The sequence below is a fragment of the Peromyscus maniculatus genome, chromosome 10 (genome assembly GCF_049852395.1).
Source record: "Peromyscus maniculatus bairdii isolate BWxNUB_F1_BW_parent chromosome 10, HU_Pman_BW_mat_3.1, whole genome shotgun sequence".
Taxonomy (NCBI): Eukaryota; Metazoa; Chordata; class Mammalia; order Rodentia; family Cricetidae; genus Peromyscus; species Peromyscus maniculatus.
In genome coordinates, this window is record NC_134861.1 from 61,284,237 (window position 1) to 61,405,325 (window position 121,089).

The 121,089-nt window shown below is 43.1% G+C and overlaps 1 protein-coding gene across 19 annotated transcripts; it reads left to right on the forward strand.

The window, feature by feature from the left end:
* Positions 1–4,790: 4,790 nt before the first annotated feature.
* N4bp2 (NEDD4 binding protein 2) lies at positions 4,791–97,434 on the forward strand. 19 transcript variants are annotated; one of them, XM_076546360.1, is made up of 22 exons: positions 21,974–22,237; positions 24,721–24,818; positions 27,738–27,801; positions 32,089–32,166; positions 42,266–42,334; positions 44,109–44,457; positions 48,204–48,460; positions 48,563–49,368; positions 52,101–52,225; positions 53,493–53,581; positions 59,742–59,818; positions 64,507–64,662; positions 66,726–69,079; positions 69,724–69,809; positions 70,124–70,169; positions 72,013–72,200; positions 76,066–76,184; positions 78,572–78,710; positions 81,968–82,156; positions 84,031–84,199; positions 92,677–92,800; positions 94,075–97,434. In XM_076546360.1, exons 6-22 carry the CDS (start codon positions 44,229–44,231, stop codon positions 94,118–94,120), a joined length of 5,199 nt encoding a protein of 1,732 aa, XP_076402475.1. In that variant the 5' UTR covers positions 21,974–22,237; positions 24,721–24,818; positions 27,738–27,801; positions 32,089–32,166; positions 42,266–42,334; positions 44,109–44,228; the 3' UTR covers positions 94,121–97,434. The 19 variants fall into 19 exon arrangements, with proteins under 19 accessions (XP_076402473.1, XP_076402466.1, XP_076402470.1 ...); XM_076546358.1 differs by lacking the exons at positions 21,974–22,237; positions 24,721–24,818 and adding an exon at positions 4,791–5,042; XM_076546357.1 differs by lacking the exons at positions 21,974–22,237; positions 24,721–24,818 and adding an exon at positions 20,384–20,520.
* The last annotated feature ends 23,655 nt before the right edge of the window (positions 97,435–121,089 follow it).

A 121,089-nucleotide genomic window follows, 5' to 3' on the forward strand; every position in this document is an offset into this window, starting at 1 on the left:
AAAATCTTGTATTACTTTTATCTATCTTATTGGTGTGTGAGCATGGAGGCCAGAGCAGGTGGGAGCTGGAGCCTGCAGGAGGAGCCAGTTCTCTGTCTAGCCTCCTAAGCCGGCTGGCCCTCTCTGGTTGGCTGGACTCCTGTGCGGTGCTCATCTCTACCCCACTTCCTGTCCTGGTTTGATAGCTCACCCCTTCCTTTTGCTCTCTTCCTTTACTCAGATGTATCCTTCAGCAGCATCCTGAAAGGGGGGCAAAGAAGTGAAAACTTAGCCTACTGTGCATGTCATACTCTAAGTTCAAATTATTCCCGGTTCTGCAGTTGATGAGCAATGAACCATTGTCTTCTGTCATGGAGAAGTTTAATTTATTCTAACTCCCAAGCAGCCTCATCCTCCTTTTTTCCGCCCCTTTAAAGATTTGCTGCCCCTCTCCTTTTACCCAGTGCTTAGAGAGTTTGAACTGAGTGATTCCAGGAAGGGGAAATCAGGAGGACTGCCAAGAGTTCAAGACCAGCTTGGGCACATAGTGAGTTTTAGGTCAGCCTGGCCTACAGAGTGAGATCCTGATTAAAAAACCAAACCAAACCAAACCAAACCAAACCAAACCAAACCAAAACAAAACAAAACAAAACAAAACAAAAAACAAAAGTAACACCAACCCTTCCCACTCCCCAAATTAAACTTTAAGATAATATCTTTTTTTTCCCCCTAAGACAACTTTGTCCCTGAGATAGGGTTTCATGTAGCCCAGGCTGGCCTCTACTTCTTTGTGTCCCTGAAGGGTTTCATGTAGCCCAGGCTGGCCTCCACTTCTTTGTGTCCCTGAGGATGATTCAAGTACTGCTGATCCTCCTGCCTTCACTTCCTGAGTGCTGACATTGTGTGTGCCTCCACATCCAATATATGTGGTGGGAGGACTCTACTCAGTGCTTAGTGAAGGCTAGACCTGCACACTACCAGTTGAGCTAGGCGCCCAGCCCATTTCCTCCTTTCTCCTTTCTTCATTAGCTCTCTCTCCTCATCCTTCCATCCCCCGTTTCTTTTCCTCCTTACAGGATGTGAGTCCTCTAGTGTAGAACCATATTAATTTACTTTTCAAAAATTTCCTCTGCTCCCTGGATTATCTTCGTGATCCCTAAGATAAGTTTTCCTTCCTCCAGCTTGTTTGTCTTGGTGTCCATCTTTATTTTGGAAGCTTTCCTCGAAGCCTTCCAGGTCTGTTGATCCATGGATGTTTGTTTTGGCTTTCAGTGGACTTGTGGCAGATCTAACTGGAAGCTGGGTGTGAGGAGGCAGGTCTTCTTGTTGCTTGTGAGACTATTTTTAGATCGATGAGACAGCTAGCCAGCGTGGGCGGGGTGTTCCCGCACGTGCCTGTTTATCTAGGTATTTTCTCTGTAGCAATTTAATCAGGCGAGAAAGTCTCTCACCTCCCGCCAGGAAGAATAACCCTGACTTCTGGGGCTGTAGTCCAGGGAGAGGAAGGAAGGGAGGATGTAGGGAATCTGCCCACCTGCCTCAGGGCACACATTTGGTTCTCCTTAGATAATGGATTTGTGGGGAGGGAAGGTTGTGTAACTGATGCAGGGCCCTCCCCGCTTCTCTTCTCTCCCCCTCTTCCCCCACGTTTCCTCTTTCCCTCTCTCCCAGGCTTCTTTTCTTCACTCCCTCCCTTCCTTAGTGGTCAGTGCTCGAACTTACTATGTAGCCCAGGCTATCCTCAAACTCTCAATCCTTGTACCTCGGCCTCCCCAGTGTTGGGTTACAGGTGTACCCACCATTCCCAGCATACCCCTTGCTGTTTGCAGTATCTCATCCCTAACACATCTTCCAGCATTCAGTGGCTGTGTCTTCCTGGGATGTGTGGCTTTCCCTTGCTCTCCTAGTAGTTACCCTTCCTCTGTGTTTGGGTACACATGGCTCCTAGTTTTATGGAAAGGAGGTTTGTTTCCATTTGTTTGGGTTGTGTTTCAGGGAAGTTTTTGAAAGAAAAGGATAGGGCCAATGAGATGGCTCAATGGATAACGGTACTTGCCGCCAAGCTTGTGACTCAAGTTTGACCCTGGGATCTCATGCTTGGAAGAAGAGAGCCACCTCCCTCAAGCTGTCCTGTGACCTCTATGTGTACACCGTCAAAGGTGCAGCACGTGCCGTGACTTTTTAAACAGCCAAAGAATATGCACAGGCATTTCTAAAAGGAGACACGCAAACTGCAAAGAGCTAGATGAAAAATTCTCAGCATCACTAATCATCAGAGAAGCGCAAGCCCAGCCACAATGAGCTGTCTCCTGACTTCTGTCAAAAGATGAAAGATGATGTTGGAGAAGACGAAGAAAACCCTAGCACACTGCTGGATGAACAGCCATTAGAAACAACACTGATAGGCGGTGGTGGTGCACGCCATTAATCCCAGCACTCAGGAGGCAGAGGCAGGTGGATTTCTCTGAGTTCGATGCCAGCCTGGTCTACAAAACAAGTTCCAGAGCAGCCAGGTATACACTGAGAAACCCTGTCTCAAAAAACAAACAAACAAGCCGGGCGTTGGTGGCGCACGCCTTTAATCCCAGCACTCGGGAGGCAGAGCCAGGCGGATCTCTGTGAGTTCAAGGCCAGCCTGGGCTACCAAGTGAGCTCCAGGAAAGGCGCAAAGCTACACAGAGAAACCCTGTCTCGAAAAACCAAAAAAAAAAAAAAAAAAAAAAAAAAAAAAAAAAAAAAAAAACAAACAAACAAACAAAAAAGTAGCCTAAAATGACCATGAACTAGCTCCTGATCTTGCTTCTACATGCCAAGGGCTAGAATTACAGGTATGTAAATGTTGCCCAATGCCTTTTGTTTGTGATTATTTTGTTGACAAATTTTGTGTCTGGTCATCAGTGAAATTTTTACATAGTTTTCCTTTTGTTATTGGTGGTGTCTGGGTAACTGGTTTTAGTGGTGTGATAATACTGGCTTGATGGTCTTATTTCCCTTTCTATTTTGTGGAATAGTTTGAGAAATACTGATGTTCATTCTTTCAAGTCTGGTAGGCTGTCCTGGAACTCACTGTGTAGGCCAAGCTGGCCTTCAGCCTGAGGCAATGTTCTTGTCTCAGCCTACTCAGTGTGAGCCACAATATCCAACATGACTGAAATATAAATGTGAGTATGTGTGTATGTTAACATACATACATGTAATTCACTATTTCTGTTCATTAAGATGGACCAGGAATAGTGAGAACTTATAGCAATGAGCACACCTCATGCCCAGATCTTGGTTCCTCAATACTGCTCTTTAATTAAAAGGACTTGATTTGAGGGACATATTGAACCTGAAACATCTTGAGGCACCAGGAAATAAAGAAGTGCTTGAAAAGAGAAGTGGAAATATCAAAAGGACTCATAAACTAATGAACTTAACAATTGAGCTATCTCTCCAACCCTGTTAATGTAATTCTTGACTGTATATATTGTATATACTTATTGTATTTATTGTATATAGTTTTTCTTTTTTTGGTATTGTTTTTATTTATTTTTTAATTACATTCATGATATTAATTACATTCATGATATTAATTACATTTGTGATATTCATTTATTACATTCGCAGTATTCATTCAATAATTATATTTATGATATTCATTAATTACATTAATTGTATTAATTTATTACATTCATGATATTATGTCCTGATATTACTGTCCATTTGTGGGGCTTTTCCATCACACAAAACAGATTCTGTACTTAGTAAATCATTGCTCTATATTCCTTTCTTCTCCATCTGAGATAACATCTAATCTTTCTATCTCTATGAATTTGTATATTCTTTATATATTTTATGTAATACAATTCTATAGTATTTGTCCTTTTTTTGAATGTAAAAACATTTTATGTACAACTGCAGCAGAAATACACAGATAGCTAGAACATAAAAACAGGTTATAATTTTCCCAATAAGCCCTTTTAAGCCAAATGATAGCTGAATTACACTTATAAATATTGATTAGAGTCTGGGATACAGAAAAAACCTATTTATATTAGTTATAACCTTCTATTATTTTAGACAAAAAAAAGGGGGGGAAATGTGGTGATATATTGTGTATCAAAGCTTGCCTGTGGATCAGAGGACAGAGCCAGCCACTAGAGGCCAGGCAGTGGTGTCATACACCTTTAATCCTAGCTCTTGAGAGGCAGAGATCCGTCTGGATCTCTGTGAATTCAAAGCCACCTTGGACTACATGAGATTCAGTCTAATTGAGAAACAAAACCAGGCAGTGGTGGCACACACCTTTAACCTTAGTTCTTGAGCATCACAGCCTTTAATCCCAGCACTTGAGATCTCATCATGCCTTTGCTATCAGTATTTGGGAAGCACACATGTCATTAATCCCAGCACTAGGAAGGAAGTGAAATGGCTGGGCTGAGAAAGGCTATAAGGCCCGAGGAGACAGGAACTAGGAAGGCCTTTTTGGCTGAGGACTCAGAGGCTTTCAGTCAGAAGATTCATGGAGCTAGGATCTTGCCTTCCATTTGGCCTGAGGATTTGGTAGTGGTGAGAAGTTTCTCTAGTGGCTTGTTCCTTTGTCTCTCTGACCTTTCAGCATTTACCCCAATATCTGGCTCTGAGTTTTTTTTTTTTTTTTTTTTTTTTTTTTTTTTTTTTTAATAAGACCATTAAACATTCAACCAATAGCAGACTGTTCAAGTCCTGATCAAATGTGCCCGGATCATGAGACCAAAGGAACTGCCAACCATGGAGGGGGACTAAGCACATTGATTATGTGCTGTGTGGGATTCTAGACTGGATTCTAGAACAGAAAAAAAGAACACCAGGAGAAAAGGTGGTTCAATATGGGTAAAGTGTAGTTGTTATGCTAAAAATGCAATGTCTCCCTTAAGCGCACGTGTCGAGGATGTGGTCACCAGCTGGTGACACGATTTTGAGAGAGTTTCAGGAGGTAGGCCTACCTGGAGGAAGTAAGTCCCCTGGGACATGTTCTTGGAGGCTGTTTCTCCTCCCAGACCCCTCTCTGTGCCTCTTCTCAGCGTCTTGGCTGCCATGAGGTAAGTAGCTCTTCCACACGCTCCCCATGCCGTGATGTTTTATCTCAGACACTAAGTAAAGGAGCCAACGTACCTGGAACCGAAACCTGTGAATGAAGGCTGGAGAGATGGCTCAGAGGTTAGGACCACCAGCGGCTCCCCCAGGGGACCTCAGCATCCACACAGTGGCTCACAACTGTCCTATAACTCTAGTCTCATGGGAGCGGATCCCCTCTTCTGGAGATGCATGAAGACAAAACATCCATACGCATAAAATAAATAATTAAAAAAAAAGAAACTTGTGAAAGAAAGAGTGAGGTGAAATAAACCTTCAGGTCTTCAGACTTTTCTCTTAGGCTTCTGTCGCGGTGCTGAGAGGTCTAGAGCAGTGGTTTCTTTGGTAGTGTTATTACCCCGTTAACAAGCTGGGTCTGAGGACTGTGCTTATGCAAGTTGAAAATATGGGGAGCCGAGTAGAGAGTGGATGTGAACTCTGACATGTTTTTGTAACTTTTCTATCTCAAAAAGTGAAAGCTGTCGATGTGGCTCAGGCTATGGAGTGCTTGCTTAGCACGAAGAAAACCCTGGGTTTCCCCCCAGTACTGTATACAGTGGGTGTGGTGGTATGTCAGAGCATGGTCCAGGAATGAAGTCCCGTAAGGAGACTTCTGAGCCATTGTGAGGAAACTTCAAGAAACCAAGACAAGAGTCTTGTGACCCTTGTTTCTTCAAAAATGCAGAATCGTTCTTGGATTATGCTTCCATACCCCTCCCAAGTGTATCGGATATGAATGAGTTTACTTCAGATCATTCTCTACAGTTGGCTATTGTTATTTGTTTATATGTCTCTATGGAAACACATGTGTTTGCCATGTGTAGCTTTTAGCCACAAATGGCTTGCCCTTATGACTGTACAGTTTACTCACGTGACCCCTCTTAACTCCGAGTATAAACTGTCCGATGCTCTGAATAAAGTTGGTTATTGCATGAGACTTTAGCCCACCTCCCAGGTCACACTGCCTCTAGAGGGGTAAACAGTGGTACGCACGTGTGATCCCAGCACTCAGGAGAGGGAGGTAGGAGGATCAGAAGTTTAAGGACATCCTCAGTTCTGAACTAAGTTTGAGGTCATCCTGAGCAATATGAGACCATCGCAGAGGAAAAACGGGGCAGGGAGAGAGAAGAGGGGTGATCCAGATGAAGATCTAGATACAAAGGGAAGGAGCTCTTGGAGGAATGATGCCCCTCTCTCAGAAGGGTTTGCATAAGGCATGAGTGTCGTGTGGGGCAGGGCTTACTGACTTAGTGGTAGAAGCTGATGGAGTTCAAGGACAGACTACAGCTGTACCCTCAATGCCAACTCAAAGGGCCTGCCATAGAGTGCAGACTCAAGTGATGTTTATTGACATGCTTGCATGTGAGTCATTACTACGATATGATTCAGTCATTAGTTCTAGCTGTGTGGCCTTGGGGAGATTGCTTACTCTGTCTGAACTTCAATTTACTCTGAAAATGGAGATAATTATCCTAATGGTCGAGGGAGACATTAGTATGTATTTGATAAAATCGGTTTCTATTTCTTATGGTCACATAATCAGATAATGTTTGCCAGCCCCTAAGTGGAGCTGTCACACAAATGTCCAGGCCTCAAGTTGCTGTCCATCTATGCTTGCTGAGTTGGTGAAAGAATAGAACCATTGCTATGCATGCACCTGAAGTGTTGATCTAATTCATCTTATCAATAAAAATTTGGGAGTCCAATTTTGGGGTAAAAACCTGAAAGATCAGAGAAACAGAGGAACAACCACAGTTGCTTCCTACCTCTCTGGTTCCTCCATCCAAAAGGGCCGAGATCCTCTGAGATCCTCTCTCTGTGCCCTGTCTCCTCTCTCTACAGTCCTCCAAACCTCTATGGTTAATTTTAGTCAGCTAGTGGCTGGCCTCACCCTCTGACTCCAAGCAAGCTTTATTTGTCAGAACACAATCAAAATATCACACAACATGCATCCAAACAAATTTTGACTGGTGATTCATCTGTTTTGCACAGATTCTAACACCGTAGCCCCAGGCTGTCCTGGAACACACTATGTAGCCCAGGTTGACCTCAAACCCACCATGGTCTGCCTGTCTTAGTCTTCCAAGGGCTGGGCTGTCCAGGCTGGCTTTGAACTCACTCTGTACCTCAGGCATGCCTGAGCTTGTGTTCCTTCTGTCTCAGCCTCCCATGTAGCTTGGATTACATGCCTTTGCCACTAGGCTTGACTCCTCCCGCGCTCTCTGCATTCCTGACTTCCTGCTCTTTTCCTGGAAAGAATCTCTAAATTAGCCCAGGTTGGCCTTTAAGTTGCAATCCTGCTTCGGCCTCCCAAGCGCTGGCATTGCAAGTGTGTACCAACATCCCCAGCATTAGGTTCTTTCCCTCTCTTTATGAAGCTGAATTCTTATTGAGCCTAACAGATGATTACAACCCAATTAAAAAGTTCCGTCAGTCAGCTTGTCAGGAAGGATGAGGTGAGAAGCTGATCTGTGAGGCTTGCCCTGTTCTTTGGCCAAAAATAAAGGACATGACTTGTTTTATATAGAACTAACTGCTAATGACTAATCCTTTCCCAGTTAGGAGCCATGAGGAAAAAAAATCATGTATTCTTAATTCCCTCTCATTGGATAGAACTGTAGGAAAGTAATAGTTGTGGGGGAAAAATTGCTGGAATATTTCTTTCTCCACCCCTTTGACTGGTCTTAAGATAGGAAACTATGAGAAGCAGTGTAAGGATAGTGAGGTAGGTTGAGCTTAGAAAATGGGAAAATTGAACCTCAGCTAAACAAAAACTTGCTACAAGATTGAGTCTTGTAGGGTTGTAGGAACTTGGATCAAGCCATCGTGGCCAAGATTCTAAACCTGAACTTCTCTGTAGGTGGAAATCTCTCTCTCGCCTACCTGTTTCCAAATACCTGGCAGCCACTTCTTAAATAATTGACTCCGAGGATAAACATTATTTATAAATGCTCAGCCGGTAGCTCAGGCTTATTACTGACTAGCTCTTACACTTAAATTAACCCAAAATTCTTATCTACATTTAGCCCCCTGGCTTGGTACCTTTTCTCAGTGTGACATTCTCATCTTGTTTCCTGTGCATCTGGCTGGTGATTCCTGACTCTGCCCTTCCTCTTCCCAGCATTTTTAGTTTGGTCACCCCATCTACACTTCCTGCCTGGTTACTGTTCAATCAGCATTTTATTAAATCATTTCGAGTGACAAATCTTTACAGTGTACAAGAGAATTATTCCACAGCACTTCTCTGACTCAATAATGTAAAAAAATTCAGTTCAACAAATATGTTGCATGAATCTGTGGGCTTTCATATTGTCTCTTAGAATGACTTGTAAACCAGACTGTTGATTTATTCTAAGACTATAAAGCTTATTTTGTCACCTACTTGAGACACTTTTCTTTTGTAGAAAAATCTTCAAGGGAAATCTAATCATAAACTATTTTCTGATTAATGGGAAGTTGGAGCAAGATGGCAAGTCTAGAGGAGCTAATTATGCCCCTACAACTAGCACACCAAATGTCTTAGTCAAAATGACAGGAAACCATATAGCCAAACTCTCCCAAGATGTCCTCAGTTCTTATTTATTTATTATTTGTTTGTTTGGTTTTTTTTGAGGCAGGGATTCTTTGTGTAGTTTTGGTGCCTGTCCTGGATCTCATATAGGCAAACTCTCCCAAGATGCCCTCAGTTCTTACTTATTCATTCATTCATTCATTTATTTTTCGAGACAGGGTTTCTCTGTGTAGTTTTGTTGCCTGTCCTGGATCTTGCTCTGTAGACCAGGCTGGCCTCGAACTCACAGAGATCTGCCTGGCTCTGCCTCCTGAGTGCTGGGATTAAAGGCGTGCGCCGCCGCCGCCGCCGCCGCCGCCGCCGCCGCCGCCGCCGCCGCCGCCACCGCCGCCGCCGCCACCACCACCACCTGGCGCCCTCAATACTTAAGTATCATTTGGGACCACACAAAACTGAATACAACAGTCTTTGTAATAAGGATAGAATTTCTAAAAAAAATGCTTGGCTTTTCTTTTCTTTCTCTTTCTTTTTTTGAGGCATAGTCTCTTATAGCTGGCTGATCTCAAATTTGATGTGTAACCAAGGTTACAAGGCTAGCCTTGAACTCTTGATCCTCCTGCATCCACTTCTCAAGTGCTGGGATTATACATGGTGAACTGGTACTTCTCTGCTGATATTATCTTTCCTGGGAGTTGAGTTGGAGTGGTGTAAATTCTAGTTTTTTGCTACCTCTTCACTGATTCCAACTGAGGGGAAAGAGGCTCACCAAATTGACAGACTCTGGAAGAACAGCCTAGGCCTGCCGGTCTCAGCTCCTCTTTCTCTTGAGTCAATCTGCTCCCAGAGAGTACACAATTCCTCCAGAGTCCAGGGGTGCCAAGGCCAACTTCTCCATCACCCAAAGAGAGTATAGTATTTAGGGTCTGTGGTACCTACAGAGATCCAGGATAATTTTTATAGTTCCTTTAAAGTCAGAAGAGGAAAACCATTTGTGCCGGCACAACCTTGTAATCCCAATATTTGAAAGCCTGAGGCAGAGGGTTGCTGAGACTCCCCAGGCAGCCTGGGTTGCACATTGAGTATCTCCTGGCCAGGGCAACATAGCAAGACCTTGTCTTGAAAAGACAAAAAGCAAAAAACTAATGGGCTGGGGAAGTGGCTCAGCAGTTAAGAGCATTTATTGCTCTTGCAGAGGATGTGGGTTTGATTACCTGCACTGGTACCTCACCACCATCTGCATGTAACTCCAGTTCCAGGGGATCCAATACCCTTTTCTGACATCCTCAGGTACGAGATACACATGTGATGTACATACATATATTCAAACAAAACACTCATGCATGTAAAAATAAAATAAATAAACGCTTAAAAATTAAAAGAAGCCAGGTGTGGTAGCACATGCCTTTCAACTCAGCACTCAAGAGGTAGAGGCAGGCAAATCTCTTTGTGAGTTCAAGGCCAGTCTGGTCCACATAGAGAATTCCAGATAGCCAGAGCTATGTAGAGAGACCCTGTCTCCAAACAAGCAAGCAAGCAAGCAAGCAAGCAAGCAAGCAAGCAAGCAAGCAAGCAAGCAAACAAACAAAATAATGAAAAAAGGAAAAAATAGAGCGAGGAGATAGACTGCTTCCTTAGTATGCATAAAGCCTTGTGTCCCATTCTTAGCAGGACGTAACCACTTGGTGATGCATGCCTGTAATCCCAGAATTGGATGTAGAGACTGGAAGACCAGAAACTCAAGGACAGCCTCGGCTGCATAGAGAATCAGTACACAAGAGACACTATCTAAAACATGAAGAACAAAACAAGGGCAAATGGGATGGTTCAGTGGGTAAACGGGGTTGCTGCAGAAACATCGGGACCTAAATTCTTTTTTTTTTTTTTTTTTTTTTTGGTTTTTCGAGACAGGGTTTCTCATGTAGCTTTGGTGCCTGTCCTGGAACTCACTCTGTAGCCCAGGCTGCCCGCGAACTCACAGAGATCTGCCTGGCTCTGCCTCCCGAGTGCTGGGATTAAAGGCGTGCGCCACCACTGCCGGCTCGGGACCTAAATTCAATCCCTGGAACCTACATAGTGGAAGAAGAGAACTGACTCCCACAGTTCTCCTTTGACGGCTACACATTCACTATGGCACACGTGCATCCATACTCACACATATCACACGCTCATCACACACAAATACACACACCAACACAGGGGTAGCTGGCATGTTGGTAATGCTAGTTTTCCTAGCACTTGGAGGCCAAGAGTGGCTGCGAGTTTGAGGTTTGCCAGGGTTACATAGCGAGACCCCGTCTTACCACCTCCCAAACTGGTTTTTTAAACACATAATTAACAAAAAAATTATGTGCATGGATGTTTTGCCTGCAGAGGTGAGAAGGGGGTGTCAGATCCTGTAGAACTAGAGAACGCATGTTCTCTGGGTTAAGAGCAGTATGTGGGGGGTTGGGGACTTAGCTCAGTGGCAGAGCGATTGCCTAGCAAGCGCAAGGCCCTGGGTTCGGTCCTCAGCTCTGGAAAAAAGGGGAAAAAAAAGAGCAGTACGTGCTCCTAACCTCTGAGCCATCTCTCCAGCCACACCTCCCAAAGTTAACATGTAATATCAATATATTTCCTTAATGCCATCATAGCTTTACACTTTTTATTAAATTTATTTACTTATATGTGGATGTGTGTGGGTATACACATGCCACATGTATGTGGAGGTCAGAGGACTTGAGGGAATAAGTTCTTCCCTTCCCTTCCACTACATGAATCTTGGCCTTAAACTCGGGTCATTAAGCTTGGCTTCACTGGATCCTGTCCCAAATAAGGTTTTTTTGTTTTTTTTTTTTTTTTTTTTTTTTTGTCTTTTTCAATACAGAGTTTCTCTGTGAAGTCTTGGCTGTCCTGGAACTCACTCTGTAGACCAGGCTTGTTACTGGTAATGGTCAGGAAAAAAAACTAAACAAAGGAGATTAGATTCAGGGATCTTGTTCTGAAAAGAAAAATGGGGGATATAGAAATGATAGGATAAGAGCCGTGCGGTGGGAGCATACGCCTTTAATCCCAGTATTCAGGAGGCAGAGGCAGGTGGATCTCTGTGAGTTTGAGACCCGCCTGGGCTACAGAGTAAGTTCCAGGGAAGGTACAAAGAAACCCTGTCTCTAAAAACAACAACAACAACAACAACAAAAAAAAAAAAAAAAAAAAAAAAAGAGAGAGAGAGAGAAGAAAAAAGAAAAAGAAATGATAAAAGGGTAGATTATTGAATCTACTTTAGTCCAAAAAACAACTATTAACATTACATATTTTACATTGATATGGATTTTGGTTTATTGATACAAATTTAAAGTTAATTTCGTTATACTGTATGTATATTTCTACTCCTGCTTAGCATATTGTTTATGCAGCTCATTTAAAAATATAATAAATAATTAAGAAATACAGATTAATAGTCATCTATAATAGCAAACATACTCAGGTTTTCAAGGTCATACAGAGATATATTTAAGATAGATAGGTAATCTTCAAACTTGTCAAAGACCTACAAAATATGGCATTTAAAAATGTTTTAAGAACTTAGACTTTTCTCAACAGTGAGATATGTCTGCTCCTGATAGCACCAATTACTTCAAAGAGGATGACGACCATCGAAAAAACTCCATGTGGACTTTACTTTCTTTGTGGCAAAAATTGGCCACTGGGCAAGAAACTGCCCTTGCCTCGACTATTGACAGCATGCTGTCCAAATTGGACAAGCCGAACACAAAAGAGAGTGACTACCAAACTTTACCAAGACAAGGTGAGACACTCCTTCTAAAATCCTCCTTCACAGGAAAGTCTGTCGGACATGCTAGGTCTGTAGGCCAGAGTTGGATGCCCCAACATTGCAGAGAAACTTTGGGTGACTGTCCAGGCAGTTTGAGGGTCCTGTCATTAGGTAACATTTCAAGCTTCTGGAGTCTTTGATTTTTGAAGACTAAATAGTTATAATTATAGTTTTCCTTAGTTATAATAGAAAGTAAAATAGATACAAAACTTTAGATTCACAAAGATAAGATAATTATTTTCTCTAATTTTGCCAAATGCAAATGGATTAGTGTTACTGCAATTCTTACTTAATAACTGTTTTTGTTGTATATAATCTTACTATGTTAAAGTTAAAACCTTCCTTTTAATTAGACAAAAAGGGGGAAATGCTGTGAAATAATCCTTTTGTACACTGTAAAGATTTGTCACTCAAATTGGTTTAATAAAATGCTGATTGGCCAGTAGCCAGGCAGAAAGTATAGGCAGGGTGACCAAACTATGAATATTGGGAAGGGGAGAGTCCAGAGACACCAGCCAGATGCAGAGGAAGCAAGATGAGAATGCCATACTGAAAAAAAGGTACCAAGCCATGTGGCTAAACATAGGTAAGAATAATGGGTTAATTTAAGTGTAAGAGATGGTTAGTAATAAGCCTGAGCTACTGGGTGAATATTTATAATTAATGTAAGCCTCTGTGTGGTAATTTGGGAAGCAGCTTCTGGGTATTTGGGAGTTGCTGGGGGGACAGAAATTTCTGTCTACACAGGCTGGCCTGAAATTCACAGAGATCCGCCAGTCTCTGCCTCTAGAGTACTGGGATTAAAGGTGTGCGCACCCACTATACAGGAGGAAGAAACATCTTTTAGTTAATGTGGGTGTATCTCCTTATCTAGAGGAAAATAACTCCCAGTTTTAGTAAAACATGTACACACACACACACACACACACACACACACACACACACACACACTTACCCCCATCCGATAAAAAGCTACCATTGCAATGGAGACACAGAATAGAAGGGAACATGGACATAGAGGAGAAAGAAGCAGTTCATTTGTTTGAACATCTGGAAAATTTTATTGGAAGATCATTTGAGCTGGAGTGTAAAGTTACAGATAAGTGAATGACGGAATGACGAAATAGGCAAATGGTTGATTATAGAAACAGAATATATTGGGAAGATTGTGATTGTTTCAAATGAAAGAGTGATACAGCAGCCAAAAAAGATGTCAGATGTCAACAGGCATTGGGTTTACTTTTTTTGTTGTTTATTTGTTTGTTTTGTTTTTCAAGACAGGGTTTCTCTGTGTAGGTTTTGGTACCTGTCCTGGAGCTCACTCTGTAGACCAGGCTGGCCTCGAACTCACAGAGATTGTCCTGGCTCTGCCTCCTGATTGCTGGGATTACAGGCATGAGCCACCACCGCCCGGCTTGGGTTCGCTTCTTAGTACCAGAGGGAAAAAAGTGAGCCTGACTCACCTGTAATCCCATGACGATAGAGGCCGAGGCAGGAAGGCATGACCTAAAACTACCATTTTTAACTTGTGTGTGTGTGTGTGTGTGTGTGTGTGTGTGTGTGTGTGTAGGTATTTGCACAGGAGCGCAGATGCCTAAGGAACACAGAATTAGAATCTCCCTGGGGTTGAAGTCACAGGCTCTTGTGAGCTGTTCAGTGTGGGTGTTGGGAATGAAATCAGGTCCTCTGTGAGAGCACTACATGTTCCTAACCTCTAGGATCTCCAGTCCTAGAGGATCATGATTTTGAGACCAGCCTCATCAATACAGTGAGATTCTGTCTGGGGCAGGGTGTGTGTGTGTGTGTGTGTGTGTGTGTGTGTGTATCACAGATTAGGTTATAGTATCCAGAAAACAGGATACAGTGTAGTGAGTCTTTTCTGTCCTCCCAGACAGCCTCCAAGTAACAACATTGAGACTTCTTATTAGTTATAAAAGCTCGGCCTATAGCTTAGGCTTGTTCCTAATTAGCTCTTATAACTTAAATTAAGCCATTCATATTAATCTACATCTTATCACGTGGCATTATCTCTCTTTCATCTTGCACCTCCTGTTTGCTCTCTGTGTCTCCTGGCATCTCCTGCACACTTAGATTCCTCCTCCTCTTCCTTTCTCTCTCTGCCTAGATGTCCTGCCTATACCTCCTGCCTGGCTATTGACCGTTTGTATTTTTTTACACCAATTACTGCAATACATTTTCACACAGTGTACAGATATCCCACAACAATACAGTTTCCTTATTGGTTAAAGGATACACACATCACTATTACCATTGGTGCTGTTGGTGTTGGTAGTGCACATGGTAAGCACTGAGCTACAGCCCCTGCCAAGACATGAAAATTCAGAGCGATAGAAAGCAGGTGATATAATCATAGCATGTTTCCAGTCTGAGATATGGCTTGTCATAAAGTCCTCACAAAAATACAGAGCTTATCCTAGAGGATATCCCAGATAAGGATGATATCCTTGGCATTACCTAGCTGTGTTTTTTTTAAAAATAATCTTTACTGATCTCATTTTTGTCTTTTTAAGTTTAGAGTTTGCTGCATGCTTGTCTATTCATGTCAAAAAATTGGATAAAACAAAGGGCTGCTTCTCAAGAGTGCCTGTTTCAGGTCCCTTTCTGCAAGAGTGGCTGGATCGTCACCATTGTACTATTACTGGGGACTGACACCATGCTCTCACACATCCTCGGCGAGTGCTCCACCACTCACCTGCATTCCCAGCCTTCTTCATTGATTTTTATATTTTGAGACAGGTCCCCATGAAGTTGCCTAGGCCAGCCTTGAACTTAAGATCCTTCTGTCTCTTCCAAGTAGCTGGAGTTTCAGGCCTATGCTGACAGGCCTGGCCTGAGTAGCAGGATTTAGACACATGGACTGTCAGATGAACAGATAAATGTTTCCTTCTATAGAAAAATATACAATCTGAATATGTCCCGAGACACTTGCCATTAATTTGACTACTTACTTGTAGTCAAATAAGTTTGGATATATTTATTAATACAATACTCTCTTAAAGTTCATTAGCGCATGAGTATCATAAAGGCTCTGTGAACTCAAGGGGAAAAGCACAGAGGACTAAGAAGAACCCTCCAGTTTAAAAGACATGTGTACTATTGACTCCTTGTTTTTTCATAACTTGGAGAAAGCCTATTTTTTAATCACCCCTTATTTTAATTTCCTTACTATCCTTTATTTGCGTATTTTTCTCACAACTTTGAGAAAAGCTAGCATAGTGAGTACTATTTCTGAGAAAAGAGAGACATACTAAGTTGCCTTTTTTTCATAAGCTTTCACTCATGTCAGAGTTCTCCTGATTGGTAGCAGTAACCTCCTCTGGCTGGGTGGGGAAGTCTATGCCTGTGTCCCCAGCACGCAGAGGGCAGAGACGGAGGACCACGAATTCCAGGCCTGCTTGGATTAATTATTGAGAGCCTATCTCAATAATGGAGACAAATCCGGGGGCTAGAGAGATGGCTCATTGGTTGATGAGGGCTTATTGCTTTCCAAAGGACTCAAATTTGGTTCCCAGGATCATGCTGGACTGCTCACAACCCTATAACTCCTGTTCCTGGGAATCCAACGCCAGCTTCTGGCCTCCAAGAATACTTGCATGCACCTGACATAACACACACACACACACACACACACAAATATACATCTTAAGAAAAGATAAGAAAATAAACAAGAAAACAAAAATCTCTTCTGGTAGATGCCCATGGTGCTCTGTCCTTCACGCAGGACATTTTTTCTTTTCTTGCATTGTGTGAGGAAGTGTGTGTGGTGGGCACGTGTACACACAGGACCAGAATTGACCTCCATCCCTCTCACTCTATTTAACAAGGCTCTTGAACCCAGAACTCAGTTGGGCCAGTCTGGCCTGCTGAGTACTGGGATCACAGAGGGATGCCACATCTACCCAGCTTTTATGTAGGTTTAGGGAAGCTGAACTCTGTTCTTTATGCTGGCAGAGCAAGCACTTTACCCCCTCAGCCATCTTTAGCCCGTTTACTGAATTTTCAAAGTTAATTTTGTAGGATATAAAGGATATAAAGTAATGGGACTCATCATGGTCTTTTCGGATCTGCATGTGGGCTTGTATGCATGTTCACAGTTGTGCGGGTGCAGGCATGTTTGCAGCTGGACGCCGACACGAGACATCTTCATTCCTCTCCTCTGCACTATAAGGCAGGATCTCTCACTTGAACCTAGAGCTCGCTGACGTGGCTATTTACAGAAGGGATCATAGCTCCACCTTCCAAGTGATCTAAGTATAGGGAGGCTGCCACACCCACCTTTTATCTATGTCCCGGGGATCTGAACTCTGGCCCTGACACTTTCATGGCAAACACTTCACCCACTGAGCCATATGTGTCCCCAACCTCTGACAACTTTAAGTGATTCTACCTGCCTCCCCCGCCCCCCAAAACAGGGTTTCTCTGTGTAATAGCTCTGGCTGTCCTGGAATTCGCTCTGTACTAGATTGGCCTCGAACTCACAGAGATCGGCCTACCTCTGCCTCCCAGGTGCTGGATTAAAGTGTGCACCACCACCGCCCGTGGAACTCTACCTGCCTTTTATAGATTAAATAATTGTAGAAAATTATACTTTTTTCATGACTGAGCCCACTCATATCTATAATACTTTATTGAACTTCTAACGTGTTCATTATTTAATCATTCAAAGAGTAGATACTATGAGTGTCATCTGAAAGATGAGGAAACTGAGTTTGGAGAACTGAAGCAATTCTCAAGGCCGCAGAACTACCATTGTCTGAGTGTGGTGAGGAAGTCGGACACAAATCCACTAAAACTCATTTACTTTAGATAACAGCAGTAGCATCTTCTATTCCGTTTCCACAGGACTCGTTTGATTTCTGTAGTACCGAGGCTTCACACACTAAGCAAGAGCAGGGGGTTTGTTACTGAGCTACAACCCCAGCCCTTCTGAGACCTGGAATAAGACACAGGCTTTCAGTGTATGCTCTATTTTCTCTTAATAACATCCTAGCAACAATTCCAAGTGTTTTGGGAATGAAAACAATCGATCAGCTATCATGTAAGAAAAAACCCAGACATATTCTCCTTCGGTTTACCATCTGCTGTCATAGGGCACGCTTACGCCAGCTTTCACTCAGCACACTGCTTATTTTGTACAAGTATCTGGGTTTGGCAGTGAGGAACACAAGGCTGGGTGGGGAACAACCTATCTTCCAGGAATTGATAACCCAGCAAGGGAAATCACATATATGTAAATAGCTAGATTAACCAGAATGCTGTAGATCAGAACCCAAGGCAGAGGAATAGTAAGGTGCCACAGATTACTTTTGTTGGAATGAAATCATACTTAGGCTCTAAATGCAAATATAAACAAGCAGGTTGAGAATTTATCCGTTACATATGTTCAAAATGGCTCTAGGTAAGAAACAGATTTGTGATGCCTTGGCAATTTTATTCACAAAAGCCGATGTCATTTTGGCAAAACATTTACAAATTTTCACTGTTTCCTTAAAGGTTAGTTTCTTATCTAAAACTTGAGGACTTACCTCATTAATAAAAAAGCTAGTAGGCATTTTGCCAATCTTCACAGTCACCCGGTATTTTAAAGAAATATTATTTTCACGTAATTGATTATAACCAATTATACTAGAGTCAACTGGAAGACTTCAGAAGGTGTGTGTGTCGTGAGGAGTAGCACCCATCACTAATTCTTACATTTCTCCTTTGAAATGACAGGACACACGAGCTTGGAAGAGAACGTGATAAACAATCCATTTATTCCAATGCTGTCTCTCCTTTGAAAGATGTGTTGTACTTTTCCTATTGGCTTAGAATGTGAACCAATAAGGAAGCAGGAGCCTTGTAACTGTTCATCAAGCCAGCCTGGCATTGTGAACGCTGGTAGAGACCGCTTTGTTCTTTGCCTCTGACTTTCAGCATTTTATGGGGTTGACATTTTTCTTTTGAAATAGTAAGCAAAAATAATTCAGCTTGGGTGGTGTTTGCCTTGAAATATATTCTCTAATGTTAATTCCTTCTTTATTGTTCAGACTTAAGAGGTGATAAATCTTTAACCGATGTTCAAAAGAAAATCAAGAACTTAAATACAAGTTTTTATTATCGTGTTGAACATACTTCAGGTGAACAAAATTAATATAGGCTTGCTAGATTTGTTTGAAGTTTATAATTACTAAGGTTCTTTCATTTCAAAAGTGGCATATATTAGTTAGTTATTAGCCTCCTAATAGCTGCTTGGAGCAGAGTTAATGTTAGGTTCTCAGCAATAGCTATTTATGCTTGGGATTCTGGATTATTACATTTTTTTTTGTTTATGATATTTAGAAAAAGCCTTAATAAAGGCGCTTGTGTAGTCATTTTTTTAAACACGGAAACTCAACATCTCTAAAAAGCCAAAAATATTTCCTTTTATATTCTTTTCTGTGTGGGAGATTTTTCAGAAAATTTATCACCCTAAGGTCTCTGCTTAAATGTACTAGTTTCTAAACAAACAAACAAACAAACCACTAGACCATTTTCTCATTGAGTGTGAGAGTGTTTGAAACCAGACCCGAAGGAAGGAAGGGAAACATTTTTTCACTTGTATTCTCTCCAAATTTACATTCAGTTTAAGTAATTGCCGTAACAGCACTGACAGTTAATCTGTCTCTTTGATGTAGGCGAATACTTTATCATGAGGTTATTTTACTGCGGCAGGGGGGTGGGGCAGTGAAAGAATACAAAGTAATTACAAAGAGAGAGCAAACTCCCGAAGAAAACAGAAAAGGGGGGGGGGAAAAAAGGCGAAACGTCCAGTATCATCATTAATCAGAAGGCTAGCGTGAGACACTTTTGTACTCTGAAAGCACCGCGATCGTTTCGCGTCAGGGCAGGGACACATTAAACAGGGAAGTCAAGAGTCCAGCACGGAAAAACATGGAGCGGGCTTAGGGGACGGGCTAACACTCCCGGATCGGCAGAGGGAAGGGAACACTGTTGCTTTTTCTTGGCACCTGAAAACTCCAGCTCCGCGGGGGCAAAGGCCGCAGCTCTCCTGGGCTCGGGCCAGCGTGTGCCGACCGCACGTTGGCGGCGCGGGCCGGGTACCGGCAGCCTCCGTCCCGGTCGCCGCGGCGGCCGCGGGCCCTTTGTTTCCCCGCGGGGGCGCCTCCGCCTTGTCTGCCCCGAGCGAGCGGGGGGCCCCCGTGGGGCCACCGCGGGCCCCACCGCCCGCCTCGCCCCGCCGACCTCGCAGCTGCAGCCCGGCCCGCCCCAGCTCCCAGTTCCTCCCTCGCCGCCCGGGCCAAAAAAACGACCTTGTTTTTTGGCTTTTTTCGGGTTCGGGGAGCGAGGTGAGGGCTTTGACCCGGCCGCGGCGCACCGGGACGAGCAGTCCGCGGGGCCCCGCGGCACCGCCAAAGGGACAGACCCGCGCCCGCCTTCTTGCCCAGAGCCCGAGGGGACGCGGGAAGCGCGCCGCAAGCTTCCGGGAGAGCCCCCCGGGTGGGTGGGGACCCTCCGCGGGTCCCAGGCTGCTCCGCCCGCCCTCCCGCTCGCCCGCCAGGCCCGGGACTCGCTTCCCTTAAGGGAAGCCCGCGAGTGGCCAGCACCGGTGGGCTCGGGTCGCCGGGCCGGTTCCTGGGGCGTGCGTGGGCCGACGCACCCTGGAGGGAGCCCCCGGGGGTGGGGTGGGGTTGGGGGGGGCTGAGTGACAGAGGTCACGGCCCGGAGCCGGGGCGGGGGCGGAGGGCGGCGATCCACCTGGCGACGTGGCAGCCATTGCGGCGGCCCGCGAGACCCCTCCCCACGCGGCCGCCCACCCGCCCTCTCGCGGCGGCGGGCTCCGGAGAGGGCCGCTGCTCTTCCCGGGTCGGACGGAGAGCGGCAGTGTGTCCCCGCTCCGCACGCTCGTCCCCTCGCTCGCTGCGTCTCTCCTCTCTCTCTCTCTCCCCCCTCCACCTCCCTCCCTCCCCGCGGCCACAGCTGCTCGCCAGCCCCGCGCCGCGCCGCGCCGCGCCGGAGAGCGCAGCAGCAGCGGCGACGGCGGCGGGAAAGGGCTGCGGACCCGCGGCGCTCACTCGACGACGCGGCACCCGGGGCCTCGACGTCCCGCTCCCCGGAGCAGGTAAAGACGGAGAGTTGTTGCAGGGGGAGGGGGGAAGAGACAGGCGACGGGACCCGGGGAGAAGGGGGCCAAGCGAGGAGAAGGGGATGGAGAGGTTGCGCGCGCGGGGTTGGGTGCACGGAGGTGGTGGGGGGATCCCGGGAGAGGAGAGGGCCCCGGGGCGGGCGGCGAGCGACGCGGAGACCCGGGCGAGCGCGGGCCGGGCGCCGGGCGGAAGGGGAGTGAGGCGTCGCGGGAGGCGGGCCCTGGCGCGCGGCCCGGGGGAGCCGAGGGAAGGCGGGCGGACGGGCGGGCGCCGCGGCCGCTTCCCGGGCCTCCAGCGCCTGGCGGGCCTCCAGGCCGCGACACACCCCTCCCGCCCCCGGGGCTCTCCCGGTGCCTCCTCGCCCCGACTTGACCTCGCGCCCCCGCGAGCCTTCCCCGCCGTTTTCCCAGGCCGAGCCTTCTGGGAACTTGGGCCGCCTGCCCGGGCACGGAGTGCTCGTAGAGGTGTTTATTTACTCCCTTCCAAACCACACACGCACGTACGCTCGATCGCTCGCTCTGCACCCCCCCGGGGGCACGCTTGCCTCCCCGTCCCGGCGTGTGCGCCTGCCACCCCGGCCCCTTCCCACCCCGAACTTTCCTTCCCGCTCTCCCGGATACCAGTGCGGGCTCTCTGGAAACCGGGCTGCGAGAGAATGAGTCATACCGAGGGCAGAGTTTACCCCGTGTGCGCTTTTGGTTACGACACTTCGATTCCCCCAGAAAAGAGAGCCCGAGGAATTTTATTTTATTTTTTTTTAAAGTCGAAGCCACGTCTGAGCTGGGGGCGGGGGGCCGCTGGCTTTAGAGATCCCTTCCGCAACTGTCTTTAGGGGTAGCAGCTGAGATTTGCTGCACCGACAGGTTTGTACACATTCTTGCCATGCAGTGGTTGTAATGTCTCCATAGCACAGTTCTGACTTGGGGAAGGATTGGCTGCCTTTTCTACTCGATACCTCCGAGCCAATCAGGAAGCGCGGCTTGCCTGGAGACTGGTTAACTCAGAAAAGGTGGGGATTGGTTGAGCTCCGTGGAGAAAATCCCGGAGATAACCTGGCCTTTTAGAAAACAATGACTATTTGTCGCTGCCTCTCCGTTTTCACTTATTTATTTATTTCAGTACGTTGTCCTTTGATAACAATGTCCCCCTTTTCAGCCCTTAAAAAAAAAAGACCACTTCCACTGTTGTCTTTCAGATTAGCTCTCGACCGCAACTCCTTTGAACTCCTGTGGTTCAGTTTTCGCAGAGATAATTCTTACGTATTTTAAGAAATAGGAACATGCGTTTTGTGCCTTGACAGGCGTGGTATGGTTTTCCTTCAGCCGATCTTTGTTGTTGTTGTTGTTCTTAAAGGTCAGAAATGAAGTCCATTTTCGGTTACTATGCCAACGCATTATTTAAATGTTCTGTGAGGATGGGGGCTACCGTGGTGGCGAAGGTGGGAAGAATGAGAAAGAAATGGCTGCTGCTTCTCTGCAGAGAGACCGCGATTTAGTTAACGAGGAGAAAACAAACAAACAACAACAACAACAAAGCAACCCAACCTGAAAAGGCTTAATAGACCTGCCTTTCCTGCAAATCAGCATACAGTACCCAGCGGGTCTGTGCACCTGTTGGCTTTAGTCGCCGTGAGGGGGAAACAGTGGCAGCACAGTACTGAACTTCATAGGAACACAGCATGTTGTGGTAAAGGTGTGCATCTTGTACACAGTTAGAGGCTAACGACTATCATTGTAGATGTGTGTTTTAAAAAAATCTTTTTAAGCCGGGCGGTGGTGGCGCACGCCTTTAGTCCCAGCACTCGGGAGGCAGAGCCAGGCGGATCTCTGTGAGTTCGAGGCCAGCCTGGGCTACCAAGTGAGCTCCAGAAAAGGCGCAAAGCTACGCAGAGAAACCCTGTCTCGAAAAACCAAAAAAAAAAAAAAAAATCTTTTTAAACCTGCATTATTAATCCTGGTTATCCTTGCCTTTTGATATCCAAAGGAAGCTTCATTTTATTTTTTTTGAGATAGGGTCGCCGTATATAGCCTCGGCTGGCCTGGAACTTCCTACAGGTTGGCCTCCACGCAGAGGTCACCTGCCTCTTCTTCTCAAGTACTTAAAGGTATGGGCAACCTTACCCAGCAGAGCAGTTTACTAGTCAGCTTGATTTGTAGGAAAGACGTGCCTTTTTTTTTTTTATTTCCCTTCAGCCTTTCATATGCAAAATGATGTAAGTTTGGGGAGAAGCCACCTGTCAGGTCAAGCAGTGAATCTCAACATCTGGTTGTTAAATTCTGTCGAAAATAGTTTATGTAGCAATTGAGATCGAACCCTCTTGGTACTCCCTATGCTAGGCAGAGTAAAACATTATTTCCTTGATTGTCTTCATCTTCATGGTCATAAAACCACACCTACTGATGCCAGGTACTGTTCTAAGGACTTTATGGATAGTATTTGTGTTTAATTCACCTCACTGTGGAAATTTGCATGCATTGTTTTTAGTTCTGATTACAGGTAAGAAGAGACTAGGAAATATTCAAATTGCTAAATGTCACCCAAGCAAGGTATACATGAGGATTCAGGGGAACTTAGATTTTTATGATTCTAACCTTTCTCTTAACACATTTCCATTGAAACTAGGACTTCATTTGCTTTTTGTCTGAGATAGGGTCTCACTGTGTAGCTAGCCTTGCTGTTCAGAACTTGCTGTGTAGACCATGCTGGCCTCAAACGCATATAGGAATCTACCTACCTCGACTTTCCAAGCTAGGATTGAAGGTGAACCCCACCATGTCTGGCCTAAATCTTTGATACCCAGAAAATAACTACATTTTCAAAAATCCATTCAACCCATCAGTTATAAGACATTCTTACTATTTTATGTGCCAGTATAATAAATTATCCCAAGTAAATGGCCATGTCATGGATTGTAGGATCAACTGCCAACATGTACAAATATGTCTTATGTGGATGAAATAAAATGTATTGGAGCCTCACCTGGACATTTTTCCCTCTGACACTTTAATTTCCCATGTATAAGGGTACATATGCCAGGCAATGGTGGCGCACGCCTTTAATCCCAGCACTCAGGAGGCAGAGGCAGGCGGATCTTTGTACATTTGAGGCCAGCCTGGGTTACAGGGCGAGATCCAGGAAAGGTGCAAAGCTACACAGAGAAACCCTGTCTTGAAAAAACAAAACAAAACAAACAAACAAAAAAGATACATATTTTTAAAATGGTTAAGGATTTTGGTTATTGGATTTAGTTGTATCCTCCTGCCTGTCCTCATGGAGGTCTTCGGCCTAGGGTAGGTTTTGCAGTGGTTAGAAGGAAGGCCTTACGAACGCTGGGAGGACTTTCCTCCTTGTCCCAGAGCTCAGAGCTCATTGCCTTCTAGCGATGAATTAGTACACCTAGACTGCAGTTAATCTAATCGATTCTATCTGAACACACGGAACTTAACAAATTAAAAGAGTACTTCATTGATTTCTTTGGGACACTAAATTGATGAGTCAGCTGGATTTTTATGACTACTAATCAATGAATAACTTAGTCAGAAATTCCACATTGTTGCTCCTACTGAAGCTGGTTAGTGTGTGCCTGGTTCACTAAAACTTCCTAGGCTGGTGGTCGACAGGTCATTGTTTTAAGTATGGCTTGTCGGTTTCTACCCTTTTATTTTTTTGGCACAGTGTCATGTAGCCCAGACTGACCTTGAATTTAGTATGTGGCTGAGGATGTGTCTTGGGTCTTGTTCTTGTTAAAGCTGCCTCGTATTAAATGTGTACCTACCAAAGTCCCAATAGATGATAAAAGAACCACAGTGAGAAGTCTAAAGTCTAGAAAGAATTCTTTCAGAACTTAAATGTAATTAAAAACAGGACTTCTAAACCAGAACAAGCCAAGAGTGGTGGTTCTCAAGGGTCATCTCAGGACTTGGGAAGCTGAGGCAGGAAGACTGCCACAAATAAGTTCAGGGTTAGCCTGGGCTACATAATGAGTTCCAGGCCAGTCTGAGCTAGAAATCCTACCTCAAAAAGCCAGAAAAGGATGTTGGAGAGATGGCTCAACAGTTAAGAGCACTGGCTCCTCTTCCAGAGGACCTGGGTTTGATTCCCAGCACCCACATGGCTGCTCAGCAGTCTGTAACTCTAGTCTCAGGAGACCTGACATCCTCCTTTCGCCTCCATAGGTACCAAGTATACATGTGGTGTACAGACACACACACAGGCAAGACATCTGTATACATTTAAAAAAGAGAAGAATGTGCAGAGGGCTTGAGGGAGAAAGGTAATAAAATCAAATTTTATTTTTATTATTTTTTGAGACAGTGTCTTGCTATATAGCCCTGGCTGTCCTGGAACTCAGCTGTCCAGGTGGCCTCCAGCTCACAAAGATTCCCCTGCCTCTGCCTCCCATGTGCTAGGATTAAAGACATGCACCACTGTGCCTGATCCCCAATCCGTATCTTTTAAATAGGATATTTAATAAGTGCTTTCTGTTAATTAAATTGAGGAATGAGTTTGGGAGATTGTTATGAATAGTACTTGGTTTTTTGCTGTTATTTCAAAGTGGGCACTGAAAATTCCTCTTCTAGATGGGCAAGGTCTCTCAGTCTGTTATCCTAGAACTGGGGAGACAGAGGCAGGGGGTTACTGCAAGTTCAAGGCCAGCCTGGCTTGCATAGTGATTTTGAGGTTAGCTAGGGATGTATAGTGAGATCCTATCTCAAAACAAAACAAAAACCCCAAACAGCAGCACTAACCGTTCATCTCTCCATGTCGTGTCCCGTGTCCCTCCCCCTCCCCGCACATTCTGCTGACACAGCTTTGGGATGTAGATGGTGTTTACGGTCAAGTTATCGTCATTCCTCCCTACACTGCTGTACTGAGTAACAGTCCTCTGTAGACCAGGAAGTGCTGGAGGCTGGCATTGAATCTTAGTATTTTGGGCTTACTACCATTCCCAACACCCTAGATCAGTGGTTCTCAACCTTCCTAATGCTGTGACCCTTTAATACAGTATTTATGTTATGGTGACCCGCCCCGCTCCAAGCATAATTTTTATTTTTTATTTTTTATTTTCTTTTGAGACAGGGTTTCTTTGTAGCTTTGGAGCCTATCCTGAACTAGCTCTGTAGACCAGGCTGGCCTGGAACTCACAGAGATCCACCTGCCTCTGCCTCCCGAGTGCTGGGATTACAGGCATGCGCCACCACTGCCCGGCGCATAAAGTTATTTTGTTGCTACTTCATAACTGTAATTTTGCTGCTGTTATGAATTTTAATGTAAATATCTAATATGTAGGGTATTTTATATGCGACCTACAGGTTGAGAACCACTGCCCTAAAAGAATGTGGGTATTAAATAACTTTCAGTATGAATGACAGATACTTTTTTTTTTTTAATTCCCCAGACAGGGTTTCTCTGTGTAGCAGCCCTGGCTGTCCTGGAACTCACTTTGTAGACCAGACTGACCTCAAACTCATAGAGATTCTCCTGCCTCTGCCTCTCAAGTGCTGGGATTAAAGACGTGCTCCACCACCATCTGGCCAGGATTTTCTGCGTTTACCTTGCATGTGCTGATAATTGTGTAACTCTTTAGCCCAGAGCTCTTTCCTGGTACCTGGACATCTGGCTTAGTGACATGCCCATTGGCTATTCTTTCAGGTGATTCATACTCTGCATGTCCCAAAGCTGCAGTCATCAGCAGCTGTCCCATCATCTTCAGACCAAAAAAGTACATGGGACTGTCCCTTTTCCATCTCATCTCTCTGGGGAGATTAGACTAGGTAGTGCATAGGTGTGTACACTCCTTGGCAGAAGTAGAAGCTCTTCCTTGCATTCCTTTTCATTTTACTTGTGATCCATCGCTGAGCCTCATTAGACTACTTCTCCGATAGTCTCTTGGATATATTTACTTATCCTTAATGCTGTCGTGTGTTCTCCAGTTAGCATCATCTCAGCCTGGGTGCTGTAATGGCTTCTTCATTGGCCGCCGTTGGTTTTTGTGTTTTCACTGTAGCCAGAGTTGTCGTTCTGACACATTTGAGCTGAGCAGGTAACTTGGTTGTGGGATTTTTTTGTTTGTTTTTTGTTTTTGTTTTTTTCGAGACAGGGTTTCTCTATGTAGCCCTGGCTGTCCTGGAACTCACTCTGTAGACCAGGCTGGCCTCGAACTCACAGAGATCCGCCTGCCTCTGCCTCCCGAGGGCTGAGAATAGAGGTGTGCGCCACCACTGCCTTGCTGGTTGTGGGATTTTTTACTTTTCCCCTTCATTGCTCCGTGAGCTAGATTTGGCTTTCAGGATCCTTAGGATTTGACTTCAGAATCACTTCCTCCTCCTGTGCCTTCCCTTCCCCTCAGTGAGCGAGGCTGACTCTCACTTTTCCTTCAACACGCTGAATTCTTTAAATCTAGGCATTGTTACAGAAGCCTGTGTCTGTCATGAATGCCTCCTTACTTCCCTGCTTCCCTCACTTTCGCTGGCTAAGTCAGCCTTGTCTGCCCTGTCTCAGTGTGGGCGATAGTCTACTAAGGATCTCTTTGACACAGACTGGGTAACAAGCCCGTGTTTCCTTAGTACTCCGCGGTCTCTCCACCACACTGTAATTACTTGTTTATTTGTCGTTCACCATGTACTGGTTTAAGGTATAATAAAATGTCTAAAAAATAGGATCTGAGTTGCATTGAAATATAATAAAAAAGCAATGAAATAGAAATTTGGGAGCTCACTTAGTAGAGAAAGAACAGAGACATTGTTTCTGATAGATGAAAATTTTCTAAGCCTGAATGTAAAATATTCTTTGACATCTATTCGGTTTTTTGTTATTCGTTAGGCATTTTTGGAGTTCAGATTCTGGAAGTGGCCTGTAGGGGTGGGTGTTATTGGCTCATATGACAATATAATAGAAATTGTATGATGAAGGTGGCCATAAGGGTGGGGACTTGTACTTAAAATGGCTGTGGGCTTCATTTCTCCTTGTGCTAAGGATGGGCCTGGTTCCTATCAGCACAGGCTTGTTTACTTAGAGGCTCATGTTAGTGGTGCTCTGTGTGATTTGGTGACACTTATATAGCCTGTGTTTTCACAGGAAGCTGACCCCCATAGAGTAAGGGATGAGGAAGGAGTTCTGGGCAGATGTAAAGAATGTCCATTGCCATTCTTAGTTCCTTGACTCATTATGAATTGTGATTTTGTTTTTGTAGGTGCTTTATTTGTCGGAAAGAGATGCTCTGTATTATGGACCTGAGTATTCCAGGTGCTGAAATGGTAAGTCTACTGTTTTAAAGGAACTAGCAGTGTTTTTGGCTTATATTAGCATATAGGATATTTATGGAGTTTTTGTTTGCTAAATAACATGTTTGCTTTCATAATAATAGTCTAAAGTAAATACAAAAGTGTCAAGGTAAAGGTGTGCCGAGGATGCAGTGGGAGTTGAGTTGAAATCAGAGTGGGTGACTTTTCTGAAAGAAAGTTAATTGAGCTAGGAAGTATTGCTTTGGTGGGGTGATGTAGAGGGACCTCTGGGTTGAGCATGTCTGAAGTACGTGGTACTGGCTCACCTCCTGATAGAAGCAAGTTTGCAGATACAGATGGAATAGAGAATATGTGAACTGGGGGAAGAGGACACCCTGTTAAGGTGAGGGACCAGGTCATCAAAGTCCTTGGATGCATCACCAAAGAAGTGGAACTTGATGGTGAAAGCCATAGAATTGTGAAAAATCTTTTCCACTGAAGTACCCATGGGATATTCCCGTGGCAATTACCGGTAGCATTTGAGGGAGAATTCCTTAATAGAGTCACTTATAGCTGTTGAAGCTGTGAGCTTGGATGACCCTAGACAGAGTGAGTGGTAGAACAGAAGGCTGGTGGTGTGACACAACCCAGGAGGGACAGTGGCATGAGACATGTGAGCAGAAGAGAAGTCTGTGGATGAAACTGAGTGCCAGCCAAAGAAACAAGTGGAGCAATCCCATCATGCACTGGGGAAACTGCAGCTCGTACCAACCTGTGTGTGTGTTATGTTTATTAAAAGGGTCCCATGCACAAAGCACTCTTCTGATGTTTTGTTGTATATAAAATATCATCTCAAAGTCTAATTAGGGAATAAATAATGGATGAATAAGAAGAAAGGGACCAGCAAGATGGTTTAGGGGGTAAAGGCACTTCTGTCGAGGCTGATGACTTGAGTTTAGTACCCAGATCTTATATGATGGGAAAAGAGAATAGATTGCTGTAAGATTGTACATCATGGAATGCATACGCCCACATCCATGCATCATATGTACATTTGAAATAAACAAAAAGCAAAAAAATTTTAAAAGAAGGACAGGAGAAAGCAAGAAGTTGGAGATGTGGTTTGAGGCGATAGTGGAGATGGAGGTGGAAGAAATCAGAATACATCCATATGGGAGAGGTTAGATGACGGCTTCGAAAGGATCACAGTCCATGAAAGTGAGGACTCGCAGGGTGGTGCCGCACAGGCCTTTAGTCCCAGCACTCTGGAGGTGGAGGCCAGCCTGGTCTGCAGGGCTAGTTCTGGGACAGCCATGGCTACACAAAGAAACCCTGTTTAAAAAGAAAAAAAGAAAAAAGAAATCAAGGATTATTTTTGCTAAATAGAAGGCTTGAGCCATGGGGGAGTGGAAGTACTTTATGAGATTGAGAATATTCTTGAGGGCAGAGGTGTAAACAATGCATTGTGAAACATAAACTATTCCAATGTAGTGCGTTAGGAATTTGACCGGAGGCAGGGCATTATGACATGCGTGTGGAATCCCTTCTAGCACTTGGGAGGTGGAGGCAGGAAGAGCCTGTCTGCTCCGTAGCAAGTTTTAGGCCAGCCTGAACTACATGAAACATTGTCAGAGAGGGAGAAGGAGAGGGCCCAAGAGTACACATCTAAGTTTCAGGTTCAGTCCTCAGTACCACTGCAAATAAATACACAAACAAAGGCCCGAGTGGAAGTATAAATACAGATGCCCATGTAGAAATAATATATACTGTTCAAGAAAAAAAGACTTGGACTGGAGGTCTGGCTCTGGTAGAATACTTCCTAGCATGTTTTTCCTGTATATAGAAATACCTACAGTAAAGTGCAATTTATGAATTAGGCACAGCAAGAGATGAACAACAACAGTGAATAATAAAATAGAAAATGGTAGAACTATTCTAAACAATATACTGGAATAAAAGGTATATGAGGCCAGCCTGGTCTACAGAGAGAGTTCCAGGATGGTCAGGATTACACAGAGAAACCTTGTCTTGAAAAAAAAAGAGGAAAAAGCTATATGAATTGGCCTTTCAAATTATAGTGTTGGGGCTGGAAAGATGGCTCAGTGGTTAAGAATATTGGCTACTCTTCCAGAGGACCTAGGTTCAATTACCAGCACCCACACAGCGGCTTATAACCATCTGTGACTCCAGTTCCGGGAGATCCAGGGCCCTCTTTGGGTCTCTGTGGGCATCAGACACTCATGTGGTACACAGACATACATACAGGCAAAACACTCATGCACACAGACGATTGGAGGCTCACACTGGACTACTTCTTGTCATAGAGGCTCGCACAGTGCCTCATGTGAGGAGATGAAGTCAGGTGAGAGCAGTCGGCACTCTGGAGGAGGCCGTGGGCCACTGCTTTCCTCCCCTCAGCGTGGAAGAGCTCTCTTTAATACAAGTTTCTGGAGATAGGGTCTGACTGTGTAGCCCCCTGGCCTGTCTAGGACTCTTTTTTTTTTTTTTTTTTGAGCATTTTGGCTTCAAACTTGCAGGGATCCTCTTTCTTGCCTCTGTCTCTGAGCACCTGCATTACAGATGTACTGTGTCGTGTCTGGCTTCCAGAGGACCATTGTGAATAGGGAGGAAGGATTTATTATGTTTGGCTTGTGGTTTCCAAGGTTTTAGCTGGCCCAGTTGCTGTGGGCTACGATGAGACCTGGCATAAGGTGGCTACAGTATGGGGCCGAACATAGTTGCTCACTTCATATCAATCAGGAGGCAGAAAGAGATGGAGAGGCGCCTAGAGACAAGATACCTTCATAGGACATGTCTCCAGTAACCTGCTTCCTAAAGTGTCTACCACTTTCCCAAAATAGCACCAGCTGGGGACCAGCTTTTCAACATGTGAGCCCGTGGGGGATATTTTCTATTCGAAACCCTGGTACTCCTAAGTTTTTTGAGTTTTGTGGTAATGGAGATCAAACACAGGCCTTGTACATGCTAGGTACACTACCACTGAGCCACTTGAAAGAATGTTATGGTAAATAGTGCCTAAAATGAAATGCATCATTCTGTCATTTTAACACCTCTCCTCCCTTTTTGTGGATAAAGATTTGAGATCGTCTCACCCTGTAGCCCAGGCTGGTCTAAACTTGCTACGAACTCAAGCTGATCTCAGACATTGGCACTCAGCCTTAGTCTCTTGTGTGCTGTGATTAGAGGCGTGGACCACCACACCTGGCTGTACAAGGTCAAGTTCTATCAACCTTTCACCTAACAATGGGTTTTAGTATCGATTAGTGAATTTTTCTTTTAGGTTTTTTTTTTTTTTTTTTTTTTTTTTAATTTACCTTGCAGAGGACCTAGGTTCTGTTTATAGCACTCACACAGCAGCTCACAATAATCTGTAACTCCAGTTTCAGGGGATCTGATGCCCTCTTCTAGTCTCTGTGGGCACTAGGCAGTCGTGTGGTAGACAGACATACATGCAGGAAAAATACACACATAAAAATGAAACTAAAGGCAAAATTAATTTTTTAAAGTAAAAACTGCCACACATTAAAAAAAATGATTTTTTTTTCTCATTTTGTTTTCAATGTCTTGACTAATGTAAGTAAAGACAATAGTCATGGTTAGGCATGGGGGCAGGCTGGACAGTGGCCAGCTAGAGCTAGGATAGTTGAGCAACCAGAGAAGGGAACCTAAGTCCTTGGATTAGGGATGGGGAAAGGGCAGTCAAGACCATTACCTGATCCAAGGACTATTTCAGCTCAACTAAAACAAGCAGAGTGAATCCCTGACTGCTGTTTGCTCTTCATCACTGATAATCTGTGAGAGTATTCTACTTAGAATTCTACTTAGTGGTGTCAAATGAGGTCTTTATGTTTTCTATAGCTTTCTATTGACAATATCATGTACTTCTAAATGTTCGATCTCTTTTGGATTTTTTTCCGGAGTGGGGGTCCTGGTTTCTCTGTGTAACAGTTCTGGCTGTCCTGGATCTCACTCTGTAGCCCAGGCTGGCCTCAAACTCAGAGATCTGCCTGCCTCTGCCTCCCAAGTGCTGGGATTAAAGGTATTCACCACCACCACCCTGTTCTTATTTTGGATTTTTATTCATTTAAAATTATAATTGAATGCTGGGCATGGTGGCACACACATGCCTTTAATCCCAGCACTTGGGAGACAGAGGCAGATGGATCTCTGAATTCCAGGCCAGCCTAGAATAAGTTTTGGGGCTATATAGTGATACCCCATGCCCCCCCAAAAGATTGTAATTTGATATGAATGTGCCTTTTAAGTATATTTAACATTGCATTTTATTATATTTTCTAGTAAGAAGACAGCTTTAGAGTTGCAGATGTCGACTGTGGCCTTCCTAAGCACATTGATATTGTCAGTGCCAGCCAGCCAGTAAGTACTACTGAAACCATAGGGGATGAATATTTACACGTGAGTTTTCAAGCTTCCATTTACATATTTGAGCCATTAAGAGAAAAATCATGAGAAAGCAGATATTGGAAATTTTTGTTACTAGACTATATGGAAGAGCTGGTGTTGGTGGTGTTGTGAAACAGTGTTGACTTGGACAACTGTATTATGCCCCCAGTTTTTTCATTTAATGGGCGTTTTAGTCTCTCTATCCCTAAAATTTCATGTCTTGATCTTTCATATTTTACTCATCGTTAGCCATCTACACATATCTTTCATGTGTCTGTCTTATGTATGGAACCATGTTAAGAGCTTTAGGTCATGATCCATGTTCTCAAAAAAATATGCTCATCCGGAAGATCAGCATCTCCAGATGAAACTGAGAGTCACTTTTTGTGTGGATATCCTGGTCAATCAATGTCTCCAGGTTCTGTCTAAGTGGTGTAGGGAGCATAGTGCTCTGTGTGACATGGTACAGTGCCTTCCCAGTGTTGAAGATGAAAATGAGCTTTTTGTGGGTCGGCACTGTGGATTCTGCGGGACAGTGACAGAGAAGACGGATCATGTATAAAACATGTTTAAAAATATTACAGCAAATACAAGTTAGTGAACTAACAGTGGAGAGCCCTGAAACAGGCAAGATGAATATTGCAGTAGGAAAGGACTGCAGGAAGTTTTGGAGGGTTGTAGAGAGGTATACCTTTGCCTGTTCTAGAACAAGGGCCGAATGCTGCTCAGCCCCTGGCTCAGCCTTAATGAGGTGTCTCCAGAATACTGTATTCTTTTTAATTGCTGCATTATACTTAGTGGGTATTGTTGCCATAATTTAACCATTCTGTTTTCTGCTGATAGCCAGGATGTCTTCAGTTATCAGTTATTGTAGTTTTTATGATATGGAGGTGCATGTTAAAGGTAATTGGTTTTATTTTCTATAAATTTTGTCTGTTTTGGTGACATATCCTTGGTATTTCCATGAGACTTCAGTATCTACCTTATCCTTAATCATATCGTACACATATTTTTTAGAAAGGATTTGCTAAGTATCCCAGATTGGATTTGAGTTCACAATCCTTTCTTTGAGTGCTGGGATTACAAGTATATGTCATATAGAATGCTTGACATCATCTTTTAGGTGACATAATCTTAAGGAAAGAGTGTATTTTTTTTTTTTGTCCCCTCCGCCCCTGCCAGACAGGGTCTTACTATGTAGATCTGGCTGTCCTGGAACTGGCTCTGTAGACCAGGATGTCCAACAACTCATAGAGATCTATCTGCCTGCCTCTGTCTCTGGAAGGCCTAGACTAAAGACATGCACTACCATGCCCAGTGAACTTCTTCTGATGCTCCTGTCTCTACCTCCCTAGTGCTGGGATTACAGGCATGCGCCACCACACCCAGTTTTCTGTAGTGCGAGGCATCAAGCCCAGAGTTTTGTGTGTGTGTGTGTGTGTGTGTGTGTGTGTGTGTGTGTGTGTGTGTGTGTGTTAGGTGAGTACTCTATCAGCAAGTCCCAGTACTTTAGCTCTTTCAAATCATTTAAAAGCGGGGCATTTAAGAGTCTGATATAGGATGATGTAAGTTCAAGGCCAGCTTAGTCTACATAGTAAGTTCAAGGCTAACCTACACAGTGAAACCCTGTGATACACAAAGATTACCTGATTAAAATTGAATATTAAGGTAGAAGTTTTGGGTTCATATATATGACATGTTTATAGTGTTATTAATTGTTTTGCTTTTTGTTTTTCAAGACAGAGTTTCTTTGTGTGACAGCTTTGACTGTCCTGGAACTTGCTTTGTAGACCAGGTTGGCCTCGAACTCACAGAGATCCACCTGCTTCTGCCTCCTGAGTGCTGGGATTAAAGGCGTGCGCCACCACTGCCCAACAATTGTTTATTTGAAAAAGCCAATCTTTTCACGTTTTCCCATAACACATCAAACCTTATCTATCCCTATTTTCTGTATTCTTTTAGAATATATTCTCTTATTTAAGACAGGTCTGTTTGTGAACAAACTACAACTTTCTTAAACTCATGTCTCATTAAACTCAAAGGCTCTCATTATGGAGAAAGGAAGGCAAGACGTACGGGATGAGATACTAATTAGTGAAATACAAGTCACTTACAGTACAATAAATGAGACTGATGTAAATTGAATACATAAAGTAAAGCTGATAGTTGAGATACTCTGCTGTGTTTTTATTTATCAGAATTTCCCAACTGTACATTCAATCTCCTTACATGATGAAAAGAGATAGTTTGTAAGCTGGATAAGTATAGAGGGAAGACAAGATTTACTTTTGTATGAGATGATAGTATCCCCCATTCTGAAAAAATGCATATATTATATTATATTTGGAAAATGTAAAAGCAGTGAGTGCATAACAAAGGAATGTGTAAAATAGAGAATCACTTACAATCCTTTGCCCTCCTTAATTCTCATTCTATTCCCATTCTATTTGGATGGGTATATCAATTATTTTTAGTTTGTGTCTCATTTTCTTTTTTAGCATTGTAACTTTAAAAGTCAAAACAAAAAAAAAACCTCCCTTAAATATTATGTAAAATCTTGACTTCAGCATCTTGGGTGGCCAAAGCAGAAGAATTGGAAGTTCAAGGCCTCCCTCTACTTGAGTGATTTTAAGACCAGCTTGGGAAACTTAATGATGCTCTGTCTCAAAATAAGAAAAGTAAAAAGAGGCCTGAGAATATATATAGATCAATAGTAGAACATTTGTCTAGCATGTGTGAGGCCCTAGGTTCAACTCCTAGCGCTACAATAAATAAATAAACAAACAAATAAATAAATAAATTTATCCAAAGCATAGTCTTTAATTTTTTTTTTCTCCTCTGTGTAGCCCTGGAACTCTGTATACCAGGCTGGCCTTGAACACAGGCTGTCTTCCTGCCTCTGCCTTCCCAGTGCTTAGATTAAAGGTATGTGCCACTACCACCTGGCTTATTTTTTAAATAGAAAAAAAATTAACTTCTTGCCGTGTTGCCCATACTGGTCTTGAACTTTTGTACTTGAGTAATTCTTGTGCTTTGTGTCCACGGTAATTTGGACAATAGCTGTCTTCTCCTGCATTCAGCTCAAAACATAGTTTTTAGTGACTGCCTGTCTTAGCCACTGTCCTGTTGGTGTGAGTAAACAGCATGACCAAGGCAACTCTTATAAAAGAAACCATTTAATTGGGAACTTGACAGTTTCAGAGGCTTAGTTCATTATCATTGCAGGGAGCATGGCTTTGGGCAGGGTGGTGATGGAGAAGCAGCTGAGAGTTACATCCTAATCTGCCAGCAGGGAGGGAGAGGGGCTGGTGTAGCTAGAGTTTTCCTGCTTTGCCCACAGTCAGGACAAATCTTTGTCACCCGCCAGTCCCACAGCCCCTCAGACCCAACCAAGTAAACACAGAGACTTATATTGCTTACAAACTGTATGGCCGTGGCAGGCTTCTTGCTAACTGTTCTTTTATCTTAAATTAATCATTTCCATAAATCTATACCTTGCCACATGGCTGGTGGCTTACCGGCGTCTTCACATGCTGCTGGTCATGGCGGCAGCTGCAGTGTCTCTCCGCCTCAGCCTTCCGCTTCCCAGAATTCTCCTCTCCTTGTCCCACCTACTTCCTGCCTGGCCACTGGCCAACCAGTGTTTTATTTATTGACCAATCAGAGCAATTTGACATACAGACCGTCCCACAGCACTTCCCCTTTCTTTTTTTTAAAAGGAAGGTTTTAACTTTTACACATCTCCAAAGTCAGCTTGGTATATTTGGGAATTTGGGCGTAGCTTCTCTTACTACTTCCTGCTGGAGGGGGGCGCTGTATCTTATGGGGACACAAAGAAAATTTTAGGATCATGGAGTAGTCCGTGAGACCGTATCATCTGAGCCAGTTGCCTTGAAACAATTCTGGATGTTGGATCATCTGGGCCATGGTGTCATCGGAGACCTTTCAGGTGGTCTTGGCTGGTCAAACCTGATGTATCTTAATCTGGAACAAATCCATAGCCTCTGGCTTTCTGTGGAAACAAAAGCAGAGCCTCCTTTTCAAAGCAACATATCCTTACATCCAAATTTTGAAGTTAAGGTACCTTTAAAACACACATTTTGGCATAACTCAACAGCTTTTGCAATCAAATGTTTCTCTTCAGTTACGAATATCAAAGAGAACATAATCCAGAGTCTTTGTGTGGTAGCCATCTTTATGTGGCTTATGTTTTATATTACCTTGAGCCTATTGCTTTAAACTGCAGCCTTTTAAGCCTGAAACGGCGCTGTGGCTGCTGGCTCCGCCCACTTCAGCTTCCCAACATGGCGGTGGTACGTTTTCCGCCAGCTCTGGGAGCCATCGTGGGTCTGTGCTTTTATCCAAACAGCGTGTAGCCCAGAAACCTCTTTTTTTTGTACTAGCAAAGGCTAAATCCACCATGCAGCTTAATGTGCCACTTGCAGAGGCCTCATTCCCGCCATACTGCAGATCAAGCTTGCATGCTAGGAACCCGCCAGTAGCTCAAACCGGCAGGCTGCTGCTCATTTGAGAGAGACAATTAGGAAGCTGTTTTTAGTTCCGTTTTAGAATCTTTTCTCAGGTTTTAGGTGGAAACTCTTGCCAACACGTTGGGCGCCATTTATAGATGTAACTAACCGTCTTATTAAATAAGAAACACAGAAACAATGTAAAGGAGAAAGCCGAGAGGTCAGAGCTCAGAGCTAAAATCTCACCCTTCCTCCTGCTGTCCCAGCTTCGCGAAAAGAGACCTACTTCCTGTCGGTTCGTTTTTTTATAGTATGTTGTTCTGCCTTCTCATTGGTTGTAAACCCAAACACATGACTGCCTCGTCACTGTCTGAATGTACAGCCCCCTAGGTCTTAAAGGCATATGTCTCCAATGCTGGCTATATCCCTGAACACACAGAGATCTTATGGGATTAAAGGCGTGTGCCACCACCGCCACACTCTTGCTATGGCTCTAATAGCTCTGACCCCCAGACAACTTTATTTATTAACATACAATCAAAATAATAATTCAGTACAATTAGATTACCACCACAGGCTGGGGTGGGGATAGAAACAGAGCCTGCTGGGCCCAGTCTACACCTCCTAACCCTCTAATCCTTTTCAGATAGGGCCACTCCCTGGTGACTGCGCATTCAAATATTTGAGCTTGTGCGGATACGGTCTTATTCAGACCACCACACTGCCTACAATTCTCTCTTACTGAGTCGAATGAGGAACTTTGTTTCTGCCTAGCAGTAAAACAACTCAATTTTAAAAGGAGCAGGCTCCCAGCACTGGGGAGGCAGAGGCAGGCAGATCTCTGTGAGTTCGAGGCCAGCCCGGGCTACAGAGTGAGATCCAGGAAAGGCACAAAGCTACACAGAGAAACCCTGTCTCGAAAAACCAAAAAGAAGCAAGTAATGCAAATGGACGTTGCTTCAAAGAAGATGCACAAGTGGTAATGTCCATTTAACCTTGAACACATCGAGCCAGACTAGGTAAATCTAAGTAAAATTGCAGTAGTTAAAGAGAAGAGCAGTAACGGGTCCTGGTGAGAGCAGTGAAGTCGGAGCCCTTGGACGTGGCCAGGGGATGGCAGTGACGCACCCCCAGGAAAAATAGTCCAGTGGTTCCTCAAAGGGCACTTACCATCGGACTGAGAATTCCATTTTCAGAAATATGAAAACATGTAACTACATAACTCATATTTAGGAAGGTTTAGCAGGGGGCTGGAGAGATGGCTCAGTGGTTAAAAGCACCGGCTGCTCTTCCAGAGGACTCAGATCAATTCCAAGCACCTACATGTTGGCTAACAACTGTCTCTAATTCCAGTTCCTGGGGACCCAGCGTTCTCTTCTAGGCTCCTTGGGCACTGTACACATGTGGTACACTTACATTCTTGCAGGTAAACACCTATGCCCATAAAAGAAATATTTAAAAAAGAATGCTTAGAGTGAGAATATGTATTATAATCAAAAAGGTATTCAAATTTCCATCCTTTGGAAAGTTGTTAAATAAGATACAGTATGTTTGGGTCATAGCCTGTTGCTAAGCAACAAAGTGAATGAAGTGCTGCTGTCGTAGGCTACAACTTGGGTGAAGTTTGGAAATGTAAAGTTAGACAGAACGCAAACTTGATGAAAAGCCGTATTGCATGGCTCCATTTACACAGTGTCCCTGAGTGGCAGTCCACATACATAGATTTGTGGTTGAGTGCTGGGATTAAAGGTGTGCGCCACCACCGCCCGGCAAGAGGATGCTATCTTTAATCCAGGTGGAGATAATGAGAATTGGTTGGATTACCAAATGTACTTTTTCTTTTTTACATGTTTTTTCAAGACAGGGTCTCACTATGTAGCTTTGGTGGTCCTGGAACTCACTCTGTAGACCAGGCTGGCCTCAAACTCACAGAGATACCCCTGCCTCTGCCTCCTGAGTGCTGGGATCAAAGGTGTTAGTCATTGTGCCCAGCTACCAAACATATTTTGAATTTTGAATTAGCAGGTTTTGCAAAGTGCTTGAGATATGAATTGTGAGGGAAAAGGGAGTCAGGAGCTGCTGTGGTACCAGCTTCCAGTCCCAGCACTCTGCTAGGAGGAAGCCAGCTGGGCCTGTGGAGTGAGACACTGTCTTAAAACAACAACAAAATGACTATGATGTTTGTTTTCAGCAACTGGCATTATCCTTAGCTGAGACTTACACATGCCTGGCTTGGATGTTTATTGAATACTGTGTATCTCTGAACTGGAGGAGAGATTTTAAGGGAGGAAGGATTGCTGCTGCTCCTTGTCTCAGAGGTTTCTATCAGCACACTGGCTCTTTTGCTTCTGGGCCCTCGGTGAGACAAAAAACCATGGCTGGAGCATGTGGAGTTGGGTGAATCAGACAGGGAGACAGGAAGAACTAGGGCCAGACCGACTTTTTATGTCACACCTGGTGGAGTGACCTACTTCTGCTTCCTCCAAACAAGTTCCACCTCCAGGTCCACTGTCCAGTCGTTAATCCATCCATGTGTTGATCTTGATTAGGTCAGAGCTCTTGTGATCTGATCACACTCAACCATCAGATCTACCAGCTGAGGATCAAACTCAGTGGGGAGTTTGATGTCAGAGCCAGGAAGAGTTGCTTGTTAAATTAGAACATGGTAATTTGTTAGCATGTTGCTTGGGTTTTAGGCCATTAGGCTGAATGAAACCACCTAAGAGTAGATGAGGCAGACAAAAAGAGGTCTGAAGACTGAATAAGCCTTACCCACTCCATTGGTTCAAGGGGAGAGATAAGAAAACCCCGAGAGTGGTAGTATCCTCTAGGAGACTGATCTCAGGATGAGTGGATCAGCTGTGAAAAGGTAAGTACCGAGAAATGAACTTGAGATCTAGATTTTCCTGACTTTTCCTCTCCCTCTGCTCACTGCTTCTCTCCTACCCACTTTGATCCTTGAGATAGAACCCAGAGCAGCCTCATGAACCACTGAACCATATCCCTAGCTGAATCTTCCTTCTACTGGTTGCTAACATACAGAAATACAGGTGGAGCTGGGGTAGAGCGTTGTTCTGCAAGCCTGAAGGCCTGCATTGGATCTGTGGAACTCATGTGAGGTGGAGGGAGATAAACTAACTCCACATGTGGACCGTGTGGCACACCCACCCTTACCCTCACGTCTCAGCCACACGTAATAGTAACAACAACAATATAGTTATCAAAACATGCTGTGGTGGTATTGTGTTCCCCAAAATATTGTGTACTCTAATAAATTTATCTGGGGTCAGAGAACAGACAGCCACTAGATACAAAGGCTAGAAAATGGTGGCACTCACACCTTTAATCCTAGCATTCCAGAGATAGAAATCCCTCTGGATCTCTGTGAGTTCAAGGCCACATTGGAAATAGCCAAGCATGGTGACACACGCCTTTAATCTCAGAAAGCCAGCCTTTAATCCCAGGGAGTGGTGGTAGAAAGCAAAAGATATTTAAGGCGTGAGGACCAGAAACTAGAAGATTTTGGCTGGTTAAGCATTCAGGCTTTTGAGCAGTAATTCAGCTGAGACCCATTCCGGATGAGGACTCAGAGGCCTCCAGTCTGAGGAGACAAGACCAGCTGAGTATCCGGCGAGATGAGATAGCTGTGGCTAGTTCTGTCTCTCTGACCTTTCAGTATTCCCCCCAATAACTGGCCTCGGGTTTGATTTTATTAATAAGAACTTTTAAGAATCCTTCTACAACATACCATCAACCTTGCTAAATTACCTGATGAATTCAGTGCTCTATAATGATAGTTCTGTATACGTATTTCTTTTTCTTAGAACATTTTTGTTTTTTCCTGGCTTTTTGAGACATAGCCTAGCTGTCCTGGAATTCACTATGTAGACCAGGCTGGCCTGGAACTCACAGAGATCTGCCCTGTCACACCTGGCTTTTTTCCCCAAGAACTTTTTATTTCCTTTCCGGCCTGCACGCTGCCTGTGACCTCTGGGACAGTGTAGTAAGGAAGTGAGCGCAGCAGGCATCTGCTTTTCTGTTTGCAGAAGGAAAGCGTCAGCAGTTTACAGCTCAGTGGAGGCATTGTAGGTGCCCTCATCAGTTCCTTCTACTTCCGGTTTGTGCGAGTTAGTGTGAGAACCTGTGGGTGTTTTTTCAGCTCCGTGCTCTGTGCTCTGTGCACAGTGAGTTGATTGTGTTTTTTTCCCCCCTTTTTTTGGTTAATACCAGATTGGTATTGGTTGAATTTTCAAACATTAGAAGAGTCATAGTAATAAATTGGTGCCTTGCATTTGTATGTCACTAATGTGACTGAAGTGGTTGGAGTTTGCATGTAAAGTGTCCAGAGGGCGCTCGTGTTAAAGGCCTTGTCCCTAGCTGGCGACATAGATTTAGGGAGGTGACTGCATCACGAGGGCTTTGATGTCATCAATGGATCTGTTCACTGGTCAATGCATAGTTGGTCATTACTTAAAAAGGGTGGAAAGCAGGAAGTGGGTCCTGGTTGGAGGAAGTAGGTACTGAGCAGGGGGGCAGCATCCCTGTGTAGGTCGTCCTGCTCATCCCACTTCCTCCTTCAGGAGCCGGCACGAAGCAGCCTCCCTGTCACTGTGGGGCTGTCTGATCTGCCTCATCATAGGGCATAGCAATGGAGCCATTGGACAGAAGCTAAAACCTGACACCATGACTCAAAATAAATAATTCCTCCCTTAGTTTATTGCAAGTATTTTGTCAATGACAAAAAAGAGCAGCTTATCTGTTACTGTTTCAATATATGTTTGCATTAGTGAGATAATCCTATAATTTACTAATGTAGTGTCTTTGCAGGTTTCGTTTTCATGGCTTGGCTCACTGGCCAGTGAGCCCCAGGGCGCTCCTTTCTCTTTCCTTCTCTGCTCTGGGATTTTAAGCAAGTGTACTATGCCTAGCTTTTTATGGGGACTGAAGTCAGGTCTTTATGCTGGTGCCTCAAGCTTTTTTCAGATTGACCTATCTCCCCAGCTCCAAGACTAGGTCTTGTTGACTTATTGATCACTTAAAAAAGTATGTTGCTCAGGTTCCAAGTGTTTGAAGGTCCTCCTGTTGTCTTTCTGTACTGATTTCTGGTTTGTTTCTTTGCAGTTAGAGAACATACAGACTCTCAGTTCTTTGAAGCTCGTTAAGACTTGATATGTCATGGAGGTTATGGTTTATCGTGGTAAACTTCTGTGTGCGTTTGAAGGAATGCCTGTTCTGCCACTGTGGAGAGGAATGTTCCATGAATGTTGTTGACTAGATCCCTAATTGTTTGTGGTTGGGCTCTGTTTTCTTGGGTACTGTCTAGTTGTTCTACAAATTGCTGATAGTGTGGCACTGAGATCTTGACTAAAGTGAAATTTGTTTACTTTTCCTTTTAGTTCTGTCAGTTTTTATCTTTGCTGTTTATAGTTACGATTTTGATGCATAGACATTTAGTGTTGTTATATTTTTTCTGGTGGATTAGTCCTTATTATTACACAATGACCTCTTTTTTGCCCTCTGATAATCTTTGCTCTAAATTCTACTTATATCTGATATAATATATAAAAAGTAATTTTCTTTAATTTTAATTAATTTAAATTTAGGCACATGTGGCTGGTGGCTGTCATATTACTGGAAGGTGGAGGCAGCTATGACACAAATTTAATGAAAAGGTAAATTTTATAGTATGTTAAAGATGTCAAGAGCAGCGAGTTGATTAGCTGGAAAGGGGAGATTGAGACTGACGGAGTGGGATAGTTGACTTTGAATTGGATAGTCAGCAAAGAGATTCTTGAATATGACACCTGAAAAGAAAACACAGTTTTTAGAGTGAGAATTACCAATGCTAATATCTTATGGGAAGAATATTTCAAGGGTGGCAGGGAGGCAGGCCATTGAATGAACTTGAGCTTTTACTCTGAACGTAAACCCCTGATCCATGCTGACTGGGTTTTGTGAAGATTACTGTGGCTGATATGTTGAAATAGACTCTAGGGCCTGTGCTGCAGTGGGGACAAGCTAGGGGACAGGAATATAGGGGCAAGTTAGGGTAGATTTTGGGAAAAATATCAAGGCATTTAGTTTTGGAGGTTTTAAAGAGATGATTGATTTTAGAGATGATATGTTGGAGCTGTTTATTAGACATACCCAAGCAGAGAAAACAAGTAGACTGTGGATGTACTCCAGATCCACAAGTCCCTCCCCTTGTGGAACTTAATCCTACAGGATAGGATAGTAGGCACATTGGTAAATAAGCGCAGTAAGCGAACAACATACTAGAAGATAACAAACACGTAGGCAGAAACTCCAAGGAAGAAATGAAGTATGGTTTTGAGGGGAGTGCGGATGCAGCTCAGTTAGTAGAGTGCTTGCCCAGCATACACGAAGCCCCGGGGTTTGATCCTGGCACCACATAAAACTGGAGGTGGAGGCAGGAGGATCAGAGGTTCAAAGTCATTCTTGGATGTATAGGGAGTGCAAGGTCACCTGGGCTACGTGAAAAGAATTGTTGTATTGAATTCACAATATGGTCACATTTGAGTAATAATAAGGTGGTGAGAAAATGCATTTTATAGATACCTGGTAGAAAAGTGGGCAGAGCGAGCCAGAGTGTAAAGGGTCCCAGGTTGGAGCATGGCTGAAACGTTTGAAGAGGAGCAAAAGAGCCAGGAGGCTGGATGTGCTTCACGTGGCAAGTCAGGGGCGGTTAGGGGACGGTGGACCCTGATGGCAAGGGTCTGCATGATGGGCTACTTTAGTGGCGCTCCATCCTGAGTGAGATGGGAAGTCAGGGATGGTTAGCAGAAGGATGTGTCACCCGACCCGTGGATTAGCTGTCGCTGCCGGTGTTAAGTAGCCTGAAAGAAAAAGATCGGAAGTGGAGTGATGGGTAGTGCAATCTGGTAGAAAGGCTGTGATGTCAAGTCTGGGGTGACGGCAATGGAGGGAGGGGAGCACATTTTAGGAACTGCATTGCCAGGTTGTCTTTCCACCTGGACGAGAGGCAAGGATTATTCCAAGATTCTGACCTGAGCATCTAGAAGGTTAGAGTTCCATTAACTGAGATGGAAGAACCAGGAGCGCAGGTTTGAAGGGAGATTGGGGGCTCAGTCTCGGACAGGTCAAGTTTAGGATGCCTCTTAGATATCTGAGTAGAGGTGGTCAATGGGTGTTCTGGTCATGTTTATGGGCCCCTTTATGCCTAAGAGATTAAATAAGGATATTAAAACAGTACATTCTTATTTAGAACTATGTTAGGCTGTATTGTGATTTTAGTTTTTAGCGTGTCCAACCCTGACAAACTGGAGTGCTTTGGGGATAAACGGACGTGTTTTGGCCTTGCTGCCAGAGTCAGTGGCACCTAGAGTTACACAGAGCTGTCATTCCGTCTTAGAAGTGGAAATGTAATTATGTAGTCTGAGTGTTTTTACTTGCTTTCTATTTTAGGTCCTATTACTACTGGATTTGCAAGATTTTTAATACAATTTTTTCTTTGAATTATGATTTAAATGTCAAAAACCTTTAAAATTTTTTAAAAAGGGCAATATTTTAGTTTTGGAAGTCAGAATGCCAAGGAAAAGGAAAAATCTTGGGGGCAATCCTTTTCGGAAGACTGCAAACTCTCAGGAAATTGTCGTATCCCGTGTTGCTAGTCACGAGGAGCCAACCACTACTCTTCCTGCCAAGTGTGAGACAAAAATTGATCAGGAAGAACTCTTCACCAGTATCTCAGAGATGTTTTCTGCTCTGGATCCTGATGTAGTGTATTTGATGCTTTCTGAATGTGATTTTAAAGGTGAGAAAAGTTTAGTTTGAATCCTTTGCATCTTATAAGAAGACTTCATGTTCTATACCATGATGAATAGCAATGCAGAAAAATGATACTTTGTTTACCATATGTTAAGTATCTCCCATAGACAAAGGTATTAAGTTTGGTATCACTAGAGACTTGAAAAATAAAGATGCTTTCCACTGTAAAGAAATGTACTGTTGTAGATGTAAGAGGCATGAATACAAATAGAATCTATACTTTATTCTCTCTTATCTCTAGACAGGTTGGTGCTATTAACATCTTTGAGTTTGTTTTCCTTATTTGTTAATGAGAAATAACAGTATGTATTATATAGGGTAGGACTTTTTTGGTGAGGATTAAAGGTTTATTTTGTTGTTTGATTTTGGTAAAGACTTCAGTATAGTGTACTATAACCTGTAATAAATTGTTTAGAAGTATGTTTGTAGGCAAAAAGAACTCTTAAGTTGCCTGAGTGGATGAAAGTTAATATTGTTTTTGGCTATGGTTATTATAAGATAAGCTCATTCTAGATTTGAAGGTCTTGCTAATGCCTGGTAAAGTGACATTCTACATCTTTGTGTGAGCTGCAATGTGAGCATGTCTCTTCTGTTATGATACGTACCAAAGCCCAGGGTTCATTTGGTGCTCAGAAATGATAGCAGGTAGTGTGCTGTAACTAATATACTTATTTCCTAATTTTGTTGTCTTTAAATTTTATTTGTAGAACATACATGTATAAAGCAGTGGGGAATTACAACCATATTATTCTATGTCCTAACAGACTCATTTCTCTTTTTCAGGATCTCCTGTAGACCTTCTTTGTAAACACTTGATGTTATGAATACTTTGAATAATAGCATTGATGGCATTTTATAGTCTGCCTTTTAAAACTTAGTATAATGAGAAAGTTTTCAGTGCTCTTACACATTTCTCTTTATAACAAGCTTTATATGTTCCTTTGGGTGGTTTCCCAGTGCCCCAGTGAGTTGTATTCTAATTTATTTATTTCTCTATAAGTTTCTCATGAATCTTATTACAAAGAGCATTTCAGTGAAAGTGGCCTTTTGTTTCTTTAGCTTCTCTTCTTAGACCCAAAGCTTTATTTCTTGCACCACAGGTTAAGAATAATTTTCTGGCCAGGCGGTGGTGGTACATGCCTTTAATCCCAGCACTTGGGAGGCAGAGCCAAGCGGATCTCTTTGAGTTCGAGGCCAGCCTGATGTACAGAGCGAGATCAAGGACAGTCAGGGCTACACAGAGAAACCCTGTCTCGAAAAACCAAAAAAAAAAAAAAAGTTTTCTGGGGCTAGAGAGATGGCTCAGTGGTTAAGAGCACTGACTGCTCTTCCAGAGGACCTGGGTTCAATTCCCAGCAACCACATGTCAGCTCACAACTGTCTGTAACCCCAGTTCCAGGGAACCTGATACCCATGGCAAAATACCAATGTACGTAAAATAAAAATTAATATATTAAAAAAAAGAATAGTTTTCTGGTCTTGGAAATATACTGCTAAATTACCTACCAGTGAGGTATGCCGGGATGTAACACCACCACAGCCTTCTCAGCATTGTGAATAATTATCTTAAGGTTTTCATAGGAATAAAATTGTGCCTTTTCTTAAGTTTTTAAAGTAAAGAATAATGTTGAATATTTTTATATTTCAGGTTTTCTCATATAAATTATTCATTTAGTTTTTAAGATTGTATATCATAGTTTTAGTTTTTCTAGCAGTCTGTTTAAGACTTCTTTCTAATGATAAGTACCTCTGTATCTTGGTATTGTACTTTAGACGGCTGCTCTTTATAAATACGCTAGTTCTCTGGTTGGTCATTTTTGGTTTATCTGCTGTGTAGGGTTTTGGCTTTTCTTCCGCTTGCGTTTTCAACCCTGTACTTTGTCCCGGTGTTCCGGCTTCTTGTCTTTGCAGTCTTGCTCCGTGCTCCTCACTGACCTCTCCGCCAGGCTCGCCCTCCAACCCTCTTTGTTTTTCTCTTAAGGGAACATTAATTGGGTGCTTGCTAGGTGCCAGTCCTTGGGCACGGCACTTTTCATGGATTATCTCATTTAACCCCACAACAACCTATGAGGTAGGTGTTTTTATTATCCCCGCATTACAAACAAGAAGGTCAGCTCAGGGAAGTTAGCTGGCTTGTTTGAAGTGTCATACCGAGCACGTAGAGATTGAATGATAGTGTTCTGACTCCACAAGAGAGCTGAGTCCTGTGTACGGTGCTTTTTCCCTGTTTATCTTCCTTTACACAAAACAGTACAAAGCGGAAACAAAATAAAAAAGACCTCCAAATTTCACTTGCTTAAAGATTCCTTTTTTCTTTTCTTTTCTTTTTTTTTTTTTTTCCTTCTTCGAGACAGGGTTTCTCTGTGTAGCTTTGGAGCCTTTCCTGGAACTCACTCTGTAGCCCAGGCTGGCCCCGAACTCACAGAGATCCGCCTGCCTCTGCCTCCCGAGTGCTGGGATTAAAGGTGTGCACCACCACCGCCCGGCAAGATTCCTTTTTTCTTGTGCTGCCTGTTGTCAAACCCGGGGCCTCAAGCTTTCTGAGCAGCGCTCTGCCGCTGAGCAGCACCCTGGCTCTCTGTGTGGAAACCTTACGGCGCTCTTACTTGTGTTACACCTAGAGCTCAGCATTGGAGTCAGACGCAGAGGTCTGCTCCGTTACTGTGTCCCTTGGGTCCAGTTCCTAATGCTTCGTTGAGCCTCAGTTCCTTGATGCTTTCTAGAGTGATAGATCTTCAGTGTTAATGGAAGACTCAGTGAGGTGATCTGTAATGCTCCGTGTCCAAATGCTGTGGCTGGTAGTTTTCCTGCCTACATTCCCTTAGAAAACCAAGTGTGACATCCAGGACCCTCTCAGTTCTCGTCGGTCTCCTCCTGTTTTATCTCCCTCCTTTATCCATTGCACAGAACTCTGGGAGCTAACTCTCTGCCCAGCTTCTCTGAGTACTTGAAACAGGTTTTATATTTTCTTCTTGAGACAAGGTCTCATTGTGTAGCCCTCTGCTGTCCTGGATCTCTCTGTAGCCAGGCTGGCCCACAGAGATCCGCCTGCCTCTGCCTTCCGAGTGCTGGGACTAAAGGTGGTTTTGGATTTTCCAGCTTGGCTTTAACTTTCGCCCTGTTTGGCAATTTGATTTTTAATCTTCTGATCATATATTACTTTATGTGAAATCTTTCCTATCCTCCTATCATTATAGTGTTTCTACATTATTAGAAGTATACACTGCTTAATTTATATTATGATATAATAGTTTAATGTACATGTCTTTATAGTCCATTTGAATTTTATAAAATCCTTTGTATTAAAAATATGTCTTCATTTTTGTGCAAAGTTTTTCTGATGCATATATTTTTTATATTGTGAAAAACATAGTGTGGACCATGTAAATGAATAGATTTACTAAGAGAATACATATTTAAAATATTTTATCCTTAATAGGACATCCAGTGGGTAAATAATTGTTGAATGAATCAGCTGACTTTAGGACCTTTATAAATGACCCTAATATATATAGTCTTTGTTTATACTCATTAAACTGATCAAAGATTTTTAGTTGATAGTAGTTTATTACAGTTTGAAAGAACACCATTCCATGGCTCTGTCTCTGATACTTATCTAACGTAGATTTTGATTTACTAGAGTAGTGTTAATTTTCAAAAGATGACCTGGATACTGATACATTTTCAGTGTATATATGTATTTTTGCTGTTACTCTTATTGTTCTCGTGCAGTTGAAAATGCCATGGACTGTCTGTTAGAATTATCTGCAGCGGATGCCAAGATGGAAGACTCCCCTTTACCAACGGCTGCTTGGGAGGATGAGCCCGGCGCCTCAGGAAGTGCGGTGATGGAGATGGAGATGCGGCCCCCTGCAGAGGAGAGTGAAGACTCAAAACTGGATTCCTTTTTGGATATGCAGCTAACTGAAGACTTGGATTCCTTAATACAGAATGCTTTTGAGAAACTGAATTCTTCTCCCGATGACCAAGTATATTCATTTTTGCCTTTGCAAGATGCTAAGAGTTTTAATGACCCTTCTACCTTTATGAATTCAGATTCAAGTGGTATGCCTTCTGTTCTTTCTGTACAGAATACGGGGTCAAACAATGAAGTTCTCCAGAATCCTGCTGCTTCACTAGGTTCAAACCCACTAACTTCACCTTCGGTTTTGAAGGAGCCTGAAAGTTTTCCGCAGGGGAGCACGCCGGCATTAGAAGGGAGCTTCCCCGAAGACTCTCCTCTCGCTAGCTCTTTAAATCCAGCAAATGGCTCTGTTGGGGGTTGTGGCAATTTTAACCAAAGACCAAAAGGCCTTTTAGAACCGGAGTGTCCTAGTGCACAGCGTTCTCAAGCCCTCGTAGATTTGGGTTCCAGTGAACCTCCGGTTCCTTCAAATCTTCCTCTGCAAAGTCCAGGGCGTGACTTAGCAGGTGCAGATGGGGAGCACAAGTCTGCCTCTGTGCCTGATGTTTTTGTACCCTCTGAAGGATTTGGTTTCAAGCCCCACAAACATCCTGAACTGCCACCAAAGGGGAAGGACATGAATTACTGCCCAGTCCTCACCCCTCTCCCTTTGCTCCTCCCCCCTCCGCCGCCTCCACCTATCTGGAACCCCATGATTCCTGCTTTTGACCTCTTTCAAGGCAACCATGGCTTCGTGGCGCCTGTTGTGACCACAGCTGCACACTGGAGACCTGTCAACTACACGTTCCCACCCTCCATCATCTCCCACACTTCCCCCACGAAGGTGTGGAGGAACAACGAGGGAGCAAGTGCTTACCAAGTGCAGGAGGCCCCCGTGGCCCAGCCCGCCAGGAAGAAGACCACAGCCTACGTGGGCTTAGTGCTCGTGCTTCTCAGAGGGCTGCCGGGCTCGGGGAAGTCCTTTCTGGCAAGGTAGGAAGTTTGATTGGCATCTTCTCGAAAGGACAATGCATGAATTTGTACAGCTAACGTGAATATACAGAACACTTTGTAAACAGGTGGTTAATGATGCAAGTATTTTTTCGTTGCCATTTCTTCTAAGATAATATTCGTTAGCTGGGTAGTGGTGGCGCATGCCTGTGATCCCAGCACTTGGGAGGCAGAGGTAGGCAGAGGTAGACAGATAGACTCTGAGTTTGAGGCCAGCCTGATCTACATACTGAGTTCCAGGACAGCTAGGGATGTTACACAGAGAAATTCTGTCTTGAAAAACAAAACGAAAAAATACTCTTCTAAAAGTTGTTGTTGAAATCTTTGACAGACAAAAGAAAAAAATTAAAGATAGTTTTAAGATCCTGAGACTATGAAATACCTTTCTGTGGATGAGAGCTAATTTGAATGGGAGAAAGACGACTTTAACTTTGTTTATGGGGTATAAAAGCCAGACTTGAAAACTAAGAAAAATTGTCAGGCATGGTAGCGCACACATTTAATCCTAGCATAGATTTCAATCCCAACACTCAGGAGGCAGACACAGGAAGATACCTGGGTTCAAGGCCAGCCTGGTCTACAGAGCAAGTAATATGCATAGAAACCCTGTCTCAAAAACAAAACAAAACAAAAAAACAAACCAATAAAAGAACAACAAAAATAAAATGCCTCACAAAAAAAACAAACAAAACATGATTATAAGGAAGAGAGATGAATAGTAGTTATCACACAACCCAAGGATTTTAAACTTTTTACTTTTGATTTTTGAGACAGGGTCTCACTCACTGTGTAGCCTTGATCTTATTTTACAGACCAGGCTGGCCTTGAACTCACAGAGTTCTGTCTCTGACTCCAGAGTGGTCGAATTAAAGCTTTATTTAGTTGGAAATACAATTCCTTTGCTCATGTTTTCCTGCCAGTTTTGTAGTTTGCATAGGTCGCTAGTGCTTTGATGTGGGAGACCAGAATCCAGGTTAGAAATAGCCCTGTAATTATGGCTTCAAAGGTATTCGTTAATAGTTCCTCTCCAGAGCCCTTGGCCTTTAAACTTTAAGATATATTTGCTTTTATTCCTCCCGAATTTGAATTTATTTTTGTAGCCATTGACTTTCCTTTGATTTAGCAATAGCATGGTGGGAGGCAGTGTGTTCTGAGATGGAGGGCCTTGTATCCAGTGTGTTCTCAAACCCACAGGTACTGTAGCCAAGGTCATGCATTTCTGTACTCCTGCCTCTGAACTCTCAAGGGCTGGGATCACAGGTGTGTGCCATCATAGCTGGTTTATGTGGTAATAGGCATCAAACCCAGGACCCTGTGCGTGGTAGGAAACCATTCTACCAATTGAGCTACATCTCTAGCCCCAATAATAGCAATATAAAGTAATTTAATGTTACCTTTTTTCTTTCTTCGAGATAGGGTTTCTCTGTGAAACAGTCCTGGCTGTCCTAGAACTCACTCTGTAGACCAGGCTGGCCTTGAACTCACAGAGATCTGCGTGGCTCTGCCTCCCGAGTACTGGAATTAAAGGCTGTGCCACCACCGCCCAGCTGTTACTTATATTTTGTATTAAAAGTATGAATATAAAGTCAGTTACGGCAGTTGTTCGTGAAATGAATGGGAATGAAAGTAGTACTTTGAAAGGTGATAGATCGTAGAGCTAGGTTTCAGGGTCAAAACCAAAGTGTGGTTTTGAGAGAGGGAACAGAAGTCTTTGCCATAAAATAGGAGCTATCTATCTGTTTATAGAAATAATTAAGTTAGCATTAGCATTTGACATGAGGAAAATCTGATGGAACAGCAAGGTTTTTGGATTTATTGGAAAGGTTATGGATGGATATCTTTTTTTTTTTATGTAATTTTCTTATACTGTAAGTGTAGAAGACAGAGGCTAAGAATTGATCATGGAGGACAGAGATGTTGAGAAAAGCTGGAAGGGACCCACAGTGTGGGTTCACCTTTTTTCTCTTATGTAAGTGTGTGTTCTCTTATGTAAGTGTAGGCCCATGTGTGTATTTGCAGGTACATGTGTGGGCATGTGTGGAGGCCCAAGGTTAATTTTGGGTGTTTTTCTTAATTGCGTTCCCCCTTTTTCATTGAGTCAGGGTCTCTCAGTTGAACCCAGAGCTTGCTGTGGCAAGTCTGGCTAGCTAGCTTGCTTCCGGCATCTCCCGTCTCCCTCTTCCAAGCACTGGAATTACTGGGAGGCTGCCGTACCCACACAGCATTTTTCCATTGGTCCTGGACATCTGAACACCCTCCATGCTTACGTGACCAGTAGTTTATGCTCATGCAGCTTTCTTTCAGAGAGCTCAGATCCATGCATGTTGAGAAAGGAAAAGGGCACCAGCTGGGCTGGTCATGCCTACATTCTCAGCACTGGAGAGGGGAAGGCTGCAAGATCAAGTGTTCAGGGTCACCCTTGGTCAATTCGTAAGTTTGAGGCCAGCCTGGGATGCGTGAGACCCTGTTTCATAAAACCAAACCAAACTGTATTCTGAGTAATTTGTTTAAAGCAAAATAGACCTATCTTGGCTTAGTTTTTTTTTTTTTCCCTTTCCAAGAGTTGAACTTTTGCTTAGAGAATTTCCAGTGTAATTTGTTTGAAATTTATTGTTCCTTTAAATATTATTACTTAAATTTCTATTTGAATTATGACCATAAAAGAGAATTTTGGAAAGAAAATTAATGAAAATAATCCCTTTTGTCATTCGTAGGACTTTGCAAGAAGATAACCCAAGTGGAGTCATTCTTAGTACTGATGATTATTTTTATATAAATGGACAGTACCAGTTTGATGTAAAGTACTTAGGAGAAGCCCATGAGTGGAACCAGAATCGAGGTAAGAGCAGGTGTTAGGGTCTGCATAATGTTAAAAGTAGTATAAAGAGGAAGTTTTCTTTAGGATTTGTTTTTTGAGAGACATAGCACTTTCAAAAACTTTGTTTACTCATGGCTTGTGGTATTTAACACATGCCACATAAATGTGCTGTCTCTGAGCTATGGCCAGCCCTAGCCCTAAAGAATTTGTAATTAGCCAGGTGTGGTGGTGCATGCCTTCAATTCCAGCACTCCAGAGGTAGAGGCAGGAGGACCTCTGAGAGGCCAGCCTGGTCTACAGAGTGAGTTCCAGGACAGCCAGGGGCTATACAGAGAAACCCTGTATCAAAAAACAAACAGAAAGAATTTGTAATTAAAATAAACTAGGATAATCCCAGCACTTGGGAGGCAGAGGCAGGTGGATCTGAGTCTGATGCCAGCCTGGTTTACAGAGTGAGTTCCAGGACAGCCAGGGCTACACAGAGAAAACCTGTCTCAAAAAACAAAAAACAAAAAACAAAAATGCAAAAAAGAAACACAATAAAATTTTGGGGCAGGAGGACATGTGTTCAATTCTCAGCCCCCACAGAAGAGTCTTGTAACCTCAGTGTGTTTGTAACCTTAGTGCTGAGGAGGTAGGGACGAGGAGGGCCCTGGGGCTTGTTGGGCAGCCAGTCTAGGCAGATGGGTGAGTGCCAGGTTTATTGAGAGACCCTGCCCCAAAAGGAAGAACAGCACCTGAGCTGGGCAAGGCTGACACATGCGCTGGGAGGCAGAGCAGGTGGAGCTCTGTGAGTTCAAAGCCAGCCTGGGCTACAGGTCTACAGAGAGACCCATGTCAACCTCACACTCCTGTATGACACACACACACACACACACACACACACACACACACACACACACACACATCTCCCTCTCTTCATTTTGTGGAGAGGATTAGAATGTTTATGTTTCATTTAACCAGCGGGGATCTTGTTGGAAATCAGTCTTTTCTCCTAGTGTCTCAGTAGTGAAGAAAAGGACAGTTGTCCGTGCGTTCTGGTCTGTCCTCTTCCTCCAGGTTGTCCCCCCCCCCATCCCCACGCAAGCTTTATTTGTCAGAACACAAACAAAGTATCACACAACACTGGCCATCTTGGAAATTGGTGACCCTTATTTTTATTACCTAGCCATGGCCCCTCTCTCTGTCTGTCCGCCTACCAGGAAGTCTAATGTCTAGACTTTAAACACCATGCCCATTCTGTATTTAATATTATTAAAATGGTTACATTTTGTATTGTATTTTTCAGCAAAAGAAGCATTTGAGAAGAAGGTATCTCCAGTAATCATAGATAATACAAACCTCCAAGCATGGGAAATGAAGCCATATGTTGCTTTGGTTTGTACCATAAGTTTGTAATATTGGGTTTGGAGTCATTGAAGGGATGTTAATTTCACCAGTGCTTCTTGGTTTGCCTTGGTTTGGGTTGGTCTTTGGTGAAATGAGAAGAGGAAGACAACCAGTTTGGCTGAGCTTTTCTGTACAGCTAAGTTTACTCAGCTTGAAAATTCTGATGTTCAAATGTTTTTTTCTTCCCTTCCCTTTTTTCTCCCCTCCCTTCCATTGAATCTTCTAGGTGTGCCACTGTGCTTGGTATATAGTAACTTTATTGACTACAGCTGATAAATGAAGCTTTTATTATAGTTTTTTTTTGGGGGGGGGGAGGGTGATATAGTCCTCCATTACTCACACATGCCTTGAACATGGAAGTGGATTTCATGCTTCCTTAGTTGAGTGCATACTGGAGTTCCTTTTTACGTCCTGGCTGTTGTTCATCTCATTTGTTTTACTAACTAAAGGGTCTGCAGTCACTCAGAGATTCACCAGTCTGGAAGCTAATACATTTGAACAAAAAGAGGCTTTATTAAGTAATAGCCAGGACCATGGATACTGGCCAGGTCTATATCCGAGACTCCTGCTTAGAATGTGGCTGCAGATTACATTAGTCAGGGATTTATAAAGGCAAAGCTCACAAGGCTACTTACTTCCTGCCTTCCTGCAGTCAAAGGTAAGGCACATCCTTGTGTGTTTCCTGCCTCTGTGTGATGAAGCACACATCTGTTCATTTGGGGCAACCAGCCTTGTTTACAGAAGTGAAAACACGTGGCGTGATATCTTACATGAACAACGCCCCCCAGCATTTTAGAATGTTATCTGTCCTTGGACAAGTGGGGCTCACAGGTTAGAGGCATTTTTGTTTTATAGATCTCTTCAGCACAGTAATATAAACTTAAAATGTAACATTAGACATCATGTTTAATGCACTTGAACTATTTTTTAAGTACAGTTCTTCACCTTTCAGGGGGAAAAAAAGTGTCTTGAAAGCTGTGCATGGTATTGCATACCTTTAATCCCAGAGCTAAGGGAGGCAGAGGCAGGTGGATCTCTGAGTTCAAGACCAGCTTGGTCAACATAGGGAGTTCTAGAAGAGCCAGGGCTACATAGAGAGACCATGTCTCAAATGCCCCTGCCTCACCTTCCCCCTCCCGCAGTGTATTTCACTATAGGAGCAGTAGATCTGATTTTAGTCTGTCTGGGTCTTACAAGACTGCTCTGTAGTCTACCCGTATTTTCTGTTGTCCTCTTAGAAAGCTTGTGATACTGTCTTTCCTTATTGCTTTGTTCATGTGCATCATCTGCGGGTAGCAGCCCGCAGAGTCCAGAAGAGGGTATTGGACCTCATGGCACTGGTGTGGCAAGTGGTTGTGAGCCACCATGTGGGTACTGAACTGAACCTGAGTCATCTACAAGACAGCCTGTTCTCGTAACCGCTGGCCATCGATCCAGCCCTAACACTTAGTTTTCTTAAGTAGAAAATAAAGGGTTCCCATTGCTTTGTTTCTGATATTCTAACTCTTTTGTTTTCTGTAATTTTTTTTTTAATCACTTCGTAACCCAGGCAGCTCTGAACTCTAACTTTATTTATTTATTATGTATACAGTATTCTGCCTACATGTGTCCCTGCAGGCCAGAAGAGGGCACCAGATCTCATTATAGGTGGTTGTGAGCCACCATGTGGTTGCTGGGAATTGAACTCAGGACCTTTGGAAGAGCAGTTGGTGCTCTTAACCTCTGAGCCATCTCTCCAGCCCTTGTTTGTTTGTTTGTTTGTTTGTTTGTTTTTAAAGACAGGGTTTCTCTGTGTGGCCCTGGCTGTCCTGGATCACTCTCTGTAGCCCAGGCTGGCTTCAAACTCATAGATCTGCCTGCCTTTGCCTCCTGAGTGATGGGATTAAAGTGTGCGCCACCACTGCCCTGCTTCCTTTTTTCTTATATGATTGAAAATATTAAAACACTTTTCCATATTAGGCATTACACAGAGAAACCCTGTTTCAAAAAAACCAAACCCAAATCCTACTTTTCCAGTATTGATTTCTTGGTTCTCTGTGGTGGTATTGTATTCCCCAAAATATTGTGCACCCTAATAAATAAATCTGGGGTCAGAGACAGAACAGCCACAATATTAAACATGAGGATAGGCAGTGGTAGCACACGCCTTTAATCCTAGCATTCCAGAGGCAGAAATCCATCTGTTCAAGGATACAGCCAGACATGGTGACTCACGCCTTTAATCCCAGGGAGTGGTGGTAGAAAGCAGAAAGGTATATAAGGCATGAGGACCAGAAACTAGAAGCATTTGGCTGGTTGAGCATTTGGCTGGTTAAGCTTTTAGGTTTTGAGCAGTTCAGTTCAGCTGAGATTCATTCTGGATGAGGACTCAGAGGCCTCCAGTCTGAGGAAACAGGATCAGCTGAGGATCCGGCGAGGTGAGATAGCTGTGGCTTGTTCTGGTTTTCTGATTTTCCAGTTCACCCCAATACCTGACTCAGGTTTGATTTTATTAATAAGACTCTTTAAGATTCATGCTACAGTTCTCCCTAACTGTACTTAGAAGTATATAAGAGACCCTGCTTCTCGCAGAGTGTCAAACTCATTTATTTCTTCATGAAGACTTGGATACGAGGAGATCAGGCTAGGTCTAAAGTGTTAGATTGAAGACCAACTCTCAGGCACTGCATTTTGAGCAGAGATATGGGTGAAAAGGAAGCTCTAGCATTGCAGAACAAACAAACATTGCAGAACAAACGAGGATGCCTGCCCGCTGGGATGGGGCAGACACAAGCGTGCATAAAGAAGAGCAGGGAGGAGGGAGCCGTGTCCTGATAGCTGCAGCAGCGGTTGTCGGCGTAGGCCAGTCTGTGGTGGGACAGCCGTCCGTTCGGAAGGGCTGAAGAGAGGCTAAAGAAGAAACTGGCGACAGTCTTGGAGACTTTTGGCTTGAGACAGGGTTTCTCTGTGTAGCCCTGGCTGTCTTGGAACTCACTGCGTAGACCAGGCAGACTTTGAACTCACCGAGATCTGCCAGCCTCTGCTTCCCAAATGCTGGGATTAAAGGCGTGCACCACCATCCCTTGGCCATAGACTTTTTACAAAAGGAATCTGGTAACTAGCTGGTGCATGGAAAGTAGAATATGATGAGACAGATAAGCGGATGGTATTTATATATCGTGGAATGAATTCAAAGGAAGAGAAAGCTGCACAGTGTCGGAGAGAAGAAGGAATGGGTCCAGTGTAAGAGAGTGCAGTGGTTGATGGGTGTACTATAACCCCACTAGAGTGCTGGAACAGGGGAGAAGCAGTTGTCGGCCACGGGTTTGAAATTATAACAGCAGGGAGTGAAAATGAGGATAGTATCGATCCATGGTATGGTTGAGGAAAAGGTTTCATTGTAGATATGAGGAAGAGAACAGCCAGGGGCATCTGGAAGAGTCCAGACTGAACATGGCCAGCAGAATAGACCAGGGCCCTGAGAGGAGAGAGGAAGAGAAGAGGGGCCAAGGGGCACCTAGCCTGAATGGATGAGTCATAGGAATTGGAAGGGAAGCCTGGAGAGGTTTAGGGTAGCGGGGCGGGGCGGGGCGGGGCGGGGCGGGAATTGCTGGGAGGAGCCACAGGTATTGAGTGATTCTTGTCCTGGTTTCTTTGGTATTTGATGGGTGGATGCATATCTGATAAATATCCAAACTTTAAAACAGTGCCTAAAGTACCCTTTTCTAGAGAGAAGTACTTTTAATACTATTTTTGAGAATCTTTCCAGGTGTTTTCTGTGCATGTACAAATGTGTGAATAATTCTTTATTCTCCCAAAAGAAAATTGTTTGTGGTGGGGCGGTAGTGGTGCACACCTTTAATCCCAGCGCTTGGGAGGCAGAGGCAGGCGGATCTCTGTGAGTTCGAGGCCAGCCTAGTCTCCAAAGCGAATTCCAGGAAAGGTGCAAAGCTACACAGAGAAACCCTGTCTTGAAAAACAAAAAACAAACAAACAAACAAAGTATTACTTACTCATCAGTTTAAAGGATGGTTCTCTTTCTTTCATTTTAATATAGAATTTTAGAAGTGATGTTTTTGGGGGTTGGAGAGATGGCTCAGTGGTTAAGAGAACTTGACTGTTCTTTCAGAGGACCTGAGTTCAATTCCCAACAACCACAATATGGCTCACAACCATCTGTAAATGGGATCTGATTCCCTCTTCTAGTATGCATGAAGACATTATATATAAAATACATGAATAAACAAGTTTTTAAGATGACTTGGTGGTGGTACATGGCACACCTTTAATCCCAGCACTTAGGAGCCAGAGACAAGCCGATCTCTGAGTTATGAGGCCAGTCTGGTCTACAGAGCGAGTTCCAGGGCTACACAGAGAAACCCTGACTTGAAACAAACAAACAAGAACCCAAAAAAGCATTAAACAAAAGTTTTTATTTTATGTGTATATCCTCATTTATTTAGATAAATTCATATTAATCGTCTGACCTTTTCTGTTCTTTTGCTATTACAAATAACAGTCAACTAAAGTATCTTGGCATGCATATGCATTTGTTTATGTCTATCCATGTTTGTTCTCTTTATACAACTATCAGTAATATAAAATTTTGGAAGTAAATTGCTGGGTCAGGGAGACTGTAAAATTGCATTTCTCCTTATTCCAGTTTATTCCAGTTTCTTAATTCTGACCTACTTTAGCTGTCTAGGGTAGTGTCTTCGTTAAATTCCTATTGCTGTGAAAAGATACCATGACCATGGCATCTCTTACAAAGGAAAACATTTAATTGAATTGATGGCTTACAATTCAGAGGTTCAGTCCATTACCATCATGGCGTTGTGCGGGCAGACACAGTGCTAGAGAAGTAGCTGAGACTCCTACATCTTGCAGGCAACAGGAGGGTGCTGTCTTGAGCATATAAGAGATCTCAATGCCCACTTCCACAGTGACACACTTCCTTCATAAGACCACACCTACTCCAGCAAAGCCACACCTCCTAATAGTGCCACTCCCTTTTAGGGCCATTTTCTTTCAAACCACCCAGGTAACTTTAACTAGGGCTGTAAAGCGAGCCCGAAGCCTGGGAAGAGGAACCGAGTTTAGATAGGACTCCTCCTAGATTGAATTCTCTAGTTTTGTTCTTGGTTTTTGTAACTGTGCTCTCTGATGTTTGCTAAGAAAGATGAATTATAAACAAAGTCGAGGAGAGGAGCTGGTTCCAGCCCTGGTGAGCCCCGCCTCCTACTCTTTCTTTAAGTAGAATCTTCTGCCTTTCAAAATGCATGTGTCCCCTTCTCAGGAAGAGCCAGATGTGAGGGTGCTTTCTAGGAATTCCAGCTCTTCTACAAAGCAAATTCAAGGTGTAGCTGGAGTTTTCCTGCTTTGCCCACAGTCAGGACAAATCTTTGTCACCCGCCAGTCCCACAGCCGCTCAGACCCAACCAAGTAAACACAGAGACTTATATTGCTTACAAACTGTATGGCCGTGGCAGGCTTCTTGCTAACTGTTCTTTTAGCTTAAATTAACCCATTTTTATAAATCTATACCTTGCCACGTGGCTGGTGGCTTACCGGCGTCTTCACATGCTGCTGGTCATGGCGGCGGCTGCAGTGTCTCTCCGCCTCAGCCTTCCGCTTCCCAGAATTCTCCTCTCTCCTTGTCCCATCTACTTCCTGCCTGGCCACTGGCCAATCAGTGTTTTATTTTTTGACCATTCAGAGCAATTTGACATACAGACCGTCCCACAGCATCAAGGCCAGGCCAGGCTCCTTGAGACTTTATCTCAAAACAAACACCCCCCAAACAGCAGTGTTAGCACCCTCCCAATAATCCTTGCCAACTCTCTAAGAGAGCAGAGAGATTGTTTTTAAAGTTTTATTTACTTTTTATATACACGGGGGGTTTGCCTGTATGTATGTCTGTGCACGGATACTAGATCCCCAGGAGTGAACTGCCATGGGGGTGCTGGGAATTGAACTCGGGTCCTTTGGAAGAGCAGCCAGTGCTCCTAACCACTGAGCCATCTCTCCATCCCCAGCAGATAGATTCTTTATCTGCTGACCAGGTCACCTATGAGGGGCTTTCATTTCTAATGTGATAGTATTTGCAAACATTGCATTTAATTTCATGGAAAAATTATTCACATTGTTCTTTTGTCTTTTCTTTATGTAGTCTCAGAAGCATAAATATAAGGTCCTTTTCCGGGAACCAGACACATGGTGGAAGTTCAAACCAAAGGAACTTGCAAGGTAAAACTGGAAGGTTTTCTGACATAGCTTTTTATTCCACAGAAGTGATTAAAAGTTTATCTAGATTTTTTTTCCTTTATAAATGATTGAGTGAAGCAAAACTGATTAGGTTTTGACTTGTCCATTTGAAAATTGGTAACATTTTATGTTGTGTATGTTTTATCTCATTTAAAAATCATTATTTTAAAAATGTTTATTTGTGTGTGCGCGTGTGTATGTATGTATGAATGAGTACAGGCACTCATGTCATGTCAGGTGTGAGAAGGTCAGAGGAGAACTTTGGAGTCAGTTCTCTTCTGTCCAGGGGTTAAACTCATATCCTCAGGCCTTCAAGCAAGCCTGTGCCCACTGAGTCAGCTTGTGGGTCCTTATCCCTACTTTGATGATAAGTCGGGAGATTCATAATACATGGCTGAGAAATCTCCAGTGGTCGGCTGTGTATTTCCTTGTATAATATGTTAGTATCTAAAGCTAGGACAGCGCCTGGGAGTTGGCACATGTCAGCCATGTGCTGGGGCTTCTAGAACACTGGAAAATGGGAGGGAAAGGTCGCAGTTATTTCTCTCCTGCCCCTGCCCTTTGTTTGGTTGCTTGTCTTGAATTACAAAAATTTTATTTAAGAGATGAACATTCAGGCCAGGCGGTGGTGGCACACGCCTTTAATCCCAGCACTTGGGAGGCAGAGGCGGGCGGATCTCTGTGAGTTCAAGGCCAGCCTGATCTGTAGAGTGAGATCCAGGACTGTCAGGGCTACACAGAGAAACCCTGTCTTGAAAAAGCAAACCAAACCAACCAACCAACCAAACAAACAAAAAGACGAGCATTCATTGTTTTTCCTTTATGATGTGTATTCTTTTAGAAGATTTAACTCAATTTCAGAATAGTTTCTTTGTAATAATTTGAATTCTAACTAGGACAGTCTGACTTTAATATGTTCACAGTGTTGTATGGCCATCACCACTGTCTAATTTCGAAACTTTTTTTTTTTTCTCACAAAGAAATGTACCCCAGCAGTCCCTTCTCCTTTGGCAGCCCCTCCTGCTTTCTGTCTAGGGTTTTCCTCTTCCGGATCCTGTTACACAGTGCCTAGGGGGAGTCTTTTGTCTAGCATCTTACACTTAGTGTTTGCACAGTTTATCATGTTGCGGCATGTCATACTCAGTTTCTCTTTGTTGTCTTTTGATATGTAGTGGACCTGCTTTCCTGTGTTGTGTTTGGAATTTTTCCGTCTGTGCAGATGAGTGGGGTTGACAATCACCTTTCCCCTCCCTGACCTGCCTTGCCTGGTTTTGGTACCATTAACTGAGTGTTCCCTCTCAGTTGGAATTTCCTCTGTCCCACCAGTCCTCGTGGCCCGGGTCTGCATGACTGCCCACCCCTCCCTGCTGAGCTCTGGGGTTTGAGGTCTGTGTCCCCCCAACCAGCCCCATTGCCACACTTAAGTGCTCCACACTTAATGAGTGTGTGTACTGGGGGCTGGTGAAGGGGCTCAGTGGGCAAGGCTCCCAAGCTCGAGGACTTGAATTTGATCCCCGGGGTTCGTTGGCACGGTGGAGGGAGAGGACCAGCTCCGGCAAGCTGTCCTCTGACCCCCACATGGGTGCAGTGGCGCGTGTGTGCACTCACACACATACAACACACATGCATGTGAAACCCCCGTGTGCCAGTCCTGCTCTGTCACTGTGGACTCAGCACCCCTGCTGTCCATGTCGATGGCTGTGGTGCTTGCCCTCCTCTTGGTTGCTCTTGTCGGGTAACTTTTGGCAGTGGATGGTGAACTCTTCTGATGGGAGGTAGTGTGCTGAACCTCCTCTGTTGTATTGTCCATCAGTTTCTCTCTGTCGACCTACCTGTGTTTGCTTTATATATTTGGAGGGTAGTTGCTGAAATTCCTAAGAGCTTGTCATTTTTTGATGTTACTCTAACTAACTGGATTTTATCCCTTCCCAGGGATTTTTTTTTCTTTCGTCTTTAAGAATAACTTTTGCTGTGAAGTCTGGTTTGTCTACTTAATAAAACTATACCAGCATCCTTTCAGTTAATATTTGAGAATTTTTCTTTTTATACTTTTACTTTCAACATTTTGATATCCTTAATGTTTGTGTATTTATTGTACCTAACATGGCTGGGATGTAATTTTTTTCCCTGTCTACCTTGGCTTTTTCTTGTGTGTGTGTGGGGGGGGGTGCACAGTAGTTTGGAGGGGGTCTTCTGTAGCCTAGGCTAGCCTTGAACTCCTGATCCTCCTGCCTCCACCTCTAGTGTTAGATTTCAGGCAAATACCTTAGTGCTCAGTCCCATCTTGGCTCCAGATGATGAAACAGCTCTTTATGGATGTTTTGTTATTGGCCACCTTCTGTCTCAATGTGCTTTAGTTGGTTTTTTGAGACAAGGTCTCACTGTGGAGCCTTGGCTGACCTGGAACTCAATATGTAGATCAGGCTGGCCTGGAACTTAGAGATCTGCCAGCTTCTGCCTGCCAAGTGATGGGATTAAAGCCTGTGCCACCATGCCCGGCTTCTATGATTGTTGTTATTTAAAAAAAAAAATAAAAAGTTATCCATGTGGGGTTTTTCTCTCATCATGTTTTAGAAATTTGGATGAAATTTAAGTCTGTTTTCTTCTATAGTAATTTCTAAATTATATATGCTTTGTTGATATTCTGTTAGTGGCCACCTTACATGTTTCACTCTGCAAAGCTCAAGTCTAAGTTAAACCACTTTTCTTAGCCTTCCTTCCCACAAACTCAAGGACGTATTTGAAGACACTTCCTGTGGTAGTGGCCATTAGCTTCCATAGTACCATCCTGCGCTTTATACACGGGGGGTGGGTTTGCTCAAGTCTTTCCTTGTGCTTTGTTTCCCATTGCAGCATAGTTCTTTCTTTAATCTGAGTCTGTCTGCCGGTGTTTACCTTTAAACTTTTCTTTACAGTAAGGGCCTGTGTGTGTGCAGCTATTGCTTTTTAAATTTTCATTTGAAATCTTTTTATCATCCCCCTTCTTATAAGACACTTACTATATATATTCTGGGATATCAGCTAGTGTCTGTGGTTGACAGTAACATTTATGTTTTATTTCTATTACTATTGTTAAGTCTTCTCATTCCAATCATTAGTTCCTATTTATATGACTAGTTTTTTCTTTAATTTTTAGCTTAATGTCACTTCACTTTTCTTTGGTGAGTGACAGTTTTAGCATATGTTTCTAGTTATGGATTTATCTTGTTTGACTCCTGAAATCAGGACATTTGTGTCATTCATCAGTTCTAGAACATTCTCAGCATTATCTTTAAATTGCTTTGGTTCACCCCTCTTCTTCTTCAGACTTGAGTCAGTGGTGTATGAGACCAGTTGTCTGCTCTGGTCTCTATGTCTATGTTTCTTAACCTCTCTCATATTTTCTATCTCTTTGCTTCTCTGTGGTATGAAACCAGACAAGATCGAGGTAGGTAAATATGAAAGCCAGATTTACTCAAGAGGCACACACTAATATTAGCCTTGAAATTCAGATATAAAGCCTTGAATCTAGACCAAGTTAAGAGAGTTACGACTGAGGTGTTTTCATTAAGAAACCAACTCAAGAGGGACCGAAGATAACACCCCACCTCCTGACTGTGCAAATCTAGAAAGAACCCTCAGTTGAGACCAAAGATTCCCATGTTAGGGTTAACTAACTGCAAATTCATTAACAAAAACACTCCAGTATTCGAGCAAGACTGGAAACACAAATAATAAACTTCATATTTGGCCATCCAGAGACTTAATATGCTAGGAATTTAAAATATTGTTTGAACTTAAAATGTAATAAAGTGTGTTTGTTTTGATTTAGCTGGGACATGGTTTTATTACAACAGAAAGGCACTTTGGGATAGTTACTCAGAGTCACTATAGTGAGATTACTATTGCTCAGAGTTAATAATGACAGTCATTGTTTTATGAGACTTTTAAATTTATTTATTTATTTTTTGCAGAGCTTTAGAACAACTTCTTTTTTAAGGTTATTGAAGCCTTCTTTCGCCTGAATTAGTTAGTAGAGGATACCTGGGACAAATTGTGTAGGATGATTGAAAAAATGGCAATTCAAGAGAGCCTGACTAGGCTGGGTGTGGTGGTGGAATCCCAACACCCAAAAAGTCTGAGGCAGGAGGATCCCAAGTTTCAGGTCAGCAGCCCAGGCTTCATAGCAAGACCACATCTTAAAATAAATGAATACAAACCTTCTGAAACAAAATGAAACTAAAAAAATTAGGACTTGCCGGGCGGTGGTGGCGCACGCCTTTAATCCCAGCACTCGGGAGGCAGAGCCAAGGCGGATCGCTGTGAGTTCGAGGCCAGCCTGGGCTACCAAGTGAGCTCCAGGAAAGGCGCAAAACTACACAGAGAAACCCTGTCTCGAAAAACCAAAAAAAAAAAAAAAAAAAAAAAAATTAGGACTAGATAGTACATATTAGGTAAGAAGTTTTGCATTCTTATATCATCACACATTAGCAATGTGTCGTTAATGGTGCTAGGGATACAGCTCTGTGGTCAAGTGTTTATCTCCAATGCGTAAGACCCTGAGTTCAATCCCCAGTGCCGAATAGAAAGAAAAAAAAATGTGCTGTTTTCTTGGACTTTGTGTGTTCTTTTTTTTCCCCCCCCTTGGTTGCCAACATTTTCCCCACCTTTCTGTTCCCTGGAATTTTCAGGCGTAATATCCATGGAGTAAGCAAAGAGAAAATCGCGAGAATGCTGGAGCACTACCAGCGTTTTGTTTCGGTGCCCATAATCCTGAGTTCTTCAGACCCGGAGAAAACGGAGCGGATTGAGCTGTGTGCGTACTCTTGTGAGGACAGCAGCGCTGGGTAGGTGTTATAAATACATATGTAAAGTGTGTTCTATAGAAAACATTCAGTTTGAAGCTCTGCTTCGTTGTTGTTGTTGTTTTTTTTTTTTTTTTTTTTTTTGCTGAGACAGGGTTTCTCTGTGTAGTTTTACACCTTTCCTAGAACTCACTTTGTAGCCCAGGCTGGCCTCGAACTCACAGAGATCCGCCTGCCTCTACCTCCCGAGTGCTGGGATTAAAGGCGTGGGCCACTACCACCCGGCTCTGCTTCGTTTTTTAATGATAACTTTGAAGACTTTTGAAATCCCTTCTATCCTCCAGTTTCACCTGGAGTCAGCAGGGGATGTTAGCAGGAGAAATAAAAATTCATGTGAAAGATGAGAGGTTTTTCCCTTTGAGCTGAGAGTTTAAATCTGTGGTTACACAACGAATACACTTGTATTTTTATTTTTATTTTATTTAGTATTTTCCTTTTTCTCTTAATTGTTTTTTGCATACATCCATATTACTTTCATTTTTTTTTAGGTTTTAGTAAACCTACTCTTACGTTTCCCTTAGAGAATTCCGTTAATGTTAGGTAAAGCTTAATAGGAGAGTTGGGACTTTGAGAATTCATAAGATAAAGGAAGATGAATTGAAAAAAGAATAATTTTGGAAATTATTTTGGAATGACAAGAACAAGTCATGGAGGTGGAGAGTGTCCAGAGTGTCCAAGATGGTTCTTAAACATTTAACAGATGACATCTTAACTGAGAGCTTCCTGATCTCATCTGTCTCTGTAATACCACCACACCCAGCTTCTTCAGTTTTTCTTACTCACACAAATCATGTTGTATTACCGCTCTAGTTGGTGGAGTGAACCTGGGAGAGAGGAGCCTAAAAATAGGGAGACTAAAGTCTCATGCAATAGCAACTTTATTCAGGGCATCAGACAGTTTATATCCTGAGGATGTTCTGAGGGCTTAGGTCATGTGAACAAAGTTTACTTTAGTTCAAGTTGGATACAGTTGCCAGGGCAAGGTCACATGAGTTTAGGCTGTACACAATCAGGACGACCTATCCTCGGAAACATCTGAATAATAATAGTAATATTATGGGTAATATGAAGTAAACCCACTTTTATTTACTACACCTGGGAGGGGCATGATGCACATTCCAGGAACAGCCTATGTTATGGAGAAACATAGGTTACAAGACTCTTGTCTTGTTTACTTGGTATTTTTTCACAAGATGTCAGAAATATGCTCACACAGCTTCACTCATGAACGGTGTTCTGACAGCATTGGTTTTGTGACCCTGTAAATCAGTGGTTCTCAACCTTCCTAATGCTCAACTCTTTAATACAGCTCCTCATGTTGTAGTGACCCCCAACCATAAAGTTATTCTTATTTCTACTTCATAACTGTAATTTTGCTATTGTTATGAATTGCAATGTAAATGTCTGTGTGTTTTCCGATGATCTTAGGTGACCCCTGTGAAAAGGTTGTTTGATCCCCCCAAAAGGGGTCATGACCCACAGGTTGAGAAACAGTTCTGTCAATGAAGCTTCCTCTAATAAATACATAAATGACAGATGGACATAGGATGGATCTCTGTGCTGTAAAATAATGCTGAGCTATGGGTGTGAATAAGCTAGCGAGGTAATGTCCACTCATGTGAACACATCTAGGACCTTCACCGTGATGATCAGCACAGCACTGTGACTGACACCCCCAGGTGACGGTCCGGCTCAGGGTTTGCTCTGTGTGTGCTGCTTGTAGTGGCAGGTGCTGGGCCTGCGATAAAGGAGTGTGGTCCTGATATTCCAGGGAAAGGTTAGGATTCGCTCTTAAACTGTTTCTTCCACTGTCTGGGGATTGAAATCAAGGGCTGGGGTCACCTTTGTTGGCAGGTGCCCTGCCTCTGAGCAATACTACTGACTTATATCCCCATTCCAGCTTTTATAATTTTTGTGTAATTTACTTTTGAATATTTAGAACAAATGCTAAATGCTGTCTGGTTGCATGCTTCTTTAATTTAAATCACAATGTTAATGGTACCGTGAAGAGACTTTCTTACCACACTTCAAAAAATGTCTTGTAGCCCAAGAGACAATGAAGCTCTTACCTCTGAAAAGGAAGAAAATGTCTTATCCGCACCTGTGAAGCGCTTAGAGTTAATGGAGGAGAAGACACTTGAAGCAGCCAAAGAAGCGATATTCCCTGAGAGTGCTGCCCCCGTCCCTCAGGCCAGTTTCAGCCGAGGAAGAAAGGAGATGAGTGTTGTGGGTCATGGTGGACACAGCCCCTTCTTGCAGGAAGCCCCAAGCACCTGTCTTCCTCACTCGGAAAGCAAAGTTCCGGCCACAGACAAGAGTGAGACAGAGCAAGAGACACCGAAAGCGCACGTTGAGGCAGATGCTTGGAGCCCTGCGGAGGGGGCACCCCCAAGTGGTTACTGTGCTGAGGACAGTCCAGAAGCGGGTGAGCTCGCAAGTGCTGGGACCCTTCAGAGCGAGAACCCCCCACCTCCTGAAATCCTGGAAGAAAGAACAGCAGGAAAGAAAAAGATCATTGGAAAACAAAAAAGCAAATCATCTTTGGAAAAGTTCCCAAAGCATGAGCCATCAAATTTTGTTGGTGACTGGCCAGTTGATAAGACAATTAGCCAGAGGACCAAAAGGAACCGGAAAACCGAGAAAGGTTTATCTGTACAAGGTGACAAAAAATGTAATCGCCCTCCATCGCACAAAGTATCAGATGCTAGGGTATCTATGAATACGGATCACGTCCAGCAGCGAGGATCTCCACATGGCATCGAAGATCTTTCAGAAGTGCCCAGTAGCGGTCAGTACGATGCTTACAAAGGTACTGAGCAAACCTCGTTCAGCATTGTGGGTGACTGGCCCTCATCTGCTTCTTTAGCTCAGAGAGAGCCCAGGTCGAGAATGCCAAAAGCTGGCCTAAATGAAGCCAACTTAGAGTTTGGAACTAATGACAGCATGAGTGAAATACCCCTGTATCCCACACATGAGGCCTACTGGGGCACAAGCCCCGAAGAACTGAAGTCTCTGGGTTCCACTCTGCGAAGTTCTGAAATGCTGCCTAGTAAAACAGCTCATGAAGCGCAGACCTCCCTGAGTAAAACGGTTCCTAGCCAGCCCGCTCTGCCCCTCCCCTTTTCCGCTAGTGCGGTAGCTCCTCCGCCTGGGGTCGTGGCTCCGCCTGGGGTCGTGGGGCCTCGGTCTCTAGCAGTCGGAGTGTCTAGGGTTGTCTCTGGGATAGATACAAGCGTATGTGCCCAGACTGAGCCCCAAGATTTTGCTCTCTTGTGGAAACTAGAAAAGAATAAAATCAGTGTTTCAGATTCTGTCAGAGTGCTAACAGGAAAATTAGATGGGTTTAAGCCAAAAGATTTCACTACTAATACAAAGTTAAATGTTCAAGCAGCAATTCCATACCGAGTCATGCATGATAAAAGTACGTATGTTGAAGAAAGTGAACTCACCAATGCTGACGAGTCTGAAAATCTTAACATCCTGTGTAAACTATTTGGATCATTTTCCTTGGAAGCCCTGAAAGATTTATATGAGAGATGTAATAAAGATATTATTTGGGCCACAAGCCTTTTGTTGGATTCTGAGACTAAATTATGTGAGGATACCGAGGTTGAGAATCCCCCCAAATCGTATGATGAGTCACAAGTTGGGCCATTTTCTATGGGGTTGGATTTGAAGGAAATTATTAGCCACAGAGGAACCTCAGAAGATTTAAATTTTGTGTCAGAATTTAACCCTGGGATTGGTATCAGGAACACTAATGCACAGTCCACTGGTGAGGCAGAAAAAGGAAACTCAAAGCAGGAAGAGATAAGAGCTACAACTCCTGAAAACCCTGAATTACTAAGCAGACTATTTCCTAATGCTGCTATCAATGTAAAGTGTAATAATGAAATCGTTTCTAACCGTGGAACTGATTTGTCAGGCGCCTATAGCTTTAAGGGGTCTCTTCCACTTGCTCCAAAATCTAACATCCTCAAAGATGTTAGTGAAGTGGAGAAGAATCTAGTAGCCACAGAGACTGGAGGCAACGTTCATTCTTTTTTAAACTTGTCTGATATCATAAACTCTGCAACGAGCACTTCAGATCCTGAATTAAACGAAGAAGTTTATCTTACTGGGTCTTTGGAAGTAAGGAAAAATGAGACTCTTCCTAAGGATTATGTGAAATTTGGAAATGTGGAAGAATTTATCAGTGAAGATAAACAGGAAATGGAGAAGATTCTAATGCCAGGAACTGGTTTGTCAGCTGGAGTTAGTGAAGAGGATAAAACCGAGGTATTGAATCCCACACCAGTAATGGCCAAATCTCTGACCATAGACTGTCTGGAGCTGGCACTACCCCCTGAGCTGGCTTTCCAACTTAGTGAATTATTTGGCCCAGTTGGTATTGATTCAGGTAAGGAAAAAGTAAATTATCTCTGTGTGTGTGTGTGTGTGTGTGTGTGTGTGTGTGTGTGTGTGTGTGTGTGTGTGTGTAAATAGAATATACAAGTTTCTGTTTCAGTTGCAAATTGTTTCGTTGGCTGAATATCAGTAATTTATGTCACATAATTTTACATAGTACCTTATTTTTGACGTGACACGTTTTTTAAGGGATGTAAAACAATTAATTTGAAGTGGAGAATATTTACATAGGATTTTATATCTCAATATATCCATGAATATATTGATAGTTTCTCTAATTTTTACCTGAAATTTATTTGCAGACATGAACTTTGTGTCTTTTGGTGTTATTTCAGATATATTTAAGGCAGGAAGTAATTTCCTAGAACACACTTATGGAAAGTCTCAACTAAAGGAATGCACAGTAGTTAAGGCATGGAGATGCAAACAACTGAAATAGATTGTTAGGAAGCTTTGCATGTTGCAGCAGCCAAGTATGAAAACCATGCATAGAACATAGAAACATTTCAAGTATATAGAAATGTGTTCGTGGTTAATGACAAAATGTAGTTTTATGCATATGATAGTTGAGTGCATTCTCTGCAAATGAATGATGAGTAATGATGATATTTTCTTTTTTTTTCTTCCCTTCACAAGGGTCTCTAACAGTTGAAGATTGTGTGGTTCATATAGATCTGAATCTGGCTAAAGTGATTCATGAGAAATGGAGAGACTCTGTAATGGTTGGTAGCTTCCTTATTTGAAGAGTTAGTTCCTGTGTTTGTTTTGCACATACCCACGTGCAGACTTACACACATGCATGAAATTTTAAAAAATAATGAAAATAAATCTTAAAATAGAGCTTTGTAAGTAGGGAAAATATGTATAAATGTAGCTATCCTTAGTAATTTCACTTACATAGTTTCACTGTTTTACTTAATTTTAATGATTTATAACTCTCAAGAAGAGCTGATTTCTAGAGAGAACTGATAAAATTTTGTAGCTTTGTTCCCAGCACCCCATCCTTTGCCAATCTTTGTTCTGCCTTTGTGTGCAGGAGCGACAGAGACAGGCCGAGGTGTCTTGCGGCAAGTGCGGTCAAGGTAAAAGATGCGTTCTGACTCTCACTTGGTCTTGATGTTCAAATGGGCAGTGTGCATCTTTATTCTCCCCTCCCCCCTTTGGTTTTTCGAGACAGGGTTTCTCTGTGTAGCTCTGGCTGTCCTGGGACTCACAGAGATCCCCCTGCCTCTGTCTCCCGAGTGCTGGGATTAAAGTATGCGCCACCACCACTGGTGTGCATGTCTTAACTCATTTTAAATGTACTTCCACAAAATATGGTACCCAGCAATTTCTAAAATTATAAGTGTGTGTGTGTGTGTGTGATTGAGGTGGTGTATGTGTAGAGTTCAGAGGACAGTGTAGATGTCTTCACCATGTTGATCCTGGGGCTTGAACTCAGGTTGTCCGGTTTGGCAGTGGGTACCTTTACTTACTGAGCCATGTCCCCAAGAATTTTGATTTGCAAATGAAAAAAATCCTTTTTTAAACTTGTCTTTTTGTTTGTTTATTTATTGAGACAGTCTTTTTCTGTAGCCAAGGCTGATCTTGAATTCACAATGCTTTCTTCGTAAGCCTTTTGATTGCTGGGATCACACCATGCCCAGCTACAAATAAAGGTTCTCTCAAGAAAAAAAAATCCCGTTGAATCTTGATGCAGAAGAGAAACGTAGAGGAAAATGAGGCTGTACACCGTGTCTGTCCTGACTGCTGTGGAGTGTGCTCATGCATGCTGTCAGAGTGCTCTTTGAAAGCTTTTGCTCCGTATTGAGAAAAACTATCTGGGTTCACTTTCTTGATAGCATTGTAGGATTATTACTTGGCTATTCAAATCTTTATTGCTATCGGTGTCTTAGAGTAAAAGGTAAACCTGCCTTTTTGGCAAATCCTGCCAACTTGAAGGTCCTTGATTCCAGATGACTTCGTCTCCAGTGATTCCTGTCAGGACAGGTCTGGTGAGAAGGCCCTCCTTTTGTAAGGAGCATCGATAATACTTCTTTTATACACTCCGCACTGCAGCCAAGGCGAGGACCTTCAGCCGAAGAGCTTGGGCTCCACTTTATTTCAGACATAGGCACCCCTCATAAGGATTGATGGGCTTAAAAAATGAAAGACAGGGGTTGGGGATTTAGCTCAGTGGTAGAGCGCTTGCCTAGCAAGCGCAAGGCCCTGGGTTCGATCCTCAGCTCTGGGGGGAAAAAAATGAAAGACATAAATTTTGGTCCATCTGGGATAGGGAGTGGGTCTGGGAGGAGATGGGAGAGGGAGATGAATGTGATCAAAAATAATGTATGAAATTTTCAAAGAATGAATAAAAATATTTAAACAGATAAAGCTGGCTGAGGGTAGAAGTGGCTGGTTCATATTGTAGTTCTATAAATGCTAATGGCTGCAGTGGCTGCCATTTCTTCACTCCCCATGGAATGTGCCTGTATCCCTTAGAGGTGTTGACTGCCATCACTTGAACTGTGTGGTTTGTTCCTCATTTTCAATATACTTCACTCACTCGGTCTTTACAGTACGTCTCTGGTCTGTTAGTATTCGTCAGCACGCTGCTCTTCTCAGTTCTGGGAACAATAGAGTGGCTAACTAAGCAGAGACCTCTGCAGTACTCACTACCAGCTTTGACTGTTTTGTCGGGAAGGGAGGGAGTGGGAAGCGCTGAGCTGATTGATAGTTACACCTAGGTCATTGCTCATTTGAAATAGTCCTGTATTAGCATTTCTTCCTTGTAGTTATGTGAAGGTTTATTTTGAAATTTCACAGTCGTGTTATATTTACAAGCTGAAAAGCATTTTAAAATTCCGTGTTTCTTTTGTCTTGTGACTAATTCTTAATTTGTACATCAATTGCTGAGTACATGACACTACTTTATTACTCTTGTAGATCCTTTGATGGCTGGGACTGCTGTTCTTGATAATTCTGAACAAAAATCATCTCAGAAAACAGGCAAAAAATTATTGAAGACTTTAGCAGTACCTGAGACACTGGATCCATGGAACACTCAAACAAAAAAAGTTTCACTGCGAGAAATAATGTCAGAAGAAATCGCCTTACAAGAGAAACATGATTTGGTATGGGTTGGCACAGATATTCGTCCGTGGTCTCCGACTGCGGTGTTGTTTAGCATGTGATTTTCATTTAATTCTGTGCATCCTGATCTTGACTTCATACTTAACTTGTCTCAAGCCAATATTAAAACTGAAAAATGTTTTAAATAGAGTGTGGTTGAGGCTTTGCTTCTAGCTAGTTGCTACTCTGACATACATAGGTCATCTGTGTTAAGTATGTGTTTGTAAGCTGTATTTTTGTTGATGTTTTTGTTTTTTCGAGACAGGGTTTCTCTGTGTGTAGCCCTGGCGATCCTGAAACTCACTCTGTAGACTGGGCCTGCCTCTGCCTCCCAAGTGCTGGGATTAAAGGTGTGCACCATCACAGTCCTGCCATTGTTAGTTTTTAACATTTGCTTCTGTAATCTTTTACTAATAGGAAAATATGAAATCTTTCATTTGAAGATAGTATTATATGTTATTTAGTAACAATAATTATATTGCTTTTTAAAGATGTGCCTATTTTTTTTTTTTTTTTTTTTTGGTTTTTCGAGACAGGGTTTCTCTGTGTAGCTTTGCGCCTTTCCTGGAACTCACTTGGTAACCCAGGCTGGCCTCGAACTCACAGAGATCCGCCTGCCTCTGCCTCCCGAGTGCTGGAATTAAAGGCATGTGCCACCACCGCCCGGCTTATCTTTAAATTTAAAACAAAACAACAACAACAAAAAAACAGAAAAAAATCTCAGAAACTTAGGAATTTGTATTTATAATTCATTTTTCCCCTTCTACTCTTCAGCTAAAGTTCACATAGAAACTTTATTTTAAATCTTACTTTCTGTTTTTCACAGCCATTGGTAAATTTGATTTCTTTCATATTTCTTTTTTCTTTCCTTTTTTTTTTTTTTAAAGATATATTTATTTATTATATATACAGCATGTATGACTGCAGGCCAGAAGAGGGCACCAGATCCTATTACAGATAGATGGTTGGGAGCCACCATGTGGTTGCTGGGAATTGAACTCAGGACCTCTGGAAGAGCAGTCTGAGCCATCTGTCCAGCCCCAATTTCTTTCACATTTCTTTTTAGCTTTTTCATTTTTCATTTTGAAAATGAGAACTAAAGATCTTAAGAATTAAAAGGGGAAGGTTTTGGAAGTTACTTAGTCCAGCTATCGAGGGAAGGAGTGATCTGTAAGTGGTGACCAGGACGTGGTACGTTTACTGTGTGACCCCGAGTGCCCTTTTGTATTTGGCTGCAGTACACGGAATTGGGTCAGTGCAGGAGGAGCAGAGGCATTCTCCACACTCACTTTCCCCTGTTGCCTCCATGACAATGCCTGGCGCTGCACCCTGTGTCAAATAGCCTCAAGTACTGTCTTACAGCTGGACTGCTGCTTCAGATACCCTTCTTCATCTATGTGGAGGGAGCTGGAGAAATGGATTCTCTTCAAAGAAATAGGAAAACCTAACTTTAGGCTTGAATATTGTAACAGTTTTGCTAAATGCGGTATCCATCACTGAAACTTATCTTTTGTTTCTGACCTGCCTCATAATTTCACTAGTAGTTAACAAATGACTGTCTTTTGACTTTTTACAATTTAATGCTTTTTTTTTTGTTGTTTTGTTTTTTTGAGACAGGGTTTCTCTTTGCAGCTTTGTGCCTGTCCTGGAACTCACAGAGATCCGCCTGGCTCTGCCTCCCAAGTGCTGGGATTAAAGGCGTGTGCCACCACCTCCTGCCTTGCATTTTTTTTTTTCTATCAGTAATTTTCCCTTTCCTTTTTTTTTTTTTTTAAACAAATTGAGTAATAGAAGACAATAGCTGCACGGTGGTGGTGCACACCTTTAATCCCAGAGCTCAGGAGGCAGAGGCAGGCAGATCTCAGAGTTCGAGGCCAGCCTGGGCTACAGAGTGAGTTCCAGGACAGCCAGGGCTGCACAAAGAAACCCTGTATCAAAAAAAAAAAAAAATAAGTAGACACCTTGGTCCAGAGAATACTCTTTTAAAAAGCATCCTCACTTTAAATGAAGCCTCCATAAGAGAGTCTCTTGATGTTTCATTTTCACTGGTCCCAAAGGAGAGAAAACCCTTTTGTATATCTCTGGAAGAAAGAAATAGGAAGGAAACTTCACATATACTAATCACTAAAGCACAAACCTTCATTGTAGGATGATAAGATCTTGAGTTGATAGTCTGTCCGTGTTAGAATTCATAGTTTAGAAACATGATGGATGGCCTGTTGGGTCACTAGGAACTCAATAGCACTGAGGATTGTTTTGGGGGTAGTGGTGTAAAGTCAGGCTATAGAGCATATTTGAAATATTTTATTCTTTTTTTTTTATTTTATTGTTGTTATTCGAGATAGGGTTTCTCTGTGTAGTTTTGGTGCCTGTCCTGGAACTCACTTTGTAGCCCAGGCTGGCCTCAGACTCACTGAGATCCGCCTGCCTCTGGTTCCCAAGTGCTGGGATTAAAGGCGTGCACCACTATTGCCTGGCTACTTTAAGAATCTTTATCATCATCTTAGTTTAGAATTTGAAAGAATTCTAAGGACTAGGGAGATGGCTCAGGGAGTCAGAATACTTGATGCCAGGCATGAGTACTTGAGTTCAAATCTCCCAACACCATCATAAAATGCTTTTTAAAAATTGGGTGTGCTATGACCTGAGCTTTTGGAGGAAGATCACTGTGGAGACTCCCCAGGGGGCATACAGTGCATGCCACTACATGTCAGTCAGATGGGTGGGTGGACAGCGAAAGGTTGTATTTTAGGAAAGTTCAGTTAGTCTAATAGTTTGACTTTATTTACTTATTTAAGTTAAATTTTAACTTTTTGTGCTAGGATCTCAATTTATACCCCAGACTGTCCTTGAACTCCTTAAAATCAAGCATTATAGGCATATGCAACTCTGCCTGGCAGGAGTAGTAGTTCTGGATAGGTAGCTTTATGGATTGTGAAAAATATTAATACTCATATTGTTATTTTTGGGTAAATGTATTTGTGAAAAAATTTTAAGTAATTAGGAGTTCTAAGATTTTTGGTCCCCCTGAATTTGTGACATTTATACATTGTAGTTTCGGTCCATTGAGGAGAACATGTTTTTGAGAACGTTCACAGCATTACACAGTATCCCTTAATGAGTACTCAGGGAAAACATTTTCTCTCGGGTTTCAGTCCCAGAGAAGCTATACTGCTCCTGAGTGACTGGTTTGTTTTACATTTATGGACACTGAGGCGCTTCCTCCTCCTTTGCTTTGGCCACTAAGGGCTCAGAACTGAATTGTAGCAACTGTACAGGATTCTGTGGCATGGACTTACACACTAATTTTACTTGCTAGCTTTATCCTGTATTCTTGCCTTTATTTTCTCTAATCTCTGACTTTATTTATTTATATCCTGTTTTTTAATAGACAGTTACATTGATTAAAGATGAATGATATCCCAAATAAAGCATTATTAGCTGATTTGTTGTGTGAATATCATAGTGTATTTACACCAGCCTAGTAGGGTTTACTTAGGCTGTATGGTACAGCATATGCCATTATAGGTGGGGCTCCTCATTTAATGAAACGTTGTGATGTGGTTCATGACTTTCTATGTCGCTTCATCCTTGTTAAACCATGTAATAGACTGTGTTGGGTTTGTATATGTATGTATGTGATTATATGTATTTATGGACTCCCTCAAATACTTGACAAAAATGGGATATAAGTAAATAGTGTAAGAATACTTATATTACTAACTTCAGCCTTTGATCAGTGAGGAAAGTCTGTGATTGCTTATAAATCGTTGGTCTTTTTGCAACAAAATAATTAGGCTTTTGTTCAGTATTGTCTGGCTTATAAATTTCATCTTAAGGGTGATTTTTTTTTCTGTTTTGTTTTAGAAAAGGGAGACACTTATATTTGAAAAAGACTGTGCCACCAAACTAAAGGAGAAGCAGCTTTTTAAAATATTTCCAGCCATTAACCAAAATTTCCTGGTGGACATCTTCAAAGACCACAAGTGAGTGTTGGAAAGCCTGGCTGGTTACCACTCTGATGTCACTGGTGGTATATCCCAAACAATCTCTAGTGTTCATCTTCTGATTAAATGTCATATAAATAATTAAATTTAGATTTAATACATATAATACAGAAAGTGAAATTTTCTAGCTGTTTGTATTCCATGTTACTTTTTTCTTTTTCTTTTTCTTTTTTTTTTTTAATTCAGAGCTGAGGACCGAACCCAGGGCCTTGTGCTTGCTAGGCAAGCGCTCTACCACTGAGCTAAATCCCCAAGCCCTCATGTTACTTTTTTCTTTAATTTTTTGTTACCTTTTCCCCATGAGAAACCCGTGCAGCTAACATGGGGCTGAGGGGTAGACAGTGCTTTGCTTCTATTTTTAAACGAGACCCTCATGGTGTTAAGGAGTGTTGTTATAATACAGATATCGACATGGAGGTGTTTATCTGCGTTGGATTTTGGAAGGAAATTGAAACTATGTATAGATCCCAAAGACTTATGGGATATAGGTGATGCAATTAAAAGAAACAGTGCAGCTAATGTTCCTCAAATGAGGCCTAGAACTCAGCATGGAGGCTACAGGCATGCTGCAAGTTCTCCACCAACAAGGGCTGCATAACCTGAGCCTGACTCCAAAATAAATAATTACAAGAAATTAGAAATTGAGTTATCAGCATTACCTCTTACTACTACTATGGTACTTACATGGATTGAACCCAGGACCCCACACGTCCTTGTTTTATTAAAATCATGTGTCCCAGGCTGTCCTTAAACTTGCTGTGTAGCTAAGAATGACCTTGAACTTCTGACCTTTTTGCCTCAAGGGCTAGGATTACAGGTATCTGCCATCATGGCCAGTTCTGTATAGTTCTGGGGATCAAACCCAGGGCTTCCTGCATGTTAGACAAGTGCTCTACCATCTGGCCACATTCCCAGCACAGTTAATTTTGACTGGTATATAACACAAAATCATGCATATTAATGAGTCATATAATTTTGATGAATATGTACATTGTATAGTGTTCAATTAGGTTAAACATGTTTTCCAGACACCTGAATTTTTCACTTGTTCATTCGTTCATTTATTTATTGTGTGTGCAATCAGTAAGGTGTAAGTGTGCAGGTCAGAAGACAACATGTGAGACCTGGCTCTCTCTCCCTTTTCAACAAGTGGATCCTGGGGATCAAACTCAGGGCGTCAGGTGTGGCAGCAAGAACCTTTACCTTTTGAGTTTTTGCCCATGATGATGATGATGATGATTGTTAAAAACCTTCAGAGTCTTAGACTAGAGAGGTGGCTGAGTGGGTAAGAGTGTAGGCTGCACTTCAGAGGACCAGAGTTAGATCCCTAATACCCACATGGGGCTGCACTTCAGAAGACCAGAGTTAGATCCCTAAAACCCACATGGGGCTGCACTTCAGAGGACCAGAGTTAGATCCCTAACACCCACATGGGGCTGCACTTCAGAAGACCAGAGTTAGATCCCTAAAACCCACATGGGGCTGCACTTCATAAGACCAGAGTTAGATCACTAACACCCACATGGGGGCTGCACTTCAGAGGACCAGAGTTAGATCCCTAACACCCACATGGGGGCTGCACTTCAGAAGACCAGAGTTAGATCACTAACACCCACATGGGGGCTGCACTTCAGAGGACCAGAGTTAGATCACTAACACCCACATGGGGGCTTACAGTTGTCAGCAGCTCCAGTTCCAGGAAGCCTGATGCCTCTTCTGGCCTCCTCAGGTACCAGGCATGCGTGTGGTACACACACACACACACACACACACACACACACACACACACACACACACACACACACGCAGGTGAAACATCCATACATGGAAAACAGATCCTTAGTATTACTTAAAAAAAAAAAAGGTTGTTTTGTTTTGTTTTGTCTTTTTGACAGCATTAAGGAGGCAGAGACAGGCAGATGTCTGTGAGTTCAGGCCAGCCTGGTCTTTGTAGCAAGTTCCAAAGCAGCTAGGACTATATTGTGAGACCTATCTTAACAACAACAACAACAACAACAAAAAAAAAAAAATTGAGACCCAATTACTCATTATTTTTCCTGAGATTTCTCAGAGGTCATTTTTGAATCTATCTTATACTTAAAAATTTTTTAGTATTATTTTTTATTTTATGTATATGAGTTTTTGCCTACATATATGTATGTATGTGCACCCCATGTGTGTCTGAGGCTCTCAGTAGGCAGAAGAGGGCATTAGATCTCTTGGAACCAAGAGTCACAGACTGTTGGGAAAACCTGGGTTCCCTGCAGAAACAGCCAGGGTCTCAACCACTGAGCCATCTCCACACTTAGAAATTGCTTGAATTTGTGCCACAGAACTTTCATTTTCTTAACATTATGTTTAAACAGCTATTCACTGGAACACACAGTACAGTTTCTAAACTGTGTTCTTGAAGGAGACCCCGTGAAAACAGTGGTAGCTCAGGAATGTGTTCACCAAAATGAGAACATCACTTCTCATCCTGCACAGAAATCGAAAGAGAAGAAGGTACGGAGTGATTTGATCTTTTATTCTGTTGGCAAATAAATGTATATAAAATATGGTTTGCTTATTGAGTATAATAGTTAAGTGATTACTTTTCCCCCTTTTGACTATGTTGAAAGTTTAATGACCAATAACATATTTGGTTTAGAATATCTGTGTACTCCAAAGAATGAATTTATACTTACATGTTTTTGTTGAATATATTGATTCCATGATAAGCATTTAAATTCCTGTAGGTTATGTGTAGACTTTCCTTGGTAGACACAGTAAGTATGAGGCATACTTGAGTAGCTGTGGTTTTTATTGTACCCTAGATCTTAGAATCTAAATATGTGGGCAGAAACATGTAACCTTGAGTGCCAAACTTTTTCTTAAGTGCTTTCTCTATTTGACCTTAAAATTGTTTTATTTATGTTTGGATTACTCATAATAAATCCATAGAAATATAATTGATTTTTACATATTAATCTTGTATCAGCATTAAAACTTTCTGTTGTTGCTTTTTTATTTTTATTTTATGTATTTGGTTATTCTACCTGCATGTATGTATATATATGTTTACCATGTATGTGCAGGGCTTCTAGTTAGAAAAGGTTGTGAGCCTCCATGTGGGTGCTAGGAACCCAACCTCAGGGCCTTTGTGAGAGCATCAGGTCCTCTTAACCATTGAGCCATCTCTACATTTTGTTTGTTTTTGAGACAGGGGTTTCTCTGTGTAGCCCTGGCTAGCCTGGACTCTCTATGTAGACCAGGCTGGCCTCAAACTCAGATCTGTCTCTGTCCCCCAAGTGCTGGGATTAAAGGTGTGGGCCCCCATGCCTGACTCAAGTTTTTTGAAGGGCATGGTGATGTATATTATTTCAAGTCTGTACAGTCTCAGGATCTAAGCAAAGTATTAGTGAGGAAATTATGTAACCAACTGTTAATTTGTGTATTTGGTCAGTTTTTGTAATTCTTTCCTTATTTTTATCAATTAGATATATATATGTGTATTATATAGTACATATAATATTTTTATAGTATTACTATAAATGATAGACTTTTAGGATTTTAAGCCTATGTGTCCTTGAAGATTGTCTTATAGAGTATATTATAAATGTAATTCTTGGTAATATTTACAAGCAAAATGGTATTTTCCAGCTGGTTAAATTCTAGTAAGTAACCTTAATCAAATAATTATATCAATAAAAGCATTTTTTTTAAAGTATTAAAATTATGATTTTGTTTGGTTTTGGTTTTGAATACACATAAAATGTTTATTAAATTACATAGTAAGACATGTATGACTTAACAATACTTTTAAGGTATCAAAGAAGTTAATTGAAAACATATACCTATTAAGATAAAGTTAAGTTGATAGATGGTGGTGCACACCTTTAATCCCAGCACTCAGGAAGCAGAGGCAGGAGGATCTCTGTGAGTTTGAGGCCAGCCTGGTCTACAGAGCGAGTTCCAGGATGGTCAAGGATACACAGAGAATTCATGTCTTGAAAAATCAAAACAAGGGAAAAAAAAAGATAAAGCTAAGACATAGATTCTGTTTGCAAGCAGTTCTCTGCAAACAGTAACTTTGAAGAAGAGAATTAATGAGGAGCTAGGTTGACTTAGAGATTACTGTATTTCATTTTTTAAACATTAGCTTTTGATATTCTAAAGACATTTGGATATACTGTCAGAGAATATTATCTAAAAAATACAGTTTTCTTACTTAATGGAAAGCATATGGACAGTTTGCATAATTATCATTTTATCTTCTGTTTTACATTGGAGAAGTCTCTAAGAATATGTTATAGATAATAATTATATCACATACACCTGTGGGTGCATACACACAAACACACTTTGTTGCTGTGTTTGGTTTCTGAGAGAGGATCTTGCCATGTAGCTTATACTATTCTCAGTCAGATTGATTGGCCTCCATGATACTGGGATCGTGAGGGACAGGGTTGATTCTAAAAGGTTACTGAATTTCTCTAACTGACCATGGTGGCTAATGGTAGGTTGAAACTGACCCATAAGTGTATTTATGACTTTTACTATCAGCCATGAAAACTACACGAGGTATTTTGTTGCTTTTTAATTATTTGCTTTTCATTGGCTTTTAAAAACTGTAAGTTGAAGCCGGGCGGTGGTGGCGCACACCTTTAATCCCAGCACTCGGGAGGCAGAGTCAGGCGGATCTCTGTGAGTTTGAGGCCAGCCTGGGCTACCAAGTGAGTTCCAGGAAAGGCGCAAAGCTACACAGAGAAACCCTGTCTCGAAAAACCAAAAAAACAAACAAACAAACAAACAAACAAACAAAAAAACTGTAAGTTGAAAATGCTCATTGTCACCATGAAACTTTTTGTTTCTTTGTTTAAAGCAAGACATCTTGTATCTCTGGCTAGCAATCTCTCCCTGTGTAGGCAAGAGTATATGTCTTGAACCTTGAAGAATGACCTGCCTCTGCCCTTGAGTGCTGGGAGGATAGGTGTGCAACACTATCCAAGGCTTGAAACTTTTGAATAGGCTTAACCACAAACCAAAACTTGGATTTCTGTGCTGAATACATTCATACTGCTCTCTGACTATCTTACCTTCTATCTTTTGGCTTGATTTATGATCTGATTATATTTTAATGATTTTGAAGAATATTTCAGTGTCTCCTAAAAGTGGTTAAGGAATGGGTAATGTTACTAACTTGAAAAAGCAAATGGTATTGCATGCTTGACTTACAATGTAGACACGGAGGAAATCTCTTCTGAGAAGAAAGAGAAGAGTCTATTTCGATGGCTTTTTCTTTTCTTTCTTTCTTTTTTTTTTTTTTTTTGGAAGGGGTTGTTTTGTTTTGTTTTTGTTGTTTGGAGACAGTGTTTCTCTGTGTAGTCCTGGCTGTCCTGGAACTCTCTGTAGACCAAGCTGGATTGTGTTGGCTTTGAACTCAGAGATTTGACTGTCTTTGCCTCCCAAGTGCTAAGGTTAAAGGTCTGCATGCAGCACCATTCCTGACTGATTTTTCCTTTTGTTCAGTCTCGGATGTCCAGACTGGCTTCCAGTTACTGTGTAGCCAAGGCTGCCCTGACTGTCCTGTCTGTTTATGATCATACCACTCTCAACACATCTGGTTGTCTGATCTTCCCGCTTTTCTTCCCAGCTAAGTACTAGGATTACAGGCACGTGCCACCACCCTGACCCACAGACTGGTTTGTCTATGCATTTTCTGGTGGTAAGACATCCATTTTTCAATCTTTATCTGTGTTTTACATGTTGTGTTCTTCTAGGCAAAGAAATCGAGAGAGAGTGATGATCCCACAGGTGACGCGTCTTTCCAGGATTTTGAGTACCCTGAGTATGATGACTACAGGGCAGAGGCGTTCCTGCACCAGCAGAAGAGGATGGAGTGCTACAGCAAGGCCAAGGAGGCCTACCGCATGGGCAAGAAGAACGTGGCCACCTTCTACGCTCAGCAGGTGAAGTGGGGAGCTGATTACAGTCTGTTACCAGTTTAAGTAGTCTGAAGCACATGATGCTCACTTTAAGTTTATATATATATAAAAGATTTATTTATCACGTATACAGTGTTCTACCTGCATGTATGACTGCAGGCCAGAAGAGGGCACCAGATCTCATTACGGATGGTTGTGAACCACCATGTGGTTGCTAGGAGTTGAACTCAGGACCTCTGGAAGAGCAGCCAGTGCTCCTAACCTCTGAGCCATCTCTCCAGCCCCTTACTATTTTGGTTTAATGATTGTTTGGGGAGGAATTTAGAGACCATGTAGGTGACGTATAGAATAGCCCAGTCTGAGAGAGTCCCATGACTGTGAGGACTTCGTCTGCTTTCTCGCCCGTCACTGCTTCTGTGTGTGTGTAGTTCCCGAATTACAGTGTCTTGGATGTATTTTCCTTTAGAGTAAATCAAATCACCGAGTGGTCTCCTGAGCAGTCTATTGTTCAGTCGCATGTCTGAGCAGATAGAAGTTTCTTGGAGGAAAGAAAGCAGAAAAGTTTGTCTTAGACTGGAGTCTTACATTGTCTGTAATGTTTGGATTTTTAATAAGGCGCTTTATTCATTTACTTGTGTGTGTGTGTGTGTGTGTGTGTGTGTGTGTGTGTGTATTTGGTACGTGCACAGGCGTGTGGGAGTGCATGTCCCTGTGCACTCAGCCCAGAAGAGGATACCGGGCATCCTCCACTGTCACTTCCCATTTACTGCCATAAGGCAGGCAGTGAGGAAGCACTAAACCGGATGCTCACCCTTTCAGCTTCCGGGGTCTCCCTGTCTCTTCCCCTGATGCTGGGGCTAAGGCACATCCAGGCATGCCCCGCTTTTTACATTGACATGAACTCAAGTCGGAAGCTTGCACAGCAGGCCAGCAGGCGTTCCTAACCCCGAGCCACTCCCCTAGCCTCCCAGCATCACTTTTATGTTCACAAAGAAGAAAAGTTAGTCATATTTCTCAAGAGAATACAATTTCTTGCTGGGCTCACTGTGCACGGTAGTTATTTTCTTTTTTGTGGCCCCCCACGCCCACTCTGGTTACTAACAGACAGAAGTGCCCAACAGTACAGCTCTAGGAGGCCCAGCAGCAGACCTGGGGAGGTAACTGGAGAAGACCCTTGAAGGGATCGTCAAGCCGAGGCCCAGGACTATCAGAGAATACATTTGTATTAATCAGGCATTAAACCAGTTAGTTCTTGAGCCAAATATTACTGTTTCCTTTTATGATTTTTGTTAAAGAATTTTTTATTTTCACTTTACAAACTATGATTGAGTAGTTTAAGAACAATATTATTTAGTTACTGAAATTTCCCAAAGTTTGGTTCATCCTTGTCTTTTAGCTTGTTACATCAAGATGTTAGATTTAATGTTCTGTTTTTTGTTTGTTTGGTTAGTTGTTTTTTCGAGACAGGGTTTCTCTGTGTAGCTTTGAGGCCTTCCCTAGATCTCACTCTTGTAGCCCAGGCTGTCCTCGAACTCACAGAGATCCACCTGCCTCTGCCTCCCGAGTGCTGGGATTAAAGGCGTGCGCCACCACTGGGCTCTGATTTTTAGGGCACTTTTGCTTCTTGATTGTCTAAGTCAGCAGCTCTCAACCTGTGGGTCGCAAAAGGAGCCAGCATATCAGATCTCCTGCATATCAGATCTCCTGCATATCATCAGATGTTTACATTATGACTCCTAACAGTAGCAGAATTACAGTTCTGAGGTAGCAAAGGAATACATTTATGACGGGGGTCAGCACAGCATGAGGCCCTACAGTAAAGGGCCGCAGCATGGGGAAGGCTGGGGACCACTGGACTAGGTGATGGCTACTGAAAGTGGCCGCTGTTGTGCTTAAAGGGCAGTCTCCACGAGCAGAAGATGAAAGAGGCCAATCACCTGGCTGCTGTGGAGATCTTCGAGAAAGTCAACGCCTCTCTGCTGCCGCAGAACGTCCTCGACCTCCATGGGCTGCATGTGGATGAAGCTATAGAGCATTTGACGACTGTTTTACAGCAGAAAACGGAAGGTAGGAGTGTGCTGGTGACCTTGGTATTGACGACCTTGCCAAATGCAGACTCTGCCTGCCTGCCTGTGCAGACTGAGGCTGTCTGCCTCATTTGTAGACCTTCCTGTGAGTCATTCTTCAAAGGATTTTCATGGGTGTGACATTAAGATTTCCTTACTGGAATTATTTCTATCTCTTTGTTCTGTCTGTTAAAGAATGAGGTACTGTGTCATGTGGGAGTCCTCTGTGATTTACAAAAGCGACCTGCCTGGAATATTGTCTGCAGTAGGTGTTTGCTCAGATCCAAAAGTAAGCGAGGTGACAGGGGTTTGGCAGAATCGCTCCCCGAGGCGGACTTCCTAGGTGCCTGCAGTGTGTCCTTGCTCTTCCTCCTGCTGGTACCTAGTCACAGGGTCAGTAGGAAAGGTCACACCTGCAGTCTCCTAAGTTCTGCATCTTCCCAGGACCCTCAGCTGGGGCTTCTTCTAGACCCCATTCAGTGTCATGCATTTCCCGTGTGAAGTGTCTTGTTGGTATAATGTCTTGCTTCATTTTCGTCATCAGTGGGTAGTGTTCCATAGGAAGGGCAACCTGTTTTCGTTATCTCGGACACTGATAGTGGAGGTCATCTCTTTGTTATTACTAGAGAAGTTTGGAATTATAAAGATGCCCTGCCTTGTCATTCTTATATATACACTAACCAATTCAGTTCATACCACTTGTGATGAAATAGGGTTGATATATAAGGTTGAAAATTCGTCTGCTTATTCTGAAACATCGCAACTATGTTGAACAGGTTACAGAATAATATAAAAAATGCCCATGTACCAGTGAATCCAGTAACGAAAGTGCAGACATTTTACTGTTTCTCATTTTAAAAATGCTTCCTATTACACTTATCTCCAATCTCTCTCTTCCTTTCTTTTCTAATGGAAAGCAACGTCATAAAGTATATTCTGTATCCTTCCTGCCCATTAAAAATATCTTCACTGGTAGCGCACGCCTTTAATCTCAGCACTTGGGAGGCAGAGGCAGGTGGATCTCTGTGAGTTTGAGGCCAGCCTGGGCTACAGAGTGAATTCCAGGAAAGGTGCCAGAGTTACACAGAGAAAAACCAAAAATAATAATAATAATAATATCTTCACTATATACACACACTCCTCTGTTCAGTATATGTGATTCCTTTTTGTTTTCTCTACCTTATGTTTTGAGGGCGGGGGGGGGGGGGGGTCTCTTACTGAACCTGGACCTTGTTGATTTGATGGACTGACTGTCCAGCAAATCTAGGGTCCCTCCTGTTAATCTTCCCAGCGCTGACATGACAGTCAGGCACCACTGCCCTGAGCTTTACATGGATGCTGGGTATTGAGTTCAGGTCTTTGTGTTTGTGTGACAGGATTGTGTTTCATTTTTAGAAGATGTATGTATTTTATGTGCATTCGTGTTTTGCCTGCATGTATATCTGTAGGGGTGTCAGATATCCTGGAACTGGAGTTGAAGACAGTTGTGAGCTGCCATGTGGGGGCTGGGAATTGAACCTGGGTCCTCTGGAAAAGCAGCCAGTACTGCTAAACCATTTCTCCAGCCCCACACTTTTTTTTTTTTTTTTTTTTTTTTGAGACAGAGTTCCTCTATCTATCCCTGGCTGTCCTGGACTCTCTATGTAGCCCAGGCTGTCCTCAAACTCCCAGAGATCCACCTACCTCTGGCTCCGGATGGAATGCTGGGATCAACAGGTGTGCGCACCACACTGGGCTGTACCAGTACACTTTAAAACACTTATCTCCCCAGCCCCTGAAAAGTTGTGTTTTTGCTGAGCCATTTGAAAATAAGTTGTAGATGTTGTGGTGATTTAATTCCACATACCTGTGCAGGTATAACTCTTGAGGATAGATTCATTCTCCTGTCTAGCCATTACTCTCTTATTTTAAAGACCCGGACATCAGTAGTGACATTTTGTCTAGCACCCAGGCTATACTGTCTTACATAGCTGTGTCTTTCCTCTTTCTCTGTGGGATCTAGTCAGGTAGAGCATGTTTTAGTTGATTATCCTAAATACTTTGCTATAATATGAAATGGTTTTTTTTGTTTTTTGTTTTTCGAGACAGGGTTTCTCTGTGTAGCTCTGGAGCCTGTCTTGGATCTCACTCTGTAGCCCAGGCTGGCCTCGAACTCACAGAGATCCGCCTGGCTCTGCCTCCTGAGTGCTGGGATTAAAGGCGTGTACCACCACCGCTGGCCTCTTTTTTTCTTCAATGCCATTGACATTTATGCAGGCTCCAAGCTTATGCCCTACATTTCAAATGTGTGTAACTATTTCCTTTTCTTTAGACACTCAGATTGAATTTAATTTTTTTATTTTTTTTTATATACTACATGGGTGACTGGAGAGGCCACCCTAGGTTATATTGTATGGTATCTTTAGAAACTATTTTGGTTACATTGGTAATGTTTCAGCTGCTCTTGGTGAATAGATCAGGAGACATTCATGGCCAGTTTGTCCTAATATTGAAGAGGTTGTTGGATGCCTTAGTTAAGTGAGGACTTGTATCAGATTTCTCTGTGGATGAAAATATACCCTAACCTTGTTGGCAGCTAATTAGTAGTCTTCTATGGTTGATACTCTGTGACTCTTAACCACTGTTATCAGAATATTTTATCTACTGGTTTTAGCATCTGTTGATGGCCTTTGGCCAAGTAAATTATTACATTGGTGGTTGCATGATGGAGTTACAATTTCTTGTTTGCTTTCTTGTTTTGTTTTTTCCTCTCTTAATTGAAGCATTTCTCTGTGTCCTGAAATTCTCTCTGTAGATCAGGTTGTCTGTAAACTCAGAGGACTGCCTGCCTCTGCCTCCCAAGTGCTAGGATTAAAGGCCACCATGCCCATCAAGTTATAATTTTTTTTAAAAAAAAATTCTGTATTTTTTAGCTGAAATTGTTTTACAGATCTTCCTACCCCAGAGCTTAAAATTTTTTAAATTTATTATATGTGTCTGAATAGTTTGCTTGCATGAATATCTGTGTACTATTTGTTTACCTGGTCAGAAGGGGGGACATTGGATCCCTGAGTTAGAATTGTGGATGATTGTGAGCCTCTGTGTGTGCTGGAGCCGAACTTGGGTCCTCTATAAGAGCAGTGATGGCTTGTAACTGCTGAGCCATCTCTCCAGGCCAGTACCCCAGTACTTTTAAAAGCTAAAATCTTGGTGTCAGGAGATGATGTGGTGTGATACTGGGAGATAGAAACAAATGCTCAATCCAGATAAAGAATCCATGATAGAAAAGCTAAGGACATCACTGCAGGCTAATTACCTGGTAAACTAGTGAGTTTATGGATGTGATGGTTTGGATGTATTTGAGTCTCCAGTTGGTGGGACTGTTTGGGAAGGATTAGGAGGTGTGGCCTTATTGGAGGAGATGTGTCTGTGGGGAGGGCTTTGAGGTTTCAAAAGCCCAGACCATCCCTGTTAGCTCTCTGCCTCATACTGCTGGATAATGATGTAAGCTCCAGGCCGCTGCTCAGCACTGTGTCAGGATGGTCATGGACTGTAACCTTCTGGAACTGTAAGCGCTCAATCAACATCCTTGCATAAGTTGCCATGGTTACAGTGTTTCTGTACAGCAGTAGAAGAGTGACTAAGACCATGAATGGGTGAGGAGTTCTTTTAAGAGGAAAGCAGACTGCAGTGTAGGAAGGACTTAGCACTTACACAGTGGGGCAGTGTTGATAGCTGCCATGCTGTGCTTTAGATCTCAGAACTGCATCCCACAGTGGAAACGGGTGCCTTGGCCACATCATTCTGTTTTACTGTCTTTACCACTTTACTATCTTTCGATGAGTTTCACCTTTCAGATTCCACATGTGACATCGTGTAGTCTTTTCTTTCAGTCTGGCTAATTCCACTTAGCGTAATGCCTTCTAGGTTCAACCCTGTTTGTCCGTGCGTGCGTGCGTGCGTGCGTGCGTGCGTGCGTGCAGGCAGAACGTAGTAGATCTATTTAATGGGGTTTTGTCCATGAAGATGGAGTTCTCATACATGGATGGACTTGTAAGAATGCTGTATTTAGAAGAAGGCCACTACGGAAAGTGGCATTTATATGAAATGTCCTCAGAGACCGGAAGTAGATAGTGACCGCTCGGGCTGGAACTGGTGATAGGAACGAAGTGCTGACAGGCACGTGGTTCTTCTTGAGAGGAGGGAGTATCGAGAGGGGCAAGTGTTGATTGTGTGGCTGTAGCGCTGTTGAGATGCTAAAAAGCCACAACAACAAACACTACTAAATAATAAGGATTTTTTGTTTTGTTTTGAGACAAGATGTCACTAAGTTACCCAGGCTGGTGTAGCTCAGGTTAACCTTGTACTTGAGAGTGTCCTGCCTCAGCCTCCCGAGTAGCTTCCAGTAAGACTTTGATCACCAGGCTCAGCTGGACTGTAAATTTTTAAAACGGAGAGTATTATGTTATTTGAACTTTATATTAATAAAAATTTATAGAAAAAAATTCAGTAACTTGTCCAGAGTAGCATTTATTCAGACCCAAGGTGCAAATGGTTTTCTGAAGGCAAAGCCATCGTGTGTATGCTTGTGGTAGAGTGTCTTCCACTTACCACCAGATGGCAGGATTGCTGAATAGAAGTGTTTGGGGTAAGGGGAGGAATCTGGGGGTATCCTTGCATTAGTTTTAGACCTAACATAAAAGCACTCTCACAGCTGAGGATGACTAGAGACGTCTGGGTCCTGTGTGCCATGGGAGTGAAGTGCACGCCCCCCCCCCCCCCCTGTAGTATTTCTGCCCTCAGATAAACCGGAGAGTCAAGAGTTTGGATGCAGTTAGTAATAGGGATTCACAGGGGACAGAGGGACAAGTTCGGTGTTATCACGAAGATACAGTCAGCAAAATAAAGACGGAAAATCTAGGATATGTAGCTATTTTTAAAAAGTAGAAGTAAAGAAAAATAAAGGGGAGGAAAACCTTTGGATTTATAGCTGCCTGAAACATACATCAGCCTGGCACAGTGGCCACACCTTTAATCCCAGCACTCAGAAGGCAGAGGCAGGTGGATCTTTGAGTTTGAGTCCAGCCTGGTCTACAGAGTGAGTTCCAGGACAGCCAGGGCTACATAGTAAGACCCTGTCTCGAAAATAAAACAAGCAAATATATCAAGTGGGACATGGTGGCTCATACCTGTAATCTCAGCACTTGATAGGGTGAGATAGCAGAATCACTCTGAGTTTAAGGCCAGTGGGGGGGGGGGCGGCTACTTAGTAAGAAAAAACATAGAAAAAAAAAAACCCAAAACAACAACAAAAAACAAGTAAATTAGCTGAATGAAATGTTATTTCAACCCCAATTTAAAAAAAAAAAATCACTCCATAAACACGTTTCAGGTAATTGGTTAATAAGGTGAAAATTGAGGGGTTTTTTGTTTTTTTATTTTTTCATTTGTGAGACAGAGTTTCTCTATGTAGCTCTGGGTGACCTGGAGCTCACTGGGTAGATCAGGCTGGCTTTGAACTTACAGAGATCTGCTTGCCTCTACCTCCCAGGTGGTGGGGTTAAAGGTGTGCACTACTGCCTGGCTTGTTATAATTTTTTAGAGAAGTCCTCTTTGAAAGTCATTTGAGCATTTGTAGTTTAAAATTATTAGCAGTCTGGAATGTGCTTAATACTAAATTAAACAGTTGTTTCAAAGGTGATAAATACCAGGAGCTGTCTGTAATTGTAGACAGTAAACAATGCATTAATAAGACAAGTCTCTGTTGAGCTGCCCTGTGTTTTGAGGTAGGTATGCGAATCAGCTGAAGAGCATTTTCAGAGCAGCTGTGAACTATCAATAGAGAGGTGCTGGCTGACCGACTCCCCGGTAAGGAGGTAGGGGTAAAGGTGCCGTGAGGATGGGGGTGAAGGTGCCGTGAGGAAACTGAAATGGAAGCCGCCGTCAGTTTTCTTCAGGGCAGGCCCTTGTTGTGTTGGTAGTCCAGGCTAATCCTGGACTCAGAACCCTCCTGTCCTAACAACATATCCTTTTAAAATTCCAGTGCATGGTGGCCCATGCAGATCACTGTAAGTTACAAGACAGCTTGGTATCCATAGTGAATTCCATGCCAACCAGGACAATATAATGAGACCCTGTCTCAGATAAGTAAGTAGATAAACAAACAAACAAATAAATAAATAAAATTACAAGCCAAGTGTTGCCTTGTATGTAACAAGACTTGAAAAACAATATTTTGGTTCTATTTGATTAAGGTTACTTAATGAACACAGAATGTGAAATGTTTAATGTTTTATACATATATTTTATTTAAAGATAAAAACTTAGGCTATTTATGAATGAGAAACAAGTCTGTTACATTAAGTACTTTATTATCAATAGGACTTTTTGGTTTTGTTGTTGTTATTCTATTAGAGCTATTATTGATTTCAGAATTTATATATTTACCTTCCCAAGGTTAAATATGAAATAGCAGCTGCATTCTTTAAAGAGATCAGTGTTGGTGGGCGGTGGTGGTGCACGCCTTTTAATCCCAGTGGCAGAGGCAGGAGGACCTCTGAGTTTGAGGCCAGCCAGGGCTACATAGTGAGTTCCAGGATGTCCAGGGCTACAAAGAAATTTTGTCTCAAAACAAACAAACAAAAAAGGAGAGAGATATCAGAGTTATTCAGTATTTAAAAAAAAATCTCCTGGGAAAAATTTAACAATGGATTATCTTTGATAGAAGGACCATGTTAAAATTAGATTTGCTAATAGCTAGCTGCTTCTGGAAGATAATCTATAAAGTAGTGGCTGTTAATATCTCCCTTTCCTAATGTGAAGAAAAAACAGGCACCAAGAAACATGGTCACACATAGTTAATTGTGGCAGAACTGTGATTCATACAAAAGCTGATTTGGTTGGCTTAAAAATACTTCATTAATAAGGTTATGGAGAAATTGTAAGCGAGTGTTGCAGCTTACAGAGGAAAGATGTCCTGACTGTTAGGACAGCTCTGGCAGCCGGAGCTGCAGTGGGACAGACAGCTCAGCTCTGGAGGGGAAGGCGTCCAGACTGTTCGGGAGAGTCAGGCGATACTTAGAGCTGATAGGACAGCTCAGCTCTGGAGGGGAAGGCGTCCAGACTGCTCAGGGAAATCAGGCGATACCTGGAGTTGGGAGTGGGGAGAGAGATGGTCTCTTGGCAGGATACAGCAATCCTGCTCCTCTCCTAGAGAGCTGCTACAGCAGAGCTTTGCTCAACCCCCACTTAAGGGGGCTTCCCAGCAGAGCTGTGCTGCTTCTCCGGCCAAGATGTTGCTTCTTTTGCTCCTTTCTGCTAAAGGGGAAACCCCGGCAGAAATGTAGCAGTCTCCTCTGGCTCTGGGAAAAGTTGTTACTTTTTCTGCTTCACCTTGCTCAGTTCCCTAAGGGACGTCTTAGCAAGGTGGTTCTTCTCTGTGCCAAGCGAATGAAGATCTTCATACCCAAGACTCTTTTGAGAAAGAGATTTATTTGGGAAGGAGGAGTCCCGCAGAGTGGCTGCCTCTGCCAGGGTAGGAAAGAACAGTGGACAACTGAATAGGCAGGGTGGTTTATATAGGATTTCTTAGGGGTGGAGTTTCTCCAGGGAGAAGATTTTCTGTCCAGGAATTGGTTAGTTTGTTTATGCTCAGTAATTGGTTAGTTTTGTGGGTTGGGGCAGAGATGGCTCTGATTTCAGAGCCAAACTGTTTCTTTCACTGGCTTTTCTTAGCTTTTTGGCTCTAATTCTAAGGCCAGGGCATATTTCTTTCACTGGCTTTGATTCCAGAGACAAAGAGTGTTTCTTTGGCACTGGTTTCAGAGTCAGGGCATGTTTCTTTGGTTCTGGGTTCAGGGATAAAGTGTTTATTTCTCTGACTCGAGTCCCAGATCTAGGTTGTGTTTCTTTCAGTGGTTCTGGGCTCCAGGGTCAGGATAGGTTTCTTTAGCTGGCTCCTTTTCCCTACAGATTCCAGTTCACGAAAATATGTCATGTAAAACAGTGTCTGGGTCCACGTGTGTTAATATTTTTTTTTCCAAGACAGGGTTTCTTTCAGGTGTAGCTTTGTGCCTTTCCTGGAACTCACTCTTTAGCCCAGGCTATAATTTTTTAGATATAATTAATATTGCTGTCATTATTATTCAGAAAGACTTGTAGAGAATGGAAATTGGTCTCCTAACTTGAGCCTTATTATTTTTTTCTTTCCTGGTACAGAGTCTCCCTATGTACTGACTTCAAACTCACCTTGTAACCCTGGCTGCCCCCAAGTCTACATCCTTGTCTCTCAGCCTGCTACCAGGCGTGTGCTGCTAGGCCTAGTCCTTAAGTCTTTCAGTGGATAAATTGCTTTGAGGCTCTGTGTGCTTTCAAAACAACTTTTCCCTTTAGGCTTTCAATCTCTAAAACACCATGGAAGTCATTTCATATGCTTTTGAATGGACTTTGTGTTGAGATGTCGGAAATGACTTCTAACTGCTCCTGTTCCTGTTCTAATAGACTTTAAGCAGAGCGGCGGTAAGCCCTATCTTTCCGTGATTACGGGGAGAGGAAACCACAGCCAGGGAGGAGTTGCTCGCATCAAGCCAGCTGTCATTAAATACCTCACCAGCCACAGCTTCAGGTGAGTGGAGACTGGGCTACCGCAGTCCAGCGATCCGATTTCAGCCACCACGCGGTGGGTAAAGGGTAACTTCCTGGCAGGTTCATGCTGTCTGGTGAATGAGAAATCAAAGGGAACCATGGCTTTGGTCAGTGGTGATCTGCTAAGACGTTCTGTCATAGATGTAAAACTGTGAAAATGAGGTCTCCTCGCGTTCCTTTGTAGTGAGCTTCCCCGCAGAACTAGACACGAGAGGAGCTTAAGACTTGCTCATTTTGAGCCGGGCGGTGGTGGCGCATCCCAGCACTCAGGAGGCAGAGCCAGGCCGATCTCTGTGAGTTTGAGGCCAGCCTGGGCTACAAAGCGAGTTCCAGGACAGGCACCAAAACTACACCGAGAAACTCTGTCTTGGGGGGTGGGGGGGGATGGTTCATTTTGAAAGACAGAGTGTATCTGTGGACCTTTGGCTGAAATAGTTCTAATTTGGATGTGTTTCAACTTTAGCAGAAGTCCTAAGTAAATTTTATGTCCTCATAAGTTAAATGCATTAATGATTTTATTGACAGATGCCAATTGTCCTTCCACTGTAGTCAGTAATAGAAACTGACAAGGGAAATTCCAGATATAAAGCTTTGTTGCTGAATAGATTCTTCGAGAATACCAATCTTTAAGTCTCTCCTTGTCCTCCCAGTCTTCCAGTTTCAGTTAGTGTAAGACTTGTGTATCTGCCATGCAGTGAGATATTACTTGATTCCTTTTGGAAAATAACAGCGTTACTTTTGTGAGTGAAAGTTAGAAGCCTCTCGGGCTGGTTTTACAGTTGGGTTGGGTAGCTTAGAGCTTTGTCATGGAACGGGCATCTTAGCTCCTGGTGTGCCTGCTGAAACTGACACAGGACAGCCTCAAGCCTTGCGTGGCCAGATGAATGAGACCTGTCTGCTACGTCAGAGGTTTCTCCATGGTGCTTTCTTGATGTACAGAAATAATGTAATACACCGTCTTATCTTTCATATGGCCGACCTTCTTCATGATGGTCAAATTCAGGCTTGAGAAGTTTTGAAAAATCATAAATTATATTGACTGGTGATCTAGGAGGAACTGGTAGCTTTAGGGTTGTATTTGCTTTGACAATAAATCGGGGTTTGCAAACGTAGATATTGGTCCTGAACGTTAATAAAGGATGCAATGTTAGTAATAAATATTAAGTATAGGTCATTTGAATTGATTACAAGGTATGTTTCTTAAGTAGCTTGAAATGTGTACATTTCCAATAACTCTTTTTCTCATTTCTACAGGTTCTCTGAAATTAAGCCAGGGTGCTTGAAGGTGATGCTAAAGTGAAATTTAGAAGCCCTTGACTTAGAGGCATGAAGGTTTACAGACTGAAATTGTTTTTTCTGCAGTAATTCTGTCAATTCTACTCTCAAATGTGTTTTATTAGGAATATAAAACAAGGAAAATGTTTTTCAGAATTCAAGGAAAGTTTTTTACTGGCTCAAATGCCAGTCTATTATTTGTTAAAACATTAAAAGGAATTTTTATTGATTACAAAATGTCTAAAAAAAAAAGTTATCACTTGCAGATTAAAAGTCTTAAGTGCTCTAGTTGGTTTTTAGGAAAAAAACCCAAAACAACAACAACAGATCCACTGCCTTTGTATTAACCCTTTCCCATTTAGAAAAGTCTTGTAGCTGTCCGTGAGGGGCAGCATGCTTTGAACCCTGCTTCCTGGCTCTGAAGGACTGTCCTCAAGTGGTGAAGGAGGAAGGTGATCAGCAGAACACGGGTTCCTTGTGCTTTGGAATTTTGAAGCCTGTCACAGAGTCACTTGGTGTTGCGTGATGTGCAGATAGATGGGCAACTTTCCTGTGTCTCTGATATCAATCCCTTCCGTCTGTGCTGTTCTGTGATGTGCTTTTGTTGGGAGGAGAGTTGGTTCTTGAGACTGACTTACAGTCTCTTAGCTTCCATAGATAGGAAACCCTTCAGAGAAGGAGAAATGGTCACAGGACTGCTTGTGGAACCGTCTCTGAGTGGCTCCAGACAGTGCTAAAGGCCTGTTTTATACTTGAGACATCATTTCTAAGCTATGTGAGTCAAAAATCCTATTGACTTAAGTGTGAAAACTGTTTTTGGTATAACTGTAAAAGAAACTCTTGTAATTAGAAAGATTTTTTACCTTTATTTTGAAAAGGAGCCAACTTTGTGAAAGAAAAGTCTCATTGACTTCTGTTAGGCCAGTGTCCTGATCGTATGTAAATCTGACTTCCTTTATACAGACTTAGTTTGGTGAAGTGTAACTTTTCTATAACGAGACTGTAGTTAAAATACATTTAACTTTGGATATACAGAGTATTTTCAACATATACAGTGTTTGCAGACAATTATGTTGCTTTTTCTTTAGCTTACAAAATCACCGTCATCAAAAATGAGGCGGCATTGCCCTGCACTGAAAGGATACTGACAGACAGAATGAGCCCCTAGAGAGCAGACAAGCTAACGGGAACGAAACTCAAAACCACGTTCTTACATCTTAGGAATCATGCTTTTCAAATACGAGCCTTACCATTGGATTTTATTGCCATAAAAACAAAACATCTATATGTTTCTTACCTACAAATGGTTAGTGATTACTGATATTCAAGTAGTTATATTTTTAGACTTGTAATAATTCGTTTTAAAAATTGCAGTAGTGTCTCACACTGTTTTTGGTATTGCTCAGAAGTGGTATATATATATATATTAAAATTAAAGCAGTTCCCTTGTACAGCTTAGTACAAAACCCACAATCAGTAGTTAATGAAGTAAGCTTATTCCTGTTTTCAAGTTAGTATGATTTAAACAACGAGAAACAACACTAACCTGGCATGACTGGAGTGTGTGCGGCTGCACACTCATTTTCTGTGTTGTATGTTTTCTCACCTTTTAAAAATCACACTTGAGTACTTAGATAGACTTCTTACATTACTGTGAGTATTATTAATAAGGGAACAATGAAAAGAAGTCCAATGTGGTGCTCCGTGCTTGGAGGGCAAGGGAAGGCAGCTGCTTTATTGCTGTGCCCGGCCTGATTCTGAACTCTGCTGGCGCTGCTGTGTGATGGAGTGACCTAATGGAGACCTTGAACCAAGTTGGCCACACACTCGCCATCCTTCCGCCTTCCCCCCTAAAGTTGAGATTATAGGTGTGCTTAGCCATGCTGGCTTCGTGTCCTTCGTTATTATCTATACATACACAAAGTTTGAACATTATATATATATATATATTTATAGTCCCCAAATGCCTTCCCACCCTACTATCTGGTATTGTTTAAGCAGTTACAATTATGAAAGAATATTCTCTGATCTTTCTTTTGCCAATCTCTAAATCTCATGTCCCGGCCAGAGGTAGAGATACTTTGGGGACTATCAGGTATTTTTCTTTTGCCCACTTCTAAATTTTGTATGTCAGAGGTAAAGATGGTTTAGAAATGATCCAGGTTAGAAGAACTCTTTGTAAGCCTAGTATTTTAATGCATTTTAAAAGTATAGCATTTCTTCCAAAATACTGGAAGATCTCGGTAGCAGTTACACACATCTAATAGTCTGTTACTGGTGTCAACCCAGGGAGAGGAGGGAACTGATAGGAACACCACGGAGTGGCCGCAGGGCCAGGGCCCTCACGACCATTTTCAGCCCGTTTCCTGCTTCTTCTGACATTTATTAGCTGTTCATATATTGCTGTTATTTTCGAGTTGAAGTTTTCTTCTGTTTATTAGTATTCCCACAATACTTATACTCCTGTTGTTTTTCAGTATCATCCACTTTAAATGGTGGAAACGGGCTGAAATGATTTGTATTCTAACATATAGGAGAAGAAAAGCTTCCCGTTCTTTTGGGTGGTTTCCTGACCTTTGTTTTGGTCTTTTTCTCTTTAAATTCAGGTGTTCTGTTTGCTTTAGAAGGACATATGTAATGACAAGGTTAGTTATTTCTGAGCTGGCAATTCAAAAAATTGTTCTGACAATGTTTTAACTGCTCTCAAGAAAACGTATGAAACAGACAAAAATAATGTGTGCTGTTTTTTCCAAGTGCTTTTCTGTAGTGCAATGAGATGACATTTGATAATGCTCTGTGCTGTGCTTAAATGTTGCTTATTTTTAATTACTTGTAAAGAAAACAGATTTAAATGTCTGTGTGGCCAAAACCAAGTGCCATTTAAAAGGAAAAGTAAGTCGATGTAGAATGTATGTTACTGGTGCTCATTTTTAAGGTGTAATTTAAGTTTACAGTATTACTTGATGCCTCTTTACAGAAGGGACTAGAGAAGCAAGGCTGGAACATCTGTGTCCTAACGCCTCATGACCTCAGTTCATCCATTGTGTCCTCACAGTTGACGGCCGCCGTCAGTGATGAACCTGTTGTTGTTATTGTTGTTGTTGTTTACCCTGAGACGTCTCAGTCACGTGCCACATTGCAGCTAGCAGTTGAAGAATAGACTATAAGCTGCTCGGACAGTATATCAGAAGCAAATGTTTTTATTTGTACTATAAAAACGTGATTTTTGCTGTCAACTCTGTACTTTTTTATTGAAAATGTTTATAACTTTGCTTTTAAAATTTCTTATGAAACCATTTGCAAATTACACACTTAATTTAATAAAATGCTTTAGTCACAGTTCAGTGTGAGGAAATCCTTCGTTTGATGTGGTAAGTTTAGTGGCTTAAATCTTAAAGGATATTTTTGCCTGTGCCCTTGTGGGTCTCTGGGAACAGTGTCATCAAGTTTCCACTGGTGCACAACTGTGCCAGCCTGTGTTGGTTTTGTGAGTGGGTTCACCTCTGGCCTCACTCTTCACACTCGTGCACTGTCTGACTGACATCAAAATTAGGAGTTACCATTTATCCCTCAAAAAAGCAGAATAATTTTGTCAGTTATCAAAGATGTTAAAGTATTTATTCAACAAATGTCTAATGAGCACTTGTTACTGAAGATGCAGTGTTAAGACAGCTTCTACCCACAGGTAGCTTATATTCTTACCGGTTAGTATGTGTATAGTGATTTATATTGCCTAATGCTTTCACATTTATTTACTGTGGCTCTCTAAGGGATCTTCTTACATAGATGGATAGAGACATACAGGACCAGGAAAGTCAACTGGTACAACTCCAACCTAGATTATCTGACTCCTAGTGTGTACCGGCTGCAGATGACCTTAAAAAGGAGGGGTGAGCTGGGGGGGGTGGGTGGTGCACACCTTTAACCCAGCACTCAGGAGGCAGCACAGGTAGGTGGGTCTCAGTGAGTCTAAGGCTAGCCTGGTCTATAGCTCGTTCCAGAACAGACGGAGCTGTAGTGAGACTCTGTCTCAAATAAGAATAATTAAAACAAACAAACAAACAATCAAACAAAAAACCAAGTGGCAGGGGTGGCTGGTTAGCATGTTTGAAAATCTCCCATTTATGAAGTTGCCTTTGTCCTTTATTCAAAGAAAGCCAGTATTTAGGGGGCACCAAGTACTATGCTAAAACATAATGGTTTATTTCTCTCTTGATATTAGGTGACAGAGATAAAGATCTAGGATTGATGTGAATGCTCTTTTTGGAGGATTTAAGGTCCTTTTAGTTTCCTGCCATACCTAGGCCTCTAAGGACTGTAGACGAAATTCTAAACGGTCTTATTACATAAGAAATACAGAGTTAAAGCCTAAGAGATCAGAGCAATAGCCACAACTACCTTTAGCTTACCACTGGCTGTCGTCCTTCCCCTGAGAGAGACCTTCTTCCTGTGTGACTTGTCTTTTTATTGCCTTTCTTTTCTGCCTTCTCATTGGCTCTAAACCAAACCGCATGACTTCCTCGTCACTGCCTGTCTATACAGACCTCCAGGTCTCTATGGTTGGTACTGGAATTAAAGACTCAAGGGTCATCACGCCTGGCTGTGTCCTTGACCACACAGAGACTCTGCCTGCCATGTGATCGGATTAAGGGCTTGGGCTACCACCGCCTGACTTCTATCTCCAGGCAAACTTTATTTATTAACATACAAATAAAATGACATTTCAGCACAATTAAAATATTGCCACAAACGACTTCTTTTTGTTGGAAGAAGGACAGGAAGGTGGCAGTAGGTAGTGGCAGCAATATGAGAGGTATTTCTGTGAGCTGCTGTAGGACATTTCTATTTGTATCTTACTAGCCAAAATGCAGTTATGGTGTCACATGTACCTACAAGAAAGGCTGCAAAGTTGCCTACTACAGGCTGCCCTATATTTAAGTTTTGAGCGTTCTCTTGAAAGAAAGAAAATGAATGTGAGGGGAACGAATAGCTGTCTCTGCCTTATTATTTTTACTATGATATATAAATATGTAGAAATTAGGTCTTAATGTATTCCTTTAGCAGGTGGCTGATAATTTCTAAATACTCAAGAGTAATAAACCCCACTATGTTACATATTTTGATGATCAATATGGCCGAGGGAATGGATTTCAGGTTCATAATTTAACTGCTAACAGGACCACTTTTGATTTGACAACTTGATGAGGCCTGTAGGTTATTTCTTGTGATAATGCTTCCTTAGTCCATTTGCACATCACCTTACGCCTCCCTTGTTACTACATCCATGTCCAAAAGCTCAGTATTTAGTGCATGTGATTTGCAGCAAGTTGAACAGGCGGGGAGACGGGGCTCTGTCTGCCTCTGAGGACTCAGCCTGCAAGCAAAGGGTTGAAATGTCTGGAAGCCCACACCTTAGTCTCTGGTGAGTTCACAGACTCCGTACCACACCTTAGTCTCTGGGTGAGTTCACAGACTCCGTACCTTGTTTCTGCCGAGGTTCTGGAGCTCTCGTGGTAACCCCAGCTTCTTTCATTTGTTAGAAATTATGTAGTTTTAACAGCCAACGAAACCCCAGTTCTTTAAAATTACTGGTGTCACAGTCTAGACACGTTCACTACCTAAAGGATGAGCAGTGGCTGGCCGTGACCGTCGGTGGTCTGTCTTCTGTCAGGGGCAAGGGACAGCTGCAGGCCGAGCAAGAAGCTGGTAGAGGGGGGTGGAAGGTAGCACTCGATACGTTCTTCCCCATGGCATCCCAGCAGCTTTCTGGTAACCGTGTCCGCGAAAGCCGTTTGCTTTTGCACACGTCTTCAGGTGTGTGCCTTGCATTTCTATCAGTGGTCTAACTGGTGAAGTTCTATCAGAATGACATTCTAAAGTGTCCATATTTTAAAAAAAAAAAAATCCGAGAAATGTAGGATGCCTTCTAAAGAAAACAAAAAGTATTGATAGTCTTTAGCTATGGGAACAAGTCCTGCTCGCAGCATGAGGGGACCCTTGGGGACTGCAGCCTTGTGTTCTTTAGGAAAGGACTAAATGACATGGCTTTCACTTCGTGCTCCTCGAAGGACGCTTAAGGCTAGTCTGGGACTGCTACACCAGTATGACCTGTCCAATGAGATATGCGAGTGTTTTGTACATACTTGGACTGATGCATTGTGGGGGTTGAGAAAACCACAAATTCCGAGTGAAAGTATTAACACTAACTATCACATAGTTGGCAAGTTATTAGGGTTATGCCAAAACCAGGGAAAGCACCCTTTGCAAACGGGGCCTCTGATCGCAACTCAGTTTGAGTTTGGGGCATGAGACCGGAGACAAAGCCCAGAACACTTGGGACTAATAAGAGACACCCTGTAAAACTAGCACCCTGAAGGACTTCATCCTTGAAGGGATGAGAATAAATGAGATGCTTTTGTCTTCCCACCCCAGAAGGCTGCAAGGTTTTCCTCTTTGGTGGCCTGAAGTCACATAACCCACGCTAGTCAGAAAGCAGCGAACCCACTTTCCTCCCCCAGACTGCTGATGCCATCGTTAGCTACCTGGCAGAGGCTAATGCAGGTCTCAGAACTCACCTCCATCCTGGAGGATGAAGCCTAATGAAGCTTTTGTACCCAGCAATTTATGGGAATTACAGAAGACTAAAGTATGAACTACCAAACCATTGGGCACAGCCACCGAAATACGGAGTGGGTACAAAGCAATTTCAGAAAGAGGAACACCCAGACTAAGGGAGGATTTAGACATTAAGGCTTGAAATGTGTCAACCGCTTGTAGTCTGTGGGCTTTATTTGGGTACTGGCTTGGCAAAACAAAGCAAGTTGTACTACAGTAAAAGACGGTTAACAGTGTGAACACTGAGTGGATGCATAATCACATCGAACTTTGGAAAGAGCACTGCTTTAAACGTGCATGCTAAAAATGATTCGGTTGGGGTTTGTTTCAACATAGGTGGTGGGCGGATAACTGGGCTAGACTATGGCCCAGTGGTAGAGCGCTTGCCTAGCATGAATTGAATTTGGTTCCCAGGCAGAGGTGAGGCAATGGAGAAGAGGGGGCGGGGATACTTATGAACCAAGACTGAATACAGGCTGGTGTGGCATACACAGTAATTCTAGCACTTAAGAGGCAGAGAGACAGGAGGATCATGAATTATAGTTACCCTGAGCTATAGAGGGAGATCCTGTCTCAAAATCAGTTTGGGCCTAAGTACCTGTTGAAGACAGCATGGGCATTGTCTATAATGTCTACTTTTAATACATTTAAAAATGTACAGACGTTTTTTGGTCATGGTGGGATTTTTGTTGGTTTGGGTTTGTCCTGTCTTAGGAGACATGGTCTCACTAGGTAGCCCAGACGCACCCCTCCCATTTCAGCCTTCATCTACGGGAACTGCAGATACGTTCCACTATGTCCCACTGAAAACTTTATTATCTTTTAAGTTAGTGGACTATATAAAGAAGTGGACTACAGGCTTATCTCTGGGAATGAGTTCTTGAACACTGCAGAATTAACCTGCCTAGTAACTACCAGCTCTGCCACATGTCAAGAAGAGACAACAGGGAGGAAGTTGTTAAGGCGTCACCACCCCTGCTGTTCCTCAGCCTCCCCAGAGTAGCTGTCAGAAAAGCCTTGCAGGAAACCCAGATAACTCTCCTCCGTGACTTCTCAGCAGAGTGAGCAGTAGCAATGGGTAGGTAGGTGCCCTGTACCTTAGGTCCAGACCTCAGGAGGTCTGTCCTGCATAGAGAATTGCACCTGCAAGCATGGTCTGGGAGACTTTCCAGCCCCGCAGTACAGAAAGCTTACTAGACGTGGAGCGGGCGAAGGACAGTGTCCCTATTCACTCCATGCTAAGACTCGTCAACCCATACACTAGAAAGAAGACTGGCTGGGGGCAGTTGTATGTCTCTTCAGTCCCAGCCGCTTGGGAGGTCTTGGGGGAAATCCTTGAGCCTGCAAGTTGAAGATCAGCTTGTGCCAAAGCTGGCGAATGGGGAAAGGGGGGGGGGCGGTGTGGCATTGGGGGTGCGGCCACTGGTCACCGCACCCACAGTGAAGAAGCAGAGGCAAATGAATGCTGGTGCCCAACATACTCCTTTTTATTCAGCCAGGACCTCATGGTTAAGGTGAATCTTTAGTGTGTCGTCGTCGTGCCCCCGCCCCCAGTTGAACTTTGGTACCCTCACAGCCATTCCCAGAAGTGGTTTTTCTGGATTGCAGTCAGGTTGACAATAGGATTAATCACGGCAACTGGGGTATCCAGGAGTATGTCAGGGAGCTGGGGGAGGTGCATACTGGCAGTCCCAGCATTGGGGGGTGGGGGTGGGAAGAGTGGAGGCAGGAGAATCAGGAATTCAAGCTCATTCAGGAACTTAAGGTCTCAAGCAAAAATATTCAAGGAAGCGACCTAGCTCCAGGATATATTTAACATCCCCCCCCCAGTAGCATCATTTTATTCAGTAACAGATGATACACATTATTATTTGATAAAACAAAAATAGGCATATTAGGAAGAGTCATAAAATTTACTCATTTTTAGTGTAAAAAGAGTAGGACTCAAAAAAGCCTTTTAAAAAATAACTTACACTGGGTGGTGGTGGCGCACACCTTTAGTCCCAGCACTTGAGATGCAGGAGGATCTTTGAGTTTGAGGCCAGCCAGGGCTGTTAACAGAGAAACTGTCTTAAAACACTAAAACCAAAAAACCAAAACAAAAAACTAAAATTACTTTTCCTCAGAGGAATGGTTCTCAAGCTGTATACCCAAGAACTATAGACTGTTTTGTTCAAAATGCAGATTTCTACCCTCAGATTGGGCCCTGCATTTTAAGTCAACTTGCCAGACACTTAAGAGGAACAGTCCCCACCAAAGACTCCATCCTTGGCTCCTACCCAGTCCTGGCTTCTGTACCCTCTTATGTGTACATGCAATACCTTACTGAGTCCTCAGAATAACTCAGTGCGGGAAGCGGGGAGGAACTGAGGCACAAAGGTTAGCACCTTGTCCAAGAAGTGATGGAATCAGGGTTCAAACTGAGGCAGGCAGGTAGGCTCAAAGCCTGCTTGGCACATTTCAGCATTGATCTTAAGTTGTTAAAACTTGGAACTAATTAAGGGAAAACCAGGATTCAACTACATGCTGTTAACATGGCTTACTGGCCTCATGAGTTTCCCTAACTAGTCTCAAGACTTCTACTCATTTCTTAGCGTTATCCAGCTCTGTCCACTTCCAAGTTCAAAACTCCCATCTGCATGTGTGTGTGTGTACACAACACACATGCGTGCAAAAGCCAGAGGCGGAGTGTCTTCCTTTGTTACTTTCCACCTTTCTTTTTGAGACAGGGTCTCATTGATCCTGAAGCTGTTTCAGCTAGGCTGGCTGGCCAGAAAATTCCTAAGATCCCCTATCTCTGCTCCCAGGGCTTGGGTTCTAGGCAGTGTTAGATCAGGATTGAACATGGAAATAAAAGAGGAGACCAACCTCTTTAGAAGCAGTTGGTCCTTTAATCAGGACAGTGAAGGGCAGAGGAGACTTGGGGGGTTTATGGGGGCAGAAAGGGGAACTTTGGGCATGGAAGATTCTGCCTGCTGGTCTGTTCCCTTGCAGTTTCAAGGTGTAGAGGTTGGCATGTTGATCTTACCAGAAGCTTCCTGGATCCTAACAACCTGGAGGTGTTATCAATCGAGTCATCTTTCCTGGCCCAACTTTCTCAGTCCAGCTGGGGCCTTTAAGTCACTAACCCTCCTGACATGCGTGCACACCCCTGCTTGGCTGGCATGGGTCCTGGGAATGCAAACTTAGGCCTTCCTGCTTGCATAACAAACATTCTTACCCATTGAACCATCTCTCCAGCCCCTCCCACATTTTTTAAGTCTTCAGTTTTATTAAGGTAATGACAAAAATGTGCCTAAGGCATTGTTGCTGGATCCTAATAGCTCCCCGGGGGGAGGGGGTGAGAAGGCCCAGCATCAATGGCACAGACACCAGGAGTCAGTTGAAGGCAAACAACAAACTCCTTTATTTAATAACAGGGATACACCCTACTCCCAACACCCAGTCTGTGTCACAATCTGGTGGCATTATGTGGTCGTCCCTCATTGACTGGGCACAATCAGGAACTCTTGACAGCTCCTGTTACTAAGTCACAGGCAGACTCCAGGTTGGCTCATAAGGAAGTATGTTATGTGCATGCCTTGGCAACTGGTTGGAGCCAGTATCCTCCACTGGGCCTGTCCTACTACAAGGCATAAACTTCATGATTTGATGTACACATGCATTAACTGTTATATATACATTTGTATACTCGCCACCACACCCAGCCTAACTAGCGTATCCATCACTCCTGGTTCACCTCCTGACTTGAGACAAAAACCTGGTAGCTTAAAACAAAGGCCTAGGCAAGCTTTTGTTCCTATCATTAGCCACTCCGATCCCCTTGAATGAACTTAAGAAGTTCAAAGTCAGATCAGAGCATGTTTGCCCTAACATTGTGGGCTATTAGCTTCCTTGTCTCTCAGTCCTCTTGGACTTCGGCTCCTGGAGTACCTGCCTTGCAGATGGTCTTTACATGCCTTGCTGTGCTAACGGAAGGCTTTCTTTACAGGCTGACTCCGCTGTGTCTCAAGATTTCTCCTGCAATTGCCCTCACTTTAACTGGCAGAGCAAACAAACCCTATCAGGACCCATGGATGTAACAGCTTTATAAGTCAAGCCTGCTTTTCTGAATTGCCCAGTGAAGCCCAATGTTCCCTTCTAACTGTTTAAAGCATGATTTCCTTAAATGCTCTGGGCTTCCTTTTTTTTTTTTTGGTTTTTCAAGACAGGGTTTCTCTGTGTAGCTTTGAGCCTTTCCTGGAACTCACTTGGTAGCCCAGGCTGGCCTCGAACTCACAGAGATCCGCCTGCCTCTGCCTCCCGAGTGCTGGGATTAAAGGCGTGCGCCACCACCGCCCGGCGCTCTGGGCTTCCTTTAAAGTCTCTCTCCCACCATACTGTTGCTGGTCCACCATGCAGCTGACCTCCATGCTGACTTAAAATGGCATGGCTTTGACCCCCCCTCCTCCACTATCCTATGGGAAGCTGCTGAGATTTACCACTTATTGCTTTGGGAGTTTCCTCCTAAGTGCTAATAAAAGTCTCCTCAAGCTCGAGCTTCTGTTTGAGTCCATTCTTAAATTATTTTTAATAAACCCCGGGAAGGGACTCCATTCCCGTGGTATCTGCTAAACAAGGGATTCCCCCACATTTCTAGTAACAGGAGCAATTCAGGGTGCTGTATGTCTAAGGGGGAAGTGGATGGTTGAAACGGGCTGGGTGAGGCATCAAGTAGGATACAGGGAAGTGGAAGTTGGGTCCTGAAGACAGAGAACAGCGTCAGAAAGGCAGAGTCTGAAGGAAAGAGGAAGGAGGGAATCTCAGAGTTTTGACTTGTGGCATATCACAGAGATGGCTGCATCAGGGTACAGAAGGTCAGAGAACTAATACCAGACTTCTGGGTCATCCACTCCATACACATTATCTGGGAAGGTGGCAGGCAGTGTTGTCCAGTGCAAGACTGAAAGCCTGCTGGGAGGATGGGCGAATTAAAAATGTTTTCTTTATTCGTACGGTCCCATCTTTCACACTGATTGGATCTGACTCAATACAGTGACGCTCAGAGGAAGGATTTGTCGGGATCATTCTTTACTCCACTGTTTTGTGTTCACTGGAGGGAGGAGATGGATAGAGTGACCAGAGAAGTTGAAAGGATCGTGAGAAATGGATGTGCTCCGGGTCTTTCTGAGTCTTTGCAGTGGAACCTCGCTGTTTGAAGTTCCTTCTTCCCTGTTTATTTTCCCATCCGAATTTATGAAAAATCAGTAAAATATACTTTAAATAGAGCTGGTGGGATGGCTCAGTGCATGGAGACGCTTGCTGGCCCATAATGCTAAGATTTGGAAGTGGTTGACTCTGCATAGCAAGGAGAACTCAGTAGCTTTTTAGGCTCGGGGGCAGTTTTGTTCTGGATTTCATTTCATTTATTGTTAGTGTGTGGGACATTCCGCAGCACACACCAGAGGACAACTTTTGGGTTTGGGTTCTGTCCTGTCTTGGGATCAGGGCTGTCTTCTGCTGCTGTGCTGCTTACCCCAGGTTAGCCCACTGTCATTGAGCTGCTGTGAAGTTCTCCCATCGCCACTTCCCACCTCAAGTGAGGGTGCTGGGGTTACAGGTGCGAGCCACCACAAATGACTTTTTGTGGGTCCCAGGGATCAGACTTAGGTAGCAAGCATTTTTTTTTTTTTTTTTTTTTTTTTGGTTTTTCAAGACAGGGTTCTCTGTGTAGCTTTGCACCTTTCCTGGAACTCACTTGGTAGCCCAGGCTGGCCTCGAACTCACAGAGATCCGCCTGCCTCTGCCTCCCGAGTGCTGGGATTAAAGGCGTGCGCCACCACCGCCCGGCGGTAGCAAGCATTTTTTCCCACTCATCCCTGATATGTTTTTTTCTTGGGCAATTTCTTTTCCTTAAAAATAATTCCCAGCAGTTAGCACTTAGGAATCCATTTTGTAAAGTACCTTATTAATTTTGTATTATACTCATGGAAATATTAGCTAACATTTCTGAATATAGTTTCTCCCTTGGCTTTTTTATGTCTTGGTTCCTATCCTTGGAGTCTGAAGTCAACCAGCCTTTGATTTTATTTAAGCTAACTCAGATTCCTTTTTTGGGGGAAATAAACAGCTGAAGTCTGTGTTTTTGAGGGGAATAAAAGCCAGGCTGGGGAAATGGCTCAGTGTGTAAAGCCCTTACTGTGCAAGCATGAAGACCAAAATCCAGACCTCTAGAACTCATAGAAAGGCTGGGCAGCAGGGCAGCTACCTGTAATTCCAGGAACAGTGGATCTCTAAGGCAAACCCAGGCTCAGCACACACACATGCACACAGGCATGCACACACACACACACACACACACATGAGACCCCATCTCAATAAAGGAAGTGCAAGGACCTCCAGGTGTGTAAGTACACACACGTGCCAACACATATGCACGTGCAAAAAAGAAAAAAAGAAGCAAGATGCAAAAGACTACTCACAATGTGATCCCGTTTTTAAGACAGGAAATATGGGAGCAGGGGTCTGGAGAGGTGGCTCAGTGGTTAAGAACATTTGCTATTCTTCCAGAGAACCAGACAGAGCTCAAGTCCCAGCACCCACATCAGGTAGCTCACAGCTGTGTGTAACTCCAGCTCCAGGAAATATAATGCCTTTGGCTTCTGCAGGCACCCACACTCATGTATACATCCACATGCATACACACATCTACACATTTTTAAAACTAACACAAATAAATCTTTAAGAAACAGAAAATATGTAGCTAGGTCATCTTGTATACTTCTATAAATACATCTCTCTCTCTCTCTCTCTCTCTCTCTCTCTCTCTCTCTCTCTCTCTCTCTCTCGTGTGTGTGTGTGTGTGTGTGTGTGTGTGTGTGTGTGTGTGTGTGTGTGTGTGTGTGTGGTGTATACAGTGTGAACACACACATAAAGTGAATAGAATAGAGTGTAACTTGGCTGGAGAGGTGGTTGAGGAATAAGAGGGCAGACTGATTGGAGAGGACCTGAGTTTGGTTCCCAGCACCCAAGTCAAGCAGCTCACAATCCCTGTTAAGTCTAGCTCCATCGGAATCTGGTGCTCTGGCCTCCACAGACTCCTACACTCATGTGCTATGCACACTCGGATACGGACACACACTTAATTAAAACAATCCTTTACAGAGTCCGTTGATCATTATCTGTGCTCCTTGGTGGCCTTACATGAAACCCCTGGGTTCTGTGTAACAACAGGTATAGACAGAAGACTGAATACTTAATTGAGTGCCCCGCAGCCTTCCTTTTCCACACTTTCCCCTATCTTGTAGATACCCCAAAGTTTCTCGTTCCACATTTCACCAAGCTCTGACATCTCTGCCTTTTCCTTTGCATTCTTCTCCTCTGGGGTGCATGATTCCAGGTCTCGGGGTCCCAAACCTCCTCCGTTGAGGTCTTTAACTCCTTCTCACGCTCCTCCCTCTGTGTTTCCCCTGTCTGATAATAAGCCGGCAGGGAGGTGGTGCTATGGACAGGAAGTGATCAGGGTGCAGGCGTCAGAGGAGGAAGGAAACTGCGAACACTTCCACAGCGATAATTCTTGTTTTTGTTACACATGAAAAAATTCTGAAGACTTTAAGAAGCAACCTTGGGGGCCGGCTGAGTGGGTCAGAGGAGGGAGGTTATTCTAATTTCATTGCCTGAAGAGTTATTTTGTAAATGGTGTACATAGTTTTTAAAGCTATATACATTCTAAAAAGCAGGAACAATTAGTAGATGTATATTTTTTTACAAATTTAAAAAATCATGTGTATTTTTTCTTAAATAAATTCTGTCTACTTATTATTGGTTTTTTGAGACAGGGTTTTCCTGTGTAACCCTGAATGTCCTGGAACTCACTCTGTAGACCAGGCTGGCCTCGAACTCAGAGATCCACCTGCCTCTGCCTCCCAAGTGCTGGGATTAAAGCTGTGCACCACCACCACCTGGCTAAATACATTTTATTTTTAATAGGAAATGGTGAATGTACATATTTATAAAGTGCAAAGTGAGACATTTCAATATACACATGCTAGAACCAGGCTAAATTGTCTGCATTTTATTTTATTTCATTCCAGGCTGCTTTATAATATCAGATATCAGCTAACAGGGCTAGTGTCTGGGAAGATGATTCAGGCAAAGCATCATCTCCCTTTCAGTCTTCATTTGAGGCTGTAGTTGCTGCTAGCGAAGGGAAGGCGGGCAAGCTCTGAGGTCTAAGACATACGCCTGTTCCAGGGAGAATAAGGGAAAAGCCAGACTTGTAGAAGCATGTTTTCTGAGTTGAATAAAGCCTTGTTGTAATAAAGCAGGTTGTAAGTCTTCATTCAATTGTAGGCAAGTCGTGAGAGAAGAATATATATGTAAACATTTTGGCAAAATTCCTGCTTGTCAGAGAAAAATCTCATGTTTGCAGATAGGAGGAAAAAAAGGACATCAAATAGTTGGACCATAGCTGTACAACTAAAAGAGCCAGGAAGTGACTCAGAGTCTTTCTCAATGTCCCAGTGAGGGTTTCCATTGCTGTGAAGAGACACCATGACCACGGCAACTCTTATAAAGAACATTTAACTGTGGTGCTCGCTTACAGTGCAGAGGTTCAGTCCATTGTGGTCATGGCGGGAAGCAAGGCAGCATGCAGGCTGACATGGTGCTGGAGAAGGAGCTGAGAGTTCTTACATCTTGACTCATAAAAGGAAGTGGTCTGAGACACTGGGTGGTGTCTTGAGCATATAGGAGTCTCAAAGCCTGCCTCCATAGTGACACACTTCCTTCAATGAGACCACACCTACTCCAACAAGGCCACACCTTCTAATAGTGCCACTTTCTTTGGGGGCCATTTTCTTTCAAACCACCACACTCAGTGAAGCATCATTCACCCTCCAGTGTGAATGATAGAAATGTAAAGATTCTAAGGACAGGCATGCACACTGGCCTATATGCAGAAAGGATGAAAAGTCTCTGACCAAATAGCAAATTATGAGAAAAGAGATTTAAAGAAAGGAGAGAAGTACAAAGGCAAAGGATGGGTAAGGAATGAGACAGGATGTGTGTGTGTGTGTGTGTGTGTGTGTGTGTGTGTGTGTGTGCATACTGTTAGGGTTTCTATTGCTGTGAAGAGACACCATGACCATGGCAACTCTTTTTATATTCAACAGCATCAGCGGTTTCTTTTACATCAATATTTCCTTTTTTTTTTTTTTTTTAATGCCAAATGCCATTTATTGAAGGAGGGGAGATGTCTTAAATACAGGCTTACAGAACAATGGGAAAACCCCAGAAGGCAGAAGTTCGCTACCGTTGTTTTAACGCCCTTTATGTAGGATACACATACAAGGAACTTCCCTTAAGCATTCAGGAGGGTGGAACCGGGAGGGAATTAGCATAGGGAGGATATCAAAGTCAAGATCAGCAAGCAAGGCAACAGTTACCTAAAACGGGAGCCAGGGACCTACAGGCCCCCCTTTTACTAGAAAATGAGCTTCTGACTTAGGTTGCATGGGACGTCAGCAGGTCACCTTACCTGTCATGGAGATGCCTGCCCAGGCCACACAGGTACTCTGTCTTAGGTTGGTGAGCACCCCCCAGGCATTACCCATCTCTGAATACTCATTATCATACAGGTTCAATTGTGTGTGAGCTACAGAGTTAATAGCTGCCAAAGATCTCAAAGTGGCGCTGGGCTTGCAATCTGTGTGTTCGACACAGAAAAGACCAACAGAAGTCCTAAACCACCCATAGCCAGTAGGCTAAAGGCAACTGAGACATTCCATTCCTTAACAAGCCTTACTGCAAATTGGAGTCCTTGTAAAATGGTATCCCAAAAGCAAATGGAACTTGAGTTTGTAAATTTATAATTTTCAAAGCCAATTGAAATGTATATAACTATTGAATTAAATTTATCATGCCCAATAGAATGAAAGATTAACTAACTGTGGTAGCTTCTTTTGCTGCCAGGGTCTCCACTGTGCTAGCTGTAGTAAGCAATTATGAAATGGTAATCCCAGAAACAGTAGCAGCGGTGGCCGCCACTGCTATAACAGCAACAACAGCAGCAGCAATGTCAAATTCTCTTCTGGAGTGTGTGGGCATCCACTGGCATGGATACAACTCCAGGAACACAAACCACCAAGGTCCATTTTTCTTGATCCCAGCACGACTTAAGCTGGCAGCTCTGCAAAAGAACAACTAAGAATCATAAAGAAAAAACAGGCAGCTCACAAGGAGCATAACTAATGGTCTCATAATGACTACATTCAGGCTCACAAATTTTAAGGTATCTTCAAAGGGGGCTAAATGCATATCAGGAGCCAATAAATGTTGCACAGAGCCACTCCTGAAAAGTAGGTACTACACCAGCTTGAATAGGATTTTGAAAATGAAAAGGCTTAGCTGGCATGCAACTGTTAACAAATGGAGATCAGGGACCTTCAGGTTATTCTTAATCTCCAAAGTGTCTGGGTGACATATTCTCAAACATACTTGAAAAAGCAGTTACCATACATTACCTTCTGGAGAATCCAACCGCATGGCTACAGTTCCTAGGCTTACATTAATGCTTTCCAGAGCTGGCCATATTGGGCTCCCCATTGGCATCAGAAGGGGAGAGTTTTTCATGAAGGCCCAATAAATCTCTGCCATGTTGGGCTTCAGCAGCAGCCACAGGGCGCACTCAGTGCTCAGGAATCCAAAGAGGAACCTCATTGTCCTGAGGAAAGACATAAACAGAACCCCGGGGCCACACCAACACCAGATCAGGTCTCCTCCAAGTCATGGCAACTCTTCTAAAGGAAAACATTTCGTTGGAGTGACTTACGTTTTCAGAGATTTAATCCATTCTCATCATGGTGGGACAGGGTGCTGTGCAGGCATGCATGGTGCTGGAAAAGTGGCTATGTGTCCTACATCTTGACTTGCAAGCATCAGGAAGTGGTCTGAGACACTGGGTGTGGCTTCAGCATATATGAGACCCCAAAGCCCACCCTCACAGTGACACACTTCCTTCATCAAAATCACACCCACTCCAACAAAGACACACCTCCTAATAATGCCACTCCCTTTGGGGGCCATTTTCTTTCAAACCACCACACATACGTACATACAAATAATCACACACACACACATATAAATACACACATATTATATGCAAGGTATTATACACAGATGATGATGATGCTATGACTGGAAATATGCAGGATACATGTTAAATAAAAACTCTTAAGATAATTGAGACTTAAGAAAAACCTGGAAATAAAAGTTACAGAATTTCTCAGGAAAATCCAAGAGGTAGAGTTACTGGAAAGGATTTAAGAAAAAACACTCTAGGAGACTGGCTAAGAGAGCTTGCTGTGTAACAATTAATACCTGAATTTGGAATCAGGCAGTGGTGGTGCACGCCTTTAATCCCAGCACTTGGGAGGCAGAGGCAGGCGGATCTCTGAGTTTGAGGGCAGCCTGGTTGACAGAGTGAGTTCCAGGACAGCCAGAGCTGTTACACAGAGAAACCATGTCTGGGGTGGGGGAAGACCTGAGTTTGGATCCTAGTACCCAGCATTCTTTACTGTTGACTGAGCTCTCTAGCCCCTTAAGTCATTTATCTTCAAGGACGTGTATTGCAATAATTGATGTTCTCAGTAGCGAGAATCGAGAACAAGGGGCATCCTCGATTGGGTGATCTTATAGTCTTACCACAAAATAGTGTACAGTCACTTGAAAGCATGAACTAATTTGTTCCAGTTATCTATTTCCATGTAATAAAGTTCCCAATAACCCGCTTTCATAAAATAAAAATTTTATACGTTCATAGATTCTGTGTGTCTGGAATTTGGATAAGACACATGAGACTGTAAGCACAGTGGGGGTAACTCATCTGTTCTCAATGGTGGGAAGACGAAAACTGAGGACTTGGGGCAGGCTCTAGAATTACCCCAAGAGTCACATATCAGTAAGTCTAGCTCTTCGCCCAAGACCTTAGCCCAAGCCACCTTCCAGACTCCCATACCTGGGTACCCAATGTAGCCAGAGTTTCCTTACAACATGGCAGCTGGAAGAGGATGAGAGAAGGTGACAGAATTGTTTTTTTCTGATATGGTCACACAGTTTCTATTTCATTCTGCAATGATGGGGACTGACCTTTCCAGCTTCCAGAAGAGGGCAACTCAGTGCCGCATACTTGCTGGGATGTTGCGGGTCCCTGAAGAACGTGAAACAGGACACCTGATTGTCTCTGGACGCAAAATCTCCTGTAGATCTGGGCCAGTTCACTGGAGGACGTTGCAGGGTGCATGAGTGTTAAGTAAACGAACACACCAAAGGCCAGAAGATGCAACCACTGCTATTCTGTGAAACAATCCAGGGCAACTACTCACAACTTTAAAAAGAGGCCGAGAGGTCTGCAGAGGTCCATGGCAGGTAGGTAACGTGGACTAAGGGTGTGCACAGGCCAGAGGGCAGTGCTGGGTCTGGAGGTGAGAGGGCTGATCAGAAGTCTCCTCTCTCCTTCCATCGTGGGGTCCTAGGCTTTCGTGACAAATACTCATCTCACTGAGCCACTTATTGTCCCCCTTCCTCTATTTCAGGAGGTAGGGTCTCATGTAGCCCAGGCTTGCCTCAAACTCACTGCATAGCCAAGGATAGCCTTGAGCCTTTGGTCCTCCTGCCTTTACCTCCGGAGGGCGGGATTACAGGCATGTACTACCACATCCGGTTTATGAGGTATTGGGGATCAAACCCAGGCCTTCGTGCATGCTAGGCAAGCACTCTGCCAGCTACACCCCTAGCGCCCAGGACTTAGCTCCCCGAGGCCGTCTTGGACCCTTTGGCAAATCCCTCCAGGCCACAGGGCTAGGAGGACATGTTATCATAATGGTGGGGGACAGCCTACATGTAACCTAGTCAGAAAAGCAGCTAAATGTTGTCTGATGAAATCTGGTCTGAGCTTCAGAGTATCTCATCAATCTAGATGGATACTAGGGGTAGAATTCTGTGTCTCCCCAGATTCTTCTGTGGAAACCCCACAGCAATTTTAGAATGTGATCTGAAGGAGGCAAGGGCCCCGTGTGCTCACTGGGGGAGCTTGGGCAGCACACTGAATGTCTCGTCCCTCACCCCTGCGCTTTTCTCAGCGTTCACTGCCTCCTCCCTCGCCCTTTTTCTTTCCCGTTCGTCCTTTCTCATTTCTTCGTTCCTCTCTCCAGAGACAAGAACAAGAGACACAAAGCACAGGTTTGTGGTTCTGAGCCACTGGCTCCTTCACTTATTTATGATTACGAAAGCAGCGATTGTGGGTGAGACATTGAGTGACACAAAACCACCAGGAAACTGGGTGTGGTGGATCATAGGTGGGGCACCCCTATAATCCCGGCATTTGGGGAGCCCGAGGCAGGAGGACCCGGAGTTCCAGGCAGCCTGAGCTACAGAGTGAGGACCGGTCCCCCAAACCAAGTCAAATAATGCCTCCCCTACTGTTTCAAAGGGGCAAGGAATGCCAAGGGTTGGGGAGGGGGAGGGGAAAGGAAGCCCTATACACCATTTGTGGGACTGCAGATCTGGCCAGTCATTAGGAAAAACAGTTGTAGGCATCTAAAGAAACTTAAAATATGATTCCCAGCGGACCCAGCCGTCCCTCTCTCTTCTGGGCATATTCCCAAAGTTAATGAGATCACCACTCTGCGGAGACATCTGCATTCCCATCTCACTGCAGCGCTGGCTAACATATGGAAACAATCTAAGTGTCCGTCAGCCAATGGAAATGGAGGCACGGACAAAGTAAGTTGTAAATATGTAACGGAATATCACCCAGTGTTCTAAAAAGAGGAGCCCTTTGCCATAAGGCGGGTGAGCCTGGAGCCATTAGGCTAAATGAAACAGACCAGAAAGAAAAACACGGTACCATCTCAATGATGTGTGGAGCTAAAGGGGGTGGGAGGGTGAGATTTATAGAGATGGAGAATAAAGCAGTGTTGCCATGGATGGGGTGGGGGGAGGAAAGGGAGAAATATAGGCCAAAGGACACAAACCACAGAAAGACAGGATGAGCCTCACAAGTTAATGTGTAGCACAGGTCTGTGGTTAATAGCATGTGCTGTGATCAGGATAAAAGAAACCCCCTGAGCCAGTGATTAATGTTTTGCTTCATATTTTTGTGCATATAAAGTGTTTGGTTTTTAATAGTAAATAATTAAAATTGTGAATATTAATTTATTAGATGCAATTGTCTTTACTTTTGCAATGAATATTAAATAATATATTTAACTTTTTTTTGTGTGTCTGTGTGTGTGTGTGTGTGTGTGTGTGTGTGGTTGGGTGCACTCAGAAGTCAGAGGACAACTTTGTGGGGTCAGTTCCCTCCTTCCACCTTTACATGGATTCCAGGAATAGAACTCAGGTCGTCAGGATTGTGTGACAAGCCCTTTACCTGCTGAAGCATCTCACTGACCCTAAATGCTCCTTTCTGAGGTTTGTAAAAGTGACTATAATGGTTACAAATATCCTCTTTAATATGTATCATAATGTACTGGCTGGTTTTGTGTGTCTACTTGACACAAGCTAGAGTCATCAGAAATGCCTCCCTGAGATCCGGCTGTAAGGCATTTTCTCAATTAGTGATCAATGGGGGAGGGCCCAGCCCATGGTGGGTGGTGCCACCCCTGGCCTGGTGGTCCTGGGTTCTATAGGAAAGCAGGCTGAGCAAGCCATGGAGAACAAGCCAGTAAGCAGCACCCCTCCATGGCCTCTGCATCAGCTCCTGCCTCCAGGTTCCTGCCCTGCTTGAGTTCCTGTCCTGACTTCCTCCAATGATGAAGTATGATCTGGAAATGTAAGCCAAATAAATCCTTTCCTCCCCAGCTTGCTTTTTGGTCATGGTGTTTTGTTGCAGCAATAGAAACTCTGACTAAGACACATAACAACATTTGTTTTTTTGCTGGACAATCTTCCTTATTCAGGTTCTCATTGATAATGTGATGAACATCTGTCCTTATTATTTCCAGAACTGGTTCTTAGATTCCTTTTTATATTTATGTTTTTTTCCTTTGTTTGGATCATTGTTCACCATCTAAGCAGTGAGAGCATGAAGCTCTGAAAACATTTCCAAGATGAATCTAAAAAGCACAGCTCCCTCTTCAACTCTAGTCTAAGACAGAAGGCTTCATCAGTGTATGTACCTACTGTAGCCACTGGTGGGAGACACAGGTGGGGACCTCATAGAGGCCTGAGTAATTAAGACTTTTACTTTTTTCCCATGGAGTGAATTTTTTGCGTTCCCTGTGGTGGGCTTGCATCTAAAATCCCCAGTCAGTGCAGATGCTACATTGTGTTTCTACAGCAGGCCACAGGGAAGGCTGGCCCTCTCCTCTGCCTCAGAACTTTTCTTCAGGGCCAGTCTGGTCAGGAGGAAGGGGTCTGGGCCGTGTCTAGCTGGTGCTCAGTGTTGAATTCAAATCAAATTGCCTCTAATAAATGAAATGAGAGGAAGGGAAAAGAAAATGATTAAGCATTTAATTTGTAACAACATTTAACTTGTAAACTTATAAATAACTTAAAATAAAATAATACAAAGTAATGTGGGGTGAATTATTTGTTCAGAAATATGTACAACTGTTAGACCTGGTGTAGGCCTGTAATCTCAGCTACTGAGGAGGCTGAGGCAGGAGGACCACAAGTCTGAGGCATGGGCTGTGTAACGAATTTAAGCCCAGCCTGGGTAACTTGGGGAAACTCTGTCAAGAAGATCCAAAAGATAAACACTCAAACAAACAAAACTGAAAAAAAGCCTGTCTCAAAACAAAAACAACAAATCCCAAAAGCCCAAACCTCCGGGCCTTCTGTACAAGAGAGGTCCAGCGCTCTGGAAGAACTAGAAGAGGGCGGCACATGCTTTTCTGATGGGTTTCAATGATTGTCACCGTGACACAGACCCATTTCCTCATCGTGAAAATGATGAGCAATCTTCCTGTGCTACTGTTGCTCCACAAGGACCAAGCTCTTGGGGTGACAGCATAAAGCCACCCAAGACTAATCTCAGATTCGCAGAGGTCGGCAGGGGCTCCCTGAGGCCTGCCCCAGGGCTGGGAGCACACTGACTTCGGACAGGAACAGCAGATTTGTGAGGTGGGATCCGATGGGTTTGCTCCGGTGCTGCTTGGGAGCTGCAGTCGGGCAAGGCTTACGAAGACCCAGAATCCTTTGCTTGTGATCTCCTATTTGCTTCCAGTCTGTTGAGGGTCTGCAGCTGGCACTTCGGTTTGATCTCTTCCCTTCTCGTTGGCAGGCTTCATTTTTCTGTCGTCAGATGGGGAGTTTCATATCTGTCAAGATGGGCAGGGGGGTGGGGAGCTTGGGCCCATTTGCGAGGGTTGTATACATGAAGCGAGGGACTTGTTTAAGGGTTATTTAAATACAAACGCATTTTGGAAAACTGTCATTAAAATCACCAAAATAGTAGCCCAAACAGTAGATACTATTTGTTGAAATATTGAGTTGCAGAGGGGCGGGGCTGGTATGCACTAATTCATTAGTCCTCTCAATAATAAGTCAGGTACTCCATTGCCAGTTGAGGCAACCAAGGCATGCAAATAAAACCAGGTTCCTACAGGCATGCTTCTCATGCACAATTGCATTCAAGCATCACACTTTTTTGTACATGTACAATGCTTCATCATAGCCAAAAACTGAGTTGACATTGTGGTAGACCAGGTAAGTGAATTCAACTTTCCCACCATGGGCCACCGTGAAACTCAATGGATGTGCCGAGTCAGTTTCCCAGAACTGGAGAGATTTCTGCATTGTACCAAGTGGTTAAAATAAAATAAAACTAAACGGTAAAACACTGTGTGTTGTACGATTCTCTTTCTGGAATAAAACGCTACGTGCAAAAACAGATGTGGCATGGGCTATAGGGGACTCCACTTGCTTCTTATCAATTCTGTGAAGGTTTTGTGGTTTTCACTTCATGGTCCAAGGTTATTGCTCAAACTTGACCTCCAAAGGAGGATGGCAGGAAGGGGAGAGCGCGTGCTCTCATGGGAGACTCCCCTGGCAGTGGCTTGAGGCGGGCGTTGTGGGAGGAGGAGTAGGGGGAGGTTGCTGGGGGGTGGAGGAAGTGAGTGGGGTGGGGGTGGGGGTGGGGGTGGGGGTGGGGTGTGTTCCTTCCTTCCTATTGTAATTCCAGACCTGGGCCACGTGGCAGCTTCACCCTGAGCTCTGGTGCGCCTGGTTAAAAATAATGTGCTATGGGAGTTAAACATGTGTATGAGTGGGTGGGTCATTTCTTCTTAACCTGCACATTTGATGAGGCACCGTCTTGCTAAGATGACTGATTATATTGTTATTTTGCTCATCTGCCCACTGCGTGTCTGATGTTCGTAATTGCAAGATGGAGCAGTGCAGTTGGCGCTCGAAGCTGTCCCTATGGTGTCCCAGTGCCAGGCGCAGCTTTTCACCCTGGGCACCAGGCCGTCTCTGCTGTCCCATAAGGCAGCTTTGATGCTGGTGCTTCTGCCAGAGTCCTCACGGGTTCCCTGCATCGAGTTATCGCTCGCAGCCTTGCATGGCGCGTCCAGCCAACCTTTGGCATCTAAGTAGTTTGCAGACAGAATAATCTCAAAAGTGCTCCTTGCTCAGCTTTCAGGAATTCTTGCTCCTCCAGGGGATGCCAACGTCCTCAGCTCTTCCCTGTGTTCTCACCATCCTCAGAGGGGCAGGTCGCCCGTGTAGTGGGTGCTCTCCCAAACGGCCTTTCCTTAATAGCGCTGCATTAATATTTGGTAGAGAAACGAGGTCTTCATCATCTCCTTCACTTCCTATTCCGAGTCTTCCAGCGTGATCTGTGTGGTCGCGGTGTGTTTGGTTGTATCCTTAACTGTCTCTCCATCCGAACTCTGCAACTTAATCGAAGGCATGGCTCTGGGTCTCAAGAAGGCGGAAGGCAGGAAGCTGACGGGATACATACAAGAAGAGAAAGGCAGAGAATGGGTTGCGGCCAAATTGATTTTGAATTGATACATAAAATATTTAAAGTGTGCATATTAATGGGGTAGCATGCAGTACTTCAACACATGCACACAACTGTGCTAAGTATAGTAATCAAGCATGCATCCTTTCTTTATGATGGACATGTTTGGACTCTTTTCTTTTAGCTTTTGAATTGCTCTGAAGGTGAGGCCTTTTAAGCTGTGCCAAGAACCTGCACAGAGGCAAAAAAAAAAAGTGTGTTTGAAGTGGCTGTGGTAGTATGTGTGGTGGAGGATCAAGCTGAAAACATGGGCTGAGAAGTTTGGCATTGTCTTGTAGGTAAGAGGGAGCGAAACATTTGCTTAAATTTGATCAAAATTCTTCTAGGGACTTAAAAAAGGGATTTTTGTCTATCAGAGTTACTTTATTCTAAACATAGATGTGTATACATATTTTTGTTTTGTTGTGTGGGACAGGAACTCGTTCTGTAGCCCAGGCCGGCCTAGAATTCTCTATATAGCCCAGACTGGTCATGAACTCACGGTGATCCCTGCTGCCTCAGCCCCCTAAGTGCTGGAATTACAGGAGCCATCACACCCAGTTATTGATACTTTTTAATGTAAAAAATGCAGCCTCACCTAAATGACTCACCATTTAGAAAATGGAGTGATGGACGAAACAGGCAATGGGCAACCAATCCTACCTCCCGACACAGTCCCTTTAGTGGTTTCTTGAAAGTTCTGAAAACATTGTCATTGCAGGGAAACGTGATCTCAGTCCTGTCTCCTTTTATGTTTTGACTTTTCCATGTCGTCTCATTTTCCTAGCAGCTCTTATAAGGCATATGATTTTTCTTAACTATTGTGATAGTTTTTTATTATCTATTATTATTATCCGTGGTACTGGGAGTCAAACCCTTGCATATGTTAGGCAAGGTACTCCTGAATATCATTTTTAGATGCTTATACATGGACTGGGATGTAGCTCAGTTGGTAGGAGGCTTGCCTAGAATACATGAAGTCCTGGGTTCGATCCCCAGCATTAGATAAAACCAGATGGGATGGCACATGAACAGAATCCCAGTACTCAGGAGGTAGAAGCAGGAGGATCAGAAGTCCAAGGCCATACTTGGCTATGAGTTCAAAACCAGCCTGGGCTGCATGAGACTCAGCTCCAAAAAAAACAACCAAATCTACCTATACAATGATCCCAGTAAAATAATCTAACCATTTCTAAACATCATTCTACATTGTTGGTTATTTAGGCTGGGATTGGCTAAGTTCTCTTTTTGTAAGATATTGGTAGCATTAACTTCAAATCTTTATTATTTGTTTTTTTTTTTGTTATTTTTTTGCTATTGTAACTACATCATTAAAAGGCATTCAATTTCAATTATGAGAACAAGGAAACATGGTTTAGATAATTGAGCTGTTTTATCATCTCACATACAAAAAGAATAAGAGGTGGTATACAGGTCGGCAATGCCAGGCTTCTGCTGGGTCTCTACAGTACGCTTGTCCTTCCAGCCCTTGGAACCTCACATCTCACTTAGCCCTCATAGCAAGAAAAAGAAAGAAAGAGAGAGAGAGAGAGAGAGAGAGAGAGAGAGAGAGAGAGAGAGAGGAGAAGAGAAGAGAAGAAAAGAAAAGAAAAGGAAAAGAAAAGAAAAGAAAAGAAAAAGAAAAGAAAAGAAAAGAAAGGGCCTCCTGCCCACATCTTCTGGGTTCTACTGGTTAGGAAGCAAGCAAGAAGATTTCCCCCAACATTTTATTGTCTCAAACTGGGTGACATTGACACTCCTAGCTGCAAGGGAAGCTGGGAAGCCAAGAAGTAGAGGATTTTTTTCTTTTTATCATCTTTGACTGGACAACATGATTCAACTCCTGATATGGGGCGTTTTTTTAACATCTTTAAATAGAGTTTCTTTTAGCAAGAAAAAGAAGAAATGAGGACTGGGCAGGTGGTATACTGTGTTAAACATTAAGGTAGTGTAGAAGTGATGAGAACCACAAAAATGAATTTTGGGGATTGAGTTCTCAAAAACCTACCCTATATGCTATGTGGGCCTGAATGGAAAAACACATTCTATAAATACTGCACAGCTGATTTCACAGTAGTTTTTTCTTTTTTAACTTTTAATGATTTAGTTTTATGTGCATTGGTGTTTTGTCTGCATGTGTGTCTGTGTGAGGGTGGAGTTACAGACAAGTTGAGCTGCCATGTGTGAGCTGGGAATTGAACCTGGATCCTCTGGAAGAGCAGCCAGTGCTCTTAACCGCTGAGCCATCTCTCCAGCCCCAAGTTTTTGTTTTTTCTTTCTTTTTTTTTATCTTTATTTTTTTTTTTTTTTTACATTGAAACCACACTTGCCTTTTTGAAAAAAAATAGAATTCCCAGGTTGGGTAGCAGGGACACCCCACAAAACCAAACCAA

Coding starts and splice junctions, on each gene's coding strand:
- N4bp2 (XM_076546351.1), top strand. CDS start 44,229: ATGCCAAGGAAAAGGAAAAATCTTGGGGGCAATCCTTTTCGGAAGACT. Junction 49,369..52,100: donor GGGAAGTCCTTTCTGGCAAG/GTAGGAAGTTTG, acceptor TGTCATTCGTAG/GACTTTGCAAGAAGATAACC. Junction 72,201..76,065: donor TACAAGAGAAACATGATTTG/GTATGGGTTGGC, acceptor GTTTTGTTTTAG/AAAAGGGAGACACTTATATT.